The following is a 123,162-nucleotide window of genomic DNA, read 5'->3' as shown; positions in this document are numbered from 1 at the left end:
ACATGAAGAAGCCATATTGTTTAGTTGTTTGATAAGAAGAAATACTACTTATAGAGCTGGAAAGTTTATTTTTGTATTTTAGTGAAAATGTGAGAAAATAGAATTATAGAGGGTATCACTTGAAAACATTTCTTTTAAAATTACCACTCAGTTTTTGGACAGGCTTGTAAAGGTCAATATTATTGTTGTTTTTATAATTGTTTAATTGCGAATATCGCTGTATTGTTCCGAAGACCCTGAAAAATATCTCAAAACTCATTCCTGTTTTTAGACCTTCTTATCTTCCATTCATATGGCTTGAATTGGAACGAGATCCATTCATTTTTGAGGCCAGAGGATTCATATCATCCTCAGTGTTGTTGTTCATTAGTCAGATGATTCCTTGCTGTTATGGCAGATCTCTTTCATGTTGCAAAGTGGAACCTTAATCTATGAATCCATAAACCTTTTTAAGGATAGTCTAGCATGGTCAAGCAGTTGGTGTCTGCTAGCATTTTTCACCATATTTCATTGTTGGATGCATCATTTGCCCCTACTGCCAAATTTAGAGTCATCTCAGCCCAGTTTTAATTAATTCGTTTTAGTCATCTTTAAACCCAGTTGCATATGTCCAAGTGAGGATATTCTAGTAACAGGGAATACTTTCTTTTCAGTATTTTTTTAACAGTACTGTAAATTTCATTTGTGTGTTTCTATATGACCATAATAGATAAAGTTCATTTAAAAAGATCTCTCCTATTTCAATTAAATCTTAATTAAAATGAGCCCTACACGGGGTAGAATTTTTTGTTTCATGTTGGTCCAGATGTTTCCAGCATTAGGTTTCGTTAATTCATTTTATTGCCTAGCAACTCCCTGCCTACTTGGGAGTCATACTCCCAGTTCTCATTATTGACTCACCATCTGAACAATCTGGGTTTCCAAATGATTTAGGTCAATGCTGCCTTCTTTAATATATGACAAATATTGCAACGTTATTAAAATCAGCCAAAGAGCTCCCCATTTTGGCATGGGTTGCAGATATAAAAAATACATTATTGTCAATGTATTGCTGCTAGTTGATCTTTGGCAAGGCAACATTTTATTCCCTCATTTTTATGAAGGCTTTATACAGGATGGTATAATGTGGCTTTAGAAGCCACTTAATTTCAGTTCTCTTGAGCATCGTATATAGGAGAGCTTGCCTCATTCAGATTACTTTATTGTAATAAATGACAGTATTGACAGGTTTTATTCTGCCTGACAATAGTTTGTGTGAATGCTTGTTTTGGGTGTCACTGAAAGGTTGTTTCTCTTCAGAAGAAAAATGCTCTGTTAGGAGAATCATTACTAACACAACACACAGATTATTTTGTAATAACATGCCTGCCCTACATCCTTTTAACGAAAATCTATATGAAAATCAGTTTTCTTATATATATGTTTGTGTTCTGACGAGGGAATGAGAAGTGATTTAATCTCTACTCACCGTGACAATGCCTGTTGTGTCTGGGGTGGGTGAGGGTTTCGTAGCTTTGGACTTGAATCTCATGGTGTGACTGTCAGTTTGTAACATCATCTTAAAAATGTTAGGTTTTTATTGGTAGTATTTATTTCATTAGTGCTTCATATTTTGTGTCTGTCTATTTAACTGCTACAAATAATTACAACAAGAAAATCTTCTTCATGTACTTCAGTACTTTCTGATATAATCATGGTATTTTTATACTGTAAGTGACAGGCTTAGAAGAACAATCATCATATATTTTCATTTAAAATGTCTGGCTTTTTTCACAGTTTTCAGATCACAAGGGTTTCATGGCATAAACTGAAACACCAACAAAACATATTCACTGATCCTTTTCCTTTTTGAAACAAATGATGCAATATTTAAATGTTATCTGCCAATGTTATGTGTATAGATTTACTTTCTTGGTTTGCTATATATTTTTAGAATTGCTATGCTGTAATTTAAAAAATAAGTTGTTTATTTATGTTGTACTGGAAAGTGGGAAATAAATTATTCATACTCAAAGGCGCATATGGTGACCCTTCAAGATTTTAATGATCATGGTTGAGTCATATAGCCTATCTTTCATATTGTTCAAATGTAAGGTCCAGTTAATTAAGTTCATTCTTTAGCATATTATTTTAATCTATTTTAATGTATTCACACTAACAATTACTGTAAATGAGCACCAATTATCCTGGGTTTTTAACTTGCTTGCATTTTCTAGCTGCTGAAAATATACATTACCCAGATAAAAATAATAAAAGGCCTTGAGTGCAGATGTATCCTGAAGAGTTAAAGGGTACAAAACCACAGTGTTTTCCTTATTTTCCTATTTTCCTCAAGTATTAGATACGGTATGCATTTCTGGAAGGGAGGAAAATTTATCTAGGTGACATGTATAAAAGAGATTAAATCGTGCTATTTAATACAGCCTGTTATAGGAACACCCTCCTTAAAAACAATCCTTTCTCAGTTTTACACTATGGAGTATCACCAGCTGGCTTGCACGTACTCTTGATGCCTGAAAGAAAACGAAAACATTTGAATGTGAATATTAATGGAATAGACCCCAACATCTACTGTATATGCTTAGCAGTTAACTCTGCTTTGTTGCTGGTTAAAGAGCCATAATTATATGACTAATTATAATGAAACAATCATCAATAAAATTATAGTAAATGGACCAAAACGCATTACACACTGCAACCTATGGTATGGTATTATAACGAGTTCTTAAAGGCATCTGTCCAGCTAACACAGAGAAAGTGAATTGTGCCCATAGAATTCCAAAGTGTTTGCTGCATCCCAGGCACTGTGTACAACACAGGTTATAGCAGACGTTCAGTCACAAAGGGCTGATCCTCTGTGATGCTGTAAGTAGAACTGCATGTCATGAACATTCCTTTCCCATTCCTCGTCTTGTTGCATCTTTCCATTGTCCCCATCGTCGCCTGTGCAGCAGCTCACTGGCTCATTCCACCTTGTGCCACTGGTCAAGCTATTAGCTATTGTTCTTTTAACACCAAATCCTGGTCTCAGCTTGCTTCTGTTCTTATAGGGTGCTTGCAGAACAGCCATTATTGTCAGTTATTGTTCGGTACCAATGGACGCAGTCTTTACTTGAACCACACTTTTCATTTCATTCATGTTCTTTACAGTACTGAAGAGTATAATCAAATTGGGTTTTTTTTGTAAAGACTGAAATTCTTTCAACCACCATGGAATTATATATTAATTATACTGTATATACTCACTTGCGAAAGTGTTTGAAAAGTATTTTTGGAGTAGCATTTCATAAAGGCTACATGAATAACAACCTTTGTCCATCTCCATATTCTGCTTCTCGGGTCCTGAACTGTCGTATGTTGTTGTGAATGAAATGAGATATGATAGAACTGTGCAGCAAAGTCTTTCCTTGATCCCTTTAGATTGAAAGGCACCATTATTCTGTCAGACATCCTCAATGTGAAGCGATTAATCGAGAGCTGCCATGGGCCACTCAAATCTAAAATCCAGAGTTTAGTGGCATAGGCTCTAAAGTATATGAGGCTTTATTGTGAAATTCCATCTCAGATCAGCACACGGTTGCTCAGATTGATTTCAATGTTCTTTACCAGTAAAACCAAATCAAAACAGGAAATGAGTGTAATGAATGTAGAAAAAAATGTTTCTGCCAGGTTTGTGTAAATATGAGCAAAATTAGATGTTCAGTAGGGAGGTTTGAAATGTTCAAAAATAAGAATGTAAATGTGAATGCCACTTTTTTTTACCTGAGGGGAATACAATTATATAAAACAAAAACAAAAAGTTTTTTTTTGGCTCGGCAGACCAATTTTGCCACCCCATGTTTTTTATCAAGTGTACTCACTACTTTAATGTTAGGATGTGCTTTTGCACACCAGTATTCTAAACCAGTTTTCTGTAAAGCTCTGCAGGCTTGAATAATGTATCTTCTTTTTTATTCTCCTGATAATTAAGGTTCCTCTTGTGATCTCAGGTCTGGCTGTTTGGCATCAGCATATCCTGAATACTGAATGGCATGAATTCATTTAGAATCTTGCATTCCGTGTTTGAGCAGATGTTAATGGAATTGGACAAGACTTCATGTTTGCTGTTTTAAGGTTACAGGGTCCTTATAGATAAATTATCTGTCTCGCCATCTCCTCAGTTCAGCAAAGTAAATGTTTAGCTGTGTGTAGTTTCTCAACAAAATCAAGATCAGTCTACTTGGGCATGAACATATGAACGCGGGTGTCAGATGTGTTTCTTCCTCTGTAAGGTCAATAGCACTTCTGTAATATAACAAACAGCTCAGGTTTATTGTCTCTGGTGAATTACTATGGTTAGTGTATCAAATGATGGATGGGTAAACATTCTGATACTCCAAGTTTCAACCCAGTACTTCTGTTTTTTTCTTTAAGGAAGCCAAGTTAGCAGCTTCAACAACATTCCTCAGTCAGTTTTTCTACACCCCAAAGCCCTCTGCATAAAGAAGTGCCTTCTATTCTCATTTGAAATGCACTTTTACATTGCCTTATTCAAGGAATAATCCTATAAAGTCTTATCCAAATTAGTCAACAATGCTTTGTTTATTCATATATTTACCCTTTACAATACACATTTATATATATATACAGTATACTGTAACTTTGTTAACAGATATACAGTGTGTCTCATCCTAATCCTAAACTCTTATCAAGGATGGGGGATTAAATGTTTCGTGATTCCTAAGACCACATTTACAGTAACAGGCTTTCCAAAGAAAAAATGTTTCTATACAAACCTTATACTGCATCCAAAACTCCAAAATTGAGCCTGTATCAATGATCATGCCACACTAGAAAGCAGAAAGAAGAGGGAACACTGTGTGGGCTGCGGAGTGTGTTTCAGGAGTGCGGGAGAAAGAGGGGAGGTGGAGGAGATCAAAGCGAAGAACATGTGAGTGCAGCAGGTGAGTGAGTGGCCAAGTGGAAGGTCTGCAGATCTGGGGAGATAAATTCCAGTGAAAGTTTAAAAAGATCATTTTGGCTTCGATGTATTTCTGCAGTAAGAGTCCTGGAGCTTCTGTAATGCCGCCATCACACTGCATGACTTTTCCTAGGATTTTCAGTCGTAGCCTCTGTTTACATAATCGTAAGAAAATCACAGTGAGTTGTAGAGAGTCGCAGCGCGCGCTCGCCCGTTACCGTCAGTTGCGTAGAAGGAAAGCGAGTGTTTTGGACTGTGCAAATGGAGGAGAGGCTCGTCGAACTTTGGAGCCAGCACAAATGTCTGTTCAATGTTTCGTATTTGTCATTTCATGTTTGTTGTCTGTTTACTTTCATGCGGTGCTCTTCCTCTTACTCTGGTGTGGTCCACGTTGATTGGCTGCCAAAATGAGGCGACCTCGTGGTACTTTCACGGCGCATACAAGATTTGGAACCATGATGAAAAGGCAGGAAGGACTCATGTAATTAGTCACCCCCCGCAATTCCTAGTTGTATAATTTCACTCCTTCTAGGGCAGAAAAGGCAGCAAGATTCAGAAACTGCAGTCGATAAATTTGACATGCTCTCCAACTAGAAGTCATCTCAAGTCATGTAGTGTGACGCCAGCTTAAGAGGGTACGGACTGGAAGATCAGTGTAATGATCGCTGGGACAGATAAAAAGGGGAACTATCAAAGACTTCTCTGAATCAAGTAGTCTTGGCTGTGATTACACTGACCTTTCTGTCTGCATCCTATTACAAGGATTTCAGCACTCCTTCTCCAGAAAGACATCAGAACCCATATTATCCTTAAAATACAGAAGGATCACATCTTGCACCAGCTCTCAATGATTGATTGTCTTCCAACAAGGCCCTTAATAACAATGTGATGGTAGAGGTAGTGTAGACAAATGTGTAAATAGAAATTCTGCTAAAGTTTATCTCATCTTGCTAGCTGGAGCCATATCAATCACATTCATCTAGTGAGCAGATGTGGACTCAATTTTCTGTATTGTACTGATGCCCATCAAAGAAGAACATCAACTCTTACTAGCTGCATATGATGGTAGAGGACAGTATTTGCAGCAGAAGAAAAATCAGAATTATTCAGAAGCTCTGGGATGCTCTTATCACAGAATGGGTCCAAATTCCCTCAACACAGGGGTTTACATATAATTTGTCATATCAGCATGAATTGTCAAATTGTCTGTTAAATGCACAGCAAGCAGTTTAGAGTCATTGATGCTTTCTCCTGTGCATACATTTTCCATACTAAATTCTTATTTAGTAAGTGAGATATTCAGTAAATATCATAGTACAAGACTTAGCTTAAATTCTTAATGCCTGGAAATGTTCAGTTGTATACATGCTGTATCTGATAAAAAAAAAAACAATAACGCATCATGAAACTGCTTTATACAGAACTCCTTGACAGGCTGCACAAATACAGTCCAACTGTAAAAAGACAGTACAGAAGTGATAATTCACTAGTAAATAAAAAGCGATTACCATACTCTTTTAGCTGAGGGCCGGAGTAAAATGGTTATTTAATCAGTTGTGTTAAAAAAAACTCATATTTAGAAGTGGACACAGGAAGCTGTAGAACTAATGGAATCAGTTTTTCTTAGTACTTGAAGTACTAAGTCCTTGAAGTACATTCTGTTTGAGGAAGATGCATAATCCTATATTTGCTATTTGTTAAGGTAACCAGAACTTGAATTGGAAGTTTATGCATTTGCTTGAAATGCCTATTGTGGTAGGTGATTCATCCTTCAAATCAAATTACTGTCACAAAGGTTCAGGATTTTAAGTCAAGTGTGTTAGAAGCACTCCTCTTATGTTCACTGTAATTGTAAAAGGATGCAGTGAAATGCAGCCTTTTTATCTTGTTTTATTATTATATTTTCAAACAGGAATATTAACCTTCCATCTTTGATATGACATGATCCAAGCTGATATTTAATTGTATAAAAGAGATTTTGAGAATAGAATTGAGATTATAATTTGCCATTTGTGCAAAAAAGTAAATACAGAGAGCTAGAACTTCTCTATTCACTTGAGACTACAAAAATTCGAGACAGTATTTTTTAGTCTTATCTCAAACAGATGACTAAAGATGTATTACTGTAAGAGGTATTTTCCTAACAGTTCTTGGTAAAATACTGCTTTCACAGTTTGGTTCACAGAGAAGCTATTTGCATAGCACTGAATAATGAACAAAAGTCAAAATAGAATTAAAGTACTTTAATCTTTTTTGTGTCACATTTTATAGCCCTAATGCTAGATTCTCAGTAGAAAAAAAGGTGTTCTAGCAATTTGCTGTTTCAGCAATATCTCACACCACCTCATTTAAATAAAGGAAAAGCAGGTCTTCCCAGTCCTGTCATTTAAACTCAAAATAAAGCTTCTTTTATTGCACTGTGTTGCAGTGGAGAATAACACATTTAGATTTAGACATCATTGACATTACTGGCACCTGAGACACTGTCTTTTAAAAATTCACTAAATGGCAAAATTATTGAAACATGAAGCTTACTTTGGTCATGGTTTGGATATTATTTAGATTTAGTCTTTATCTGTGGTGATTTTCATTCTCACCAATCAATGAAGATGAAAAAATATGAAACACAGACATCTAGAGTGATTCAATCTCAAAGGATTCAATACACTGTAGTAAGAAAATCAATATTATGTACAGAGATTACAAAGGATAGAGTGATGAGCTATAGGAGCTAAAGATACAATCTGAACTGCTATCTAAAAAGTAGGAGGCCGGTTAGCTATAATGTTGTTTTGATGTTTCTTGATATCTGAAAATACCACAAAAGTGTGAGGAAAGAGAATGAGCAACATAAGAGGCAAAAGTGCAAAGAAAGTAATAAAATGGGTATAAGGAAAGACAATGGCTTGGAGATCAAGGACATCGGAGTGATGAAGGGAGCAATCTTAAATTGGATAGAAAAGCAGCCAGTGGGGACTGTGAAGGCAAGGGGTTATATGAGGCAGAGAGAATATTAGGTAAGCCACAAGGCTGGTGGTGCTTATTAGATTTTCTAAGATGGAAACCTCACCTTTCAAATCAGCAGTAACTAAACAACAACCGGAAAATACCTTTTCCAGTCAATGGGAAGCACAGGAAAAAAGTTTTTTACAAAATGTATGACAACTCAAAGAGAATTCTGAAACATTCTTTGAAATGTCGGGGATTCACCTGCTGAGCCTTTCCTTGCACGTTTTGTCACATTCCTTGGACCGCCCTCCAAACAACAACAAGCAAGGAAGACCCAGGTCTACTTATCTGAGCTGGTGTCTTACTTCTGTCTCAGTGAGTATGTTTTCGGTGTTTGCCAATTTTACTCAATCTATGAAGGAGCTTTTTCAAAGGATCGTCAGACAACATTGCCTTTCATAACTTCTTAAAAGCTCCAGTTAATTTAAAAAGCAAGAACCATTCCACAAGTTAAATTGCTGCTAAGGCAAGGCAAAGTGCTTGATTACACCTCTGTAGTGCAGAGATGTGTTTATGACACAAAGTCATTTATAACACATCACAAAATATATTGCACTCAAGTTGGTTGTAAAAGTCAGAATTGTGTTTATCCTTGACATTTGGGTTAACAGTTGTAATGGATAGTGGAACAAAGGAATGTTTGTATCTGTTTGACTTACATTTGGGAGCCCTAAAACATTTGCCAGAAGGAAGAAGTTGATATTAAGAATTGAGGATGTGGGAAGGATCTGATATAATTTTTCCTGCCTGTTTGATTTATGGATTTTTCAAACATTGTCTGCAGGGAGGGATGCTGTTTCATTCCCATGACCTTCAAAGCTTTCTGGATGAGGTGAGTAATTTGTGATTTTAAATGAACTGATAGGTTACCAAACCACACTGAAATACCATATCTGATAATAATGCTCTCGATTATAGTAATCAGGAAGTGTGAAATGAAACCTACAATGAATAGAGAGAATTCAGAAGAAAAGTAGTCTGTCGTTAAAATAAGGGGGAAGGTGTGATCCTAGCTGCAGGATGGTTTTAGTTTCTGTAGTCTTTCTGATGTATGAGTTTGGAAAACCATCTTTGAGAACACAGACAGAGAGATTGATCATGGCCATCAGAGGTGAAATGAGAAACAATGGGCTTGGAGAGATCTTTAATCTTCACAGCCCTGACATGTTCTCTGAAGCGGTCTCCGAGTCTCCTTCCTGTTTCTCCAATGTAGATGGCTGGGCATTTACCGGAAGAGGTACAGTAAATAAGGTTGCTGGAGGGACAAGATGCCATCTGGGTGATCTGGAATTGTCCTGAGGGGCCTTGAATGAGTGTGGTGTTAAGTAAATGGATTTTATTGAGTGTTGTAATTCACAATTCAGACCACAATTTTAATTTCAAACAATTTTAAAACATGTATACAATTTAAAGAGCTCTTTTCAACATTGATTATATACTTAGAGATGTGGAATCAGTTTAGACAATTTGATGTGCGGGTCACTGAACTTAAAAATGAAACTTATTAGAGCTGTTCTAAAAAGAGACTTAAGAATTTGAGACTGGCAAATTCCAACGAAACCAATACTTTTGAAATGAACACAAAAGCCAGACTAGGAGTCACAAACAGAAATTATATTCAAACAGACTCACGACTAAAAGCTGAAGAAAGTATTTTAACAGCTGAAAGTGTGGATGTTTTGAACAAGCTGCCAACACCTGCTGTGGATCCTAGAGTTTGGGGATCCTTCAGTCAGGAAGAGGTCTTGAATCTGAGAAATGTAGCTAATTATAAAATGTATCCTCCTAATAATCCCCATCTATGAACTGGCTTCATTACTCTGCTCTCCTCCCCACTGATTGTTGATGTGTGGTGAGCGTTCTGGCGCACTATGGCTGTCGTCGCATCATCCAGGTGGGGCTGCACATTGGTGGTGGTGGAGGGGAGTCCCCATTACCTGTAAAGCCCTTTGAGTGGAGTGTCCAGAAAAGAGCTATATGAGTGTAAGCAATTATTATTATTATTATTATTATTATTATTATTATTATTATTATATTATAAAGCACAATGGACTGAATGGCTTCTCCTTCGTTGTCTTTCTTATATTCTTATATGATTCCACAGCAAACCAAGTGAAGCACTGAAGATGGCCTCAAAGCCTAGGAAAGGTATTAAAGGTACTGTGTGTGTAAGGTTCTTTGATTCTTTTATTTGCATCTACTGTACATAATTTCATTAAAGACCAATCCATTCTCCTAGGAAACCACCTACAATTCTAGGATCTTCAATAATATTAACGATACTCAAAAGTCAAGTATGTTTCTAGTTTCTTTGAACGTAATTTAAATACATTTTTAAAAGAAGCATGCTTTAGTGCCATACTCCAAGTAGTTGTAAGTGTTTCGCTGCGCTGATTTAATATGAGCACAGCTTAATGGTACTGAGAGTTTAAGTTGATGCCAAAAGGTTTTTGTGTCATGTGATCAGCAGGTAAATCACTGCAGCCTAAAGGATCATCCTAAATATCTTCTTAAAATAATGGCTGGTTACTTGCATGAGACACTTCAATATATGGAGGAACAAAAGCAGCAGATAATGATCTGAAAGATTTATCTGTTTTTTTCCCCCAAATACACTGTAAGGGCAGGAAGAGATTTCTATCATCTTTAACTGAGATTTCAGAACCAAATTGACTGATATGATCCTTTGGTATTTACCTAGGATGATTCACACCTGTACTATGACTCATTTTCAAAGAAGCATTTTCACTCTGCTTTATTTTCCATTTTTTCAAGGTGCTATTTAAGCTGTGATGAAAACAGTGTGACCGAAGGTCCAAGAAACAGTCTTTTCCAAAATAATGTACATTCATGGTATAATAATGATGCATATATTAAGTTAATGTGCACGGGAAACCTACAGGAGGAATCTTGTTTCCTATGATGAGCTTCAGTGCATGCAGATGTTAAAGGAAGCCTGCTCTCTTCAGTGTGCTGAGTTTATGACCTACCTGTGTTTCAGTGATCAGTATGATTTAATTGGCTTCGTTGATTTCTAAACAGATGGTAACTGGCACGTGTCTGAACTGCAGATTTCTTGCAGCAAATTCAGCACGCATTTCAGTTCATTCAAAAAGACAATTGATCAATTTAATCTTGGTCGTTATCGAGTATGTGCAAGGGAGCTTGGGGTAGTCTCTCACCATCAGCATCAGCATGGAGGTACCCATGAAAAAAATGTTTCCTGGAAATGATCTTATTATTATTGATTTTAGACTCTTTTTGATCAAATTGTCTGTTTTTTAATCTTGTGGTACTTGAAGAGTTCTGATAATGATATGTTGTCGAATGCTGTCATGTATTATGGTATTGTATTATTGTCATACAGTAAATCATATGTTTATGAGCTCTTGATTTGCAGGACAAATTCCCTTAGGGGGCAATAAAGGGTTAATTCAATTAAATTATTAAAATGTAAGAAGACAATTCCCAGGCCTTCTTGATAACTTTATTTCATTATGGCTTGTTTTTATCATTCATGTCTCCCGTGTTGCAGATGCAGCCACACCATCTTTCATATGAAATGTACTCTGTCTCCAGCAAGTACTATTATACTTTATTGAGAAAAATTAAAATGAAAAGTTGTTTCTTTGATGTGCCATTAATGTAAAGACACAAAGAGGTTTTCCTTTGCTATTTCCTCTTTTCAGTTTGTATACTGTACACTCATTTAGTATTAGGTTTTCACCTTGAGAGCCTTACATCCTGTTTTCCCCCATGAGATACAGTACTCTCTGCTTTCCCTTTTTGGCCCATGGACTTTTGCCTTGCCTTCTGACCATGATTTCTGGATTCTTCATCGGATACTTTTTGCTCCAAGACCTTTTGGCCTTTTGACCTACTGTTTCTTTGGACTTCGACCTTTGATCTCCCGGTTTATTCTGCTCGCAGCTCCTTGAGTTCCCTATATCTGCATAGGGTTCATCCCTTACTACCAGCTATTTTCAGCGTAACAGAGTAATGAGGTACCCATGGGTTTTTGGACTGTCCAGTCTTGCCACTTAGTAGACACTTCTTCATCCAGGTGACAATCTGACCTGGAATTGAGCCTCAGAGGAGACATGACAACGATATTAATAGGGACTTGGGCTCTGCAGTCGCTTGGATGGCTAGATCTGCAATGAGATCACTTTCATTTCCACGTCCTCTGTTTCCTTGCTCTTCTGCTCCCTCAGATCCACCTCCTAGTTGTAGGAGTGTTTCTGAGATATTGGTGAATAACCTCCCAGCTGAAGTCCAGGTATTGAGTCTTTCTTGGTCGCAAAGTCACCTATTTTAGATCAAAGTTTTGTTTCAAATGGGCTGTACTCAATTTGAAAACTTTGAAAAATAAAGAGAATGGTGTTGGACTGAGTGAAGTCACTTTTCGAATGAACTCATTAAGCTTCCATGGGGAGCAGGCACTCTATGCTCTTTGTTTAAGTGGGAGCTGTACTGTAGCTTCATGTGATTTTAAACAAGAGAAAACATGGACTGTATTTGTCAAGGGGATCACAAATACATACATTGTAGTAGTAATACATTTTACATGATTATATAGATTCTTAAGAGGAGAAAAATCTGTCCACAACTTATTTGGCTGCAGGTAGACCTACCAGCAAAACATGACTGATGATACATGGCATAGGCTGCAAAGGAACAAGTAACAGGTTTATTCCATGCTGAAAAGAAAAGAAAGAAAATGTTTTCCAGCTGAAATGTTGTGTTTTCTTTCTTCTCTTTTCAGAATGGAGTCAGGAAGTAGATGAAGAAGGCTCATTCTGGTAAAAACAGGTCAAAGAAATGAAAAGGATATTGACCTTTCAAGCTATATCTCAATAGACCTTTAGTTTTAGTGCTGTTCAAATCTTTATTTAAGCCTCCCAAGGTGGCCACTATTATAAGTTTGTAATAAAGACTTCTTTCTGAAAGATGTTGCTATTATGGTCTTTTTAAAGCTTGTACACAAATAAAATGCTGTGTTTTCTCCAGTTTCTTTACAATTAAGTTTTTCTTTGTAATTGATGTTATCTTTTCGTTTAGCATCCAAGGATTCCTTTCCCCTCTGTGTGATTGGTCAGTCACACCAGTGCACTGCCGATATATTTACTGGGAGAGTGAGAGAACAGCACTTAAAGAATTGTAGCTAAAAAGTACACTCAAACCTTAGTACTTGAAAATCAATCACTGTTAAATGCAGGCTCATTTTTTTATACATCACAGGGAAGGACAGAAAATAATATGGTCTACATTTGTCTTTCTACAAAAAGACAGTGTTACGAAAAAATATAGGATTTCAAGTATTTTAGAATACATAGAATGCCAAGGAAATTGAGACATAGCATTGTACTAACATGGGATTTTTTTAGAATTAAGACCAAAAACAGGGTTTTGTGTAAAGAGACTTGACGAACTACAGTACTGTATGTACAGTAGATGAAAGCTGGCTGAGGAGAGTTGCAGACAGAGGTTCATTGAGAGGCCTCTTCCAGCAGTGGACCAGAAGGGTGCAGAAGATGGGGCTCCCCCAGCAGCTCAGCTGATAGGCAGGATCGAGCCTGGGTCATGTCACTTGCCTCCTGAGACAGTTATTCACCATGTGTTGGCAAGCAATTGACTTCGTACTTGGGATTAGTCTGCAGGACTCTCTTGGCTCCCAGAGACACAGCAGCTCCTGCAGCCTTGCTGGCTTCTGGTGTGGTAGGCAAGGGATACATATCTCTTCCAATCAGCACACAACCTCCGGCACAGGGCAGTGCAGCCTGTAACATTAAAAGTTGAATGGCTCGAACACAGGGGGCTGTAGGACTCTCCACTTTCTCGTTCTCCCATGTGCACAGTCATGGGACCACAGGTCAAGTGAAACACAATAAGTGGGATTTCAAATCATGTGGTTAACAAGAACCACTTTTAGTTGTGGAGATGATTAATTATGTTCTGCGTATTTATAATTAAATCCCTTTTCTGTCTGATCATCATCTAGTCAAATCAAATCAAATCAAAGTTTATTTATCAAATGCACAACAATACAGCATGCATCAGTAGTTGCTGGCAATGAAAATGTCTTTTCCGCAAGCTCACAAAAATCACAAAAACACAAAAATCACAAAATTGAGGTTGTTATTACATAATAATAAATGTAATAGAAATTGAATAAAACTCAATATGAGTAGAGCTGCTGTGTGTCCATGGTGTATGAAATATATACAAGTAGTGCAGTTATTCTGAATACAGTAAAACTGTGTGTCTGTGTAACCATTACAGATGATTTGCTAAAGGAGCTGCAGGTTGGCTATTTAGCAGTCTTATTGCCCGGAGGTAGAAGCTGTTTCATAGTCTGTTGGACTTGGACCAAATGCTTCTGTACCGCTTACCGGACAGTAGGAGGGAAAACAGTTTTTGACTGGGATGACTGGGGTCCTCGAGAATGGACCTGGCCTTCTTCAGACATCTAGCTGAGTAGATATCCTGGATGTTTGGTAGCTCACAGCCGGTAATGAGCTGCGCAGACTTCACCACCCTCTGTAGTACTTTGCGATCCCGGGTGGAGCAGTTCCCATACCAGGCAGTGACGCAACCAGTCAGGATGCTCTCAATAGTGCACCTGTAGAAGTTGGCCTGGATACAGTATGTGATGGCATGCCAAACTTCTTTAGCCTACGGAGAAAGAATAGGTGCTGCCGTCCTGTTTTGACCACGTTGTTGGTGTGGTGGGTCCAGGTTAAGTCCTCTGAGATGTTAACTTCCAGGAACTTAAAATTGCTGACCCTCTCCACTGCAGTCCCATTGATGTAGATAGGTATGCGATCTCCTCCCTGGTGTTTTCTATAGTTCATTAGTCTTACTAATGTTCAGAGAGAGGTTGTTCTCCTGGCACCATGCTGCCAGGGTTTCAACCTCCTCACTGTACGCAGACTCTTCACCATCTGTGATCAGGCCAAAGACTGTTGTATCATCCGCAAACTTAATGATGGAGTTTGGGTTATGACTGGCGACACAATCATGGGTAAATAAGGAGTAGAGGACAGGGCTAAGCACACAGCCTTGGGGGGCTCCAGTGTTTAGAGTCAGGGTAGAGGATATGTTGGTGCCCACCCTCACCACCTGTGGACGTTCTGTCAAGAAGTCCAGGATCCAGTTACAGAGGGAGGTGTTCAGTCCCAGGTCCTTGAGCTTGATGACAAGCTTTGAGGGCACTATGGTATTGAATGCTGAGCTGTAATCAATAAACAGCATTCCCACATAAGTTCCTTTTTTATCCAGGTGTGAGAGGGCAGTATGGAGGGCAGTGGCAATAGCATCTTCTGTTGACCTGTTCTGGCAGTGGGTCTAGGGTGTCAGGCAGTGAGGAAGTGATGTATGCTTTGACCAACTGCTCAAAGCACTTCATGATAACTGATGTGAGTGCAACAGGGCGGTAGTCATTTAGACAGCTGACTCTGGGTTTCTTAGGAACAGGGACAATGGTGGTTTTCTTAAAGCAAGAAGGAACTATAGACTGAGCTAGAGAGATTGAATATGTCCGAGAAGACAACTGCCAGCTGGTCTCCACATCCCTTCAGAATACGGCCAGGGATGGCATCAGGGCCAGGAGCCTTGCGTGGATTGGTCTTTTTAAAAACTTTACACACATCCCCTCTGAATATGATCAGTGGGTTTCCGTCTTGGATTTCTGGAATCTTCCTGACTGGATCTGTGTTACTGACCTCAAACCGGGCATAGAATGAATTTAGTTCATCAGGAAGAGAGGCAGACTGTTGTGCGACATAGCTGGGTTGCGTTTTGTAGTCTGTAATGGTGCGTATACCACTCCACATGGTCCGTGTGTTGGAGCCGTGATAATATGACTCTAATTTTACTCTACAGTTGTATTTAGCTATTTTGATAGCTTTCCTGAGGTTGTATCTGGATTTTTTGTATTTATCCATATCGCCAGAATTGAAAGCAGCTGTCCTAGCTTTCAGTTTGCCCAAATCTTGCCATCTACCCACAGTTTCTGATTTGGATATGTGCAAACAGTTATCCCTGGAATCACGTCTTCAATGCATTTACTGATGTAGCCAGTAACAAAGTCTGTATACAGATTGATATTATTTTCGGCAGCTTCGCGGAAGATCTTCCAGTCAGTGGTAGCAAAACAGTGATTTAGTATAAAATCTGATTCATCCACCAACGTTGAATGGTTCTTAACCGAAAGGAGTATTTGCCGAAAGGAGGTCGGGGGAGGCCTTTGTTACCTCGGGATTACAAACATTTGTAAAATCTACAAATTTTATAAGATTATTAAAGGATTGGGCAAGGAATGATAGGAAACCAATTAAAAGAGAATACAGAGTTAGTCACACATTACAAGAATGTGCTTTGCTAGTTGTAATGAGCCTACTTTCTGTTAAAGCAGATAACATAAATAAAATCATACTCAAATATGTTTTCTTAAGTGTGTAGATAGAAAACAAGTACAAAAGCAGCCCGATGCTATCATCCATCGATACAGAAAGTTTTTGTTTTCCTGCTGTAAATGTTAAGAAAACAAGAAAAAGAGTTGAAATATTATGCTTAGCTTCATATGTTTTATAATTAAAAATGTATAATTAAAACTCTATAGGTCCTTAAGGTTGGAAATCAGGTTGAATTAAAAAGATGTCAAAAATTGCTCCTGTATTTATATTGATGGCATGGGGAAGGAAGAAAGCCTTCAACCACAGAACGTGGCCTTTAGTATTCCAAAGATGTCACCATTGGAACAGTGACATGTTTGCACTGTTGTTTGCCTGTTTGCCAGTGCGATAGCTATTCAGCAGGAAATCTACCTCTTAACTGCCACCTGAGAGTTTTTAACTAATTCCAGAGTCAAGCTATTATAGGGATATTTCAAAACACAAATGCAATTTTTGCCAATGTTGTGTTATAATGCTAATTATACTGTATAATTTAATCGGGGCCAGGGGATCTTCATGAATGTTATGAATAGTCTGTTTGGTTTTAATTAAGTTCAGTGGCCAAAAGACAATAGTTTTGATTCTACAGTTATAAAATAATTAACTATTGTTAAACTTTCAACCCATAGCTCATATTTTTAACATACAGTATATGGAATTAATGGCCTCTTCGCTGCAGGTGATTTGATTTGCAGATGATTAAAGGTGATGTTTCTAATTTCTGTTTGCATTCACTCCATCCGTACCGTTCAGTAACGTTCACATGTTATTGTTACTGTGGCACCAGCAGAGCAGCCCACACTTATTGGTACTGTAGGTGGTAGGGTACAGTGGAACCACAGCCTGTGCCTACATGGAGTTGCTTGGACAGCAGTAGACACAAGCCAGGATATAGTACCAGGATGGATGAGGTGGTAACGACAGATGTCTTGATTGCTCTGCAGATTTACTGTTGGAATAGGACTCACAATAGTTGAATGATAGCAAAATAATTGGGCATAGTGATGTTTATGTCCCACTGTCCTGTGTGCCTTCACTGTTTTTCCTGTGCCAATTCCATATGACATGTGTATGATTCTCCTGGATGTACTGTAAATGTTCAGTTTGGTTGAAAATGGTCCAGGTTCCTGTCTTTGTCTGGAACATTTCTGCATAGTGGTGTCCTACAGCTCTGTCTTCGTTCCAGGCAGTCTGAGAACTCTTGCCTTGAGAACCGTTGTGCTTAATTAAGGAGCATTTAGTCAGACTGCTCCACAGCTTAGAGCTCTGGCTGGTCAATTTAAACATCACATTATGGAATTAGACAAAAAGCTAAACCTGCAGGATCAAGGTGGAAATGTTAATTGATATCTGAGTTAATCCTAGAAAATTACGTAGATTTACATATTTATACTCTAAAGGAATTTTACATTTCATAATTAATTGCATTTATCAAGTCATTTTTCCTAAGCATAGCCAACTGTTTTTAAATCTAAAGTGTTTTGCTAAATTATTGGTAGCCTACTTCTACTGCATTAGCCCTCCTGCTTTCACTCTGCCTCTGATATTGATCAGTAAACTCAACTAATTATGTTAAACTGAGAAGTCAGAATATCCATTTTCCTGATGTTTAATTAGTTCCTCAATATAAATTACCTGAAAAGCTATAGGACTCTGTCCCTTGAATACTAAAGATGCCCATTTAAATTGAAAGAATAAAACCAGGTGCTCTGATGTTTACCTGGTGGTGGTCTGATGTTAAATAGCATTTCCTGTGTTTCCTGATTTCTCCCTTCACTCCACCAGGAGACTGAATTATTGTATCTTGTTTGCATTGAATGTACTTTTGTATTTTGCCGCAACTACTTATGTTTTGTTTAATTATATCATTTTCATTACAACTGTATTGGCATTCTTCATAGCTGGTGCTGCTTTTACAGCTATTACATAGCTCTTGGCTTTCATTGTAACCTGCGCCTTTTGTTTGTGTGGGTTTTCAGAAGTGGGTTCCAGTTTCCTCCCACCTACCATTATGTTCCAAAATCAAGGGAGCAAGATTAATTGTTGCCTCTAAATTGTCCCTGGTGAACTTCGCTTAGCACATCTTATCAAACACTGCCTATCACCACCTATACTGAAAATAATATTCATAAAAACCCGAAGAGATTCAACATATAATTTACACAAATGATCTAACAAAAAACGAATCTCTTAAATTCTACTATGCTTATGATATTTGTGTAGCACGCAGTATTGCATGATATTTGCCTAGTTCCATTCTCTGACCAGAGACCTGCTAAAGTTTGTCTTATAGATTGTCTCACTCATCTCACTGCCATGGTTGAAATGACAGTATGAGATCCAAGTGTAAGACTTAATAACTTTCGCAAGATCCTGGAAGGACCGAAGATGGAGGACAGTAAAGGTAGAATGGGAGGAAGGAAGATGGGGCACTTACAGGCAGATTATAGGCAGGCAGGAGAACAACACCACCGGACCAATGGTGATGAGGATGTCAGTGAGGGCACTTAGGGCTGGATCTTACTCCAGGATTCAGGGTCTTTGGGATTCAGTATAGCAGGCTTTCAGGGTTCGCTGAGTTCAGGTTTCTTAGAGCAAGGCTGGTCACAGGACTACCTAAGGTAGCTCAATGTCAGAGCAGAGCTCCAGTGGTATTGAAGGGATTACATAGGGAGTTCAACTGGAAGCCTGATTAAATGATTGAGTGCTTGATTGACAGGGGGATGGACAAACCGACAGCCAGCCTCAGTATGTTTTAATGAGCCTGGGAAGAATGCTTGGGCTTGTGGGAATGATGTGGTTTCCTGGAGCAACTGAAGTATGCAAGCAGCCACTAACCTGGAGTGTGACATCTTGTTCCTAAAACAAGTAGTGGGTGCATCATCGCTGGTTTTAATTGTTTTTTGTTTTCCTTTGGAAGTAAATCAAGTCTGTTATTGTCTTTATTTTGTCTGTTGCTTTGATTTCTTGTAAGAAGAATAAAACACTCAGAAACCTCTGTATCAATGTACATTTATACACAAACAAGAATGGGTTGTTGTCACTCCAGATACATCTGGTAATACTGTATGTAATGAATACAAAATGCAAAGGTTGTGTCTTTACAACCCTGTCAGAGGAAACGTTTGATGGTGATTTTGATTTTTGTGTACAGTGCAGCTACAAAACAATTGTAATGATTTAAGAAATTTTGCTGTAAAAAATCCAAATTTCACTATGCTTCAAAGCACTGAGATTGTAATCCAACTTTTTAGTAGATTAAAAAAGAAAAAAGTGCATTTCATGAACATAAACATACATTAAAATTAATATTATATACCTTTTACTGTACATTATATTTATAATGTATTTGATTTTATTAAATTGGAAAAGTGAACAGTAAATTGGAATAAAGCTTTTGATAATGCATTTAGAAGAAACTTTTCCACTGCATCAATACCCTGCTGTAGCCCTCATCTCAGTCAGTCTAAATTCTGTTTTGGGAGATCAGTCTCTGTACCAGTTATCAGTTTCACCTCTCAAATGAATAGACCTGTAATACTGCCTAACCTTTTGGCATCAAGAAACTCTTCTTTACACCTTGACATCTCACGTAGCGTTCTTGAAATATGTTACTCTACGCTCTGTAACAGTACATGCAATTAATTGGATTTATTTTGTGTCTCCAATGGTCTGTCCTAATGTAATTTTGTCCTGATATGCTGATTTTTCAGAGCTCAGCTTCAAACCGATATATCATCATGAAAAGCAGTATTTATATTCGAGAGGAATATTTCTGGCATTAATCTTAAATTCTACAGACATAATTTTGTTGTCCACTATAAATCTTACTCGTATCACTATTAAATTGTAGTTTGTGTAAATACAAGAGTCATCTGCCTCTACACAGAACAGACTTCACTATTAATTCGATATTCTTTGATTCGTAACATCTTTTAAAACAACACGAAAACGCACACACACTCATTCACCCACCACAGCCGTGGTGCCCTAGCAGCCAATTCGTTGTGAAAATCCCGATGATGTAAATGGAATCAGAAATGAGTCGGAGAACCTCCGGGAGGCGCATTCTCAAATCAGTTGAATGAGAGGGAGACAGAGCCGAGGGATCGTGTTGGTGCGCTCCTTAAATCTGAAGGTTGCTCTGCGCCTTTTCTTCCTTTGGATATACAGTATCATGATGCAGCTGTCTTTGGAGACTTAAGTCTGTAAGTCATTATGTTATTACTACGTATAACGACGAACAATTGCAATACAATTATCAACATTATCTAAAGGCATATAGTGTTTAAAAAGTGTTTTAAAAAGCTTCTGAAATGGCGTATAAAATATGCACTTACGATATACTGTAAGTGGAGTCGTTTTAACAGTGGGCATATTATGCATTAAGTGCGAAGCCTCTGAGTATAAGATAAAACCGTTACTGTTAAGGGTTAGTCTGATACAGCACCAAAACTCTTTGATGAAAACTGAAAAAATGTTTCTCCTGACTTACGCAGTCTTTTAAAGTCGTTTCCTTTTTTTGTATCTTTGTTGAAAGAATAAGCTGCTTCGAACGCAGTTTTATAATTTTTGTGTTTTATTCTTATTTCTTCTAGCTTTCCTGAATTCCGTGAAACACTACCTGGCGATGTCTCAGTACAGTCATAATTCTAATAAAACTCGTCACACTGCGAGGGGTCCTGATTACTATTGGGAATATGAGTATTACGACTACGATGAGCCCGTTTCTTTTGAAGGACTTAAAGCGCACAGATGTGAGTCTTTTGGTTTTATCTTTATTGTTGAGACAGTCGATCTATTTTATTTTAGTACTCTGTTACTTTTAGAAATTGCCATATTTTTTGCAGTGACCAGTTTGAATTGGAAAAGCTTTCCACATTTTAACAGCAATGTTCTGTGTAAAATCACCTTTGTTCCATGGGATTTACTGCCCCAAAGACAGATTGTTGATCTGAATTATGTTTTTATACCAAACACATTAAGTTATTCCTTTGATGGATGCAGAGTAATAATATTGTAATGGCAAGTATTGCGATTGCCATCAATATTCGATATCAATTTGATTGTTAGATTTGTCAGTTTATTTCAGGCAATATAGGTAATAATTATTAGGAAATTGAAGAGTTTTTAGTTTAGCATAGAATAAGCTTATACAGTAAATTGTTCCCATTGAACTACAGTAATCTTAAAATAGAGATGTACAGTACAGTTCATGCACATGTGGAGTACTGACATCTACGAAAACAATATATTTGTATACATTTCTACAGCTATTTCAATAGGAGAAAAAAACATAATATATCTCTATCTTGGATGAAAAATATAGTAGAATAGTAGTAAACTACTCTGTATCTTACAGTGTGTAGCACAATCCACACCAAATCCTACAGAATATTAATATCAATATTAATGTCACCTGAAGAAATATTAAAATAAATAGTTTTACTGTATATTTTATTAAATGCTACAACAGGTTTTGCTACAACAGTAAATGCTACAAATTCTGCTTACTATATGTACTTACTATAGGTACCTAAGTGTTGGAAATTTGCCCTCAGCCAAATAGTCATGCTAATTTAAAACATTGTTCTATATATAATGTTTAAAATGAATGATCTTTACCACGTGTAAGAAAAAAAACCCGACAAACACAAAGAATGATACAGCAAAAATTAAAAGCAAATGGAAATTTCAACACCCCAGGCCCAAAGATAACTTTAGCCTGAGAAAGAAAATCTAACAGTGATACCTTTAGTTCCAAATATACTTAAACCTTGAGTGTTGTCAACTTTAAATGACAAGAAGAATGGAACTCCACATAGGAAAATCACCAGCAATATTTCCCCAGTGTCAGGATTGCAATCAGTCATAGAGTGGCCCAGATTAAATTAAGACACCAATCAACTCAAGAAACAAATGAACGCCTGGGAATGTTCTGTCTGGTTGCAGCCATTATGCAAAGTCTATGTGCAGAATCAATGCAAGAATCTAGGAGAATATCAAGTAATTCCTCCCTGCAGTTATCAAGTTCAAGTTCAAGTTTATTGTCATTATACTCATATACAGGTATATGGTATAACGAAATGCTATTTAGCTAGCTCTCAGATGATACGTAGTACAAAAAACAACAACAATACAATTGTATAACAAAAGAAAGACAGAGACAACAAGCAGTGTACAAAAAACAACAACAGGCAATGTGCAAAACAACAAAAAGGTAACAGGTAATGTGCAAAATCAACATCAGATGTGCAAAAACATGCATCAACAGAATGAAATAAAGGGATAGAAATTTTGGGGAGTGAGCTTTTTGACATGTAAGGCAGAGGTAGATTTCAATGTGTGTTTGAGTTTTTGGTAAGAAAGAAAGAAGGCACTGTGAGGTTCAGATCATAGGTGAGAAGTGAGGTGAGAGTGAGAGAGGCTGGGAGTTTAATAGTTTGATAGTGCGGGGGTAAAAACTGTCTCTGAGTCTGGTAGTCCGGGCCCGAATGCTCCAGTACCGTTTCTCCATGATATTGTGATTTCAAGCCCAGGTGTCTTAGTCCCAGGATAGCTACTACAGCTAGTCTTCATCCAGTTAGTATTGGACACCGCATTTTTGAGCATAGCCTGCTGCTATTCTAAAACCCAATAAACCATATAATAAATAAACAAATGATATGGTGTGTATTAATTCAGTACTCTAGAATAACAGTACAGCTAAGACATCCAGCCATGACAAGTTGTTATTCCTATTGCTGTTCTACTGTTAACAAAAAGGTACAGTAGGCTGACATTCAGGTCTCATGTCTTTATGTAGCTGACCAAGCTGCCCAGAAGGGATCCAGTACCATCCCTGTATGATGACCAAATCCTGTAGGGTCTATGGGTGTGGCTGACACTGTCAAAGACACCTGCAAAGGAAATCCTATATCTACATCAGGCTGTAGGAAGAAAGATGTCAAAGTATGATAAGGATATTCATCTTCTTGAGGTGGTCAGGAATGACACATGTACAGTCAGCCCAAATATTATTGTCTTGTGAATTGAAGTAAACCTCATGATGGCAAGCTAGTGGCTGGCTGTTTTGAATATAAATGCTACCATGATATAAATCTGATAGATGCAGAGATTCGTTTTACCAGTTATGAGAATGCTGTCCTATGTCAGTCATTAAGAGCCATTAAGTGAAGCAAATGATGTGTTACCATTGACATTCCAGGCATCTGTAGCCACTGGACTAGATATTATCATTTATTTTTCTCCAGGTAAATGAAAATGTGAACCAAACATACAAAAAACATTAGCAATGATTTACTTGACAAAGCCTTGGGCCTGTTTATCAAGAAAATATGATTTGCTTATGCCCCTCACCTGTTTATGTTAATATGTCTTGAAAACAATTAGTATTGTGCATTCTTATGAACATTTTTCTTTTGTAATATAACCACTAATGTGTGAAACCAGTACTGACTCAATGATTTGTAATATTTTTCTAGCTAATAATATACAGTGCTAAGAAACAGTTTGTGAATCTCCTAGTTTGGTCCATATTCATGTGATTCGTTTTTCATGAAAATATTCATAAAAGATAAAGATAACCCAATTAAATGCATGCATTGTTAAATTTAATTATGCAAAATATATTTGTTTAATTAACAAAATGATACAACAGTAAATATCTTTGTTTAAATATCTATATGAACTCCTAGATTTAGTACCTGGTGATACCTTGTTGAGCTGTGGTGACTTAAGCAATACATTTCTTACAACTTCTTCAGTTTCTCACATTATTTTTTAATGGAATTTGGCCCATTAAATCTGACAAAGAGGCTCCAAGCTATTGATATTTGAGGGTTTGTATACATGAACAGCTCAAGTTGGAATCTAAAATAATATTTCAATTGGTTTTTATCATAGACCTGGATTTTACCTTGATCAATTCAAAATGTGAAATTTCTTCTTCCTCAGTCATTCTGCTGTAGACCCATCTAGTCCCTAAGGCAACAAAGCAATTTCAAGCCTCCCACTGTCAAACCTAGGGATGAGGTTCTTCTGTTGTTTTTATCCATACAAAACATTTCTTATTGTGGCCAAAAACTTAATCTTTCCACACATCTGTCAAGAGAACATTCTTCCAGGAGTTTTCTTGTCCTGGTGCTCTTTCACAAACTTGAGACGGGTGGAAATGTTCTTTTTAGAATTTCTTCCTGGCTTTCCTTTAATAAAAGCATTCCCATTCAGTCATTTCCTGATGGTTGAGGCACGAACACTAATTTTAACCACCTGATTTTAACCTGTTGCCACTAATCTGTGTGGTAAAAATCGATATGGGTGAAAACCCACAAACATTTTGACCATTTGATAGGACAGGGATGCCAAACTCAATTCACTTGTTACCCATTTAACCACCTAATTATAATCATCCTCTTAATTTTGCTAGGTAAACAAGGGGTTCACTTATTATTTCACATACACTGATACTTAATTATGGATTTCTTCTTAAATCATACACCATTGCTTTCTAAAAACATTGAATTGGTAAATATAATCGCTTTTGGTTATTTAAGAAAACTCTCTTGAGAATATACTGTAACGCATACGGCCTCCATTGCTTGCGAGAGCTGGCTTACCAGAGCGGTGACGTCACCGCCCTCCTCTGCCCTCCGCCCTCCTCTGTGGATAGCAGGGAGATCTCTCTTTAGCTCAAGAGGCTGGGTCCCTGTTGAGTGATGCCGGAGGCCCGGGTTCGAGTCCCCGATGGTGTGGGGCCGACCTGATGTGGCGGCGGCGAGGGCGCCCACGTGAACCTCGTAGCGTTACAATACCAAGGTATCATGGTAAGAAATTGTAATTCCCAAAGATATATTGGGAGTTCACAAACATGTTTTCTCAGCAATGTATATGTAATAATCATTGTGAAAGCAATTATTTACGTACAAACATATTATGCTCATCAATGAAAATAAAATGGCATGGGGGCAGATTTAGTTTTTCAGGGTTCAGTGACTCCATAGACAAGGGATGGAAGAAGTGTTTTGTAAAGGGCTGATGTAGGTGCTGTGAAACAGAAATGTGCAGAAACATAAAACTGATCTCTAGAATTTTCTGTTTTTGCATATGTTGATCTCTTGTGGCTTGATGTGTATTTGTACTTCATCTTGTATGTTAAGCATGTATTGCGAGAAGGAGCCATCTAGAACAAATGAAGTGAAAGGGGTAATTTTGTAAAAAATAATTCCTTTCTGTTGTCAGTTATAGTGTACAGTCCATGCCATGGACACTGAGTACTCCAAACAGACAAAGGGTCACATTTAAAATATTGTTCCTGCTGCTTTGTATGTTAGTTCCCTTACAGAGTACCGCTGAGCCATTCTTTCTAAAGGTTAGACAATATTAACTCGCTTTCATCCTCATAGCAGTATGTTACCAAAGTAGGGATCTGAAGTGGAGATATTATCCATTCATATTATTATGCACATTATTTGAAGAGTGAATTGAATGACCTATTTCCAACTGTGGGTGCAGCAACCAAATTTAAAAACAACATGTCTTATTAGCTTTTCTATTTCCTAGAACACTACAGTAAGTTCTCTGTCAAAACATAGTCTCACAGTCATTTTCAGGTCATCTGCAGTTATAAGTAATATGAACTCAAATTCTTATATATTGATGTTAGTAAAATGTACTTGTAACTGATACGCATGCATAAAACCCATCAGCAGCACAGAGGAACATCAGGACTCATGGTGTCATGGTAATGCCACTTACCTGATCTTTCCAGATCATTTAAACGCACACCTCACCGGGAGCACACCACTTCAGAGACTGAAGTACAGTACCAGATCATTTAAATGTGGTTCATAAATTGAGCTGTATGAACATGTAGCTCAGCTGTGTTTAAATACTGTATAAATGTACAGTTTTTTTCATTCTTTACATGGCAGGGCAGGAAACAATAAAAGACAAAAATGCTTTAGGATACAGATATCACTGTAATTTGGTCACAAAAAAAGAATCTGAAACTCAGAAAAATCCTCTATTGGAATATTCAGTGCTACTTTGCTCACAAGCAGTATCACATACAGTAGGTACTGCACATACACATTAAAAGTTTGTGACAGTGATAGGTTACACTTAAGGGCTGACTGATTGAAACCTTACCAAAATCATCCCACAAATTAATGTCAACAGATTATAAGTTCAAGACCACAGTCACTTTACCCTGAAGAGATAACCCTGCCAAAATGTCTCCAAGAACAAACTGGAAAATCACCAAGGGAGTTCCAAAAACCAGAGGGGAATATCCAAGGAAGCCACTCTCACCTTGGCTAATGTGACTGTTCATGACTCAGCCATCAGAAAATGACAGAACAAGAATGGTGTTGATGGAAGGCTAGCACCACTGCTCTTTAAAAAGTACATTGCTTCCAATTCTGAAGTTCAAGCAAGCTCTCCATGTAAGGCAGCCCCCATTTGTCAGTTTGAAGGACGTCTGCAGGGAAGAATAAACCAATAATCTTCAGAACTAATGTGAGCATCTGATCACCAGTTGCAGGGAATGTTTAGTTGCACTCTCTGCTGCTCAAGGGAGTGACACAAATTACTCAATCTAAACGTGCATTAACTTTGTCCCTCATGGAAATGGAATTTTACAGCATTTGAGGATAAATAAATGTTGAAAGAGCATCACGTTTTGTGTCATTTTGATTGATCAGACCAACATTTGGTATTATTTGGACATAAAGAGTTCACAAACCTTATCTCAATGAATACATACAATGAGAAACACTGAGCTTGAAGAAGTTACTTACGAAAAAGACTTATAGTGGGTGTTTATGTTAACATTTACAAATTGCATCTTGTACAGATCTTCTAGACAATGTGGAGAAGCTTTAAAAAGTAAAACAATATGATATATAGTTACTGTTTAAATCAAATTATGCTTTCGTAATATTATATACAGTAATACAATAATCAGATTACATTTAGAATATTGTGTACAATTTCCTTAATAAGATACTGCTGCTATGAGTCAGTCCATTTAAGAGCAACAAGATGTCCTACACTGACAGACTGAAGAAAATTTTTAGCTAGAAACAGAAAGAACTATGAGAGGAGTTAAAATTAGCCCATCGAAATCCTCAAATGCATTGTGAAATGTTTTTGAAACCAATACTCTGGGTTCTTTCAAGACATAACTGGATGAGATTCTTGGATCATTTAGCACCTAACAGCAAAAAAGCGTTTTGATGGACTGAATAACATCTTGTCCTGGATAACATTGTTTTTTGTACTAAATACTATCCTCTCCTGTGTACTTTTTCTCATGTTCCATTTGATATCCTGTCTGTTATAACCTTTATGTTCTTGTGTTACTATACAATAAAATACCCATTTGTATTAACAGATTTTAAGCCTCCAAAAAAAATCTAGAATATCTGTTTATTGGCTAACTTCCCAATGAAAAGTTTCTTTCTTTTTACTATTTAAATCAAGATTGAAAAGTTGGTTGTTCTCAGTGGAGCGGGTTACCTTTGAGAAATTGAGAGGCTGAGGCCCCTTTCTATCCTCCCACTTGGCTTCATTACTCTGCTCTCCTCCCCACTGAGAGCTGGTGTGTGGTGAGCGTTCTGGCGCACTATGGCTGCCGTCGCATCATCCAGGTGGATGCTGCACATTGGTGATGGTGGAGGGGAGTCCCCATTACCTGTAAAGCGCTTTGAGTGGTGTGTCCAGAAAAGTGTAAGCAATTATTATTAATGGAGTTTATATAACGAAAGTTCGGGAGGGATGACCACAACCACGCTCAATCGTTCCCAGTTGTCAGTAATCAGCAATCACTCCCTTCATCCTTCCTCCACCAAATGCTATAAATACCAACGCGATATCCCTCTCCCTCGCATGCAACTTTTGCATCCCACCTCCACCCCAACTCCACTTCTGCAGCGACCCCTTGGTTACCCGATGGGGGGGGTTCGTGCCTCCTCGTCCTATGGCCAGGAGGCCGGCCCTCAGCCAGGCAGGTTAAGCCAAATATCAGGTCCATAATAGTTCGATCTTGGGCATTGTCATTCCTAGTGAATTATTATTACTTGTGTATCTTCGACTGTTGTTTTTTTCTATTGTGGCACAGTCAAACTGAGAGCTACTCTGAGGGCTGATTTAACCCACAGGCCGCTAATTGAAGAACATGGCTTTAGTGTTACTGTAACTGTGACAAAAAACTTGATAACTGAGAACTGTGAAGGGGGCTAAAGTGCTTAACTGGGGTGAGAATAACAGGCCTCATGTATCATCTCTCAAGAGAATGCAAATCCCCACAGCAGTCAACCAATCTTTTAGTGTAGTGAGCTTGAAGCTCATTTGTGTCAAGCAGCTTAAGTTTTTGGACGTGTTCCAGTGCCTGCAGTTTGAATCCACGACCCAAACACACATTCACTGATGACAGCTCTCAGTACTCTGAGCACTGAATTGTGGATGAGAAGTGCCATAAGAGTAAAAATTAGTTGCAGAAGTAATATTACCTAGTGTAAAGGGCTTTAAGGGTTTTATTTGTTCAATTATAATGTATTGCACTTTTAAATATAAACACAGTTACAAATTAAAACATTAGAATTAAGAAAAGACTAAAATGTAGAGAGAATTAAAAATATAGGGGAACAGGGCTGTATGGACAACTTTTGTAAGTAAAGCCACCGTCAAGACTGAGACAGTCTTGACGGTGCAAATGAAATGCAAGATTTAAAAGGAAGTTCAGTCTTAACCAGTACCTGCAAAGTAAGCAAAGGTACTTCACCCTCTCAGTCGAGAATATTCACTTAAACCAGGGAATGGATCTGGTTACTCTTCTCTGGACCAATTCAAAGCAGCAACATTGTTTTAGAAAGCAATGAACACATATTTGAAATGAGCTCTTACTACTACATTGTACATTTTTAGCATCCTTTAATTTCAATTCTATACTCTTAGCTACTACATATACTAACATTTTAACCCACTGAAGCTAAGCAGGTGTGAGCCTGGTCAGTACCTGGATGGGAGACCTCCTGGGAAAAACTAAGGTTGCTGCTGGAAGAGGTGTTAGTGGGGCCAGCAGGGGGCGCTCACCCTGCAGTCATGTGGGTCCTAATGCCCCAGTGTAGTGACGGGGACACTATACTGTAAACAGGCGCCGTCCTTCGGATGAGACGTAAAACCGAGGTCCTGACTCTCTGTGGTCATTAAAAATCTCGAAAAGAGTAGGGGTGTAACCCCGGCGTCCTGGCCAGATTTCCCATTGGCCTTTATCAATCACGGCCTCCTAACAATCCCCCTCTATGAATTGGCTACATTACTCTGCTCTCCTCCCCACTGATAGCTGATGTGTGGTGAGCGTTCTGGCGCACTATGGCTGCCATCGCATCATCCAGGTGGATGCTGCACATTGGTGGTGGTTGAGGGGAGTCCCCATTACCTGTAAAGCGCTTTGAGTGGAGTGTCCAGAAAAGCGCTATATAAGTGTAAGCAATTGTTATTATTATTATTTTAGTTTTTCTTCTGCTGCTTCACATTGCCTAGGAGATGTTAATGTGTTAACATAGACACCTTAGCCTCTTGCAAAAACCCTGCATTAGTCTACAATACATTGAATATGATCTACCATGTGTTTGCCCAGTCTTGAATTCTTATTAGTCTTTTTAAATTTAATTTGCTGCTTCGGCAGTCTTGCTTATCCTCCTATTTTGGTATTTTCTACAAATTTGACTAGTTCACAAACTTTACCAGAATGTATATTATTGATTTAAATTAGGAAGGGTAGTGGACCACATCTGCATCTCTGTGGTGCTCCACTAATTACACTACACTATACAGTGGAGCACCGTGGTACTCCACTACATCGTCCCAATCTGAGTATTATCCATTATCTATGCTCTCTGTTTTCTGTTAACACATTATCAGTTTATGTACTGTGTTGGATTTGTGCCAGATGTAATGCTTTGCCTTTTAAACTAAAAAGCTTCAGTTTCGCCTCGGCTGTCAACAAACCTTTTATCACGTTTCACTTATGTGCTTTATTGCATACTTCATTTCAGCTGATGTTTTTAGTAATGGCTTTCTTCTTCCCATTCTACTGTATAGGACAGCTTTGTCTGATGGATGTTATCATCTGAGCATTTTTCAAAGTCTCCACAATCCTAATGGTGGTATCCCTAATTCTCCTGTTTCCCCCTGTTCCCAGATGCTCTGTTTGCAGGGACATCCTGATTTAGGCAATATCTGGATATTACATAATATTATTAAATATTACTAAGTATTACTCCTTAATGTTAGCTTTACCATGCTCAAAGGGTTATTCACTGTCTTTTCATATCTTCCTGTATCTTTCTACAACTTTATCCTTGAGCTTTGCTTTATACAGTATATGCTTAAGTCTTTGCATGGAATTCATAGTTTAACAGAGATGTGAAATCATGTGAATCACTATTATTGCACACTGGCAGCGATCAGAGAGTTATGAATACATATGTCATCACATAATAACACACAACATACCAGACCAAGACCACCCAGAAAGCCCCAGACTGCTAGCAAACATTCAAATTCTATATTCTACTGTATAACAGACCCAAAAATAGAGATAAACCTGCTTTATGCACCAAACAGAATACAACCTAGAATTAAATCTGTCTATACAGTACAGTATATCATCTCAGATGCTTCAAAATGAATGGGAACCTATCTCCTGATTGTAAAAATGCATCCACTAACCAGGACAGATTTAACCCTGGGATTCTCTATACAGGAAATCAGAGTTTCCTAAAAACAACAACAACAAGCTTCAAATACTTAACTAGACTGGTCTTAAAGGCTGGTTGGAATAAGGGCCTCCCACCTGGCACTGTCTCTCATCTCTCCTTGTATCTTTCTCCTTCTGTGTCCCTCTCTCTTTCTCCCTACTTCTCTGTTTTATCCTCCGGTCCTCAACTGTTTTGTGACCCTTAATCTTTTACCCAGAATTTAATTAACCAAGATAAACCAAAAGATTCATAGCATTGTAATAGTGCTTCACTTCTTTCAGTAGAAGCACTCATTTCAATTTAATCTGTTAGTGAATAACCTACTGGAGACATTAAACATGCTCATAGAAAAGCCGTGTCTTATATACTAGGAAATTACCTTTAATGCTGGTGAGGTTTTTTATTTCATCTTTAAATTAGTTAAGAGTTTTGCCTTATTATGTTTTAGTTGTTGTAATTCAGTTTGTAATGGAAAAATCTGAATTAAAAAGGAGTGTTTTTTTTTATTCAAAGGAACGTCATGTTTCTACTCTTGGAACAGCAGGAACATCAATCTCCAAATACATTTGAAATTCTGCAGAGTAAGACAGGTTGCATTAGTGTGGCAATGGGTCTGTAGCACATGACATGAAGTACATAAATAGGAAAACTAAGTCTGTAATGATCATTTCATAACTTCAGTAAAAGCAAGAAAAACACTCTTTTTATTGTATGGTAAATAACATAATCCAAGAATGAAATGTTTTGCGAAAGTTTGAGTATGTATAAGAAGTTTTGGTTTAACCTGCTTGGTTAAGGGGTAGCTTCCTGGCCATAGGATGAGGAGGCTCGACTCCCATTCAGAGAGAAGTATTGTAGGTACTGTACAAAGGTGGTGATGGGGTGGGGGTGGGATGAATGCAAAAAAATGTGAGAAGAGGTGTGTGCAAGAGTTACAGTATATAGTGAAAGTAGGTCATGATTTCAATATTAAACAGCTGGGTGAGACTGGCTTATCTGTTGTTATGTCTCCCAAACTGTACTTCAGTTAAGAACTTCCATTTAAAAGTACTGTATTGTACCTGACAGTGATTGGTGGTAATTACAATATATTGTGCAGCAAAGTGAACGGATACTTCTCTCCCTTTGTGACTCTTTGATTACAAGCTGAAGGAAAAATCAATATGTCACAAAAGTGACATATTGTGTGGTACTTTACATTATCACCATTCAGTACACGTTATACTAATCATGTTCTCCTTCTGTGTGGCACACTAGGATACTGTCATTTTTATTGTAACCTTAGTAATTTCTGTTATTTAATGTAATTTAAACATATAACCTTATGACATTCTTGTCCAGTTCTGAGTAATGTTTTGCTTAGAAAGATGTCATAATGAAAAAAGATTATTTTCTGGGTTGCACATACAGTACTGTAAACTGAAAATGCACTTAATGTATTACATATGGTTTGAGATGTCAAAAATTTAAAATGTAAAAAATGCTTAATTCATCCAAATGGAAAATGTCTGACCATTCACATAATGTTCACAAAAAGAAAATGGATATTCAGCTAATGTTTTTAACCTCACCTACAGTAGAATGTAGGGTGAACATGATTTTGTGGAAAGTTAGGTCTGATGGATCTAATCTACAGTATCTAAAGGGATCTAATGGGTAAAGTTACAGTGGAGAATAACATAGAACTGCATTGATATATACAGTACGCTATACTTTACACTGAAATGTCATTTAATAAAGGCCAATAGTATCAATTTAATTAAAATAATGATTTAGTATAAACATGGAGCTGGGATGCAGTCCGTTCTAGCCTTCATTAGCAATGTTTGCCATGTGATATTTTGTCCTCTGAAGCCATGCATCATCAAATAGCTGTGGCATCACTATATGTAAAGTACTGTAACTTTCTAATTTCTTACATGGCAGCTGATCACAGTGTATCTAATACATGTTATTGCCTTTTAATATACTTACTATACTAGATGTTTTTGATGACATTTTGTGTCCTCTGCATTTTTTGTTGCCCTGTCCTCATGCTGTATAATTGGACACTCAAGACATTGTGTTCGTCTGTCAACCTTTCATCAATACAAAATTCTGGATGCTTTGTCGCCTGTGATGATAAGAGATCAAAGCGATCAATTCGTTACCTCGATTGGGTTTTGCACCTGAACTCTTTGACACAGTTGGTGAACGTAATCAATGCAGTAAAAGAGGTCTTGCAAGGAAAGACGAATTGCACCGTGAAAGCTAGAGGCGTAAGGAAAGATGTATGAAAGCTGACTCAATGCTTTTGTTTCACAGATTCCATTGTGATTGGCTTCTGGGTTGGCTTGGCAGTTTTTGTCATCTTCATGTTTTTCGTCCTGACACTGCTGACGAAGACAGGTGCACCACATCCAGAGTAAGTCCCTGAATTCAGAGTCCTTGAAGGTCCTTTCCGTTGTCTGTCACTGTGAAAATCAATACTAATCAGATAAGGCAGCCGAGAACCAATCCCCATGTACAAAGATGGCTTGATCAGGAGGCTGGTGCCGTGTTTTTACAGAAAACAAACCCGAGAAAGAAGGAAGGACAACAATCAATAAAATCAACAAGATGTTAATCACTGGCAGTGTGAGGCAGAAAAGATTTAATGATACAGCTGAAAATGCCTTCGAATAAAAAGGCGAGTAGTTTCAGCTCACTCTGCAGATTTTTCCAGTCGTTAGCTAAAGAAAATTGAAATGAGTTACGTCCATAGTCACTAGTTACTATCTAAAGCAGCAATTTTTAAAGCACTGCTGTTAAGTTGCAAGATGCTGAGTATGAACGTTTTATGAGTTTAAATTTTAAAACCCTGTCTAACCAAATGTCTTGATGTTTATAAACTGTGAATTGACCTTTGCCTTACTTCAAATCATTTTTGTAAGTGCAGGTTTTCATTATTTTTATTGAATAGCAGGAATGTAGTCTTATCTTAGTTCTTAGCAAAAAGCACAGCTCACAAAAACCCTGTGAAATTTTATCCAAACCATGGTCAGGTTGAACATAAGATGGTTTCGTCAGTGTTGTTGTGTATTTGAGGTTCTTGCTGCCCAAGCTATATTGTTAAGATAGATACTTTATTGATCACGTGAGGGAAATTGCAGAAGATTAAAAGATTAAATAAAGAGTAGGACCAAGAAGGACCTTCTTGTACCTGTCAGGAGTTCTGAAACAAATCCCTCAGATTTTACACATTGTTAATAATTCTGTAAATAATTCTGAAATCCTGAGAGGGACCTCTTACAGTATCAAGAACTATACGGCAAAGCATTCAGAAGAATGGAATTATCCACACTGCCAAACCCTTAGATAAAACCTAAGACTTAACTGTTCAAGCATAGTTTTTGTTGAAAGCCATTGTAATATCATTGAGTAATGATATTACATTGAGTAATTATATAATCTGTGCTTAGAAAAAAAGAAGCAATACTTCATGTAAGCTAATATATCATAAATAGGGCTGCACATGGGGCCCTGGGTTCAATTCTGGACCTGGGGTACTATCTTCCTGGAGTCTGTATGTTATTATTGTGTTGGTGTGAGTTTCCTCAAGGAGCTCTGGTATCCTCCCATATTCCAAAAACATTTTGTAGGTTCTTAGGCTTTTGGGAAAATTGGCCATGGTGTGTGTGTGTGTGTGTGTGTGTGTGTGCACGCGTGCGTGCGCTGTGATGGACTGGCGTCCCATCCAGGGTGTATCTCTCCTTGTACTTGTTGCTTGCTGCTTGCTGGGATAGACTCCGACTGTCCTATGGCCCTGTATTGGATTAAGCGGTTAGAAGATGGATGGATATTATATAATTATAAAATATCAACATTTAAAATAATGTTAGATGAAACGTATAATGAGGTAGATAAAATGTTGATGTTTAAAAAGTGCTACCCTAAGGTATTCAGAGCCCAACTAGACTTAAAACTTGCAAACACATTGGCCCTCCAGAACCGAATGTGTGGCTGTAGGTTTTCAGTAATTCTTTGTCCCTTTGGGGCAAAACAACAAAGACTTCCAGTGTTGCTGGAATTTCAGTAGTTTTATGAGTGGGTCAGGAGAATGGATATGAGATAAACAGCACATTTTATTGCAATAAATGGTTAATACAGTGTGACCAGCAGATTAGTTTATCTTTACTTTATGTTGTATTCTATGTACAGTATATTATGACATATTTTATGACTTTTGCACAGCTCAGCTTGTATTTCTGAACATCTCTGAAACTTGATTGCATCAATGCACAATGTGCACAATGTTTTGTTTTACAGTATCTTCTCATTTACTACTAATTGCTAATACTATCAGTTATGAGGCAGGTGGACGGTTCTATAGAGCAGTGAGATTTGTTGCTAATTCTAGAATTTAAATTTAGATGCATTTAATAACATTGTCACATATTAATCAGTATAGCAAGTTCTCTTAAAAAAGACAAACTACTCAGTTCCATTTATCATTCAGGTGACTCTTCCAGGGATGATTCAACTCTCCTGAAAATAAATGATTCACTGGGATAGGTGTCAGACCTAGTAAGTAATGACACACAAGTGTAGTGTACGAAAGAAGTGCTAGCCATGTTTAGCTGTGAGTTTAAGAGTGGTCTTTTAACATTTATTTTAGTACAAATCGTCTGTCCTCTCATTAACATTCATTATTAAATAAGGACTTTGCACCCACAAATTAGTGTTTTTAAAGGTCAGGCACTGGTAACCATGTCAACTAATGGATGTGTCTTAAGAACAACAGTGACAAGTACACTTTTATATGGGTAAGGACCAAAGATGTAAATCTTTAATGTGTACTTGATTCATGGTCGTGTTTTATATGTCCTGCCTTGTGTGTTTTTAAGGGCCATATTTTGAGTGGTCTTATGGCTATATTTAAAAATCTAATTATTTGTCTCTCTCTGCCCGTTATGTTTTGTAAGAAACTGCATTACGATGTTAAAAATCCATTTGAAGTATTTATAAATCCGTCTACTTACATCCTTCAGGAGAGTTGCATTTGTAATTTGCAATTTAGCAGGGATAATGTTTTTTAGTTCTATATGTCGTGTCATTATATGCAACTGTTCATTTTAGACTTTCAGTAATCTCACATTAGGTTTACTTATTTTTGCACTGGCCGAACACTAAATATCATATTTCTTCTCCCAAAGAAAAAAAATACTGGAGCATAGTCTATATGCCAAAACAATGAAATCATTTATGGGCAATATTTTGGAAATATTGGGCATTTAATTACAAGTAATTGAAGTGATTTAGAGAACTACTGCTTAGTTGTTTTACTGCACAGTAATTGGTTTAGATATGCCACACATCATTGTCATATGCTTAGCAATCCTTATCTCTTAATTATGGTGTATTATTTGGCTAGAGGTCACACTAATGTTGTATGACCCTGAGATGCTGGATAAAGAAGTTAGAAAATGGATGGATGGGCTAGCTGTCATGTAGATACCGTGTGCTTTGTGTCCTAATGAAGACATGACCTACAGTCAAGGTTTCTTCATGCCGATATGTTATTTCTGTGGCATTTTAAAGTTAATGCATAGAAATGTAGTGGAGAGGTTCATATTAACTTCAAAAGATGACTGATAACGAGAGGAGATCTTTGCTTAACTATGTAAAACTTTAGTCCAATTGTCAAATATCATTTAGAAAAAATATCTAAAAGATATACTGTTCTTCACTAGGAATAACAACACCCAGGAATTAAGCATACTGAAAGGCTTATAGAGTGTTTGGCTCAGGCCAAAGGTCAGGGAGGTTGGGACCCCCCATGCAGAGTGAGGAGTAACCAAGGGGCAGCTGTAAGTGTGGAAATGGGATACAACTGGGATGCACAAAATGGATATGAGGGAGAGAAGGGTACATGTTGTATTTATAATGTTTAAGTGAGGAGATGACGTCAGGAGTGATTACGAATTACTGACAGCTGAGGTTGATTGAACTGGCTGTTGTCATCCCTCCTGAGCATTCATTATAAAGTTAATTCTAACACCAGCTGAAATGCAGTAATGTTTTGACAAAAATAATACAATATTAGCAAAAAGGCCCAAAGCAAGTTCCTCTCTGAATATTTCTCCATATAATAATTTTCCTTAATTATTTTATGCAATGAACGATGATAGGGAATAACCCTTTCTTTTGCATTGGCTTACACTAGTTGTTAACACTAGGTGTTAATATTATTTTGTACTGAATAATTGAATTTTAAATGTGTACCTCATTGTATTGTTTTATTGCATTGCTTTAGTGCAAATAACAGGTAGTACTTAAAATATACAAGGCCTGCAAAAGGTTGAAGATATGAAAGATAGACTTATACATATGAGTTACAGTCCTCCCATTCCTGACTCCAACTAATGAAGTTCACTAAAGCCTACAGTTTTTAGTTTAGAAAGAAAAAAATGTCTTTCTTCTTTTTTCATATTTCTATATAATATAATGTTTTACACATTCCATCCTTCTAGTAGTCTGGAGAATTTTTCGTTTTTGTCAACAAAGAACTGGAAACAGAGTTGCTGTTGCTAAAGGTGCTACAACCCCACTGGAAATCTGACACATTGTAAGTGGGCCTCCGTTTGCCAGGGATGTCCAATCCTGGTCCTGCAGGGCAGGTGTATTTGCAGCTTTTCATTTGTCTCTTGAAATCAGCAGCAGCTGAAAAGCTGGGAAAACGGATAAGTTGTTTTGATTAAGTCAATGATGTGTTGGAACAAAAACCTGCCGGCACACAGGCCCTCAGGACCTGGACACCTTAGCAGTAAACATTTCTCATGACACAACTGAAATTTGAAGAATTCTGAAATCGCAGCCAAGTGCAAAATATTATCTACTCTCCCAGCCCCCTCAAAATGAGTGCTTCTAATCCCTGGTCCTGTTAGACCACTCAACTTTCTGGTTTTTATACCAGTTCCTAATCAGGGGCTAATGGATTTGAATTTTCTATTTGAGATTTCGTTAAACGAGCTTTCTCTTAAAAAGTCAAATTGCATTTGCGATTGCTGTGGTACCTGTAACAGGTTGTGAATTTCATTCAAATGTGTTTGATTCGTTGTCATTTCTACCTGTTTCTGTTCATCTCAAATTGACCACCGATTAAAAAGTATTCAAGCAGAAATAACGGTGAGCAAATGAGCAAATGAAGCTGCTTACATTTCTGAGAGGTACATTACCCTTGAAGTAGGATACTTTTTGAAACTCAGGACTGAGTGCAGAACAAAAACTTACCCAAACTCTTAACAAGCAAGCGGATCAATTAAAGTCATCAGTTATACCTGGGGTTTCTGAGCACAGCTGGAACAAAACGATTTGCTGTAGGTATCTCCCTGGGCCAAGGCTGAGAATCACTGCTCTATACACCACTGCATTGTCTGTGTTCGAAGTGGAATTGATGTTTAGAGACCATTAGGAACCAGACTGATATTTCACAGTAGGAATGCTGCTCAAAACAGTTTTCATGATAGGCACATTTACAAATGTATTCATCATTTACAATTATACATAAAAAAGCAGTTAATATGAAATCCAACCGAGAAACAGAGATAAAAGTTTAAATTGTTCCATACCACTCTTAACTGCCTTTTCTGTCTGATTTCATTATTTTATTATTGCCCTCTTAGCTTGGTATTGTCCCATTGTTTTACAGTATTCATATGGTATTCATATATTTATATATATATTCATATATTCAATATTCATATTAATAATAATAAATGCCAGGACAGATTCTCTTATATTGCAGTTGCTCTAGTTTTAATATCTAATGACCAGTGATTGTTACATTATTTAATCCATAACTTACAGTAGTAAAACTACTGTAGACCTTTTTAATCTAGTCGAGGTGGTAGGGCTATAAAGAGTGAAAAGAGTGCTAACCCTTTGGGGGGCTTGCAATGAGCAGGAGAGGTGGGGAATGAGAGCTATACCATACAGTAAGTCCTGGAGAAAGTGGTCAGAGCTGTAGTACGTCAACGAAGCAGGTGTAATGGCGGACACAGCTGAGGAGGATGAAATAATCAACAAAACCTGGTGAAAGATTAAGAATTACAGTGAGGATGACAAAACATCTGGTTTTCATACTTCCTGTTCTGTATCCTATTGCAGTTTGATTTTTGTAATATGCTCATACCTGAAGAAGGCTTCACAGCCGTTTTTCATCCTGGAATAAACCTATTACTTGTTGCTCTGTAGCCTTTGCATGCTGAAGCAACCTACCCACCTAAATGTGCTTATATTAACGTGCCCTTTCTCTTTTGGGATGCTTTGACCTTACTCAGTTTGTTTGTACCCCTACACATAACAAAGGACACACCTTAGATCTAATTATTGCAAGTGACTCGTTTGTCTCCCACTGCTCTCCCCTTGATCTAGGCCTCTCTGACCACTTAGCCATTCTCTTCAATCTGGAATTACCTGTTTCTAACACCTCCTCCCTACGCTCTGTAAATTTCCGCAACTGGCGATCAATTGATCACCCAAGGTTTGCAAATTCTGTTCTGTCCTCCTTATCCTCTTTCTCTTCCTCTGACCCTCTAGAGGACAAAATACGATTACTTGACAATGCTCTTTTATCTACCCTCGACACCTTTGCCCCTTAAAAAACTCGAACCATCTCCTTCTCTCGCCCTGCCCCCTGGTACAATGACCATCTGCGATTCATGAAGGCTGCCTCTCGCAAACTTGAGCGTAGGTGGCGTCTTTCCGGCCTAAATGTACATTATCAGGCCTGGAGAGATTACTTATCTGATTATAAGGTTACTATAGTCTGCTAGATCCACCTACTTCTCTCACATCATTGAAAATCACCAAAACAATCCCAGACATCTTTTCTCCACCATCAACAGACTGCTCAAGCCAAACTGCCCTACCACATTACCCGCCTCAACACATTCTTAGATTTCTTTAGTTCTAAGATTGACCATGTTACGTCCCAGTGTGTGTTCTGTGTGTGTTTTTTCTATGTTCCACACTGCTGACCCTTGATTGTTCTCCCTTCCCCATTGGCCAACCATCACACCACTGTTTCAATATGATGTCATCATCAATCAGCCCTCAGCCAATCAGAACTCATTTTATTCACTATATAACATGGAGGCTTCGCTTCGTTTCGCTTCGCTTTGCTTCGCTCCGCTCCTGGTTATTGCTTCGGCTTCGTTTGTTGGTTTGTTGGTTTGTTGGTTTGTTGGTTTGTTGGTTTGTTGGTTTGTTGGTTTGTTGGTTTGTTGGTTTGTTGGTTTGTGTGTGTGTATTTTCGTATAGCTTCGGCTTTGTTGTTTTGTTGGATTTACGTTAGTTTCTTTGTACTTTCGTTTGTTTGTGTGTTCATCCTTGTTTTGTCATTACCTTGCCCCAGTGTTTTTGTACCCCCTTTTTGTACCCTGCTCCTATTTATTACTCTTGTTTTCCCTTATTTGTCTTCCTGGTTCACTTGTGTTTTTGTGTGAACTTTTGTATATAAGGTTAGTTTAGGTTGTTGGGTACACTTACACACTTAGTTGATTTTGTATTAGTACACTAGTTTAGTAGGGATGAGTGCCGTTTGTCTTGTATGGTTTGGGTAGTCAGTGCAGGTTAGCTAGGGTGTTGAAGACGCCGAAGACCGTGTGTTTCGGGTTTTCTTTTGTAGTCAGATTAGCTTTCCCTCACTGTCCTAGCCAGCTCCATTTTTGTTTGTTATTTTCTTTCCTTTGGCACCACTCTAGTTCCTTACCCTTATCACGCTTCCTAGTCCCTCACCAAAACCCCCCCTGCTTCCAAAAGAATTATCCTAAATGTTACATCCCTTTTCCCCTAGACACTTGGGGTCGTAACAGACAACATCCGGCATCACATTCTCTCCACTACGGATATAATTTCCATACCTCCTCCCTGCTCATCCATCTTCTCTGGTTCCCGTCTCTCCAGCTTCTCTCTTCTTGACTCAGCATCCCTAAACAAACTAGTTATGCGCATGAAACCCACCACATCTATTTTAGATCCCATTCCCACCACTTTATTCCAGTCCTGTTTCTCTTGGGACTCTGTCCCATTGTCCTCAATATAATACATGAATCCTTGAGCACCGGAATTGTACCAACGGTCCTCAAAACTGCTGCTATTACTCCCGTGCCAAAGAAGCCTAACATGGCTCTCGACAATCTTAACAACTTTCGCCCCATCTCCAACTAACCCTTCCTCTCTAAAATTCTAGAATGTGCTGTCACACTTCAGTTACATAACCACCTCATGACAAACAACCTTTTCGAACCCCTCCAATCTCGCTTCTGTCAACTTTACAGCACAGAAACTGCCCTAGTCAAAGTCACCAACGATCTCCTAATAGCTTCTGATTCTGGTTCTCTTTCCATACTCATCCTTCTTGATCTCAGTGCTGCTTTTGACACTGTTGACCATAACATCTTACTTTCTCGTCTCGAGACTGTGTTTGGGGTCTCTGACACTGCCCTCAAATGGTTTAAGTCTTACCTCACTGATCACTGTCACTTTGTCTCTCTCAATGGGTACAGGTCTGAAATTGGTCTTGTCAAGTCTGGTGTCCCCCAGGGCTCAATACTGGGCCCCTTGCTCTTCAGCATTTACATGTTCCCACTTGGTCAGCTTTTAAGATCACATGGCCTCAGCTTTCATTTTTACGCTGACGATACTCAAATATACATCCATACCAAACCCGACACTGATGTGGCTGTCTCTATTCTATCTAATTGCATCTCTGACATAAAAATTTGGATGACTCAAAACTTCCTTCATCTTAACTGTGACAAGACTGAAGTCATGCTTATTGGTACCCCCCATCAACTTCGTAAAGCCAGTCCTGTAACCCTGTCTGTGGATGGCTCTGTACTTGAGCTTCAATCAACATTGAAAAACCTTGGGGTTATATTCGATTCTGGCTTAACATTCGACCCACATGTACAGCATACTGTCAAAACATCTTTTTTTCACCTTAGAAATATCGCAAGACTACACCCTATGCTATCATTAACTGTGGCTGAAAAGCTGATCAACATATTTGTATTCTCTCGAATTGACTACTGCAATGCTCTACTTCTTGGGGTATCTAAATCTACTCTGAACAAGCTGCAGTATGTCCAAAATTCAGCAGCCAGAATCCTGACCAGGTCTAGTGCAAGTGTTCACATTACTCCTATCCTGGAGTCCTTGCACTGGCTTCCGGTCAAATTCCGCATAGACTTTAAAATCCTCATGCTCACCTATAAGGCTTTACATGGCTTGGCACCTCAATACCTGTCTGAACTTTTATCGCCCTACTCCCCACCTCGCAACCTCCACTCTTCAAATTCTGCCCTCCTTACTGTCCCCCAAGCCCATCTACATTGTATGGGTGACAGGGCCTTCTCCTGCTATGCCCCCAAGCTCTGGAACTCTTTGCCCAAGGATATTAGAGAGTCACCTTCTCTAAACTCCTTCAAATCCAGACTCAAAACCTTCTTCTTCAGAAAAGCCTTTACTTAACTGGTACCATTCTTCACCCCTCTGCTCTTTTTAATATCACCTTCCATGGTCTTCTCTATTGTTATTGTTGTATTTTTGTAATTATAATTGTGTCCTATCTTGTGAAATCTTCTTATTTACAGATGCAGCCATTCAAAATGCGCGGGCGATACCGCATTATTTTGCGGTACGCTGTACGCAGTCTACCGCAAGCTACCGGTAAATACCGCAAGCTACCGGTAAATACCGCGAGTTACCGTAAATTCTCCTATCATACGACAAGCAAAATAATAGTATCGGGAATTTCCGCAAGGTGGAGCTAATAAAGCTCAACCTCTCATGTTTGAGCTGTGGCCATCAAAGTCTTTAACGAAGATATTACTAATAGTATTAATAAAGAGTGACCTTGGACAAGCTGTAAGTGTAAACTCAAAGTATTGCCCTGGTCAACATTCTTTTTTTCATTGACCGTCTTTGTAAAAGCAACACCACAGCATTTCGCAATCACGCATTTGTTTCCAATCAAGCAAAGTACAGTGATTCACCGTGCCTTTCACATGCTCATAAAAGAGATTGATGTAGGAACATAAACATATTACCGTATGCAAACTGTACTGTATACAGTATGTATATGTATATTTAATGTCTTAATGTGCCCGTTTAAGTATTGAATATTCATATCTAATTTTACCACTGAAGGGAAATCTTAGTAGCTGAGCATAAAAAGAAGAGGAACATACTGCAACGCGTGTGAAGGCCATAAACGTTATTAATTTAGGAACATAAACATACAGTATATGGCTGGTCTCGGTACTTTAAAGAAAACATACACGAAACATGGTTTCATTATGACCAGAATCGGTCTTGAGATATTTTTAACTTGATTTACAGTATTTGAGAGGTATGTCTTAACACCGATACTACAGTGCTTAAGTACTGCTCACGTATATGTTTCTAGGTTTATATTATGCATTTCATATGGTCAAATTACTTTTGAGCAACTAATAAGAAGCGCGAAACGGTATGCGTTTTAGTTTAGTTTTGTGCTGGGACCCGTGGATTGATTAGAGATATCAAGTACATACAAGTCATTTTTTAAATGTTGTAGTTCGTCTTGAAAAAATGTTACGAGTACATCATCTATCAACAATTACACAGGTTCTGTTTCCATATTGCGGATTTTGGTTACGTAATATTATTTTCTAGATTTCACGTTGTGAATATATGATTTGGGCAAACAGAGCGGCAAAGAAGTACATTATGGGTTGTTGTTTTTTTTGTTGCAGTTTTATCTAGAACAAGCGATGCTTAAACCTTTGTCTGATTCTTGTGAAACTATCCACATGACAGTTACAGTACCTAGGAGTTTACTTCAGTGATGTCACTGATGGGATGTTTCTAAAAATCCATCCTCTGTAAAACGTCTTCTCTAGTTGTCCTGCATATGTATTCGCTAATGAAGCTGTGTGTTCTGAGCCTGGATCTCTACATTTCTGTATGAACCAGCTTAGAGGGCTAAAGACAGCTTGTGTTTAAATTGAGTGTAAGGCAATTTATGCTTCTAAAGTCATGGTCAGCATTTATTATTGTACTGTGCTGTAAACTTGTTCTGTGCCAAGTCACATTATTTTATAGCGTTTTTATAGAGTTATCGAATCCGGTGGCGCTGTGTGTTAGTTTCCTGACTCCCATGTCACATGGTCTGTGATTGAAACCTGTAAAAGCGGTTTAATTTGTCACAGCCAGCACTCCGGTTGTAAAGTAGAAGCAGGCGAGATTTCCAGCGAAAAACACCTCCCCCTTCTTCAGGTGTGAGGGTCTTCTGCTCAGAATGGAACTCTAAAATGTAATGTAGGCTCTGAATGGGTTCAATTATGATTTGGGCTTGATTAAGGTCGCTGCCTTTCATCTAAAACCCTACTTGAATCCTTCTAAACTAAAAATCAGTGTTAGTGAGTTCTAAATAAAGAGGTATCCAGGTAACAGTGAAACGGGCGGACAGTCTGGGGAGATCGCCCGTTTTCCATGTAAATAGTTCCGCACCCCTTGGTGTTTCTCTCGCTCTCTCTCGGGTCACCTGATCATTAGCTCGAAAGATTTGAGTGCTTTGTGTATATTCTAATGGTAGTGGGGGCGGGGTGTGTGGGAACAGGTTTGGTTGAAATTGCATTGGAGATCTATGTTCTTCACACCTGAAACATTTTCTCTGAAAGCATTTTCTTCGCAGTTTAACTGATCTTGTTACAGCATGTTACAGTTTACTATTATTAACCATATTAATTTTAAGTGCTTAATGTAAAATCTTGTAAAAATATATTTTCATTGTTCAAATATACATTAAGTCTGACTATCATATAATGAGTTAAATACAAAACTAAAGAAAAAATAGGGTTAAATATAATACAAAATATTTTGCTAACAATGTTAACTGTTTATGAATAATAAAATGTATTAACTAAGGAGTAGGATGGCACAGTTGTTAGTATGTTTTTTGTTTTGTTTCTTTTTCATAAATACAACAGTAGTACCTAATGTCTCAGTGGCTTTCAAAATTAAATTATGCATGCAAACCTGTGAACTAGAAAGATAACTAAGATATCCATCCATTTATAATGGTGGCAAAGTGGTTAGCATTGCTATCTTGTAGCACTGGGGTCCTAGGTTCAATTCCTGCCATCCTGTGTGTGTGGGGTTTACATGTTCTCTCTGGGTTACATGGTTTTTCTCCATACAGGTATGTGTGATATGACTCCCTCTCGCACTCCAAAACATACTGGTCAGTTAATTGGTTTATGGGAAAACTGGCCCTGGTGTGTGTGTGTTTGTGTCTGTCTGTCCTGTGATGGACTGGCGCTATGTCCAGGGTGTATTCTGCCTTGTGTCCGTTGCTTACTGGGATAGGCTCCAAATCCTCTGTACTGGATAAAGAGATTAGAAATGGAAGTAAAGGCACTGTGTGGATGGAACTATACACAGTGTTAGAAACCCACTATGAAATGGCAGCATCTCACTGAGAATAAAATATTTTATAGTGCTGGCTTAAGGAAACAGCCTTTCCACCTCTCTTGCACATCAGTATCCATACCTAGTTATTTAAACAAATTGCCTCTAATTATAAACATCTTAATATGCTGGCTCTGTGGATCCGCATCAGCCATGTTTGCCCATTCCTTCAATTCATGTGCATCCAACACACAGTTCAATGCCAGCAACTACACAAAATCTAAAATACAATCCTTATTTCAGTATCTATGTAAACATATAGTCTGTTAACTTCATCATCTTCATCAAAAGTATGCCTAACCCCATTAGGAAGTGTTCTTGTTATAAGTGTATTCCTCAGCTTTCCGCAAATTATCTTCTTCTTGCCAACATCTCTAGTTTTTTATCCTGCAATAACTCAGCCAACACTTAAATCTCCAAAAGCTGCTTGTGTTAATTTCTTTAAATCACAAATATCATGTGTAAATACTGGCCATGTAATACTCTGCATTGTGGAATAATAGTTTATTTTAAAGGGAACTAGAGAAACTAAGAACTAGAGAAATTAAGAAAGACTTTTTTTCTAGAATTAATAAATGCACATCCTGTTCACTGGGGAAATTAAATCCACACTGAGCAATCTTCAATATGTTCAGAATATGACAGCAAGAATCCTATCAGGGATGCATTACACTTGTTTTCAAGTCCTTGCACTGGTTACCTATCAGATTTCGAGTCAACTTCAAAATCCTTATCCTCCTTATATACTGTCCTACAACTGTTATTATTGATCTCCGAATTATTGTACTTGAAATGACTTCATTCAGCCTTTCCTGAACGTCTATGACAGGCAGAGAGAGTGCTGTTTCTGGTGCGATCTTTTGCAGCTGACATTTCACTGTTTTAAACTAACAAAAAATTAGATTGCTCATAAATCACTTATTCTGTATAAACACAGCGTAATTGCCCTCCAAAAATTCTCTTTTTCTTGTTCGTTTTAGAGACCTTGATCGAAACTGATTTTAGATGTCAGAAAGGATTTATTTTTTCTGTATTTCCTACATTGCTTTGTCGAGATTTTAACTTTATATCTAACTTTATATCTAGGCTCAGATTTCAACTATAAATCGTACAGTAATTAATAGCAGTAAATACTGATGTTTATACATAAAAAAGTCATGCCTTGGAGTATAGACCCCCAAAGGAATGCCATAGACTCAAACTGCAAAATAAACACATACAGAAAGAAAGTATTTGTATTGTAATTGCAAATCCTGGTACTGTATGAGTGATTGGTATGACTTTCCTCATTACAAATCTCTTATTAGAATTTAAATTTATCTGTAACTCCAGGTCAGAACAGAGAAAATGTAACTGCCTTAAGGAGTTTACGATTATGAAAAATAGAAGGATAAGCATGATACGTATGTCTTCTGTCATTTTTTAAGTCATGTTATTGAGCACCAAATCTTATTGAGAATATGAATCCATTTAAGGTTTATACCATTAAAGTAACGGTTTATTCCATGCTGAAAATGTTTGTACCAGACATTTTTTGAGGCCTGTTTAATTGTGTCTGAAGTCTGATGTTGTAAATTTTATTGTTAAAAAGATCCATGAAAATGTCACTACTAAAGTTAGCTGGTACTGTTGGTATTGTAAGTGGCAAGTAGAGCTCATATTTTATATTTTGTGTAGTTGCTAGCGTTGAACTGTGTGTTGGATGCACATGAATTGAAGGAATGGGCAAACATAGCTGATGCGGATCCACAGAGCCAGCATATTAAGATGTTTATAATTAGAGGCAATTTGTTTAAATAACTAGGTATGGATACTGATGTGCAAGAGAGGTGGAAAGGCTGTTTCCTTAAGCCAGCACTATAAAATGTTTTATTCTCAGTGAGATGCTGCCATTTCATAGTGGGTTTCTAACACTGTGTATAGTTCCATCCACACAGTGCCTTTACTTCCGTCCATTTCTAATCTCTTTATCCAGTACAGAGGATTTGGAGCCTATCCCAGTAAGCGACGGACACAAGGCAGAATACACCCTGGACATAGCGCCAGTCCATCACAGGACAGACAGACACAAACACACACACACCAGGGCCAGTTTAAATCTAACCTCAGAACCTTTCTTTTCAGAAGACTTAGTGTCTGTATCTGCTTCATTTTCTAATTTTGGTAGCACCTCTAACTGCTTGTCTTTCTTATATGCATTTACTTTGTAATCTGTGGTAATTTTATCTGTTTTTACATCTACTGTATTGCTTTGAGATGCCACCTTTAATGGTGATATATCAAATAAAGTTTTTTATTATTGTTATAGGGAAACATGATCAGATTTTCCCTGGTTCAGAAAAAAAAATCTAAAGTATACTAGTTTGTCACTCTTCTCATTCCCTTTGCTAAATGACTTTTCATACTAATCTGATCAATCTAACTGCCAGTTTTCTGTGCTTTCTCTATCCTGCTAGATTTGCAATTATTCTGAAAATTTTCATCTTGAAATAACTCATTTCTAAATACCTTTTTCACTGTTAACATCTTGCAGCAACTCTGAGACAAAATATACACTCTGACAGTTCATCCTGCTACCAACATTAAGTAAAACAAATCTTAAGATTTCTATATTTATGTCTTTATTTAGTGGTTTCATTAGTGACAAAGGCTAAACTTTCTTGGAAAAATGTATTTTATGTGTTGCGGAAAAAACTGACTTGCCTTAACAAAATATGTTTACAAATCCTTTCACCTGGCATTTTCGTAGTTAGAAATTATGGAACCCTCTGTTAAAAGCAAGGGAGTTTTTATGTCCGTTGCAGTTCTTTTGCAACATGAATATAATTATATCGTTATTAATTTCTTGAGATACGCAATTCCATATTATATTCCCTTTTAATCAAATTCGAAAAGTATGCTTGTTGACTCCGGTATCGCGTTAGTTAAAGACTTCGATGCTTAAAATGTTTAGGGAGAAATGGAATACTGGTGTGTATGTTTTCTTTAAAGTACCGAGACCAGCCATATACTGTATGTTTAAGTTCCAAAATTAATATCGTTTATGGACTTCACACATGTTGCAGTATGCTCCTATTCTTTTTATGCTCAGGCACTAAGTAAAAGGAGATGCTTCATATTGCTTGACTAATTTTAAAAACTAAGTTAGAAATGCAGACGCTCCCTCGGTGCGCTGCTCTGGTGCGCCGGCTCTTACACAGTGCCTGTCTGCCGTAAGCGTTACAATATACATACCCAACACTGCTTGTACCCATCTGTCATGCAAATAAAACACCTTGAATTGAATTGAATTGAGGGGAGAGGAGGGGAATACTAAAGCCAATACTGGCGACATGCTAATGCGTTGGTTTAACAGTCCGGGTGTGGCAGGCTTCCAATGTCAACTCGACTCGATTGGAAGACAATGAACGTATTTTAGCCCTAAATGAATTAATAGCAAACATGGTTTACATAAAATACATTTTTCCAAGAAAGTTTATAATAATACGATCTATAGTTGAAATCTGAGCCTACTTTAAAAATAAAGGAAATGCATTTTCAGAGAGCAATCACGCTGTGTTTATGTAGAAAAAGCGATTAGGTTTATGAGCAATCTAATTACCTATTCGCTTAAAACGCTATATAAAATAAAGTTTATTTAGAGATGAATGATCAGTGTCGCAGTTTAAATAATGGGAGTCAGGAAACTAACACACAGCGCCACCGGATTAAATAACGCAATAAAAACGCTATAAAATAATGTGACTAGGCACAGAAAAAGTTAACAGCACAGTACAATAATAAATGCTGACCATCACTTTAGAAGCATAAATTACCTTACACTCAATTTAAACACAAGCAGTCTTTCTGTATGAACCTCTAAGCTGGTTCATACAGAAAATGTAGAAATGCATTAGCCTGATTATGATTAAAAAACACATATAATTAAACACGCGTTTGCGATTTAAATTAGAACACGATTTTAATCAATATAAATGTTTATATTGTAACGCATACTGTCCAGCCTCCATTTCTCTATAAAAATTTACTCTGTTGCACACACACACACACAATAGAAGCAGGAACCGCTGTCAGAAGGGAAGAAGGTGACTATTCATTGTTATCAAAAATGACTTAGAATCGATCATGTTGCGATATTTTGAAATATAATAGTCAATTGATTGTCCATAATATCGCTATTCTATTTTTTAGAAGAAATGTTTGTTAAAAGAAAAGTCCAGCACCAGCTGGATTTGAACACACAACCTGTGCATTGTTAGTCACGCACCTAGACCAGTAGGCTACAAGACAGCTCGCATGAACAGGCAGGCGAAACAGCCCTACACAGCCCTGTCGCAGCACACGAAGATAATCATACCGTTATTAAATTCTTTAGATACGCGATTCCATATTATATTCCCTTTTAATCAAATTCTAAAAGTATGCTTGTTGACTCCGGTATCACGTTAGTTAAAGACTTCGAAGCTTAAAATGTTTAGGGAGAAATGGAATACTGGTGTGTATTTTTTTCTTTAAAGTACCAAGACCAGCTATATACTGTATGTTTATGTTCCAAAATTAATATCGTTTATGACCTTCAGATGTGTTATGCTCCTCTTCTTTTTATGCTCAGCTACTAAAATTTCCCTTTAGTGGTAAAATTCCATATAAATATTCAAAACTAAGCAGATTGAAATGTGCACAGTAAAGACATTAAATTATTAAATCTTTTCACTACCAACCAATGCACCACGAGTGCCCCTGTCGGTCATTTTGGCCAGCCAATCACTTACCGCGGTGCCCTGCGGGTTGGTTACTGTACCGCAGGTTTTTACCGCTCATTTTGAATGGCTGCATCTGTATTGTTGTAGTCTTCTTATTTATTGTTATTGTCATCCTGTAAAGCGCTTTGAGAAGCCACCTTTAAAGGTGCTATATAAAATACAGTTTATTATTATTATTATTATTATTATTATTATTATTATTATTATTATTATTATTATTATTATTATTATTATTATTATTAATTCTAATAAGGGAGATCAGGACTGCCAGTAGGTAGTGACTTATTGAGAGAAAGTCGATAAATTTTTGTGGTGTGTGGAAAGAAACCATTTTTATGACCTTTTTAGACATGCAGATCACGTATTAAATGTAAAAAATGTGAACCTTACATCAAGAAAAGGGATGTCTGGTCTTGTTCCCTGGTCTTGGCAAGACCAGTGTGTATATATGTTTTCATTTAAAATTGTATCTCTTCCTATTATTGGCTTAATTGAATCACTTTACCAGCTCCTACAAGCTCTTCAGGTGCTAATAATTTAAAAAGACCAGGACAATGTTTTAAAGACTCAAAGCCCTCCAAGCCCACGATCAGACACCCCTGATCTAGAAGGACATCATTAGCATCTTAGAAGCAAGATTTGAGTTAAGGAAGCTAAACTACTTAGTCATACATTAGGGGAAACTGAGATCTACATTGCAAAAGATGGTAGGTTAGACAAAGTGTAGGTTTGTGTCTGAAAACACATTCCTCAGAAAGCAAAAGAGACTGACTGGCCATCCTCAGTCACCTCATCAGCTGGAGGAAGTCAATTGGTTGGGTGGTATTTGAAACATTCACAAACATTTGATCTCTGGAGAAGAGATATCAGATTCTCTGGGCTGCACTGTATCACAGAGTAAAGGGAAGGAAACTGTTAGATGTGAGATTTGTTTTGATTTGATGTTGTCCGGATGTGTGATTGGATTGTTAGAAGGTTGTTTTTTTGTGTGTGTTTTGATTTTAAATCATGACAACATTAGTGTTGTGGATTCAGCAAAGGGAATTCTCCTAATTAGTGTCAATGTGGGTTTTCTTATGGACAGAACTCTTGTTCCTGTCCTTGTTGTTGCTCAACCTTGTTCCTTGAGGTAAGGAAATGCCTTGATTTTAAATGCACTCCCACTTTTCCATGAACATTTTTTGGTTCATGTTTCAGTGTTCAATTTGAAGAAATCTTCTGGTTTGACATTGTCAATGCCTTTGTGGATTTTAATACTTGTATGAATTTTCCTCATAATCTCCATTCATTTCCTTAAGTTTGTCAGTGTAGTAAATTCCTGTGTGTCCCAGAATGCACCTGGTTTCTCTTCTCTGTATAGTTTAAGAGCAACAATATCTTTTATATAACACGATCACCAAAATTGAATACAATATACTAAATCAGGCTTGAGTAGTCTGCTATACAATTTTAACAAAAAATCCCTTGATTTCAATTATGCTTTTAATTGCTCACCCACATTATCTTCAAGATGTAAATGATGCTTTTTATAAATAGCCTACTTCCCATTTTGTATTAATAGTTTACAAATTTACTACCTACGCTTGTCAGCATCAAACATAGTCTGCCAAGAGTTTGCACAGTCTTGAATTTTTATCTACATTTCTTTAAATTAAATTTTCCGTTTCTACAGTGTTTCAATTTTTAATCCTCCTTATTTGGTTTCCTCTGCCAACTTACAGTAATTTACTAACTATACTGAAATCTAAATCTCTGAAATAATCAAAAAGAGCAGTAAAGATCCCTGCTCTACTCCACTTATTCTATACTAGTTTGAGTATTCACTCATTTGAACTCTTTGTTTTTTTATATAATAACTAATTCTTAATGCAGATATTTGTTTCCCTGAACGCCTGTTGTCTGCAATTTGAGAATGAATTGTTTATGAGGTTTATGAGAATTGTTGTGGGACATAATTAGGAATAACAAAACACACTGATATATGCCGCTGTGTGTACACAGGGAAGAATGATTTTAATGAATAGAAGTGTTCAGCAAAGTATTCCCACTTTATCAGTAAAGGCAACAATTTATGCCTCAGTTCATCTTCAAATGTACATTTTTGTCCAGATATGCGCACTATTTTGAAAGTAAGCATGCAAAATACAGATAGAAGGAAATTAACAATTAGTCTTTGAAAATTGTTTTGAAACTTCACAGCCTAATTCTAATGTACTGTGACACAATACTTGAATCATATATCAAGAGCACTTCTGACAAGATTTTTGACACAAATGTGCTGACTTCCATTAGGAAGCCAAACATCAATTATAAGTCTATTTCCTGAAAATATGTTCCAATTTAACAATTATCATATTGCTTTTAGAGGGAGTGAGGGACTGAATCATAGGGTGTTAGACTGTGCTGTGTGCTCAATATTAGACATTATTTTGAGTAGTTTCCTTTGAACCCTTGGCCTTTTTACACAAAACAGTGTGTGAAAGCTGAATCTATAAAACTATATGTGAATATAATCTATAATACTTGATTGCAAACCATGATAAGCTTGCGACACAATAGTAAATATACACATATCCTGTAAATTGGTATTCCATGGTGCTGTGAACTCTCCCTTAAAAAGCATTTTTAATGCTGATAATAAAGTAATAATGTATGATCCACGTTTATATTAATAAAACAACTCTAATTTTAATAATATAAAATTTATATAGCACTTTTCTGCTCAAAGGCTTTGCAGGTAATGGGGACTCCCCTCCACCACCACCAGTGTGCAGCATCCACCTGGATGATGTGATGGCAACCATGGTGCACCAGTCTGCTCCCCACACACCAGCTAACAGTGGGGAGGAGAACAGAGTCATGAAGCCAATTCATAGCTGGGGATTATTAGGAGGCCACGACTGATAAAAGACCAATTGAAAATTAGACCTGGACGCTGGGGTTACACCCCTACTCTTTTCAAGAAATGCCCTGAGATTTTTAATGACCACAGAGAGTCAGGACCTCAGTTTTACAGTATGTCTTATTTGAAGGATGGCACCTTTTTACAGTATAGTTTATATCACTATACTGGGGCATTAGGACCCACATGGACCACGGGGTGAGCGCCCCCTGCTGGCCCCACTAACACCTCTTCCAGCAGCAACCTTAGTTTTTCCCCGGAGGTCTCCCATCCAGGTACTGACCAGGCTCACACCTGCTGAGCTTCAGTGGGCTGCCAGTTGTGAGTTGCAGGGTGAGATAGGTGCCAGTTTGTTTATAATATTTTGTGACATCTCAAAGGTTGTCTTGTGTAACATCTTGATGTAAAATTCTTTGGTCCCAGACAGCTGAGCACACTTGATTAAAAAGGTAGTCCTTTAGGTGCCTTATTTTGATTTAAAGTATTTTTAATGCCCCCCTTCTACTACAGTATGTGTGGTGCAGAATGAGTATCCCTCCCTCAGCCAGGTGTGTGCTGCAACTTCAGATGAAGTTGAAGTGGGCAGCCTGAATACAGTGTATGTGAAGCACTTTGAGATCCTCGTAGAAGAAAACTACTATACAAATGCCTTTCTGCCCCAGGCTGCAGTTACAGATGTGGATCTTTGCGAATGGTGACCTCATTTTGGATATTGTCAGAAGCCAGAAGGTAAGCCCGTACGCTGAATTGGGAAACTAGTGCTTTGAGCACATGGAAAAACCTGGTCGACAACCCCATGGATTAATTAAACAGCAACAGTGTCTCAGAATGAGAATGACAAAATGTTTTAAAAAGCGAGTAAAAAAATACAAATTTGAATTTTACAATTTTGCCAGTAAAATTGACTACATTCTCAGCGAAATGGTAGAAGAATATAAATGAATGCTAATTTTCTCAAAAAAGTCAAGCCTTTTGACCACTGACGTGTTATTAGATTGTAAGAACTTTTAAAAACTTTAAGACAAAGATGCAACAGAGTATAAAGGTGTCAAAATTTGAAATCATTAAAATCATTTGTGAACTGGAGAAATTGTTCGCCGATAGCTTATAAATTAAATAATCCTAATAGCAGCTCAGACTGACAACATTTTACCTCTGACAAGGAAATCAATCTGAGTTTCTCAAACGATCATTGACATTGAACAGTTACTGTTGGTATAAGACACTGCATTGATCAATACCTCCTCCCGGTTCTGGTTCTTACACTGTGAATGTTGTGAGGGAAATGCAGCCGATCTGGAGCTGCAAGGACTGCTGATTTTGTTTTGGTACAGTCAAGAGGAGGCCAGTCAACAAATTTCGCTTCTTTCGATTTCTGTTGTCCATCAGGGCGGAATAGTGGTTCCGGCTCTTAATCAGTCCCTGATGGGGAACAGCTGTTATATCCTTGAGCAAGGTACTTTATTGGAATGATTTCAGTAAAGTGCTCTGCTGTATAAATGGGTATAAACGTAAGCTGCTTCGTCTCGGCACGATAAATTAATAATTGAGTCAAGAACTCCTGCTTGTTAAAGGATTTGAATCAAACTTGCACTCAAGTAAATGGAAGCCCTGCATGGGACTGTGTTAAGAAAATGTTGTGTATTAGCTTAAAATAGTAAAACCAATAGAATGTAGAGGCAGATGTTGTACCCACTGACTAAAACAATTGCTAATGTCTTATCCATCCATAAAAAATGTGATTAATTTGAATCAGGTAATAACAGAAAATAAGTTACATTTGTGGTTATTAAAATAAATGTAGCTTTTAAAATTAATCAACTTTAGTTGATTAGAATTTAACTAGATAATCTGTAAGTCAAAATGATTCTAAAGGATAATAATTGGATTTAGAAAAGGTCTTGCTTAACTACCTTGATAAGAGTAAGAGCAATATTAGATATGGGGTATATGATACAGGATATTTAGAATTTCAGAAGGTTTTTATAAAGTTCTTCAAAACAGATTAATTTGCAATCTGCAGACGTAGGCACTCAAGACGACATATGTTCTTGGATAAAGAATTCGTTAATGGACAGTAAACAGAAGGTACAGATAAGGAGTAAACAATCCTCATTTAGCTTGATCTTGAGCAAATGTGCAAAGAAGGGATGAAAACTGCTCTATGGGAGCATGCAATCCAGTAAGACTTACTGCAGTGATGGCTGTCAAAGATGCTTTCACAAGTATTGATTCAAGGGGTTTAATTTTCTATCAATTTTTTGCTGACATTTTACTTTTCACACAATGAAAATATGACCATTCAAATTTTAAATACAACTATTCACTTCAATAAAAATTCAATATCACATTTGTAGTCCAAAAAACTGTCATCCCTGGAGGAGGGAGAATACTAACATTTTTATCAGACGAAAATTCACTTCTGTTGCTTTTAAGGTTATGTAAACAATAATTATGGATAGACCAGTGGATCACCTGGTTATTAAGATTTTGGGGGATAGTCAAACTTTTAAGGAACTTAAAAAGTAGGCATTGGTTAACTTACTTATTAGTATTCTTTTAACAAGCAATAAAAGTAATTAACAAAGGAACAAGTAAAGGTTTATTCCATGCTGAAAAGAGAAGAAAAGAAACAACGTTTCAGTCAGTTGTGCAGCCTTCTTCAGATGTGGCAGAGAGAGGAAAACTAGCAGTTGATAAAGCATGGGAGAACAGAAACCAGGAGTGGAGAGGAGGCAGGAGCAGGAGAGAAATGGAGTGGACACTCAGGTGGTGTGAAGTCCAGAGGGGTGAAGAGAGATGTGAAGTCAAAACCTGCAAATGAATAGAGAGGATTAGAAAGAAACGAGTCTGTTATTGAGAGAAGGGGGTAGATGTGATCCTAGTTTCAGGATAATTTTGGTTTTGGTCTGCGATAGGAATTCCGAAACCCCTCTTTGAGAATGCAGATGGAGAGAACAGTGTGATCATGGCCATTAGAGGTGAAATGGGAAACTATGGGCTTGGAGAGATTTTTGATCCTCAGTTCCTCGAAACTCTCCCAGTCTCCTCCCTGTTTCACCAATGTAGATAGCTGGGTATTTTCTGCAAGAGATGCAGTAAATAAGGTTTCTGGAGGTATAAGATGGCATCCGAGTGACCCAGAATTTTCCAGAGAAGCCTTGAATGAGCATGATACTGGATATATACAGTATTTACAAGTAATGGAACGAGTTCTGTTGCAAGGGAAAGTGCCGGTGTGGATGATTGCTGAGGGCGGTCAAGGGAGCTGGGAACAAGGTGTCTGGGCTGAGGAAAGTCTCCTTTAGCTCATGTGGCTGGTTCTCTGTTGCATTATACTGGACACCCTGGTTCGCACCCCAGGTGTTGCAGGACAAAATGGTTGGGGTGGCGCGGCGGAGGGCATGAGACCGCGTGGAACCAACGGTCACAGCAGCAGTATGTTCTGGGAATATTTATCATTGGCAGAAGCTGGAGTATGTGTCAGGATAGAAGTGAAAATGAAACTTCACTTTCAATGAAAAAATACAGAAAGGTCCTTGAGGAAAACATTCTATTACCACGTATTATGTCAGGATGTTGGAGACTTACCCAATTATTTTAGTTTTGTATTTTTATATAACCTTTTCCCAATAAAAACATCTTCCCCTTAAACATCTGAAGTACGGTGTGTAGATAAGAAGAAAAAATACTTATTAAAATGTATGAAATTCTGAGCCACAGATACAGCAAAATGTGTAAAAAAGTTCAAGGGCATGTAGACTTTCTATAAGCACGGTATGAAAGCAATAAGAAGTTAACCATGATGTTATGATAGAAATGAATAGAATTAAAATCATGACCTCATTTAAAATACAATTTAGGTCACTAAGAACCAGTTCAGAGAGAATGAAATACACTTTGACAGGACAAAAGAAGACTTAAAAGATCACCAGGTAACATGATTCAAATATTTAAAATCCTTAAAAGCATTAAGGGCAAATTTATCAATGGGAAAATGCATTTAAAACCGAGAACTGTACTTTATTGCACAAAGGATTGTGGGAACACGGACGATGCTGTCCACCAATATCCAGTCTTTCATGAAAAGGCCAGATGAGATACTGTACTTTTATCAATTACTGTAGCTACTGAGAAGAACAGGCTAATGAGACGTGCTGTACTTCCCCCATTTTGAATATAATTTAGCAGTGGTGACAGCCATATAGTTTTCCGTCCCCTGCAAAATCCAAACGCTAATGCAATACGTCAGTGTCTAGGTCACAGTACAGTTTTGAAATTGCAGTGGAAGCAATACTGATTTTTGCTGTACATTGAAGTTATTCTTTACTTTTTCTATTTTATTTACATTTCCAGTTCCCAATTCACACGCATTGATGTATCTTAGATTGCTGCACTTCTCTGGATAGGTATTCAAGTTATCTTTCTCATGTGTTGCTGCTAGTTATTTAAATATTCAACAAAAGCAAAGACTTCTATAAAATGCTTGAACTGTGCTCACATAAAAGCTTGTTAAGAAACTCAGACAGAACTGAAAACTAAAAATGACTCAAGATCATTTGACGCTGCTGATGTGGAGAAATTCCATGTAAACTGACATGTCTCTTTTTGTCCACAAAGGAACTCAGAACCAGGAGAAAAGCGTCATCGTATAACCAGCTGTGCAATCGACATCAACTGTCCCCAGGACCTGGGCAACAAGGGCCTGTCCCGACGGGCAACAGAGGAGTCTCGCTCGCTGTTCCACTGCTATATCAACGAGGTGGACAATGGGGAGAGAGGGAAGCTGACCAGCAAGGCATCCAGCTTGGAGCACAGCGGCCATCAAACTCAGGGAACAATAGGAGGTGACAAGCTGGGGGAGGAGATGAACTCCTTGGCCCACTTCAATATCCCCAACTTTGTCAGCTCAGAGCACAGCTCCATGTTGGGCGATGACGACCTACTGCTCTGTGAACAGCCGATAAATATTGACGGGGAATCCAGACCCAACAGCTTGAACTAAATCATCAAATAAACTTGTAGACATCTGAGAGCAATGCCTGACCTGGTCCAAAACGATATCTAACAGCGTGGAGGACCATGATGCCAAGGCATTAAACGTTTAAAATGCTCATGCACGTTTATGTGGCATCACTTCCTTATAAGAAGCAAAATAATACCATGATACAAATGTTGTCTATATATTTTATAAATTGTACAGTGGTCAGCACTCCTTGAATAACGATTCTACATAAGCAGTTTTGAGAGTAAGTAAGAGAAAAAACATTTTTATTTAGTATACTGTATCTACTGGGCATTGGAAAAAAAAACCCAACTGCAACAAAGACAAAATGTTACCACTAAGAAAGTTTAATAAATATTGAAGCAGTTGACCTGACATTTTTTTTACATTATATCGATTCAAATGTCATCAAGAGAGCTGATGAACAGAGGGACTCCTGTGAAAGTCACAGGCTATTAACATGAGGCCACTGTTGGAAGCAATATAAATTGTACATATGAGAGAAATTCCACAGATAACATCTTGCAAATGGCTCTGTGGCTAAGGATCTGCTCCTGTGGCTGGTAGGTTGTCAGTTGGCTGGCAGAGGAATCCTACTCTGTTGGGCCCCTTAACCCCAGCTACTCCAGGGGTGCTATATAAATGCCTGAACCTGTGCTCTGACCCCAAGCTTCTCTCTCCCTGCCTGTGTGTTTCATGGAGAGCAAGGTGGAGTATGTGAAAAGAAATTCCTTAATGCAAGAAATTGTATATGGCCAATAAAGTGATCTTAATTCCTCTCGTTTAGCCTGAACAAACATGTACCAATTCACTAGTCTCTGATGCCACTTATAATGTTCAATGGGGTGCACGTCTGGCAAGTAGAGCACCCATAACACATAACATAGCACCTTTTACACAAGAAGCATGCGGATACAGTCCGTTAACCTGTTGGAAAGCTGTCAGGACAGGATGGGCAACTGGAAGTTGGGCGGAGTTTCCCATCAAATTTGGTGAGATGTTGTGACTCATGACCAACCAGATCCTGGCCTATCACTGACAGACCTAATGACGACTCAAGGATGTACTGTACAGCGTATGTGTTACAGATGTTACATTGTACGATTTGTGTTACATTGTTTTTCTTTCACAAGACTTGACACTCCAGAGATCACATTACCTCATCACTTGTCCAAATCAACTCCCATCACAAATTACACCAAAACTATTCAAATCAACATTCAAAATTCATCTATTGTATTTTTCTAAAAGCATTCCTTTTAATGCTCAGTGCATATATATTTATTTATTCTAGGTTATATATAAATCCCACCAAAGAAGACAGATACATGTTCTACTTAAATGACAAAAATAACAGAATTTTCCCACCTCATAACCATACTTTCTGATAATGCTGTATAAGTGGAGGTTCCCATGGGCGCGGTAAATGTGACTTTTCTCTGGTCATATAGCTGTCAGTTTTTGTACAGCACTTGTGTGTAATGTCAGACTGTGATGTGAGACTGAAATGTTCCCCATGGACCGGGTTCTCATTAAATATACTGTATGAGCACTGAGAAACTCTAGGAGTTTTTTGTGATTTCCAAACTATACTGGCAACTTCCACAAAGTTATCTTCAAGAATCATGGTTTGGTGAATTCCACAACAGATTAATATAAAGCATTGCCCAGATTTTAATTGAATGAAAAAGAACTCTATACACTTCCTGGAGGGTAGTGATAAATGAGATGGTTTTTTTTATTTCAGTGTTGTTTTCCCAGCAGTCAGAAAATCAAAATCACCTACTGTATGTATCCTGATGAAACCGAGCCAAGACAAAAGAAGGATCATTATGCGTGATGCAGTATCTGGATATGATAATGATACTAATGTGTTATCATACATTTATCATACACAAGCCAAATCAAATGTAAAAGATTGTGATCTTCACAAAATTCTTCATGCACTTCGATAATATTTCTATTGGTTTAAATGAATCCCAAAACTTGGCAAGCTCACTTTTTAATGGCCATCTTATTTTATTCACTTCAAGTCATCATAAGTTCATTCATTGGTTTTATCCAGCATATGGATGGTGAAGTGCATTCCAACACATAGTATTGTAGGTCAGAATCAAATCTACTCAAGTGTGAACTGGGACAATTTCAATAAATCAATTTATTTCAACTGTCTATTGTGGTCTACAAAAACAAAACGATAATGATATGTAGGTCTTCTGACAAACGCATTCATATTTCTAAATTGCAGTAATCAAAATTAGAATAGGACAGAAAAAATATTTAAACTGATACTCATGTAGAATGGGCAGCAAAATGAAAAATTGCAATATGATATACATATCATATTATACTGTATGTTTCAGTCCACTGCTGCAATACCAAACAGAATTCATAATACTGTATGTGAATGTACAAAAACAGTTACATTTTGATAATTTCTATTATTTTTTCATAAATATTACAAAAATCTGCAATTATAGATTTAGTGATATAAAGCATTTGTCCTTCTGTAAGCGTTTGGACAAATATTGCTATTTTCCAAATAAAATGTGATACAAGATTAAGCTATTTCAGGTTTTTCTCTGTCTATAGAAATGTACTGTTTTTGTTTCATTACAAGGACAGAATAATAACGTTCAGCTATAAACTGTGCCTCTGCATTTATTATTTTGCTATTATGCTTTATAATAAGGTTTACCATGGCAACCATGCTTGTTATTGCCTGTACTCCAAAGGTACAATTTTGCAACCTACAGATAAACAAGTGGGGTTTTAAGGACAGTATTTACAACTCTGAAAGTACACATACAGATTTTTTAAATTAAACACTTTCTGAAGTAACCATTCCATATCCATTTCATTCTAAAATGAAATGCAACCAACATTTTCTTAACAAAACGATTAGGTGACATTAGAGGGATTTTAGTTCGGCAAAATAGAGTCAATGAGTTTATTCCCAAAGTGTTATTTCTGACTGTAGACCTGTGGCCCAGCTGATCTCAGAGCAGCTTTGGTACTTAAACAGCTCTTGGTCAATGAGTTAATGAAAAGATAATAAAGAATTTGGTTCAAAGGCAGGATTCCTTTTTAAACCCCACTCCATGTACTTTAGCAACACTACAAAACCAACTGCCACCTAGAGTGTTAATTTTGTCATTTTCAATTTTGGTCAGATTGACAGAACAACGATACTGCCCCCTCCCACACATTCACACTCTTAATCTTCTCCCAGGGAGCCTAGAACAAATCCTGTTCTCAAATACAATTACAGGTAAGGTTATGGAATACACAACATTATATACACAGTAAGAATTCTTTGAATAAGCAACAGCTCTAATGGACATAACAGTACACAGTACGGTGTATTAACATTTTTAGAAGGCTTCTGAATCATGAATTTCCACACAAAAGGATTACTTCTTTAACTGAAGGCCATAATCATTCAAGGAAACGTCTTTGGATTGAGAACTGAAAAAGTGATAGAAAACAGATATTTAAGAGTAGAATGTAAAAGACAGCTGTAAAAGATAAAGGAGTGTCCTATAATGGTAGTCCAGAAGAACTTTAAATTTTTAGTGTTGAGCAGAGCAGAGTATGAGGTACCCGGATATATTCAAAATCCTGCAAGGCAATTATATTGACAACTCAATGGATTACTGCGGAATCAAGTCAATATATTCAAATGGCCACAGATATTACTTTTCAAAATAATATTCTGAGCATATACTGTGCCATGTAAACTGTATATTAGAAATACAAAGGATAACTCTGACTCTGAATATCGTGGATGGGATACCCATCTAATTTCTGGAATACTACAGGAATTCTAAGTCAAATTACTTCCTTTTGACAATTCCTTCAAAAAATCCAAATATTAAGCTTAGCCCACAAAAGTGCAACAAGACAACAGGTTCCAAAATGTACCAGTTTCATCATTAGACCAAATTACCCACGATCATAACAAAGTCAGTTCTGTAAAGGAGTTTAAGAGAATTTCAAGCTGTAAAACAATGACTGGAAAACAAAAGTTGCGAATGTGCAAGTTTGTTAAAAGGGACAGTAATACTGTATACAACGGGATTTGAAAGAAATGTAGACCATAAGAAAAGAAGTGTTCTAACAAAAACTACTTCTGAAAACCACAGAGAAACCTAGAAACCAGAAAAAATAAAAAAATGCAAAGGGATTTAATTGAAGAATTCAGAATGCAGGTGGAATAGAACCCTGCCTAAAATAACACAGGCATGAGATCTGCTCACCCTCCCATCCCAACACAAGAAAGCATCTGTTAAGCAGGGACACAATGTTCTCACCTTCCCAATAATACATATCACTGCAGCACACTTCTTCAATAAAACACATCCAAGTACATGCACAATTATGGTCCTCCTTAGCAGCAGACGGATAAGTCTTCCCCATTAGAGGAGTGTGTGATCAAACCTGAACATTTCAGTGGCAGAAAAGGAATTCAGAATTAAGAGCTTTTCCTTTGCTGTTTGTTACCTGCACTTAAGACTGAAGTGAAGGATTGAAAATCTTGGCATTTTGGACAACAAAATGGCCTTATGGGCCCTACGGTTTCAAAGCTAAAATGAAAAGAGATCTCTAGGGGAAGGTGAACTTTATACATCTGAAAAGGAACCTGTTGGAGAACTAAACAAAACAAGAAGCTGTTTGAGCCTATTTTGATGGATAATTTATGCTGTTTCAATAAAACACGATACAAAATACTTTAAAAAAAACATTGATTGCGTACAATAAATTACGCCACAGTCCTTGGCTGTTCTTCTATCATGTCCTCCAGTCCAGCCCGGTCACGCGTTGCGCGGCTGTGTGGGGAGCAGGGATGACAACCCCTTGCCTCTGCAGTTCCCGCAGCACGTCCAGTATCGAGTCCAGCTCCACTCTGAACGCCTCCAGCTCCCCAGTCTTCTGCTGTGCAAGCCTCTTCCACTTGGACACTTCTTGCTGCTGCTCCTCATGAACAATGCGCCGGGTCTGCTCAATAATCTGAAAGTGAGCACGGGAAACACTACTGAGCGGGACTCTGCCGCAACCTTGAGCCAAGTCCTGAAGGCTACTTTCTTAACTCCAATCATAAAAAACATCCCTTCCATCTGTTTGGTGCTTTTCATCTTAAGGTGCTTTGCGTATAGGAGGGGCCTCACTATATCAAGCCGCTGAAGCCTCAAACCTACAGTAATTGGTGACGTGGATACACATATCTGTGCCAGCAGCTACACTACAGAGCAGATTACAGATGCAGCCATTCAAAATGCGCGGTAAAAACCCGCGGTACGGTAACCTACCCACAAGCCACCGCGGGGCACCGGAGCATACCGCAGGGCAAGTGATTGGCTGGCCAAAATGACCGACAGGGGCACTCGTGGTGCATTGGTTGGTAGTGCAAAGATTGAATCATTTAATGTCTTTACTGTGCACATTTTAATCCGCTTAGTTTTGAATATTTATATGGATTTTACCACTAAAGGGAAATTTTAGTAGCTGAGCATAAAAAGAAGAGGAGCATAACGCATCTGAAGGTCATAAACGATATTAATTTAAAACATTACTGTATGTATGTAAACTGTACTGTGTATGGCTGGTCTTGGTAGTTTAAAGAAAAAATACACACCAGTCTTCCATTTCTCCCTAAACATTTTAAGCATGAAAGTTTTATGAAACGGTACCCAAATATGCGATTGCTGTATAGAATGAATTTTAATTAAAAAAAAATATTTAACACGAACATTAAGCTGTTTACATCTTCCGCCTGAGAACAGTCACCCGTTGCTACCCAACGCAGAATGGTGATTGGCTGACACCATCTGACACCCCTCTGATTGGAGAAAAAAGACGTGCTGGTTTGCTATACCAGGAAGAGAATTTCTTTCAATTCTAAACGTGTATTTTAAAAGTTTAAGAAGTAAAAACCTTACAGCGTACACAGATTTCTAAACTGATCAGGATCGTTATCTTTGTCTTATGCATAATAATGTTCACCGCTCTGTCCAGCAAATTAATAATAAACTTTATTTTATATAGCGTTTTAAACGAATAAGTAATTAGATTGCTCATAAACCTAATCACTTGCTTTTTCTTTTTATTTAGGCTCAGATTACAACTATAGATCGAATTATTAATAACCATAATAACAACCAACCAACAAAAACAACCATATAAACATAATGGTGGTGCTGGACCTTCCAGTTTTATTTATTTATTTTTTAATCGCGTAACATAAACATATTACCGTATGCAAACTGTACTGTATACAATATGTACATGTATATTTAATGTCTTAACTGTGCCCGTTTAAGTATTGAATATTCATATCTAATTTTACCACTGAAGGGAAATCTTAACATAAACATACAGTATATGGCTGGTCTCGGTACTTTAAAGAAAAAAATACACACCGGTATTCCATTTCTCCCTAAACATTGTAAGCTTCGAAGTCTTTAACTAACGTGATACCGGAGTCAACAAGCATACTTTTAGAATTTGATTAAAAGGGAATATAATATGGAATCGCGTATCTCAAGAAATTAATAACGATATAATTATATTCATGTTGCAAAAGAACTGCAACGGACATAAAAACTCCCTTGCATGGTTTCATTACGACCAGAATCGGTCTTGAGATATTTTTAACTTGATTTACAGTATTTGAGAGGTATGTCTTAACACCGATACTACAGTGCTTAAGTACTGCTCACGTATATGTTTCTAGGTTTATATTATGCATTTCATACGGTCAAATTACTTTTGAGCAATAAGAAGCGAGAAACGGTATGCGTTTTACTTTCGTTTTGTGCTGGGACCCGTGGATTGATTAGAGATATCAAGTACATACAAGTCATTTTTTAAATGTTGTAGTTCGTCTTGAAAAAATGTTACGAGTACATCATCTATCAACAATTACACAGGTTCTGTTTCCATATTGCGGATTTTGGTTACGTAATATTATTTTCTAGATTTCACGTTGTGAATATGATGGGATGTCTGATGGGATGTTTCTAAAAATCCATCCTCTGTAAAACGTCTTCTCCAGTTGTCCTGCATATGTATTCGCTAATGAAGCTGTGTGTTCTGAGCCTAGATCTCTACATTTCTGTATGAACCAGCTTAGAGGGCTAAAGACAGCTTGTGTTTAAATTGAGTGTAAGGCAATTTATGCTTCTAAAGTCATGGTCAGCATTTATCTTTGTACTGTGTTGTAAACTTGTTCTGTGCCAAGTCACATTATTTTATAGCGTTTTTAAAGCGTTATCAAATACGGTGTTACTGTAGTTTACTGAGTCCCATGTCACATGGTCTGTGATTGAAACCTGTAAAACCGGTTTAATTCGTCACAGCCAGCACTCTTCAGGTGTGAGAGTCTTCTGCTCAGAATGAAACGCTAAAATGTTTGTGTATATTCTAATGGTAGTGGGGGCGGGGTGTGTGGGAATAAGTTTGGTTGAAACATTTTCTCTGAAAGCATTTTCTTCTTGTAACCGATCTTGTTACAGCATGTTACAGTTTACTATTATTAACCATATTAATTTTAAGTGCTTAATGTAAAATCTTGTAAAAATATATTTTCATTGTTCAAATATACATTAAGTCTGACTATCATATAATAAGTTAAATACAAAACTAAAGAAAAAATAGGGTTAAATATAATTCAAAATATTTTGCTAACAATGTTAACTGTTTATGAATAATAAAATGTATTAACTAAGGAGTAGGATGGCACAGTTGTTAGTATGTTTTTTGTTTTTTTTTAACCCAATCTCCGGGAAACCATTAGTACGATGGTGAATCGGAGATTCTCAACCCTTGCTGCGTACGACTGGAAAAGAATTCGTGATCGGATCAACGAAATGCTTCGTAGGAGGAGGCAGTCTTTTCCTCTTGTCTAACAGTCTGTCCACAAACAAAACATTCCTGTTAGACAAGAGGAATTGAAAAAAAAACAATGTTGTCAATGAAAACCGGTGTGTGTGTCTCTCCCTGCTGGATGTCCCTCTCACAAACTGCTGAATGAATAAAATAATTTTATTGAAAACGAGTTTGCGATTGTCTGGTCTTTAAATTCTGTAGATACGCGATTCCATATTATATTCCCTTTTAATCAAATTCTAAAAGTATGCTTGTTGACTCCGGTATCGCGTTAGTTAAAGACTTCGATGCTTAAAATGTTTAGGGAGAAATGGAATACTGGTGTGTATGTTTTCTTTAAAGTACCGAGACCAGCCATATACTGTATGTTTAAGTTCCAAAATTAATATCGTTTATGGGCTTCACACGCGTTGCAGTATGCTCAGGCACTAAGTAAAAGGAGATGCTTCGTATTGCTTGACTAATTTTAAAAACTAAGTTATAAATATAAAAATTGCAGGCGCTGCTCTGGTGCGTCGGCTCCTACACAGTGCCTGTCTGCCGTAAGCGTTACAATATACATACAGTACCCAACACTGCTTGTACCCATCTGTCATGTAAATAAAACACCTTGAATTGAATTGAATTGAGGGGAGAAGGGGGGGATACTAAAGCCAATACTGGCTCAATGGGCTTTGACGTGCTAATGCGTTAACGGTCCGGGTGTGGCAGGCTTCCAATGTCAACTCGACTCGATTAGAAGACAATGAACGTATTTTAGCCCTAAATGAATTAATAGCAAACATGGTTTACATAAAATACATTTTTCCAAGAAAGTTTATAATAATACGATCTATAGTTGAAATCTGAGCCTACTTTAAAAATAAAGGAAAAGCATTTTCAAAGAGCAATCACGCTGTGTTTATGAAGAAAAAGTGATTAGGTTTATGAGCAATCTAATTACCTATTCGCTTAAAATGCTATATAAAATAAAGTTTATTTAGAGATGAATGATCAGTGTCGCAGTTTAAATAATGTGAGTCAGGAAACTAACACAGCGCCACCGGATTTAATAACGCAATAAAAACGCTATAAAATAATGTGACACAGTACAGCACAGTACAACAATACTGACCATGACTTTAGAAGCATAAATTACCTTACACTCAATTTAAACACAAGCTGTCTTTCTGTATGAACCTCTAAGCTGGTTCATACAGAAAATGTAGAAATGCATTAGCCTGATCATGATTAAAAAACACATAATTAAACACGCGTTTGCGATTTGAATCAGAACACGATTTAAATCAATATAAATGTTTATATTGTAACGCATACTGTCCCGCCTCCATTTCTCTATAACAATTTACTGTTGCACACACACACACAATAGAAGCAGGAACCACTGTCAGAAGGGAAGATATATTCAAAATATCGCAAATATCGATCATGTTGCGATATTTTGAAATATAAAAGTCAATTGATTGTCCATAATATCGCTTACCTATATATGATATACCTATATATACCTATATATGATATATCATATCGATATAATCATACCGTTATTAAATTCTTTAGATACGCGATTCCATATTATATTCCCTTTTAATCAAATTCTAAAAGTATGCTTGTTGACTCCGGTATCACGTTAGTTAAAGACTTCGAAGCTTACAATGTTTAGGGAGAAATGGAATACCGGTGTGTATTTTTCCTTGTGATATTTTAAGCTCTAGTTGAATGGTAGGTGTCGCATTTTAAATCATTTTCGTAGCTAGAAATTATGAAACGCCCTGTTAAAAGCAAGGAAGTTTTTATGCCCCGTTGAAGTAAAACAAAATGCCTGACAAAGTATGGCTTGGACAGATTCCAAGTGCTTGTACAAATGTGCTAAAGAAATTATACTTTGAGTATACAGCTTGTCCAAAGTCATCCATTATTAATACTATTAGTAATATCTTCAGTAAAGGCTTTGATGCATAAATATTTCTGATAAAGGTAGGTTGTGTACTTCTGTCCAACTGAGCAATCTTGCTTTCATAATATATACCAACATTTTAATGACTGATGATTAACATGCTGTAATACACAGTTCAAAATTAAAGGCTCAAATGCTGTACATGAGAGGTTAAGCTCCCCCTGGCGGTTTTACAAGGCGACGCCGGATAGTTAGTCACGTGACACACGTGAAACGCGTGATACCGCGTGATACTGTGACACGCCCACCGGGGTATGCCGCGAAATACCTCACCCATTTTGAATGGCTGCATCTGTAGGTGGAGAAGTGAGAAATTACTCAGGTTTAGGAGGTTTAGCTACGGATTAATTCATGCAGGACACCAGGGTTAACACCCTAACTGTTATGAACAGTGCTGTGTAATATGTTTAATGGTAAAGCAGTGAGGACCTCCTTTAAATGTGTTTTATCTGAAAGATTGGAGCACTGAATAGGCACAAGCCTTGCCTGGCTTCAGAGATCTGACGATATCACGCCAATACAATAATGCAGCTGCCTAACGATCAACTCTGAATGGAATTCAAAAAGATAATATAAAGATAACATCTTAAGAGGTAAGCAGCACTGTCATGAATTTTTAGAATAGGAATGTAGTACATTCATCCAATCCATACTTGGCTAAATTGCGATTGTTCCCAAATATTATACCAATAAATATCTTCTCCATATCACAACCACCTTAAACAGCTGCCCTGTTCAATCACACATTTTAGTCTCATACAATCCCAGTGTAACCTTTATCAGTCTTATCAACGGCTTTTGTTACCTGTTGGAGTTCCTGTTCTCTCTGCAAATGCCTTATTTCCATATTCTTAATTTTTCTTTCTAGTGCGGAGAAATGTTTCAGTTCAGGTGTGTGAGCCTCTTTTGCTTCTCGGAGTTCTTCCAAAAGCTTTGCCATCTACAACATAAAATGAATAAATAACTGCAGGCATTTCTGAAATTGGTTATGATGCAAAAAAATCCCTTCTTTTATGCAAACCTTAAAACGCAGAGTCAAAAAAAAATTTGCTCCTTGTTCTTTGTAGACATTTAATTTGAATACTGCTTTCTTATGTTTTACTGAACCTTCCAACCGCACGAGAGGAAGATAATTTTTTAAAACGTTATCAGGTACCTGGGTTTGCAGAGTTTCTTCACGGACATGTAGAACAGCAAGAGCCTCTTTGGTTTTCTGTAACTCACTAACTTGATCACGTAAATGTCTGATCATTATCTGCATAAAAAGAATTATAAAAGATCCATTTATGGCATATTAGAAAGCATCTGTAGCCACAGTGCTCTGCAGAGAACAAACATCAGTAAATCATTACCAATGTTGTCTGATGAACAATTAAAACAATAAGGCAATGCATAAACCTCCTACCTCCTGTGTAGAAACTTTGTTTGAGAGTTCAGCAACTTTAGAAGAAGAATGTTCCAAAGCATGATGAGTGACAAGGTGCTCAAGCTCTTTCTGGTGTTCAGCTTTTAATGATGAAACATATTCCGCAGTCTCCTCTTGAGTCCTGTGCAAAATAACCAAGACAAACTAAATTAACTTACAACAGAGCTTATTAATAAAAGCTATATTTGGTATATAAACTGAACACAGCTTAAAAAAAGAGTCCTATTTAAATAAAATGTTAAAATTGATTACAAAATCAGGTCCTGGACTTGGTATTAAAATAGTGCCGTTAATAACAGCATCACAGTTTTAACATAAATGTTATTTATGTCTCTGACCTTATAAAGTCAGAAAGGGAACCTTATTCTGTGACAGAACAATGTAGCAGTTTCTGAGAAAAGTGTTCTTGGCATTTGCAGTTGTCACTTTGTGCATTAGGAATAATGCGCTACTGCTGAAGGCGCCCAGACAAATGCATGCATGACAAAAAAAGCTAAATGTCAAATGCATTCAAATATTTTTAAAGAAAGAATAAACAAAAAAATCATTACAGAATAATAAACATCTGTCAATAATTAAATCATGTCTAAATACAATGCTATTTAATGTTTACAAAATTGCCCAATTTCAAAATATTCAAAGTGTTTTCTTATTGCCAACCATTGCAGTCTCTTAATTAAATCTGCACAGCATACTCCTTTCTGAATTAAATGATTTTTGCAAAGGGGATATCCATCACACAAAATCTGCTATTTCCACTTTTGAAATTGAGCCTTTTCGTGACTGCAGGTGCCAGGCTTTGAACATTTTTCTACAGTTTCAGATACGCAGCTACCTTTGAACAAAATATTCCCACCAACAATAATTGGAAACTGTATTTACATGTCTATTCTCTGCATTTTTATCCTGCACACTTGTTTCAGGTAACCTTGACTGACTCATGTTTACAGGCTGTCACCCTTATAAGATACCACAATAAACTGTATGTAGTTTCCAATGTAACTTCTTACTGATTAATTGAGGATCTTACCACCATGCAATACGGTGATCTAACCAATGTATTAAGGTTTGATCAATAACTTTAAACATGTCATTCTGTATGGACTAAAATCCATCTTGAATGCCCTTTATGGTTTTAACTAGATCACAATTGGAAAGGAGTTTGTGACACTATTTCTATTTATTGTTGGTTATTTTGTATGGGTTATAGGTACTTTTAATGTGTATGCTGAAACTGTACAATAAGCACATTTCTATAAAGTTGCCACTTCATAAAAATTGATCAAGAAACCCTGGATAAAGTCTGGAAAAACAACAACAACAACAACAACAATAACACAGATGAGTTAATCTTTTCTGTCTCAATAAAACAGTAGTCAAACTCGGTATATACTGTACTGTATGTATGGTATTCTTCATTCATATTACAGTTGAGAATAATGTAGAATAATTCAGGATGCACTGAAGGTGACAGCAGTGTCAGTGTTACGTTGTTGTTAAGGTTGGTGTTAAAACAACTTCAAAATATGGTTTGGCTTGTGGCTGGGTAGGAAAAGGGGTAAAAAGTGCCATTTAGGCTCAAACTCCATGCTATGTCAGTGAACAATAAGAGTGGTACAGTCACATGGTTTAAATTACAGTGAATGTATATTACCTAATGACTGAACAACAATATTTATTGACAATCATTAATTGTACATTAATTTCAATGCAGTGAAAAACTTAAACATATGTAAAGTGAAGTTGAATGTACATTGCTTTTTTTCCCCATTTTGAGCCGATGATAATTCTTCCTATGTCTATGCTCCTTCAGAAGGAGAATATTGCTAGTCAATCCATGTCATCTTCTGAAACTGAGTTGTTAATCTATTCATTCGAAATGCTGGTTACATAATAATATTACAGCCCTACCATCAACCTTTCCTTTTACCCTAGCATGACTCAACAGTGGCCAGATGAGTATTCCAGTCCTGATTTTACCTCTCTTCCAGCAGGACGCAGACATTTCAATGGCACCCACTAGATTTATAGGGTGGTAAGAAGCACAGCCTGAAATAAAACTACAATCTCACTGCTGCAGCTTGACAGGTTCTCGCAGAAAAAACAAAGACAAAATTCCCAGATCGACGATTTTCTACATTTAAATTAGCTAGGTCCTTCAGCAACCACTGAGCTCAAATTAACAGAAAAAGCAGTTTAATTTTTTAAAAGCTAACTCTTAACCAAGCGATTCTAGCAAAAGCTCTTATAAAGGGAAGTGTGCTTAATCTCTAATGGCACTTGAAAAAGGAATTCAATTTAGTTAATATATCAGTAAGAGCTTTTTTTAAAGTGCTCTTTAACATCAGAACAGGCTGCTGTTAGGCTCATATTAGGGCAAATTTCTCAATTTGATAGTTAATAAGAGGGAATAAAAATGTCAATCTTTTTATACCCAAGCACTATGAAAGGTAAGTTCCCATATTTACTTTAATGCCCAGATCCCCAAAATGTCACAGAAATACAGTTGTTAATTATTTCTTTTTAAATTTTATTACCAAAATTCAATACTGTTGTTGTGGCAACAAAGAATTCTGAGTTTCTTCAAAACATTCAATTGTCTTCTTGTCTATACGAGAAATACAGGCCGCTACCGAGTACAGTTTACTGTATTTACCTTCGGGCCTCACACTCAGCCTGTGCAACCGCTGCCTGCAGTTTCACTCTCTGCTGATCCATGTCTAATGCAAGCCTTTCCACTTCCCGCTCCAGCCTCTCATTGTCCTGAAGGACTTCTGAGATATGCGAGCCAGCAAAGGCATGGGGCTGGTAGTCTTTCTCATCCCAAGTGGCAGGAAAACCCTCAACTGCCCCAGTACTGTTCCTATCAGCCCTGGGGACGGACTTGTTCTTGTTCATTTGGGAAGAGTGCAGCTTGCTTGGACACACTTTTCCATCTCCTGTCTGTCTGGACAGCAGGGACCGTCTTTCCTTTTGAAGCTTCTCTACCGTTCTCGAAAGTTCTTGTATTGTTTTATTCTTGGCAGCCACTTCTTGATTGAGCTTGTCCAACTTGATTTTATATGTCCCTTCTACTTGCTTTTCAGGTCTCTGGGGACTTTTCCTACAGTTTTCAGCCACTTTCTGCTTAGTTGGTAAAAGCTGGTTTTGCAAGGTTTCAATTTCTCTTTGGAGAGCATCTTCTTTGGCTTGATAAGCCTCTCTTAATTGTTTCAATTCCTCTCCCAAAGCCCCTGCTTCGGCAGCCCATTGATCAGACTCCTCTCTTTCAGGAATGAGTTTATGGGACAGCAGCTGCTCCAGCTCAGAAATCCTCTGCTCATACTGGATCTAAACAAAAATGACAGTTGACAATCTTTATATTACAGTAATTAGCAATGTAGAATAAAGTGTATCAAGGCACATCGGAACATATAAAAATCCTGATTACTTGAGAATTGGCACAGGAAAAACTATAAATGTAACTTGCATCAATAATGTCTTAAATAATACAATGGAAGACACAAATGCAGTCACAGTATGCATTACAGCCTTCAGAGCAACATACAGTAGATCGCTTTTTAATTAAGCCTGTAACATAAATCTCCATTATTTTAATGCCTTTCATAAGTATATAGTCTATCATGGCACATACAGTACATCTCCATTCTCATTCTGAACGGACCAATAAATCACATTAAAAAATAATTTGTAACACTTAAAACATGTATGCTGAGAAGACATATACTCAATAAAGGAGTATATTAAACTGCAATTAAGAGGTACAAAAAACATTCCTTAATACATTTCAAATTGTAATGTTCAACAGAACCTGAATACGTTTTATGTCACTTTCAAATATTATTGTATTTTTTGTAAGTGTGATATTGTCTAATACATCCATAACACCCTTACAGAATTACCCAAAGTTAACAACTATTCTGTTAATTACATTTCAGAACAAAAATAACAATTTCTCAGTTTCAGTACAAAATGTGAATATCAACTGGAATATATAGAGTACTACGAATAATTATGAAACTGCCTTACATAATGCACTAAAAACCAATAATCTTGCAAGTAAAAAACACTTAAATGCAAAAATAACCAAATAAGTAATCTGTATAAACCCTGCTTCATTCCCCCTGTACATCTGGAATCCAGTGTTGGAAAAGATTAACTTAAATTAGTCAGGACAACTCATGGCAGATACAGCTTAGATTTAGGGTTAAAAACTCATCTGTAGGTTTTACCCTGTTTAGTGAATGTTTTCTAGATTAAAACATGAACAGGATGATGGATGTGTGTTCTATAAGGCTGAAAAAGAGCACATTTATTTTTTACGTAGTTTTGGATAAACTTTGTCCTTTTATGCATTTAAAGGTGAATGTTGGATGCTATTATGTTATATGCCTTTGCAAGATAAAAAAAGGAAAAATATTCATTTGTAATTTATCTGTTAGTAACAAAAAGGTTTAATACACTGCCTCCTTCAATGCTTATAAGGTGGAAAGGCAGTGTTGCTAAACTTCTATTAAAAACTCAAAAAACAAGTAAAAAAACAATTCAGTTATTTAAACATGTCAAATAAATGTGTTCAGATTTGTAATTATTTCTGGCACCATATTGGTTTGTGTTTTCTGTTCAATTATCTTTTTTCTTTTCCTTTGTATTATTTGATGTTCACTGAAACTGAAAAGAAAAGTAATCAACTTCCTCGTTTAGGTACAGGCAGTGATACCACTGTAGTTTTAAATTTCCATTGCTTCTGGGGAGGAAATCTCCCATACAATATTGTGCATGTATTGTAGGATGAGATATCTAAAAAGACTCAAGGACACCAGTGTATGGAGAACATAACTGAATTCTTACGGTGGGCGGAAGGGGGCACTGAGGAACTCAAAAGCTCCTCAGCTCTCTATTCACCTATGGCCCTAGTGGGGCCCTGGAGTTACCATGGTAACATCCACTTCTGCTTCTGGAATAGAAGGACAGAACATTCCAGTTCCAAGGCCACCCACTCCATCTCCAGGGTCAGCTCCCTGCCGAATGGCAGGTGAGCAAGGGGCAACTGAATCAATACATTCCATTCCCACTTTCTTCTAATTCCAGAATTATTTCTGGAACTGTACATCTCATCTTGTTACACCCTACTACCCCTTTTTCAGACTGACATGCTAACACTTTATTTATTAAATTATTTATGGCCCAAAAACAGGCCACACTTCAGAAATCCAGCATTGAAAAGTAACTTTGGAAAAAGCAGCAATTTCCTCAGTACCTTTATTTTATGATATTGCTGCTCCATGGCTCGGAGACTCCTCTTGGCTTCTTCGTCTTTGCCTTGCAGTTCAGCCTCCAGCCTCTGCACTCTTTTCTCCAGGAAGGTCACAGTTTCAGGCTTTGCTGCTGCTCCACCTTCTCCTGCTGAGGCCGCTGCATAAATGAGTGCAGGTAGAGAGTTTGGATGTCTTCTCCTGATAATCTCCTCCATTTCCTTTACCTGTGAGAAATGGAATCAGAAACGACACTTTCATTCCAATTTCCCTCACACATGTGCACACAATATGCAAATTAAATTTGTCTTTGTAAAACTGTAGAAACTACCAGATACATTAAATAACTTTTATAACTTCATGTGTATCGTATCTACATTTGAGCACAATTTACAATCACAATTCCATGTTGTTTAAACAAATTGGAAAATTGAATGTACAAACACAAATACTGACAGTCTTAAGAACATAACAATGGTTAGAATCCAGAGGTGGCTTTTTGGTTCATCTATCCCCTGTGGTACAGTAGTTAGTATCTAACCGATTCAATTATCCCATCCAGTATAGTCTCCAAAATCATGTCTGAATAGCTTGTTCCAGACTTCCCACAACCCTGTGTGTAAAGAGATGCCCCCGTTTGTGATCAAATGCACTCATATCCTCTGATAACTGCTTTCTACATCCCTAAATCTGACCAGGGCTATATACATTTCGGAAGTTCAACTGGCACCAGTGATTAAGTTATTAGAGAATAAATTCAACAAAATAACAAAGGGTGGGCCTTGGGAGGCCCTCTATTTCCACACCATCATATTATGTACAGAAAAGTGCCAGCCAGACAAATTAGAGTAACAACCAGTTAAAAGTATTACATGAAAACAAGACTATGAAGGATGTTTTCACAATGTGTTTTTCAAAAATACTGTTTAACGTCTGTTTTATTGATACACACCGAAAATGTCACAGTCATTTTCATGAAAAGGTCTGGCACCTACTCAGACTCATATGACTCGCTGTCCTCTCCTGGAGAGATCAAACACGACTGATCAGACCAGTAAACAAGAGAGAGAAATGGTGCACTGATGAAACCTTTCATGTGGAGAGTGCAGAGAAATTTTAAGCTCTTCCGGATACAACCAAAATTAAGTCAGACAAACAAATAAAGCATGGGTACAGTTTCCCATCCACTGAATATGTATTATCTATTATAAGAGATGCATATTATTAAATTTAAAGTCACGAAGCATGAACCGTTCTTCAGTCTGATCAATTTGGCCAGGTCGATATGTTAATATTGTTCTCTAAACAGAAAATCATAGGAGCCTTACTTTGCTTTTGAATGAAATAAAAAACAGAAAAGGCAGAGTATTTTTATGAGGTCATTTCTTCTAAAAGAGTACCTGTCGTTCCAGGTCTTGAATTCTCTTTGCATCCCCCACTCGCTCCTTCATCTTTCTTTGTTGCTGAATATTTCGGTTTCCAACTTCAGCCTTAAGTTTCTCTACCTGTCCAGAGAAGTTCAGGTTATTTTAAGTTCTTACATAGCCTTTTTTAAAGGTGATGGGCAAAAAAAAAAAAATCTAACCGCTTTTTATTTGGGCATGCTGCATATAAAAAAAAGTTACTACCCACCGCATCCTTTTACAAAAAAATCAACTATACTCTTAAAGGTTTTTTTAATGGTTTTTCAAAGTTCAGAAGTGTAGATGATTTTTAGATGATGACAGCGAAAGTCTGGTCTGTAGCAACAACCTTTCCATGTTTATTCATGGTCATCCTTCAGAGAAGGATGTTAGGCAATTAAAGAATCCCTGCATTTATCAAATAATCCCTGCTGCCAAATAATAATTAATAGCCATGGAAAAAAATCGGATGAATGGTGCACAATAACCTCTGGCTGCAACTTCTTTTGCATTTGTTTATTAAATTAAACTGCGCTCTAGTTTAAGTGTTAGGATATTTTTGTTGTACCTGCTCTTTCAGTTTCTCAATCTCAGAGGTTGCTGCTTGGAGTCTCATGGTGTCTTTATCCAGCAGTTCCTGGTTCTCTGCATACCACTGCAATCTCTTCTTTAAATCGGCTATTTCTTGATTGTATTTTTCTCCCATAACCTTCATCTCAAAGGTCTTGTCACCTACCAATTGCATGGACACACACAGCCTATGACACAGTGATTCAGCAGGGCCATATTTAGTACTAATACAATTATCACTTCTCAGACTGCAATGGACATTTCTTTCTCCTGGCTTATACATCTTTTCAAAGGATGTATCAAAACGTCTTTCCCGGTTTTAGTAATTTTATTTTTTGTTTTATGAATTTGGGGGCTTATTCGGCTTATTTCAAAGGTCTTTTCATGACTAATTGAAGAGAGAAGTATCAAAGCCGCAGACAGTATAGATAATTGGTGGTCAGACTGGGGTGATGAAATTAGGGGAGTACCACAGGGTCAGTAGTATGACAACTTCTCAATTTATACCACTAATCTAGATTCTGGTATAGCTAGTAACCTAGTGACATTTGCAGTTAACACTTAAATAAGAAAATAGCGCATATGAGATATGAGAAAAATAGCGCAAAATGAGATAGAAAATACTGAAGAAGTTACAAAAGACATTGAAAAAAATCAGACTGGGCCAAGTGTACTGTAGGAACTAAATCAAACTTAAATATCAGAATAAAAACCCAGAAAGAAACACTTATCCTTCTCTTAATCAGGAGGCTAATAAAAAGAAAGATATGTATTTATGCAGACCCCTTTTGTTAATCTTTTAACCAATAACAGCAAACAGTATCAGGACATATTGTTAAAAACATACAGTAAAATGTAATAATAAGCCTGAAATCCCAGGTTTAAAAGGAATGTCCTGCTCTCACAAACTAAAAAGACAGTGAACCCATTTCAGAATCTTCAAAGTGTTAATAAAGTCAATCCAGTGGAATTCTTCTGAAACATTGAAAGTGAGACGGTAACCACAGCACACACATGGAAACTACGGGGATGCGCACTGAAAACTAAAAAGCCGTCCAGAATGAGAACAGAAGGGTTGTAGGAGTATGAAACAAGCTAAACAGCCATGTTCTTGAAGCCCAAACCCCGTCTTCTTTCAAAAAAGGTTGGATGAGAACTTTGGAAAAATAAAAACTAAAAAATACAAACAAGCTAGATGATCTAAGCACTCTCCTCATGTCTGTGACCTGTGTTATGTTATTACGTGTTTAGTATTAAATAAGTACTGAACAAAATGCAACAAGCAGTTTGCCTAATTGTGCTCACGTTCAGACTGATCATAAATGGTCCCGTAAGACTGTATCCTTCAGCGTGTCTGCTAACTCCCGTAAGGGAGGAAATTCTTCATTACAAGTGGTTTTCAGTAATCTGTTCAAAAACAAAAGTTAGTAACTGTGGAAAGCTAAAGACTTTGGAAGACTTTGGAGTATACTGAAAGGTGTGAACATTACCTCCGATGTCAAGAACATGTCAGTGGTCAACAGGTAGAATATACCTTTAATTGCTAGCTCAGTACAGAATTGTGTTAAGTCTGAAAATGTTTTGCCTCAGGTATAATTAAGGCTAAAGCACAATTTACATGAAGATTCTAGCTGCCTGTGTAAATGAGCCAGAGCAATGGATGACACGAGGAGTACTGCGTACTTGAAATATTTATCAGGGAAGCTTTATCTCCTTCATTCAGAAGGAACAAAGATTGCAGAGCAATCAGCAAAGCATAAAACACATCATCCTGATCAGTACCATTTTCAAGTGTGGGTGTTTGAAAATGCCATTTAAGGCAGTGGCAGAACAATGGAATTGTAAAAGCTCACAAATGATGGGCGAACTAATCCCAATGCCGTAGAAGCAGTGTAACTGTTCCCCTCGCACAGGGGTAAAACCATCCAAAATGTGTTTCCATGGCTCACTCTCATCAGGTAAAGGTGATCAAAAGCTACATCAGAGATAAAAAGAGTAGGACTCCCATAATTCTCCTTCATTAAAAACATTTTGTTTTCCCATTGTTTGCCAAGTATCAATTTTCTTAAGTATTTGTCTTGGTAACTTTGATACTCTTTATTTCCAAGTGGAAATTAATCTTTAGTGTATTCATGTAGTGTATTCATCTTGAGAAAACTAAGGCTATAGGAAGAAAAAGGGTTTAAGTAATTTTATTACTTTCAAACTTCAATTAGAACACCGCATCTGAATAAAAGCAATTAAAGGAGAAAATTACACAATCTACACATCTCAGCATCCTTTAGCATGTTGTTATGTGTGACAGGGTATCAAGACAATGAGCACTCTTTGAAGTGTGTGTGTGAGTCAATAAGCACATTTGGATGGCTTAGTAGAATGATGAGCCTTGCAATGCAGTATTAAGAAAGACTATTCTTTTATACTCCAGCCATCTAAAAATCTGTACTGTGAGTGGATGCCCCCTTTTGCAGGCTAGAATACAGAAACCTTTCAGGTAATCTGAGCACCACAGAGTTCAAGCTCACTTTAGAGATTTGGAATATTTTCTTATTTCATTTTCTATTTTGAGATGTTTTTGAAGAAAAATATTTCACTTGCATTTTTGCATAGTTCCCCTTTGGTTAGCATCTGTTTAGGGAGTTACTTGGTTCTGAGTGGGGTCTTTGATTTTAAAAAGAAATGAGATTCCCTTTGCTCAGTGGTATTTGTACAACATTTACAGGATTAAGATTAAGACTGTGGCCAAATACTATTATAGAATTATTGTTAAATACTTGCACAAAATGTATTATATGTTGTGTGCAGCATTAACACCTTTTGCTTCCCGTCTTGTTTATTACTCTGCTGGTTCACTCTGTCAGGAACATGTAAGCCCCCAAGAGTTACTGTGTATTTCCCTACAGGCAAAGCAAGCTGGTGTCAGGACCCGATTTAAATAATTCCCTACATTTATATAGTTCTTTTCTGGACACTCCACTTAAAGCGCTTTACAGGTAATGGGGTCTCCCCTCCACCACCACCACCACCAATGTGCAGACCCCACCTGGATGATGCGATGGCAGCTATAGTGCGTCAGAACGCTCACCACACATCAGCTATCGGTGAAAAGGAGAACAGAGTGATGAAACCAATACATAGACGGGGATTATTAGGAGGCCATGATTGGTAAAGGCCAATGGGAAATTTGGCCAGGACGCCGGGGTTACACCCCTACTCTTTTTGAGAAACACTCTGGGATTTTTAATGACCACAGAGAGCCAGGACCTCTGAAGAGGTGCGGAAGAACTGCAGCTTTGTACAATATAGCGTCCCCGTCAGTATACTGGCCCTACTAACAATTATTCCAGCGGCAAGCTTAGTTTTTCCATTCAGGTACTGACCAGGCTCACACCTGCTCAGCTTCAGTGGGCTCCCAATTGTGAGTTGCAGGTTGATATGGCTGCCGGCCATATCAGCGAAACATTAGCTTCACTCCTTTCATTTGTCTAAGCCCCCCAGCTTGTAACAATATTTAGATACCACCCAAGCATAGATAAAATCAACACAGACACAAGGGTTTTACCTGAAACATAAACAGCTTGGGCTTTAGCTAGATCCCTTTCCTTTTTCATGACCTCTAGATCCAGCTCTAATGACTGTTTGTCTTGTTTTAGTCTTCTTACTTCCTCCATAAGCCTGGCTTCTCCCCCCTGCAAATCAACAGAGAGGACCTATGTGAAAGACCGCCAAGACTTCAGAGGCACTTTTATTGCGAGGCAAAAACAAAAACCACACAATTATTTTTAAAAGGACCAGCTTATCATCAGTGTGTTCTAGAAAACTAGGAAACAAAAACGAATGCACACCAAGAGAACTGTCATTCCATTATGGCACTGCAAAGCACTGCAGCCACCTTAAGCAACAAACTTCACGTTTGAAACACACAGCTCGCTTGCTCCAGCTGGGTTAATGTCTTTTGTTGAACAAAGATTTCAGTGGTAGACAGCAGCTTTATCTGAAGTCCATTTCAGAAAGGATGTGAGGGATATGATTTAACACAGCAAGAGGCCAAAGTAAAATGCAGCTTTCATCTGACAACAATTGTATTTCAGCAAGGGAACAAAATTTCTCTACAAAAGTGTGCTTTATTCATTTGAAACAAAAATTAACTTAATTTTATTCTAAATTTGAAAAGTTATTAAGCCATCGCACAATGTTAAGTGATTCATAAAACAAGAGCATTTTAGCTAGAACTGGTCATTCAGTTTTCGTTCTTGCAGTTTTCAGTCAAACCATTAAAGGTTGCAAAGTGAATGACCTGTACAGCTCTTATGGAGGACAAATTAATGCATAAATGTTTATAAAATGTTTACTGGTCTCCCCAGAGGAAAATGGCGAACTGAACACAAACTAGAAAAGCTTTAGAAAAATATTTAAACATGTAACTTAGCAAGGATATGAAGAACAATTTAATTTTGTATAGGTAAATATAAAACATTTCCTTATAGAAACTATTTCTGTTTCAATTATTTTAAAATATTCTTGCAGGCAGTAAATCGTAATGGGATCAGAAATAAAAATAATTGTGTATATGTTACCAAAAGTGTCTACAAAACCTACAATTTTCTGCAAGGCGTCAAGAAAAATAGCTGTAAGTTATTAATGATACCAGAAAGGAATGAACAAGAAATCTGTTTTTAAAAGCAAAAAAAGATGTGCACTGTACCTGTGCAGCACGCAGCTGTGTTAATAGTTCTGTGAAGCTGTGATCTCTGCTGTGCTCACTGCCATTGTCAGGAACTTTTTGCAGATTATTTCTGGTAATTTGTTCCCTAATAAGAAAGAAAATATAGATATAATGTCAATTCAAAAACAATTAGCACTCAGTGTTTAAAGAGCCTCCTGCACTAAAACTATAGTAAATGGAGAGGTACTGCACTTAGAGGAACATTTGAATACAGAATATATGTTCCCCAAAAAGTACATTTCTATCAATCAATTATATCTTTTAAGCCTTAGAGCAAAAAGTAGTATTAAAAATACTGCAAAATAATGTAAAATATTGCAACTCTATAATGACAAATCCAACAATTATTGTACATAAAAAACAATATTCTGAATACTGTAGTAAGAAAAAAGCCCGTTAAACTATTTAGTCATAATATACTGACAAATTACCTGCTCTGTAACAAGTGCAACCTTATATGAAGAAATACAGATAAACTCATTTCTACAGTTGCTATACATGACCAAGAGAAGCATTCAGATTTGTCGTATGGTGTCCCATATTGTGAAATTAGAAAATTATGTATATCGATTTTTTAATTTCAAATTTATTTTAAACCCGAATGCTCAAACCAAAAACTTCTAAGGGTAAGATAAGTTACACGAAATGTCATCAAAAACTAAACAGAAAAAATATTTGGCTGTGTAAGTGAAAAGGGAAGAACGTTTGGCAGCAGTTACAGCAGCAGGTCTCAACCAGCCTCACACAGTGGCTTGGGGGCAATGTCAGCTTATTCTTCTTGATTTTTTCAGGTTCTCTCAAGTTGCTTGTTGATTGCTTATAATTTTCAAGCAACTATTCAGATTTTGAATCTTAGGGTTCATGTCAGGGCTCACACTCACTTCCTTATTCATAAACCACTCCAGTGTAGACGTGGCCTTGTGCTTTGGATCAAAGTCCTGCTGAAGGGTGAATTTCCTCCCCAGTTTAGGGCCTTTTGGAGCCTGAAACAGGTTTTCCTATTGTATTTGCCTGTACTTTGCTCCATCTGTTTTTCAATCAATCCTGACAAGTTTTCAGTTCCTGCTGAGGACAGTGATTCCTGTAGCATGATGCTGTCACCAACGAACTTGATGGTTTAACAGGGAGATACAGTACGCGGTTTTGGCTGTGTGATAGATTACACCAAAAAGTCCAAATTTTGTCTTGTCTGACCACAAAATGTTTTCCTACATGTTTACAGTATCACTTTAATGCTTTGGTAAAGCATGGACACTCTGCCATAAAGTACAGGCCAGCTTTGCGGAGTAACTGGGATATTGCTGACTCACGGACATTTTCTCTCAGCTGAGTCCTTGAACTGATATCCTTCTTGGCCTTACAGGGACTATGCTCACTAGTTTCCTCCATGCCAAGTGTTTCTTGGTGATTACGTAGACTGTGTTCAGAGGAATATACAGCAACTTCAATATTTTTTGTAACCTTCTCCTGATTTTGCTTTTCAATGACTTTATCTCTAACTTACTTTGAAAGCTCCTTATTTGTCAAGGTTAAGTCTTTGCTTGCTATTCTCTACTTGCCTGACCATGGAACCTGACAAAGACAATTGTTTTGAAATCTGAAATCACGAGAACCAGTACTACTGCATACAGATGCTCAACTAATAGTGTGGCTCGTTAAGATTACCTTGTACACTTTGTTTTTGGATGGCCACAGCATAGGGTTTGAATATTTAATCATGAGTCTTTCATTTTTCTTAAAAATAATCTATTAACGTCTTTCTTGCTGCTTTGAATATGTGGATTATGTTGTGTATATAACACATTAATTGCTACATTAAAGTGTCATGACTACTACAATCTTTTAAGCAACAGAATGTGAAAACTATGCAAGGGTCTGAATACTTTCTCAGGGCACTGTTGCAGGTTCCCAGTGCTGGTTCTTGAACACAAAAGCTGGAAATGGGTTTCTCTTGTTGGATCTCAGATCTGCAATTTTAGACACTGTACTTTACAGTGATTGCTGGCATAATCGCTATTCTTTCTCCTCCATTTCCTCTCTCTAACAGACCCTTTTAAATAAATCAAATTCCCTGTGTGAATCCCACATTTCAATAGAAAAAAAATGCACGAAGGCACTGTCCCTCTCCTTGCCTGGAAATGTCAGCCAGAAAAGGCCTCTAAAACCTGATGAGACAATACAAAGGAATGCCTTGAGAGACAGCTGTGTTATAACTAGAATGTGCATCCCATTATGAAGGAATGTGGAGACAGGGCAGAATTTTGTCAGGTCAGGAATGTATTTCAATGCATGCACTGCATTGGGGGAATATAAAACCTGAATGTCTGCCATTGTGTCTGCCTTAATGATCCATTTTTCATTCATTTCTATTTCAATCATATTCGTTTATTTTATTTTAGTAAGGAATTATCAAAAATGTAAAACAAATATTAGCTTGTGTTTTTTTACTCACTTTGTCGATGCAAGTTCAGTCATTAACCGCTGATTTTCTTTGAACATTTTGTCCTCATTGAGTTTGTTCTGGTTCTGCAGCTCTTTCACCTGTCTGTAAAGCTTTTCATTCTCCTTGAAATCAATCAAGTAGAAAAGCAAACAGATTACAGAAAAGAAGTTAAAGTAAATAAACTACTTGGTTTCTAAGATAAGGCAAAACCGTAATTGCACTTCATTATCAAATATATGCAGCACACATTATGTTAAGTAATTAGAATAAAGTGACAGTACTCACTGTTGATTTCAACTAAATCTCATTAATTTCTCCGATGCATTAATGTGAATACGATTGCATTTATTAAGCTTGAATATTATTTAATACTCAAACTCACAATATTTTAGGATGCAAGTAAAAAATACTGTTCCACCAAACCTAGCAAAATGTCTCAATCTTAAGCCCTGTATCTAATCAGTGACGTTCACTCCAGAACTTGAATTACTGTAGTGTGTGCTTTAACTGGAACAATTCTACAGCTTCTCCGAACACTTCAGCTGCCGATTTAAAAGACGGAGAAAAAATTCAGATATTCCGTCTTCCAGGATGTCACTTCTAACGATATACATTTTTTAAAAGTTTGTTAAAAATACCCGATGATAACCCTGAATAAGTATCTCTTGTTCCTTCAGTTCTTTTTCTATGAGTTTTAACTTGTCTTCTGTCACAGGATCAGTAGCACCTGCAAAAATCAAGTTCTTCTTGTTGTTGGCTTCCTCCACACTGTGCAGCTGAGAAAGAAATAAGACAAGAACAGTCAAAGTCAGGTATGTCAGCATTGCAAGGGCAATGGAAATGATTACTGCTTAATGATTACTACACAAACTTAATGAGAGTAACGGTTTTTCTCAACATACTGAGGAGTGGGTAAAAGTCATCTTGTTTGGTATTATAAATGTTGAGCAATACAATCCAACGTTAAAGGCCACATTAAAGCTAATTAAAAATAATTCCGGACTGTAAATCTTCCAAGACCTCTTTTTCCCCGAGTAAGCTAGTTCATCTAATCAGTTTAAACTTCACTGTCGAGTATGGACTCTCCTTCTTTGCCCTGTGACATGGGGCAGGACCCCTTAGACAAAGCATCCTTAGCTCTGCAATGATTGACAAGCTCTACCCTGCTCCTTAAAATGTGATTATAACCCTCAGTGTATCCCCATTATACTTGCTGAAAACAATAAAATGTGCAGCTTGTTAACATTTTGTATCTGGAATCCAAACCTGCTTAGAGTAATGTGCCTTTCAGTTCACTAAACGTTTAAGACCTAGGACGAGATAGTGCTGCTACACTGGTCCCCCACTCAAAGAAGCTTGTCAAGGTGACAGCTTAACTCTGAGGAAGCAAAGAAAGGTAAAAGACATTTAATTTTTGTTTTTTTTACATCAAGTAATTTGCTTTTTACTGATTTACAGCTAAATTTGAGGATTAATCCATCTTTATTTCAAATGCTGTGCACGTTAAGCATGTAAGTTGAATCATATTCAGCGATATGCAATGACGACTGTTCAAATCTGCTGAACTATGGAGAATCTTAGGTGAAGACCACAGAAGGAAATTTTTCTATGAAACCTGGAAGTCATCGGACCTCTGTCAAATACATTCTGCCTTTCTAAAACACCCACTGCTCAATAACTGAGTTGAATAACCTAAGATAATACCATATAAAGTATTCTGCTACTTCATTTTATTGAGCATTGCTACAACTGAACAATTTTACAGAAGAAAATGACACATTCACAGCAATATTTGCCAACAGCATTAGAGGAAACAGACAACATGGAAAGAGTCAAATGTCAAATCTCTGTTAATCAAGTTACATTCTAATCATTTATAAAATAGCCTTTTACAGGTGAAGGTAACTGTGTGCTTCACATCAGATATTATTAATACAGTATGTATTCACTTGTACTGTATATGTATTAATGCTGAAGCTCATTACTTTATGTATTGACCCTATAAGCAGAGGAGGTTTGGCCACATCACTTGGAATGAACTGTGACATTGTCTTTCAATTCATTTTTGAGTAATGATGGCTGGTAAAGGTATCTGATTGCTAAGATCCACACCAAGTCTACAGTGGTGCTGCACAAATCTAGAACTCAGTTCTAATGCAATACCCCAGTGTTACATCAGCATTGCCTGACATCTCACAACGTGAAAGTAATCACAAACTGCAGGTTTTTCTTTTATGGCATCACTCTTCATGTCTGCTCCTTGCCTCTCCAAAACATGCTCATCACCAAACACACCAGTTTTGAAATTCATGGAAAATCATCAGACAGTTGAACAACAAAAGAACAACAAAAGATGCTGAGATACAATTTTACCAACAAATTAATCATAAAATGATGTACTATCCATATATCCATTCTTTAACAGGTTCATCCAATACAGCGTCATTGAGGAGGTGCTCCCAGAAGGAAATGGGAGCATGGTTGGACACTGGGTAATATTATGGTTAAAATAAAATTCAGTTTAAAATAAATAAGTTATTTTTGGATTGTTTCACTGCAGCTACTGGTCAGTACTGGGATGGAAGGTCTAAAAAAGAAACCAGGTAGCTGTTGTATGTGGTGTTTGTGGACCAGTAGGTGAACTTGAACTTTATTGCCATATGTAACTGGTACATGTTACATGTACATGCAGACAGTGCATCAAGACAATATACAAAAAAAACAGTAGACAATGTACAAGTAAATAGTTTGAATGTTAACAATGCAGACAAGTAAACAATGACTGCAGATGTGCAATAAATAAAATTACAATGAAGTCGATGGTGTAGGTGTGGTCTGAGAGGCATGGCCAAATGTGTTCGCCAATCGCACTGCTTGTGGGTGGTGCTCTTTCAGTTATAAATAACAAAAGTAATAATACGTGCATTACCTGCATTACCAAAACTAAACTGGAGCTAAGGAAAGTTTCATGAGAAATCTACAAATGGTTTATATCAAGCTAATCAAAAGTATCATAAAGAGAAGTCTTTCTTATTTACCTTAGTTTGTAGGATATAGTTTTCCTGTTTTAGATTAAATACTTCCTTGCTGTGTGCAAACTTGAGTTCCTCTTCTTGGTTCTTAAGTTCCTTTTCCTTCTGTATCAACTGTGCTTTGAGTTCTTCCACAAGGACGTGTTCTGAGCTCCACCTTTCCTGTGCTTCTTCTGCATGCTTCAGAAGGGAAATTTCCCTATGCATGCTCTGTGGAGCTCTTGGAATATGCTTTGCACCTGGGAATTCTTGCACCAGATCTTGAGAATGTTCCATCTGCAAAGGAGAAACCCCCGAAAACCTCATGGTAGCAAACCGGAGGACGCTCATATTCATAAAGCAACGGGATTTTCTAGCTTTTTTTGGGAATGCGGTCTATGTGTCTGTGTATTATCTGGACTGGAGGAGCAAGGGGATATGACTACTGGACTGAAAACAAATACAGATTTTGATTCTGTTGCTGTAGAGAATTTAAAAAATATGATCTGGTCAGTCATCAGCAATTAAGCTTGTTTTGAAAACAAGAATGAATTAATCTTGTCGAATACATTCATACCATCCCAGTATGGGAGAGTCACTGATGATATATCCTCGAGCAAGGTGTTTCATCCAGACTGCTTCCATAAAAAAAAACAGTTACTGTATATAAATGGGTACAAATGTAGGTCATTTGGCCCCACAAAACCTAAATTAAAAAGAAGAAATTTAGTTGCTGTTTCCTTTGGCGTTTCTTCTTAAATTTGGTGTTGTTTACAGCTTGTCCTTCTTCCTAAGCCATTATAAATGAACTTTCATTTTATACTTGTACACTAGAGAAAAGGCAACTGCAATTCCCAAAAATGAGGAAGAGAAAAAAAAGCTCAGAACAAAGCATGTATCTGCTTCTTATAATAATGAATGTTTCCCTTCATACTGCCAGGAAGAATCATCTGTTTTTTTACCCCATGTTATGTTTCAACCACTATTCTGCCTTGCAATGATAGGGTTCCAACCTCCTAAACATCAGGCTGGCATTTTGGTGACATTTCCCCCAAGTCTGAATTAATTCAGGCCACCCAGTGAAGTCAAAGAGACCAGAGTAATTTGTGTGCACCTGAATCAGCAGTCAAAAAACGCATAGAGGGTGCAATACAGGTGCCTACGTGAGGTATTTTTCACAGAATGGTAATAAAAGAGAAAAGACTTAGCCTTTTTAAAATGTACTGCCTTATTGACCAACATCTTGAAAAAAGACATCTTTTATGGTTTTCTTCAGACTCTAATGCACCTTTATTATAAATAATGACTCAGAGTATTCCTATCACCTTCCTATCTGATTTCTTAACTGACATATTTCTATGTTCGACTCTGTCCTGCTCTCTGGAGCCTGAATCTTGTAAAGGTGACAGCATTACATATGATACAGTACAATCTCGTGATTATGCAACAAATATGAAACCTCTGAAAGCCAACTTTCATTTCCCCAAGAAAATATAAGGACAATGAAAAAGCAAAACAGTGGCGGGCACCTTCGAATGCACTTAAAAGGCTGAGTTACCAAACAAAATCGTTGTCAGGTGTTATGGTTTATTTTTATATAGACACAAAAGGCAACCGGTGCTTCGATCAAGTGCACTGGGTAAGTAGAGATAAATAACAGGGGTACAGTAAGTGCCTTAAATGTTTAAGGCTAATACTGTAGTAAGCGGTATACCTGCCGTATTACGGTAGATATAATTTTCAGCTACGTATAATAACACTAAAATTTAAATAAATGCGGTTAAATAAATCAGAGGCCATGGACTTTAAGCACAGAGAAAACTAAAATAGTCTAAGAGAATGGGAGTGGCAAGAACTGTACTTAAATTTAAATACTGTTACAGTATGTAAGTAAACAAACTTCAACACGCATTTTACTCACTGCTTGAAATTGAGAATTCAAAAAGCCTTGTGGGTTCCTATCAATTTGCTGCTGGAGAAAAGCAGCAAACGACTGCACTGATGCAATTAGCTCATTGTTCATTTTCAGTCCGGACTGAGTGGGATGCAAAGCCTGTGAATCTCCACCTGTATATCAGGAAAAAAAAAAAGATTAAAGGTTCCTCTTCAAAGACATTTTTTTTTCGTTTATTAGCTCCTTTTCAGAGTCACATACATATTAGTGTAACTTTGAACTGAAGGCCTAAGCATTTTACCTTTTGTCCTGACTGCAGCTGGATCTGCTGGTGATTTGTGTTTGGTACTATTCCTCTTCATTCCTTGATTTAAGGTCTTCCTTTCACTGGCAGGAGAGGACTGCTTCACTGATGAGCTACTTTTGCTGAAACCATAACTCTTTGTGGACTGAGAGGAGCCACTAACCGTTTTCTTATTTTTTGTCTGAGGGCTTTTAATTTGTTTTGATGGTGTTTGTGGACCAGGAATCAAAGACTTCCCCAATAAAACAGGAGAACACCCGGAAGTCTGAAACAACAGCATCACCAATAATGATAATAAAGCTTATAGTTCTAAAAGCTCTAGGATCCCAGAAACTATCCTAGATTCCTTGGTACTTTCATCTTAAATATCAAAATTAAACTTTCCAAATGTATTAATATTTCATATAACAGGGCTGTCATAACTTTACAAGGCATGGCAGTACATACCATTCATTACTCCACTTGGACCTTTATTGACTAAACACCTTGATAACATTCAAGTACCAGCAGATGAAGCAGAGGCATAAGAAAGCATCTTAAAGTTTACACATAGGAGCAAATGAAAAAGTAAATCAAATGTATAGTGTTAGAGTACATAAACACAGGTGCTACTTTTAAAAGGATAATTTCTTCACAAAAGTTAAGAAGTTAATCATAAAAGTATAATTATTGCACTAATAGCAAACTATCAACAAAATACCAAATACCTTAAATGAGAAAGATTTGACCCACCTGCTGCGTTTTGTTTTTATTTAGAACAGGTGACGAGTGTCTAGGAAGTCTCTTAACCTTCGAATCTTCAGCATATTTCATTAAATGATCCACTTCATCAGCAATTTTACTTTGCTTGACAGTCTTTGTATCCTCTCTTGCTCGTAAGATCCCAGAGAAGTTTTCCTTATTTGGACCTCCAGAGAAATAATCTAAAATACTGTCCTCTGAGTTCTTGTGTTCCATCAAGGATATTTTATGAGAGAACTCATCGATGGTTTCAGCCAGACATCCACTTTCACTGTGAAAACACGACCCCTACCGTCAGAAGCAGCACTAGGGGGTGACCAATTTATGCATAAAATGTGTCCGAAATTGCTGGAAAGAGGAACAAGAGTGATGGCGAGAGCATGAGTGATTTCAACACATCTCGTCCTTTACACATACCTGACTGGCTGCAGCGCAAACCCACGTGCAAAACCATGTCCCACGCCAATGGGTTTCATCAGTTCTTCCGCAGTAGGCATGTCTGACACAGAGGAAAACCAGTTTGGAATCAAAAATATATTCTTACCATGATTCATAAAATTGATTTCACTGATTCTATTGCAACTATCGTATGGGTGGGTAAACGCAGGCATCAAATGACATCGGAGGCAATTTGGCACAGGGACCAGGAGTACTCAAATCAAATCACCAGGGACCAATGGTATCTTTCCAGCTGGACCCAAACGTACGGATGTTATTCATACATGAAGGACACACAAGCACACTCATCCCTCATTAAACCACCACTTCTGTTCTGAGTACTCTCTAAAATGATCTATATACAGTATACACACTAAAAGATTTTTGTTATAATAGAAATTGTAAACGATATTGAAGGATATCCAGGGGTGCCATATAAATAGCTGACCCCGCACTCTGACCCCAAGCTTCTCTCCCTGTCTGTGTGTCTCATGGAGAACAAACTGGGGTATGTGAAAAGACAAATTCCTAAAACAATTAATTGTATATGGCCAATAAAGTGATCTTGTCTAGTCAAATTAAATTGTGCATTAATTTCTGTTGACAATGTTCAAAAAGACTGGCCAATAAAATGATCTTATCTTATAACTGCTTCATTATACATTTAATAAACACAGTACCTGGATGGGTTCTGGCGCACTATGGCTGGATGCTGCACATTGGTGGTGGAGAGGAGTCCCCATTACCTGTAAAGCGCTTTATAAGTGTAAGCAATTATTATTATTATTATTATTATTATTATTATTATTATTATTAAACTCTTGGAGACACTTCCTTGTCACCGCCAGCTGTAACAATGTTAATTCCAATTGTCTTTAATTTTCATTTTTCTGATCTCTGCCTCTTTATATAGGCATTTTTCTGCACCAAAAGTGTTGGTTGGTAGCGTTTGGCACCATAAATTATTCACACACATCAAAAAATGACCTAAACTCAACTGGCTTCTGTCTTGTTACCAACATTTGTAATGAACTGGAGACAGAGAATTTTGTGTTGCTTTTATGTGTTTTTGCCTATGAGCAAAGCAAGTACCTATGAGTGTACTCATCCATTTAAAGACTATCCAGGCTTGGACAGAGATCAGAAAAATGAAAATTAAAGACAATTGGAATTAACATTGTTACAGCTGGCGGTGACGAGGAAGTGTCTCCAAGAGTTTAATAATAATAATAATAATAATAATAATTGCTTACACTTATAAAGCGCTTTACAGGTAATGGGGACTCCTCTCCACCACCAATGTGCAGCATCCAGCCATAGTGCGCCAGAACGCTTACCACACATCAGTTATCAGTGGGGAGGAGAGCAGAGTAAAGAAGCTAATTCATAGATGGGGATTATTAGGAGGCAATGATTGGTAAGGGCCAATGGGAAATTTGGCCAGGGCGCCAGGGTTACACCCCTACTCTTTTCGAGAAACGCCCTGGGATTTTTAATGACCACAGAGAGTCAGGACCTCGGTTTTACGTCTCATCCGAAGGACGGCGCCTCTCCCCGTCACTATACTGGGGCATTAGGACCCACATGGACCGCAGGGTGAGCGCCCCCTGCTGGCCCCACTAACACCACTTCCAGCAGCAACCTTAGTTTTTCCCAGGAGGTCTCCCATCCAGGTACTGACCAGGCTCACTCCTGCTTAGCTTCAGTGGGTTGCCAGTTGTGAGTTGCAGGGTGATATGGCTGTTTAGATAAAGTGTGGACAACTAGAAGTGTAAACTCTTTCAGCTTCAAAGAAGAGAGGATGATTGCTGAGATGTGGGAGGTCCCCTGAACAAAAACAATTGTAAAGTTTACCTTGGTCTACCTTGTCAATTAAGTTGGTATTGCAAAATATAAAGGAACTGGAAGATGCAAATGCTACAGATTACTTCTCATAAATTTTTATCTGACATATTATCCTGAAAAACGTTTCGCACCTGATTCCGTGGTAGTGACATTCGGTGCCGTTTCTCTTGTGCTTTCCAGCGTTTGGACAATGAAATTTTTTTTCTGTAGGTGTTCAGGTATTTCGTGATACCCATCCGAGTCTCCGAAGGAGTAATTTATCTTGCGATAGGCTTCATGCAATGCTTCCATGTCACTGGCACCACTCTGTCCATATGAAACTGCTAAGAAAGAAAAGATAATATCCTTAATGAAAGAAAGGAAATAACCTGTGGGTTACTTAATATTTCGATTTTTCATTGATAACTTAAACTTTAGTTGATCTATGGTAGTACGCTATTGAAATATGTTTTCTTTCCCATATAACAAGGGATTATACATGCTATAGATGTATTAAATGCACCTCAAGTGGTAACCTAAAAGCCCTCAAAGTCTATGTTCATTTCCTAGCGTGATTAACTGTTTGAAGGCCTATCACAAGAAAAGAACCAATTTCCTACATGATTACTTGTCCTACTGCCCTCCAACAAACAACGGATTCTTCAAAGAAGCATCTGAACAGTTTGAAATATAGGAATGGTACTTGATGCTGTAGTACTTTAATAGGAATTGCTTTTCTTGGCAGGTTATTTCTAACCATCCCTACCAGTTCCAGTCATTTCCTGCTCTCTGGGTTCTGTATTTTCCATCTCCTTATCAGCTTTTTCATTTGTTATATTGCGCTTCTGAGCCTCAGCTGTTGACTCCAGTGAATCAAGCAGAGACACTGAAAAACAATGACGTGTGTAAAATTTTACTCTGTAAAAAACAAACAAATGTAATGTTAAAAAACACCACAAAATCTATCTCAATCTGCTTCCTCAAATATAAAAAAAAAAATCACCTTTTGCCAGCATTGCAGGTGCTTCTGATTTCTGGAAAAGAAAAAAACAAAAACATTCATAAAAAAGCAAGGAAAAATGCAATATACATAAACAGAATGAACTATGCAGTACTGTAATTCATTACCCTTCAGTTTCTTTCTACACAGTGAGCGTCAATGGAAACTTACTCTTTACATGGTTTTAGAAAAAGTATACAGAGTTTGGAAAATGATTAAACGTTTTTGGCATCATTTCACTGACACTAACATTGACATCACACTTGAGTACGTGAGTGCTATATAAGTAGGGTAAGATCCTTGTGTGAACCACATTCCTCAGAGAACGTTACAGAGTACCAGGACACAGAGTTACTGAGGCTTGTGAGCTTTGCTACCCGGGAAACAGATTTTAGATAGTGCTGAACCAGAGAAGACAAGAAGCGTGAGGCTTACTGGGAAGAGACTTCAGAAGAGTCTCACAGAGAGACCTTAGAAGAGTGCTGCTACTGAACTCCTCGTGCATTACCTGATGAGAACCTGATTGCACGGCACTGTACTGATCAGGTTGTACATCCTCACTTGCTGCCTTTCCTGCAGACTCGTCCCGACATGACAGCTCGCCCTCCCGCTGCTTGTGTATCGACAGCTTTCAAGATGAAAACATCAGTTATTCCATATCAATGCCCTACTTGCCAGACCTGAACTGCATGAACCACTTCTGGAATGATCTGGGATGATGTGCACAATTTAGGGCTCAAGAGACCATTAGAACAGACATACTGTAGGCTTGTCCAGGATCTATTAGAGGAATGGAATCCCCACAGTGCATCTGGTGCAAAGCATGTTTCAGATATATACAGCTGTAACTGCTTCTGGCAGTGGCCACATGTGCTACTAGCTTGTGACTTTTCCAGCAGACTACCTGCTCATCAATCTGGTTAATGACAAAAGTTAATCAGAATTTACCTATTTCACGTCTGTTCAATAAAAGTGTCAGCACACCTGCTACAAAAGGATTGTCACTTCCTGATAAAGTTGTGAACTTGTTGCAGCTATGAGTGATACTGTAAGTTTCTTTTGATGTGCAATATGTATATTCTTACTGGCCTGGATGGACACTACTAGTTACTAAAACCAAAAAAACAGAGGTGTTCTGGTTAGATATAAATGGAATGATGAGAATCAAAATAAAAGATTTACCCAAGAGCAATCGGTCCCTTGATATTTTCTTTTTCACAATTAATTCTTCCACTGCCCAAGAACATGTTTATTTTAAAAATCGGATAATTTCAGAAAGGGGAGTAAAAGCATCCAGCTCATGTCCACAATGTATGAGATGATCTGTATCCTAGCAACGTTAACTATAGTGTGTGCTGCTACTAAAACTGCCCACCAGGAGGTCCCTTATCCTACTGCAGGAGGAGTCGTTTCTTTTTCAAATGTGTAATTAACCATACAGTACTAGCGATTACTTGCATAGAACTGTAAAATTTAAAAAAATAACACCGTCGGCCCTCTTAGGAAACACTGTACAGATAACTGCATCTGTAAAATAGCTCCAAGAAAAATACTTTACCTGGTCATGACCTTCCTTTTCACTGGTATCATCTTCAAAGTCTTCACTGTAATTAGGGGAAACTGAAGCAGAAAATGAGATCTGAAGTTGATGTATTGCAAACTGAAGAAATGTGTATTCTGATTCTTTATTCACTAGCTTTTTTCTATTTTGAAAATAAAGATAACAGCGAGAAATGGCCCACACCAGGAAAAGTGGACTGGAAAGGGATAAACAGATGGAAAAATGACACCAGTGTTGTTACCTTTACTTTCTAGAGAGATTGGAGCATTCTATCCAGTCATTGAAAAGGCCCCTATTTATCCATATGGAACAGTACTGAACTTTCATTACGTTAAGGTCACTTGTTTAAGTCTCACAGGCTTTAGCACTGACATGTTAATGGCCTGCTGATAACAGCAGGATATCAAAATAAACAAAAGAGAAGGTTGTTTGAAACTCTGGAAAACATTAGGTTGGCTTCATAACATTTACAACAGCAAAAAGCAAATGTGGAACCTGAAAAGGGGAGCCCTTAAAATGAACCACTCTGAAAGAAAACAGGTGCTTGTCCGGTTAGAATATAATGTCCCTTAACACATTTTAAGAAACAGCTTGTTGCATGATGCTGTACTGCCCAAAATTCTTACCAGGAGTACTTTTAGAATTGTCCTTTACTTCCTTGGTGTGCTCCTCCTCACTCAACAGCTTTTCACCATTTCTATGGAAAAATATATTTAAACAACCCTCAGAATGCTTGTGTACGAAATACCCCATTTACATAGTAACTTAGGCTTTAAAAAACAAAAACAGATAAAAACTATCAAATAACACCTGTGTACTTGAGGGGTGATAAAGGAATCATTAAAATAGATGATCAACCTTCTATTCAAAAAGCAAATAAAATTGCATTATTTTAAAGGCTTTTTACATTTTAACTTTAATCGCCTGACACATACTGAAAGAATGGTCATCACAAAGGACAGCAGCAATTGCACTGCACTTGAATATGATGACTTTTTAAACACCAAATAGAACCTACCAATTAAAACTACAGATGACAAGAGAACTGAAGGAATGGGGTGAAAAAGAGTAGAATTTTAATTAACTAGAATCCACATATTCAAAGTAGACTATGGTTGACAATAAATGACACTTTTAATTAGAATTTTAAAAGCCCGTAGTTGAGTACTGCTTTCTATTATACAAAAGTACAAAACAAAATACTGTCATTTGGTACAGGTTTTCCATTTGGAACCTGACAGGTGAATCAACATTTTAACCTCATTCAGACTCAATACAAATTATCTTCACTTAAACTCAGTGTTTAACAATATAATTGATATTATAACACATTATAATCATAATATGCAATATATTATATGTATTATAGTACATATATAAAATATAATATCAATAACTTCATATCCATTTAACGTATATTACAGGACCACATTCACTTTGGTTTTGATACTTTTGATCTCTTCTTGTGCTGACAAAACAAGTATTTCCAAGTATTGCTATTTTAAACTATTTTAAAGGTATTTTAAAAGTGCTATTTTAAAGTGCTATTTAAAGAGCACTTGATTGTAAAAACCTGTTTGCAAGAAGTCAGTACGGGACTTACTATACATTAAAATATGATCCACCCCACTGTGGCAATGCATGTGCTTTTGAGATATCCTTGTGCTCAAACTGGAAATCAATCAAAAGGGTCAAGATTCTCAATCAGCAGAAGCAGATATACAACCTGGTTTAATTGCCATTTATCATCATGATGATGTGCTTATCAAACACCATGTAAAGTTTCCATTTTCAAAAAAGCAGAGTTCAAGATTAACATACAGTGGATATAAAAAGTCCAGACACCCTTATTGAAATTGCAGGTTTTGTGATGTAAATCAAGAAATCAAGATAAATCATGTCAGTCAGTTTTCCATCTTTAATGTGACTTCGCAACCAACAAAATTCAAGTGAAAAACATAATTATTAGGAAAAATAATTGAAATAAAAAAACCTATAACACCCTGGTTGCATACAGTAAGTGTGCATACCTGCCCCCCCCTTCACTTATATTTTGTGGAAGCACCTTTTGCATTTATTACAGCAGTAAGTCTTTGTGAATAAGTCTCTATCAACTTTGCACACCCGGACTTTGCAATTTTATCCCACTCTTCCTTGCAACAAAGCTCAAGCTCCTTCAAATTGCCAGAGGATCTCCTGTGCCCAGCCCTCTTTAGGTCATTCCACAGGTTTTCTATGGGACTGAGGTCTGGGCTCTGACTGAGCCATTCCAAGACTTTGATCTTCCTTTTCTGAAACCGTTCCTTGGTTGACTTGGATGTGTGCTTTGGGTCGTTATTCTTCTTCATCTTCAGCTTTCTGAAGGCCAGCAGGTTTTGTGCCAAAATATCTTGATATTTGGAGCTAGTTATTCTCCCATCTATCTTGACTAGAGCCCCTATCCCAGCTGAAGAGAAGCAGCCCCAAAACATGATGCTGCTATCACCATGCTTCACAGTAGGTGTGGTGTTCTTTGGATTATGAGCCGTGTTGTCTTTGCGCCAAACATATCTTTTAGAATTAAGGACAAAAAGTAAAACCTTTGTCTCATCAGACCATAAGAATGTATTTTTTTTGCAAAATTTAGATGGGCTTGGATGTTCTTTTGTGTGAGAAATGGCTTCCGTCTTGCCACCCTACCCCACAGCCCAGACATGTGCAGAATAAGGGAGATTGTTGTCACATGCAAGAAGTGACTAGTACCTGCCAGAAATTTCTGCAGCTCCTTTAATGTTTCTGTAGGCCTCTTGGTAGCCTCCCTAATAAGTTTTCTCCTTGTCCTGTCATCAAGTTTGGCATTGTCCCTATGGTGCCAGTTTCTCCACTTATTGATGATAGTCTTCACCGTGCTCCATGGTACATCCAATGCCTTTGATATTCTTTTATACCCCTCTCCTGATCGGTACCTTTCAACAGTTAGATCCTATAGATGCTTTGTCGGCTTCTTGCGGACCATGGCTATCCCAGTAGGATGCAACCATGAAAGTTTCAAGGAAATTTTACAGGAACAGCTGATTTTTATTTGGTGTTAATCAGAATCACTTTCATTGATGGCAGGTATATGCTCCTTACCTTTGAACATGATTTTGAATGTGATTGGTTAATTCTGAACACAGTTACAGCCCCCATTATAAAAGGGTGTGCACACTTATGCAACCAGGTTTTTTTAATTTAAATATTTTTTCCTAATAATTATCTATTTGTTTTTCTTTTGAGTTTTGTTGGTTGTAAGGTCACATTAAAGATGGAAAAACATATGACATGATTAATCTTGATTTCTGGCTTTACATCACAAACCTGCAATTTCAAGAAGTGTGGACTTTTTATATCCACTGTACCTGCTTTTGTTCTGGAAAACATTCTGTTGCTAAAAGCATTTTAAAGAACTCCAAAAGGAGCTCAGCATGCCAGCTTTCTCTCTAAACTTAGAACACAGAGGAATAGTCCAGGACTTGTACCTCAGGGTTGCAATAACAGTGGAGCCTGTGGAGTCCAGCTCTTTGTTTAACTTCGAGTAATCAATTGTAGACGAAACACCACTCTCAAGCTTAGCAAAAAATCTCGCTTTTTCTTCCTCCTCATCCAAAGTGTCCATTCCAAACCCAGCAGCACTCTGATCTGGTCCCGATGCCACCACTGATTCTATTGAAGAGAGAAAGCCATAAAGCAGATCCATTAACATTATCATCAATCATTGAAAATGCTAACAAACTAAGCTTTTACATCCATTGTGATGAACTACCGTTAGTTCAGACCTTGCATTGAACTTAAATTAAGATAATGTTTGTGGATTCTGAAAAGCCAAAGTGCAAATCCTACTGCATCATATTTTCTTACTTGCATTTTTCTTTCTTTCTTGACTTACACACTGAACTGGAACACAAGCTACAAACCCTGCACAGTTTTAGTTGTTTCACTATACCCTAAAGCAGCACTTCCTAACCCTGGGTCGGGAGTTCCTCAGAACAGTTTGATTTTTAGATTTCATATGGTTTACAATTTACACATAACATAGGTTTTGAAATGTAATTACAAAAAATAGAAATAAAAAAAGAAAAAAAACATAACAACAGGGTTAGGGTTAGGTTGGGTTTCATTTCTCCACTGGCTCAGTTGAATTAACCAATGGGCCCATTCCTTGGTATTAAAATAAAATATAAGGCTACAGAAAAGAATAATAATACTATTGTAAGTGGGTTCGTAGAAGGGATTTACGATAATTCTTCAGGATACTATGCCTTCTGTGCCTTGAGACTGTAGCCCCATAATTATGGTATAAATACAGCTGTTGAGTTGAGGATCTTGGATATGAAACAGCTGGTCCCTCCCAGTTGATGGCGAAGCTGTGTAGGGCTGCACAAGTCTCGGTCTATGATGCTGGCTCTTACTGGAATGGTACACAAACAAAGACAATCTGAACTTGTGTTCAGAGTCCTGAATCTGAGTCCTGTTCTTGTGACTCCTGTTATACAAACTTTTCATTACTAAGCAATTAGGTGTGGAGTTGTATTTAATTTAATTTATAATTTACAAATGCAAACGCATGGCGTTCGGTGGCTACTTTGACTACTTTGCCTGAAGACAAACTCAACCCTGTCCTCCTCTCAGCTGGAGTTTATATCTCCCAATCAAAGGATAAAAAATACAGAGCACTGTTGAAGTTTTGGCATAGACAGAAGCCACAACAAATCGGAATGGGCAGAAGCAATAGTCTGTCGATGTTCCAAGGACAGACAAAGAAGACAGTCCTGGATACTCTTCTCCACTCTGACAATTCACCTACCAGTACCAATACTAACGTGTTCAAGAAGAACAGTAGTGAAAACATTTCTTGACATACTCCCTAGTCCTTGCGTCAACCTTGTGGGGAAGAATTGAAAACACAATCATGATGAGACCACGGAGACCAACTTCCTGCACAATTTTAAAGTGCTCCTTAGGAAGTGTCCATATTCCTCCGACCGTTTAGGTTTAGGTTTAGGTGCCACTTTTTTCAGTAAGAGTCATTATGGCTAAGGGTGAGGTTACACAAATTGGAAAAACGTCTTATGATTAACAAAAATGTCTCAGCTGCAAGACAAGGCTGATATCAATACTTTAAAATCGCTGTGTTGAACACATGGTATTCCAATATGAACAAAACAACATTTGTGGGTACTTTCATCCATATTGGACTTATATATTATAGTAATCTCAAATCACGAATACAAATTGACTGACTGTAAAACAAAATACTTCTTTCTACCTCAATACTTCTGGGGGGCACTGTAAGTAAATACCTAAGATGACAGCTCTCGTGCTGTGCTACGCTAACTATCTTCATAGTACTTCCTCATTTTAACATTTAATCTACCATTTCTGCTACAAGTTTAAATTCTTCATTCAAAATAGGGTCTGGCATGCTCTCAAATAAATTGGGAACAAAGGTAAGGTTCAGTCTGCACGGACATCTTTTATCATTTTGTTTCTTTTATGCCAGTTCTAATGGACATTTATATTACACATCATAAAATGTGTTTACAGATCCAGTTGCCATTCAGAAGAGTTTTTTATGGTTCAAAAACTAGGACCTTGCTACTAAAATGACACTATTTGAACTCCTTCTTTTTCATGGTCTAGCTAACCAGAATCCTGTACATTTTTTCACTTTTTTAGAAAGCCGAGTGCAAGAGTACACACTGTATTACAGCAAAAATGTCAAGATGAACAGGCTCAGATCTATTCATCAGCAAAACGCAAACCAAACAAGCACCTTATTTGCTTTTCATGATTTGAAAGATGGCACATTAACTGTGAGTGGACACACAAAAGGCTAAAAGAAACTGAAGATTTATTTATTTGAATGTTTGTTTAAAACTTTACCCTTTGCCCTACAACATATACTGACCATAAAACAGAATTTATAAAGAAATTTGAATAGCATCTACATTTTTAGATCGCATTATTTCATGACACATTAATACTAGATCCTCAAGTATCTATAAAGCCCATAAACCAGGTATACTGCACAATATTTGATAGTTTGGTTAATGGGTTTATTATCACAGCCCTCACTATACAGCACCTAATGCCTGCAACATCACAAGAAGGGTGATAATTTAAACTGAGCGGAAAATGATCTGACAGATTCAGACAGGTGCAGTACAACTAAATATATTAGTTCACCAGCAGCAAAACATTGAATACAGCACCTGAAAACTGAATAGCTGCTCAAATTTCGAGGAGACACATGGAAGCAGAACTCTTGCATTAATCAAGGCTCAGAAGTCCTTTGTATTCATTGCACAGTTATGTAATTTAATAAAAAATGTCACTAATGTACTTAGTTTGAAGAAGTGAATTTTCAAACATAATGACAGCATGTAAAGATCTACCTCAACAAAGGGAATCAGTTTTTCCCCCCCAATTTCTCAGCAACCTTGAAAGAACACATAATGTGTATTTTATATTACCACATCACGATTCACACTAGAAAGTAAAAACTAAAGAAATTCAGCATATGGTCATTTTCTTTCTTTTGTCGCAAACAAAAACAGTTGAAAGAAATACATACAGCTAGTATTAAGAAAGAGCGGGCAACTGTATATTTAAAGCTTTTCCTTTTTGCTGATTTCATAATTTGAGAGTGCTAATGGACTTCTAATTCCATTTTCTGTATTATATCTTCAACATAATTGTGCTTAACAAGTAAGCCTTTCTTGTTCCAAAAATTAAAGTAGTATTGTACCACCCAGGTACTGCCTAGATGAGACTGTCTCTCTCTAAACTGAGCAGCCAGGCAAGCAACTGGTGAAGGATGCCACTGTGAGGCTGATGACAACTTTTCTCAGCCAATGAACCCTATATTTTTTTTCTCCAAAGTTGAGACATTTCTGTGAGACAATTGCTCAAAGCACAAGACCAAACCTACACTGGCCCATCTACAATGTCTGTCTTTGACTGACCCAGTAAAGGTCCTGAAAAGCATTCTGGTGATGTAAAAAGTAAGCCAAAAGTTCTATGTTCTGTACATTTTTAAAATATTATTTGCCCGAACTACAGTTTTATTATTAAAGTATTGAATGTTATACTGTAATAAGATTATTACAGTGTACTGTAATAAAGTAATTGTTCATTATTAAAGTAGTGTAATATCAATTAAAATTATAACCGCTTATGGCTGGAAAGTTGGAATAAAATGTCCATCAGTTAATATGCCGGTCACTCCCCAAAGTTGGCCTGCATGACAGAGCATAGGAAAAAACATACAGCATTATTACACACTTTATTAAAGCAAGTTCCCCAACTACAGTAGTCAAGATCAATTTGATTTCTCACCTTCAGGCTCCAGGCTGTCTCTGCTGAAAGATACAGGATTTGTTTCTTGGTGATCACCTGGTTTGTTCTCCTTTTGGTCCTCATCTTCTTCCTTTATGGGCTGGGAACTTCTCACAGACTTCAGAAAATTCTTTCCTGTTCCTAGCATTCCTGCACAAAACAAATTAGCACCACTGCATTGACCATGTTCTGATTTTTACCACTGTACTGTTGAATCATTGGTCTAAATAAATAATACAGTCACTATGTAGAATCCAGCCGGCTCCATCACAGAATATTGTATAGTCGTTTTTTTTACCAACCAAATGAGAATCCCTGCAGCGTATTTAAATCTGTATTTCCCATTTAATCTCCAGCTGTGGGACTCCAACCCAAAACCTGTCAGTCATGAGTCATCAAGCTTTTCACCCTGAATTAGACTGCTTAAGTACAAAAAATGAGGGTAAAAAAAAATAGGTCTTTGAGCTTGGCCATACTCACCTTCAATACAAATTCTTTTTGGAAGTATTTCTGGAAAATACAGCAATAATAAATTTCTATTTCTTCATTTAACCTTTCATGAGGTAGATGTAGAATCATATTAAAGAAACAGGCTGTTGTACATTTCCAAATGAACAGATTTCATAACAAAAATTGTATATTAACACCCTGGACACTAAATAAAAAGTAAATAATTGTGAATTTTATTAAAATCATCAGAAAACACTTTAAGAGGGTAAAAAAAGAAGCATGACAGATTACTAATATAATTGGAAAAAAATATATCTTCAGTTCACAGTCGACCAATTATACTCTTTAGCATTTCAGTAGTTACACTGCTATATTTTTTTTTTTGGGGTTGTTCTTGTTTAAGGCAGCTTTTCAGAAAAATAATTCATATAGACAAGATCTTAGTATATGCTTACTAAAATGACATACAGTAGAGTTCGTAGACCATATTTCTGGTAATAGTAAAAATTTAACTGGCCCTTTCTGTTTTTTATGTAGCTTGCTTTAATTTATGCTATTTTAAATATGCAATTCCCACTCACATCTGGGAGGTACAGTAGGTTTAGACAAAATATAAACCTACTGGGGATCTTCTCTGAAACCACATTCCTCAGAAGACAAAGGGGAATGACCTGCCATCCTCAATGACCCATTGATGGAAGACAATTGGTCGAGTGACAGTTAAAACTAGCAAACTGTTGTTTCCAGTCTGGGCTATGAAGGCTCTGCTCTTGAAGAAGAGAACAGAACCTCTCCTTGCGCCTCACAGAGGGAGAAGGGATCAACCAATTCAAAAGTCCGTTGATAGATGTGAGTTTTGAGAAGTCTCAGGTGACCTTTTAATTTGTGAAGGTTCTGCGAAGCTGGGAGGTAGCTTTGAAGCCTTTGATGATGAGAGGAAAACAAGAAGATGTCTAATTAAAGCTCAGACAGAGCAAGGCTTTTGGTTTTTTACTTTTGATTCAGTGTAGCCTCCTGTAAAATAAAGAACACTATTTCTTTACATTACGGCTGTATGCTTTTACCCAAGATCCACATATCTAAAGATCCTGTTACTTCACTGTCCCACCCCCCCGACTCCAGGTGAGCCACATGTTGCATTTCAAAGGCAACTTACTGTAGTTCCTGCACCAGACTGTGTATTCAGCAGCATTTCAATTCATGTAATTAACATACTACTAATACTGAAGACATTCTCTTGCCCATATACCTTCTCATGTTCTCATTCAATGCAAAGCCAAATATCAAAGAAATTTGTGAGACTTTAAAATATGACAGATACGTATATATTTGTGACATTAAAAGACACAAATCAAAGAATAAAAACGCAATAACTCAAGCATCAAATGAAGTACAACGACCCATTCCTTTCAATTTGCAATGTACACGCTATGGGGCATGCAGATAAATATCTAGTATTATCGAAATACAAATACTATTGAGCTCTGGTTGTTCCGCTAAACTAGAAAGCAGATTTAGCTCAACAGGGATCCTATATAGCTCTACAAATATAATGTTGACATTAGAAGCCACAGACTGCCATTGTGCACTTCTAAGAAATCAGGATGGCACAGGTATTTTTTAAAATACTTGCATGAATGCATCCTATAAGGAGCACCCTTAACTGGGAATGTGTCTTTCAAAAACACTAAGCCACAATGAAGTATGGCAATTAGTTAGCTCTGCCTCTTTCACAATGTTAAAAAGCTGAAATGTCTACACACTTAATTTATTGACTTACTGTACATGAACTCAATTAAAGCCATAGGTATCTGATGGCTGTAACAAGGATGAGTCAGTATGTGCATTCCCATAATTCATAGCACCTTCCTTTTCTGAAGAGACTCCATAAACATAACAGGTATTCCTTGTTAGACACATTTCTAGTAAGCTGGATTTAAAGCAAAGCTATATTCAAACAAACAAACTGAAGAACAGAAAAGGGGAGGGGGTAGACAGAAAAGGTGATGAATGTTACCATCTCCACTGCCCTGTGAATCAGTGTCATTGCTTTCCCCTTGTAGCTTGGAAGAGGCTTCCTTTTTAGCAATGTAGCGCTGTTCCAGCCGATTCAACTTATCCAGAGCCTTGCTGCGCACCTTGGGTGTTGGTTTAGATGAAACTACATGCAAGACGTGTAGGCAAATCAAGCATAACAACACAAAGATGGAAGGAAAGATAGGTCAGAAAAGAAAAAAAATCAGAGGCCAAAAACAGAAAGGAGGACAATTCATTTTTTAAAAGGAAGCACCAAGTCATTCTGTTTGAAATCTACCCAATTTTGGCATGTGCAACTCAAACCTACCTGAAACCTGCTACTGTATGTGGAGGAAGAATTTGTCATAAATTTTCATTTTTTATACACAGCTAAATCAGAAATGGTAATCAAATTTAAAATGGTCACCTTAGGAACTGATTCATATTCATCTTTAATATTGAAAAATATGAATTTCGTAACTGATTTTATTTATTTTTTTATACTGTGTTACCATGTTATATCGTACACAGAAAATGAGAGTAGGACCCTAAGTAGTTCAAGAGCTATGGATGGTTAAATGGTGAGGATGTCATCATTTAAGGAACCCAAGAATTAGAATGCGATTTGGGATATCTATTGACAAAAAGAAATGGAATCTCTCAGACCCCAGAGAACTTGGCTTGTCTTTTACATTGAAAGATTATATCATATTTGTGAGGCTTTACTCATGTTGTCTTCTGGGATTGTGGTAAATTCTTCTGTTACCTGTCAAAGGGTATGCGACTATAAAAACTTGGTTTACACACATCACAGAAATGTCACCCAGGACATAAATGATCAAGTCAACTACTGAGAAGCCTTTAAATCTCAAAAACAAGTTTCTCAACTTCTGATCTTCTAACATGTGTCTTTCTATAGCACTCACTTATATAATTATCTTGGATGTCAATGTTTAATTAATTTCAAAGCCAGGAATGAAGAACAAAAAGATGTGAATATTTCTGTGCTGAATAGTGACCCACCCCCCCATCATATAATTTGCTATTATTCTTAAATGGTCTCAGATTCCCCTCTGTAACTTTCTGTGATCATTCATTAGAATCTAAAGAACATCATACTAGAAAATGTGAACCCAACAAGACTGTATCTGGAACATGTAAAGATCAGATTTTACAATCAGACCAGAAAGTCACAACGTACAGTGAAATGTTGTATTAAGGGGAATTTTTCCACATAAGAACAATGTCAGTATGGAGGTTTCAGGACCATAGGAGCATAAACATTGGCAGTTTGACTTAAAGAGGTTTTTCCCCCATAAGAGTTAATGGAAATGTTAGACTAAGTGTAAGTTTAATGTGTAGCTAACTAAATACAGTACAGAGGATGCAGGTTACTTTCTTAAATAATGCAACTTATTATGAAAAGACTTATAAAGGGGAATTAATGTCCATGAGAAATAATGTAATTAGCTTGAGATCTATTCCCAACATACAGTTCAGTCACTGGTATACACATTTAATAGGTCTATAACACATAAAAACTATAAATGGAAATAATAACATCACTAAGTCCTTTCAAATTGCGAACTCGTCATTACCAGCAAAAGAATTAGCTGCTACAGGGTACACTTTTTAAACACACTGTCCATGAATTTAAAGTTAGAAATTACACTTTGATCGACAGTAGTGTGTGGTGGTAAGAACTCAACTTTAATGTTGGAGCATAACAATACGTAATCTAAGTCATGTACTGTCTACCGTAACTGCACTGTCTACAAGAACAGTTATTAATGCTCGATTTTGCACTTCACAATATTTTTTCATTTCCAGGACACAATAACCCACAAACCACCTACTGTACACTGCTGACTTTTGGTGCCTTGAGAAAGAGAATTGGAATAAGAGTGGAAATTTTTTATGTTGAGGTTTTCAAGTCATCAACGGTATACAGTACGTGCGAAGCGATGCATAGCAGGGCAACATATAACAGAGGACCACCTTTAGTACCAAAAAAAGACAAGTATTTACCAAGTTTCATAATATGAAATGGTCATGCCAAAATGAGGCTGATTTCACACTGAGTGACATTAGTGAAGAAAGTAAGTGCTTGGCATATCAGATGCTTTCGCAATGCCACCAGAGGTGCAGGTGTTAGGTATGGTACAATAAATTCCAATATTAAAATTATTCCACATACACTAATAACAATTCCTAATCAAAACACAAACACTAATGCTATAGAAGCTAAATGTCAATATCAGAAATGTACTTCTGCCATATTATATTAATATAACATTGAGCAGAAAACAGTATGTTTCAGGACAGTATAAAACTACATACTGTACAGGCTAATAATGTGCAGCTGAACTAATTCCTTTTCATTTTAAAAACTGAAAATTCCAAGATTGGGGTATTTAGACTAAAAAAATAGGACAAAACCTTTCAAAATGTACTTAATAATTTCACAGTTTCTGGGACTTTATGCTCTTCTCAAAACCTTTCTTTTATGAGCAGCTGAATAACCCTTTATCTCAAAGGGATTTTTAGATGACCTCTAGCCTGCTACCAGAAGTGAAAGTCTGCTATAGTACTATTGAATATGAAACAACACCTTTGTAGCAAATCCAGCAAATGTCAGGTTCCAGCAGCACATTTCTACAAACTACTACAGTAAATCAGAATATCCAGTACCCTCAGTAGACCCTTCAGAAAGCCTGCATTCCTCTCCACCAATGGGATTTTTAAACACAGCCTCTGCTTCTTTATGGACAGCCTGTGGCTTTTTCACTTTAGTAAACCTGCTTTTCCTTGGTTCTTGTACTGAAGGAAGGAAGGTTGGGTGGAATCAGAAAAGAATAGAAAGCACAATGAAAACACATAAGATGCATATAGCTGCAAGAAAACATTTGTGAACCCTTTGGAATTACCTGGATTTCTGCATTAATTACTTGTAAAAATGTGGTCTGGTCTTCAGGTAATAATAACAATAATAATAATAATAATAATTGCTTACACTTATATAGCGCTTTTCTGGACACTCCACTCAAAGCGCTTTACAGGTAATGGGGACTCCCCTCCACCACCACCAATGTGCAGCATCCACAGGTAAGTCACAATAATAGACAAACACAATCTGCATAAAATAATAATGCACAAACAATTGTACTTCTTCTTGTCAATATTGAACACAGCGTTTAAACATTCACAGTACAGGCTGGAAAAGTATGTGAACCCTTGTATTTAGTCACTGGTAGAACCTCCTTTAGCGGCAATAACCTCCACCAAATGGCTGATGAGACTTGCACAACAGTTAAGAGAATTTTTTTTACCATTACTCCTTACAAAACTGTTTCAGTTCATTGATATTTCTGATTTTGATTTTCCTTGCGGGAACAGCTCTCTTCAGGTAGTGCCACAGCATCTCAATTGGGATGAGGTCTGGACTCTGACTTGGCCATTCCAGAACACATTTTCTTCAGTTTAAGCCATTCTGTTGCTGATTTACTCCTGTGTTTTGGGTCATTGTCTTGTTGCATCACCCAACTTCTACTAAGCTTCAGGTGATGGACCGCTACCCTGACATTCTCCTGTAAAATTTCTTGATAGTTTTGAATTCATTGTTCCCTCTAGGATAGCAAGCTCTCCAGGCCCTGAGGCAGCAAAGCAGCCCCAAACCATGATGCTCCCTCCACCATGCCTTACAGTTGGGATGAGGTTTTGGTGTTGGTGTACAGTGCTTTTTTTTCCCCTCCAAACAGCAGTTTCTGCCAAAGAGATCAACTTTTGTCTCATCCATCCACAGAACATTGTCACAGAAGAGCTGTGGAACATCCAGGTGGTCATTTGCAAACTTGAGACGTGCAGCAATGTCTTTTTTGGAGAGCAGTGGTTTCCTCCATGGTGTCCTTCCATTAACACCATCCATGTTCAGTGTTTTTCTTATAGTGGACAAGAGATTTCTGCAGGTCCTTTGCTGTTACCCTAGGGTTGTTTTTCACCTCCTTCAGCATTGCACGCTGCTCTCTTGCTGTGATCTTTGCAGGACGCCCACTGCTAGTGAGAGTAGCAACAGTACTGAATTTCCTCCATTTGTAGACAATTTGTCTTACTGTGGATTGATAAACACCCAGGCCTTTAGAAATGCTTTTGTAGCCTTTTCCAGCTTTATGCATCTCTACAATTCTTCTTCTAAGATCCTCTGATATTTCTTTTGACCGGGGCATGGTTCACACGAACACATCTTTCTTGAGAAGAGCAAACTCTGTCAGTAACCAACCTTTGAGTAACCAACACCTGACTCCAATTAGCTGTTGGAGACGTCATTAGCCTAGGGGTTCACATACTTTTTCCCAACCTAGACTGTGAACGTTTAAACGATGTGTTCAGAACCAACAAGAAGAAGTACAATTATTTGTGTGTTATTGGTTTAAGCAGATTGAGTTTGTCTATTATTGTGACTTAGTTGAGGATCAGGCCACATTTTAATGAGGAATTAATGCAGAAATCCAGGTAATTCCAAAGAGTTCACAAACTTTTTCTTGCAACTGTATATACACAAAATAAAATGCAATAAGACACAACAATCTTTGGACAGTACAGTGAGAACAAAAATGTAACTACAGAAAGAAAAAAAAGGTTTGCAATCAGCAGCAGATATAGTGCAATTATCTTTTAAATTCATGCTACCTGGTACATCTTTAGCAAACTGTCCTGCTAAGAAACACCATCAAAATCTTATTAACCTTACTTTTCATACTGATCCTGGATGTCAGATGAAGATGTTTCATTTTCCCAAAGAGGACAAAAAAAAAGATCAACCCATTCCAAACTGGAGATCAGAACAATGCGCAATAATTCAAACCTGCACATCTGAATACTTAAAGTAAACAAATCTGCTCACAGCCACATTGCCAATCATCATATCAGGCAGGGTCAAACTTAAATATATACACTTCAGTTATTCATACATCAAAATGTATCACAATATTGTTAGCTTATGATGACTCAGCATGATCATTTGTTTAACCGGTGCCTTTATTTTCTGAGTGACTTAAAAGTCATGAAAGCCCAAGGCCACATAGGTGATCATTTAGAAAAAACAGTATAGAGATCAAAATAGCCTTGGTTATAAGACAAAGAAACCTAAGCAGAAAAGTTTCAATTGCCTTGTTATTCACTATATGTCAAAAGACATACAACTGAAAATCCAGACTTCATCTGAAAAGAGTTTAGATTTCATTCAGAACTACTTTTATCTTTGCATTTTCTAATGCACAAAATTAATTTCAAAAGAAATTCTCTACAGTCTAGTGCCATCTAGTGTTCACAGGTAATTTTGTATTAAAGAGAAACAGAATTGTTATTGCTATCGCTTTAAATAATTTTCCCCAAATTGACAAAAGCCCCAAGTGACAGATCAGGTGGAAAATCAAGAATTACTTGTAAATTCCCCCACGAACATAGGAATTGGCAGTAAAAAAAAACGAACTACTGAAAATGCCTCAACAAATCCGGAGTCTCTTTTAACATTGACCTTGTGTACTAAAATTTTCCACCTAATGGAATTATCAATATAGTTTTATTGTAAAAGTAATTTCTTTAAAGCTCTTCCTGATAACTCGGTGTTGTGAAAATGTAGATTTTACTTCCCTTGCTTTATTTGTATTTAAGTATAAGTGCTGCAATTCACACAAGTTGTGCTGCATTTATCAAAGTAGCAGCAAAAACTCCTCATAGGCATAGGCTAGATTGTTAGATTTACTACTGTTGGCAAGTTGGTGTATGAATGTCTAGGCTGCTGATTGTACTGGCTCTGCTCTTGTGAAGCCTCTCTGGCTGCAAAATTAAGAGTATATCTACTGACATGAATTTAAGGGATTTAGGGATCTGTGGAATTAATTGTGTTGAAATTCAGAGTTTGAAATTCTTGTTTGTTGGGTGAATTTTTGTTGGAGCTGGTCTCCTGTTAAAGATTTGTTTAAACCAGTGCCCTCAAACCCTGCTCCTGCAGAGCCCCGAGTCAGCATATCTCATAGGGAACCAAAAACACAGCACCACTGGTGGGCACACACCTGCACAGGACCCGCAGTGCATTAGGGTAGTCAATGTTAGGTATTTAATGGAAATCTCTGAATGTAAGGCTTCAAGAACTCCTTACAGTTAGAATAATTAATCTGTGTGCCTCATGTTTTATATCTAAATTAATTGTGAAATACTTGTCTTTTAAGCTATTGCCTACTTTCTGACATCAAACAACTTGTGGAAAATTAAGGAATCCATATGACTTCACTCAATATTCCTTGGCCAGCTTAGATGTGTTATTAACTGAGACTGGACTCAAGCTGGTGTCAGGACTCTATTTCAGTCTGATGAACACATGACGGAAATATTGAAATTCATAATTTGCTCTCAATGTTCTTTTCCTTGTTCATATAGTATTCTATGTTGTCAGTGAAGCAATTAAATTACAGTGGTGTGCCCTTGAGGCTGTACAGTATGTCAATCAAACATCATTGAAAGGCCCTGCAGAAACAGCTTTTGCCAAACCATTTTGCAGGAGCTATGAGTGATCCCACACTAGGAGCAGCCTAAACCACATACATAAAACCCAAGAATAAAACATAAACAAAACTATAGATATAGAATAGAATATACATTTTTCCTGATTCCCGATGCCTCACATGCGTATTTATTACTTATTATTAAGTGTACATATTTACTTACAAGCTGAAAATTGTCATGTTTTTCTGTTACAAGAATACTGGTGATGATGGGTGGCGATGTATAATATTAATCTTTTCGGAACCCTGCAACTTGTTTTTTATCACAGTTGTTCTCAGCCAGATCCCCGAGAGTGCTCATTAGTATGTCCACACTGAGACTACTCTGACAATGCTTATGATGTGCAGCTCTGTGCTGAATAGCACGGCATAAAAACAATTATGTATAATAATTAAATGCCTAAGAATATATTGCTATACAGTAAAATTACAATTTTCAATAAGTAATTTTGAGACTTTCTGAGACTGTCCTTTTTTAAAAAGGGATCAAGAAATAAAAATGAACCCCAACATTAAAAAGCTGAGATATTGGCGGAATATTTATGTCCACAGGTTCTATCCAACATCCTGAAACAGAACTCACATAACTTAAAATCATCTGGTTGCTTTTTTTTATTGATTAGAAGAAGGATATGTTGTTGCAGTCCCTGACCTGTACCTTTTACAAGTTGCCTCTCTTTCAGATATCAGAGAAGACCTTCCATCTTCTCAAACCAAACGCGAGCAAAAAACCCCAACTTGAATCACATACAGAAATAAACTGGGGGGGGGAAATAGTGTGGAAAACATTAAGCATTATCTGAGTGAAGCATTAGATTCTTCTTCTTTCAAAACCAGCAGTTCCTCGAATCCGTTAAAAAAAGAACTAAAAAGTTGTTGGGGAAAAAAAAATATATAACTGCAGGTGACAAACATTAAAAAAAACTAAGCCCTGAATGCCGCCCTTCAGAGAAAAGTGAAACACCCAAACCTACTGTGTTAAATTGCCATCAAACACATTATTCTGTTGGGGAAGGTAAGCCCGGCCTGTAGTGGAGAGCTCTCCTTACCTCTACCAGAGCTGACGTCGTTGTCGTCGTCATCACTGTTCCACCAGGGTCTGGGAGGCGCGTTTGCAGTTTCTTTCTTGGCTGCTTTTCCAAGGGAGTCTAAAACACTGGGCCGTTGCGAGCTGCCCAGGTCAATGGAATCGTCAGAGACAGACTGAGGAGAACAGAGTCCATAGGAAATGTAAATGTCAGTTTGATTTTTGTTAATTTCAATTAACCATTTCCAGCGTATTGCAACATCTGTTATGGAAAAAGATATGTTTAAGCAGTTGTTTTAGCTTAACACATCTCAGATTGAATACTTTATAAAGACAGACCTGGAGGTAAAGTTCACTCAGTTAAGCTGCTTTTTGTTCTCCATTTCCAGTTACATTCACATTTTTTTTCCCCCACACACAGGACTATACAGTATGTGCACGTGTTGTCCTGTACAACCTGTTTCTTCCAATCACAGGCACCTTCAGGTTTATTTTCAAGATTCTGAAGCTGATTGTGACGGATATGATCTTTCAAATATCCTGAAATCACAGGCCTGCGGCAATGGGAGGTTTAGAGCATACCAGACAGCTGCTGTGAGTAGTTTTAGTGGACCTATAGATGGCACTCTTCCCTTTAGGACTGGATTTCTAAACTAATACCACAGACAGCACTCCCCCTGCTTAAGGAAGTGACCTCCTTCTGAAGAGACATTACAATGGGGCCCTGATAGGCTTTTAATTACCTATTTTGTAATTAAAGATCCTATGGATATGGATTCATAAGGGTAGGCGTATAAATGTTAAAAAACAACAACTCTGGGCTTACACAATCTGGCCTCCCTGCTTTTCCACATTAGATTGTGAAATAAAGTTTGCACAGGTGTTTGTGTGGTTAAATGACACAAAATCCATAAATGCAAACATGCTGGCTGTGGCTCCTCTGAAATTGTCTTGAAAGGTTTTACTCCTGCTGGTACAAGCACTAAGAGCTGTGCAATACTGTTGTATGCCAATAGTCAATAGTCAATAGATGCAATCTCCTAAAAAAACAGTTGTATTTGGGGGGGATTATCCAAATCCAATTAATCATTACTACTCCAAATTAACTACACAACTCCAAAAACGGAAACTAGCCTTTATTGGCGATTTTTCAACATTTTATATTTATGTGACGGAGACCTTAAGAAATATTCAAATGAGTGTGTTCAACTCATACCCACCTCTTTTAGAAACTGTTCAAACTGTTCATCCAATTCTTCCTTTGTAAATCGGCGAGACATGATTTCAAAAGACAAGTCCTTTTGTGTAATACTCGATCACATAGAGCTCTGAAAAAATGTATTGCACAAAAAGAACAACTGTCACAATGAAAACAGTTATACAGCTACACATATTATTAGTTAAATCTGTAAATAAAATCATTTTGGGGGGAATCCGTCGCTGGCTTATTAAGTTATAGTTAAATTTTACACCATTTAAGCACATTTTCAACAACTGAAGAGCGGACCTAAATATAATACGTCTCATTTTCACGTTTTGCAGAAAAACAGTATTGCAAATGCTCGGAATGGAGAAAACTGCGATGTTAACACAGGAGTCCTGACTCCCGTTTCACTTGATCAGTTCTTACAACGGGATATTTGGCTCATAAAGGGAAATCAAGCTGTAACTAAACTCTTTCAGGTTTTAAATACTACCTACAATAAAAGAATTGTTTAAGATGGGTTTGATTAAACCGTTTTAATGTATGATACGCCTATAAAAAGAAGTCTAAAATAGTCTGCCTTAAAAATATTGTTGTGTGCAACAAACGGGAGTATACAGTATACTGTACTGATCAGTGTACAACTGATTTAAACTAATAAGTTTAGCAATAAAAAATAGCAAGCAAGAAAACCAATTTACACGTAGGCCTAATACAATAAGTTTGCTACTAGTTAATCAACGCTTTTTTCGTCACAGTAAATAACTAGACATAACGTCAAAATATTTATGAACGTTGCACAGTTTAGTAAAAGTTGAGTGTTTCAAGATCAGTCCTAAGTTACACAACTGTGGATAGGAAGCGGATTTAACCTTTTTGAAAATTACTATAAATAATATTCAAATAATCCGCTTCCAATACCAATCCTACTCCCATTCAAAATCAAGGACCTGGACCAGCAGCGTTGTGTCGATTTCTGATTTCACCCCCAACAAAAAAAAACAACGAAATGGTATCAACACTTTAAAAAAATCTATCATAACATTCATTCGTTAGTCACCTTTACAAGTAACAGTGTTTATGAATGCATCTACAGTATGCTTTGACAGGATAGCTAAATCTCAAGTGACAACTTAGATTTCATAGAGGGATTTCAAACAAATGAAGCCGGTTTAAGGATTTGTCTTTTAAAAATAAGCAAACGCAACTGATAATTGAATTAAAACAATAAAATCCCCCAATAAGCAGTTAAATCATACAATCTGGTTCTATAGCTGCCCAGCCACCTCCACTTCTTCCTTTTTCTTCCCGCGATGTTGCCCGGGTATCCACTGTAGTCAAGAGCTCCGCTCACTGTAAACACTGCGAGACATTATTGGCAGATCTGTCCGCCAACCCAGGCAACTCCAACAGCCCGGAACCACCGCCTTGCTCAACCAGCCCCTCTGAGGGCGGGGCTGTCTTCCAGGACCCGAGAGAAGTTACAGTATCGCGAGATTTGTTTACGGACTTCAGACTGCAGCGAACACCTGTTTCATAGTGGCTCAGCTTTTAATAGTCTAATTATATGAAGACAATTAATTATCTTGAACATGTGTTTGCTATTTCATGCATCATCACTGTCAGTCAGAAGTTTTTGTGCTTTTCCTACGGGGGGAGTCCCCATTTCCATGATGTATACCGCACTGGCGCACACTACCAAAATAGTGTTGTTTTTAATTGTAGCGTTCAGTGGTTAAACAGATGTTATTTTAGTTCACTGCCAGCATATTCAGTTATAGTTTAACTAACTGCATAGACAGTCTGGGGCAACAGGAAGAGCAGAAATACAATCATTCTTGGTGACTAAGCCTCAAGAACAACAACTGAAAGTGAGGAATGTTGTCACACTGTAAAAACAAATGTAAGCAGAAATGGGACTTTCCAGTGAAACTGGAACACTTATATTTAATATTTAAGAGCAAGCGTTAAAGCATATTATAAGGGGTGAGCTTGAGACTTTTGCCTTCAATCGCAATGATGTTGGTTACATTCCATCTCTTAACAAGCATATTATTGTAGCGCATTTGCCCCGGGCAGCGGCCGAAGAGCGCCCGGCTGGGGTACGCGGTGAGGGGCAGGACAGGAGTGGTTGCGGTCAGGTCGGGGTTTAGGACCAGTGCAGCTGTCCCACACTGAAACGGGCGTACAGTCTGGGGAGATCACCCGTTTTCCGTGTAAATAGTTTCCTGGTTCCGCACCCCTGGGTGTTACTCTCTCTCTCTTTTCTCCCTCTCTGGCTCGCTCGCTCTCTCTGGCGGGCTGTCTTGTGTCTCCCTCTCGGCTGGGCGCGGGAGATCTGGCTGGCAGGTGGTGACGGAGAAAGAAATAAAGCGCCGTTTTTAACTTCACAAGTGTGAGTCTCCGTGTTCGATTTCATTACAATATCAAAAGTACCCCACCTTATTAGAAGACCTTCTTGTCAATTCCAAAGACACTGTACCAAGAAGTGAAGGCGTACCTGCAAGAGCTGCTACACAGAGTGGATAGCACACTCTAGGTCTCCATGTTCGTCTCCTGTGGTTTGTGTAAGGAGAAAGGGTGGAAGTGTTACGTTCCACACCCCTCCTCTAGAGGGCGCCCCTACCCTTTTCTGTTATGATTAGTTTTTACTATTCTCTGGTGTGTCTTGTTTGTTTTTTGGTCACAAGCCTAGCGTCTCTGCAGTTCCTGCCTCAGTATTGGAAGATGGACGCCACAAGACTTGCCTATTCCCAGGGCTTGCAGGTAGCCCGAGGGCAGACCTTATTCCCCGGCATCCTGACCATCAGGGTCTGGGGCTTGGAGCAACTGGTCCCATTATGTTTTTAGCTCTTTGTGTAACCGGCCTCGGTTCCCTTTCCCGGGGATTTTAAGTGTATTCATCTTGGATGGATCTCCCAGCCTTTGGATTATGGACTGCGCCCCAACTTCCTGTTTTGGACTTCCTTGGACTTGGTTGCTTTCACACTTTGCACACCCCCCGTGCATCAGATCACTACAGTCACTGCTCCCTGTCTGTCAACCCATCCTAACCCTGCTCTACCTTCACCTGATGTCCTTCTCCAGTCGTTTCCGTATTACACAGTCTGCATAGGGTCTTGAACAACGCACTTCATGGGAGTTAGAACTGGCTCCTGTGACAGGAAGCTTGGGGCTCTGTAAATAGAAGAGCGATGCCAGATTGCCATCCTATCCCAAGGAGTAGGACTTGTTAAATTTCTTAAGTGGCAGCTCATGGGTTTCAGTCTTTGACCAGGGTATGGCATATCATCAGGGGTTCCTCGTCCTTTGACAGGGTACATTACCCCTGGGGACTTTGTAAATGGGTTTGCATCCCTTTCAGACTCGGCTCAGCTCCAGCAGTTTCAGAGGGGCATGGAAGAAGGTCTCAGAGATGTCATCTACCAGGCTTAGATCCGTAAGACCACTAAAATCAATGTCCGAGCTGTACTGCAAAAGATACCAGTGGTATGGTATCAACCTTACTCCTTGTAAATGTGAGCTATTTAAAAGAAAGGTGGGATTTCTTGGAAATATGGTCTCAGGCAATGACTACACCATGGAAGTCCCCGAGATTGCACCAGTGCAGGCACTAAAACAGGAAGTGCCTGCTCCCATAGTGCAGTTGTAAAAGACACTGAGATTTCTTTGCTAGTACCAGTCATATTTTTCTTGGGTGGCCAAGATCTTGTATGAATTGTAGTCTTCAAACTTGAACTTGAAGAACACAGCATCATTTCTTAATACAGGCTGTAAACAAAGATAAGGGAGTCCTAGAACAAAACAACATGGGCTTTAACAGAACACTGTTACAACAGGACTCTAAGGGCACTATCACTATCAAGCAGATTCCCACCTTAATACCTCCTGTTGGAAAAACTCCAAGACTCTCTATCAACCTTCTGTTTACCCTAAAGGTTAATGGAATACTAACTAACAATGATTATGTCACAAATTGGCAAAAGAGAATGATTGAAGCACATCAAAAACAGCAACTAAAGAAGCAGCTGGGGGAAATCTGTCTATGACTGGAGAGTTTATGGGAATGACTAGTGGCCGAGTCCTTATCCCAACTGTGAATGAGAGGGAAGGACTTGGCAAGATTAAATCTTACTGGGTAGATAGGGTTCACATAGTTGTAGGAAGGAAAAACAAAAATAGTCCTGTCTATGACTCTCTGTATATGAAGTGAAAATGGAGAGTGGCAGAGCTAAACATGAAGTGTCACATTGTTGTAAATTTTGGGAGTTTTCATGAAATAAATCTTTATATATTTACAGAAACCTGGATTTCACAAGAAGTCTACTGTGCTGAATGTGACTACTGTATGCTTCTGTTCAAAATGAATAGAAATTAATTATTTTAGTTTGTCAGTGTAAGACATTCCTTCAAACCAAGAAATGTTTCTGGTCACTCTTTTCTTGACAAGTTCCAGGATAGCAATATCTCTTTATGCCATTTAAAATTCCAATATCACAATCACAATTGTACACAATATTCTAAAGCATGTAACAGAGCAGACGGATTGTTGAAATTGGGTTAGATTGCTGGAGTGCAGTGTAGAGACTCCAGAAATGGAAAAAGCTCTCTTATGAGGTGGTTAGATCAGTGCACTGTACAATGTTAACATAATATTCCTTTATATAAATTCTACACTTTCAACTATATATCCCAAAACTGTTTGCTTCCCCACCTTGTCTAGAAGATTAAAATGAAGTGTGTACATAAGCACTTAAGTCTTTTTCTAAAGCAGGGACTTTAAGTCCAAATGTTGCCATTTTAAATTTCTAGTTTAACTTATACAGTTTGATATACAGTTCTCTGTATGTGTTGTCCTGTGTCTGTGGATGTTTATTGCCACTTATTCAATTACATGTTATGTCTTTTTTTATCAAGGGAGTTCATTTTCTACAATATATCTGTAAAATCTGTACAGTATCTAGGACATTGAAATGCTAGGCCTTGGTGTAGACTGCATGTTACAGATACTGTCCAGAGGTTGATGAGAGGAAAACCTGGTTGGAATTGGACTCTGTCCGTAAAGCATCCTCAACTTTACCTCACACTGCCCTCCCTTGGCTGGTTGGTCAGTAGAGGTGTTTCTGCAGAGGCTTCGGATGGTGGTGAGCACTCTTGCTAGGCTGACCTCTGTCATTGTCTGGCATGTTGGAAGCTGACATGGCTGGTATTGAAATGAAGATGGTGTGGGACAGCTTGCTGCAAAATGATTTGCAACTCTGATGGTACTGTCGATTGATGCGGTTTTTGATGCAAAAGATAAGAGAGCGATAGTTCATTGGAACCATGGTGAAGACCCCTTGTAGTGTTAATCTGAATGGTACCAGAACCAGAGGAAAAAGTGTTGAGATGAATCAGACTGAATGTTTTTTGGGATGACATTGTGGCGAGGGCATTGGAAGAGAAACGGGAGATGGTTGGAAAGTCTGGACTTGGAGCAAATTGCTGTGATGAGTTAAAATGTGGGCTTAATAAGCAAAGATGGCAAGGAGCTCAAAAGGAGGAGAAGGACATTATGGGACACAGAGGGGGTTTGGGGAAGACATTTGAATGGGGAGCTGCATCAGCGTGCAAAAGGAGCAAACTAGGAGTACCTGTTGAGCCACCTTCCAGGTGTCAAGGTGAATTCCTTCATAGGACTCTAATAATAATAATAATTGCTTACATTTATATAGCGCTTTTCTGGACGCTCCACTCAAAGCGCTTTACAGGTAATGGGGACTCCCCTCCACCACCACAAATGTGCAGCATCCACCTGGATGATGCGACGGCAGCCATAGTGCGCCAGAACGCTCACCACACATCAGCTATCAGTGGGGAGGAGAGCAGAGTAATGAAGCCTATTCATAGATGGGGATTATTAGGAGGCCATGATTGGTAAGGGCCAATGGGAAATTTGGCCAGGACGCCGGGGTTACACCCCTACTCTTTACGAGAAACGCCCTGGGATTTTTAATGAGCACAGAGAGTCAGGACCTCGGTTTTACGTCTCATCCGAAGGACGGCGCCTGTTTACAGTATAGTGTCCCCGTCACTATACTGGGCCATTAGAACCCACATGGAGCGCAGGGTGAGCGCCCCCTGCTGACCCCACTAATACTAGGCTGGGCAAACGATTTTTAAATTTTTTTAAAAAGAAATAAAAAATGAGATATAATGATGTGTTCCTGCTTAACTTAGACATTGCACGACTTTAAAACCTATAAAAATGGGTTACGAGAGTTAAAAACCACTTTTTATGCGCTAAAAATGGGTGATTTTTCTTCCTCGTGATCAGCTCAGAATCTCTGTGTACGCTGTAAGGTTTTTACTTCTTAATTAAACGTTTAAAATACACGAATTTCATAAAGACAACACACGTTTCGAAGAGAAAAAATCCCATTCTTTTCTCTTCCTGTTGTGTGAAACTCATCAGCAGGTCTTTTTTCCCCAATCAGAGGCTCTGAAAATAGCGTACCGCCCACTGCGCTCCGTCAGAGAGGGGCGCGGCACCGAGAGAGGGAGGAGGCGCGGAGCGCAGCAGCACAGAACGAACGTTCTACTGCCTGGAGCGCTTATGGCAGCGATCGCGTCTGCATTTATAACTTAGTTTTTAAAATTAATCAAGCAATATGAAGCATCTCTTTTTACTTTTAAGTCACTTAATTATCATTAAGCACAGCTTTCTCACCACCTAGACTACTTTTTGATACCATCCTTAGACAAAGCAGAAACTTCTTGTTCTGTCTAATGACATTACAAGTGGAAAGATTACAGAATTTAATCGTCTTTAAATTTGTTACGTTATACATTTTAGAAACGTTTCATCCATACAAACACCACAAAACTATTCTCGATTGTATTTCTGAATGGTATGTTATCACTTAGTTCACTGTTTTAATTACACCTAATTAAGAAAGTTAGGTGTTAGCATAAACTATTAGCAATCAATATTAAATTTAGCACTATAATAAGTTGTTGCACTTTCCCCCGCATCTTGTAAAAATATATTTTCATTGTTCAAATATACATTAAATCTGACTAATTAAATATAATTCAAAATATTTTGCTAACAATGTTAACTGTTTATAAATAATAAATTGTATTAACTAAAGAGTAGGATGGCACAGTTGTTAGTATGCTTTTTGTTTTGTTTCTTTTTCATAAATACAACAGTAGTACCTGATGTCTCAGCGCCTTCCAAAATTAAATTATGCATGCAAACCTGTGAACTAGAAAGATAACTAAGATATCCATCCATTTATAATGGTGGCAAAGTGGTTAGCATTGCTATCTTGGAGCACTGGGGTCCTAGATTCAATTCCTGCCATCCTGTGTGTGTGGGGTTTGCATGTTCTCTCTGGGTTACATGTTTTTTCTCCATATGTGTGATATGACTCCCTCTCGCACTCCAAAACATACTGGTAAGTTAATTGGTTTATGGGAAAACTGGCCCTGGTGTGTGTGTGTTTGTGTCTGTCTGTCCTGTGATGGACTGGCGCTATGTCCAGGGTGTATTCTGCCTTGTGTCCGTTGCTTACTGGGATAGGCTCCTAATCCTCTGTACTGGATAAAGAGATTAGAAATGGATGGAAGTAAAGGCACTGTGTGGATTGAACTATACTCAGTGTTAGAAACCCACTATGAAATGGCAGCATCTCACTGAGAATAAAATATTTAATAGTGCTGGCTTAAGTAAACAGCCTTTCCACCTCTCTTGCACATCAGTATCCATACCTAGTTATTTAAACAAATTGCCTCTAATTATAAACATCTTAATATGCTGGCTCTGTGGATCCGCATCAGCGATGTTTGCCCATTCCTTCAATTCATGTGCATCCAACACACAGTTCAATGCTAGCAACTACACAAAATCTAAAATACAATCCTCATTTCAGTATCTATGTAAACATACAGTCTGTTAACTTCATCATCTTCATCAAAAGTATGCCTAACCCCATTAGGAAGTGTTCTTGTTATCAGTGTATTCCTCAGCTATCCCAAAATTATCTTCTTACCAACATCTCTAGTTTTTTATCCTGCAATAACTCAGCCAACACTTAAATCTCGAAAAGCTGCTTGTGTTCATTTCTTTAAATCACAATATCATGTGTAAATACTGTCCATATAATACTCTGCATTGTGGCATAATAGTTTATTTTAAAGGGAACTAGTGAAACTAAGAACTAGAGAAATCAAGAAAGGCTTTTTTTTCTAGAATTAATAAATGCACATCCTGTTCACTGGGGAAATTAAATCCACACTGAGCAATCTTCAATATGTTCAGAATATGACAGCGAGAATCCTATCAGGGATGCATTACACCTGTTTTCAAGTCCTTGCATTGGTTACCTATCAGGCTTCGAGTCAACTTCAAAATCCTCATCCTCATTCAGTACCTACAGTATATGGCTTATTATCTGTCTACTCCCCACCTTTGTCCGTCTGACTCTGGTCTTCTAGCTGTCCTCAAGAACATCTACATTCTGTGGGTGACAGGGTCTTCTCTAGCTGCACCCCAGAGCTCTCAATTTGTATTCCCAGTGATATCAGTCACGTACCCTGAGTGCATTTAAATCTAACCTCAGAACCTTTCTTTTCAGAAGACTTAGTGTCTGTATCTGCTTCATTTTCTAATTTTGGTAGCACCTCTAACTGCTTGTCTTTCTTATATGTATTTACTTTGTAATCTGTGGTCCTTTTATCTGTTTTTACATCTACTGTATTGCTTTGAGATGCCACCTTTAATGTTGATATATCAAATAAAGTTTTTTATTATTGTTATAGAGAAACATGATCAGTTTTCCCTGGTCCAGATAAAAAGATCTAAAGCATACTAGTTTGTCACTCTTCTCATTCCCTTTGCTAAATAACTTTTCATACTAATCTGATCAATCTAACTGCCTGTTTTCTGTGCTTTCTCTATCCTGCTAGATTTGCAATTATTCTGAAAAGTTTCTTCTTGAAATAACTCATTTCTAAATACCTTTTTTCACTGTTAACATCTTGCAGCAAAGCTGCGACAAAATATACACTTAGCACAGTTCATCCTGCTACCAACATTGAATAACAAAATCTTAAGATTTCTATATTTATGTCTTTATTTAGTGGTTTCATTAGTGACAAAGGCTAAACTTTCTTGGAAAAATGTATTTTATGTGTTGCAGAAAAAACTGACTTGCTTTAACAAAGTATGTTTACAAATCCTTTCACCTGGCAATCTACCTGAATGCCCAACTATCTGAGAAGCCCTCCATGAAACCATGGTTGCTATTAATTCATTTAGGGCTTATTGACAGAATTGCTGTTTTTTATGCATGCTAATTTTCTGATTCCTCACTCTGTTTCATGTTTATAGATAAGACTTTATTGATCGTGAAGGGAAATTGATGTACATGATGAACATGTTTGCATGTTCTTTTGTAACATACACCTTTTTGTGATTTTTTTTGTATATCTAAGCAAGTGTTCCTGCATCCCTCTTCTGCACTTTAGTCATGGCTTTTTTTCTGTTTGCTTATTTCAAAGCAACACCTGCTCCATTTCTAAAACTTTTTACTCATGTGCATTTTTGTATTTTTTACACCTCTAGCACTTTAACATCCTGAATTTTCATTTGCCTTAATTTGTAGAATGAACTTGAGTTTTAGCCTAAAGAAGTTTTCATTATCTTTTGTTTCTTGTCCTACAACTGTTATTATTGATCACCGAATTATTGTTCTTAACATGACTTCATTCAGCCTTTCCTGAACG

General features: G+C 37.5%; 2 protein-coding genes across 6 annotated transcripts; one reads left to right on the top strand and one right to left on the bottom strand.

Moving 5' to 3' along the window:
• The first annotated feature begins 7,635 nt into the window (after positions 1 to 7,635).
• mrap2a (melanocortin 2 receptor accessory protein 2a) lies at positions 7,636 to 59,931 on the top strand. Its single transcript, XM_069178637.1, has 6 exons — positions 7,636 to 9,952; positions 10,074 to 10,126; positions 20,139 to 20,633; positions 21,024 to 21,182; positions 33,495 to 33,594; positions 57,954 to 59,931. Exons 4-6 carry the CDS (start codon positions 21,056 to 21,058, stop codon positions 58,336 to 58,338), a joined length of 612 nt encoding a protein of 203 aa, XP_069034738.1. The 5' UTR covers positions 7,636 to 9,952; positions 10,074 to 10,126; positions 20,139 to 20,633; positions 21,024 to 21,055; the 3' UTR covers positions 58,339 to 59,931.
• A 399-nt stretch (positions 59,932 to 60,330) lies between these two features.
• On the bottom strand, positions 60,331 to 114,827 carry cep162 (centrosomal protein 162). Of its 5 annotated transcripts, none has more exons than XM_015350857.2 (30): positions 114,651 to 114,827; positions 113,408 to 113,515; positions 112,210 to 112,363; positions 107,292 to 107,420; positions 104,602 to 104,745; positions 102,135 to 102,284; positions 98,276 to 98,459; positions 95,405 to 95,475; positions 94,776 to 94,837; positions 93,726 to 93,845; positions 93,221 to 93,251; positions 92,984 to 93,103; positions 92,370 to 92,558; positions 90,373 to 90,454; positions 89,947 to 90,226; positions 89,212 to 89,479; positions 88,938 to 89,083; positions 87,044 to 87,313; positions 84,644 to 84,781; positions 84,015 to 84,127; positions 81,542 to 81,647; positions 80,399 to 80,525; positions 76,835 to 76,998; positions 76,264 to 76,368; positions 74,869 to 75,090; positions 72,265 to 72,938; positions 69,588 to 69,729; positions 69,339 to 69,437; positions 68,988 to 69,122; positions 60,331 to 63,348 (listed from the first exon to the last, which is right to left on the bottom strand). In XM_015350857.2, exons 2-30 carry the CDS (start codon positions 113,465 to 113,467, stop codon positions 63,130 to 63,132), a joined length of 4,704 nt encoding a protein of 1,567 aa, XP_015206343.2. In that variant the 5' UTR covers positions 113,468 to 113,515; positions 114,651 to 114,827; the 3' UTR covers positions 60,331 to 63,129. The 5 variants fall into 5 exon arrangements, with proteins under 5 accessions (XP_015206343.2, XP_015206319.2, XP_015206328.2 ...); XM_015350833.2 differs by having other exon boundaries at positions 60,332 to 63,348; positions 92,370 to 92,561; XM_015350842.2 differs by having other exon boundaries at positions 60,332 to 63,348; positions 92,370 to 92,561; positions 114,678 to 114,827.
• Between the last annotated feature and the right edge of the window lie 8,335 nt (positions 114,828 to 123,162).

This window comes from Lepisosteus oculatus, chromosome 2 (assembly GCF_040954835.1).
Source record: "Lepisosteus oculatus isolate fLepOcu1 chromosome 2, fLepOcu1.hap2, whole genome shotgun sequence".
Lineage (NCBI taxonomy): Eukaryota > Metazoa > Chordata > Actinopteri > Semionotiformes > Lepisosteidae > Lepisosteus > Lepisosteus oculatus.
Note: the sequence above shows the minus strand (reverse complement) of the source record. Positions and strands in the feature narration are given on the sequence as shown.

What these genes read in the sequence shown, in the direction of transcription:
- cep162 (XM_015350833.2), bottom strand. Translation starts at nt 113,467, where the DNA reads ATGTCTCGCCGATTTACAAAGGAAGAATTGGATGAACAGTTTGAACAG. An exon ending in TTGAACAGTTTCTAAAAGAG is followed by an intron (nt 112,364 to 113,407) that starts GTGGGTATGAGT and finishes TGTTCTCCTCAG; the next exon opens with TCTGTCTCTGACGATTCCAT. An exon ending in ACTGAACTTGCATCGACAAA is followed by an intron (nt 81,648 to 84,014) that starts GTGAGTAAAAAA and finishes CTTTCTTATTAG; the next exon opens with GGAACAAATTACCAGAAATA.
- mrap2a (XM_069178637.1), top strand. Translation starts at nt 21,056, where the DNA reads ATGTCTCAGTACAGTCATAATTCTAATAAAACTCGTCACACTGCGAGG. An exon ending in AGGACTTAAAGCGCACAGAT is followed by an intron (nt 21,183 to 33,494) that starts GTGAGTCTTTTG and finishes TTTGTTTCACAG; the next exon opens with ATTCCATTGTGATTGGCTTC. An exon ending in ACAGGTGCACCACATCCAGA is followed by an intron (nt 33,595 to 57,953) that starts GTAAGTCCCTGA and finishes TTGTCCACAAAG; the next exon opens with GAACTCAGAACCAGGAGAAA.